The following is a 144,179-nucleotide window of genomic DNA, read 5'->3' as shown; positions in this document are numbered from 1 at the left end:
ATAGAAAGCTTTCAAAGCTTTCGTATTGTCCACTCGCCACTACACACAGACTTGTATCGAAAATAATATAGATAGATTTATAACCATTGTCCATAGATAGGGTTCACACTAAGCAACAAAGGCTATCGAATAAAATTTATTTAATAAATAAATAAATAAAATACTAAGGGCCGGTTTTTCAGTCGCCAGATAAATAATATCTGTCAGATAATAGAACATTATACGATACAAGTGCGTAAAAAAGGAAGTTCGAAACGAGTGGCGATAAATTAAAACACGACCGAAGGGAGTGTTTTAAATCGACACGAGTTACGAATTTCCTTTTCGCACGTGTATCGTACGACGTTTTTCAGTACAGATGAGCCTCCGAAGTTTCGACCTGGCATATAATGAACCACTTCTCGAACTAGTGCGTAAATAAAAAACGACCATCTATACTGAAAAATATGTTAGCTGTCATAATCATTATACGTGTGATGAAAAGGATAGTGATAACTTTATCTGATAGATATATTTATCTGGCGATTGAAAAACCGGCCCTTACTAAAATAGGAAGTAGGTGACCAGTAGATAGTGACCACTTAGGAGAAATTATGAATGTTCATTGATAAATTCGCCATCCACTTTTGCAGCTGATACCTACCTACACATTTGTAGACGCAAGGAGGAAACATTTTTCTGATCGGATATATCAACATTATACGTGACGTTTGGGAAGATAAATAAAGAATCTAGAATAAATTGGACTAGAACCTGAATTCAACTGCCTGTACAGTCGTTCATAAATATGTGCACATTTTCACCATATTGCTACGAGTTAAGGTGAACAAATGTACAAATACATATTTATGACCTCGACTATACTAAATAAATACATAATTACTGTATTAAGTAAATAATAAATACTGTATTTTTATGTAATATATATTATTAAGTAAATAGATATCAAACTGTATTATGAAAGACCAAGCTTTTTAGTGATGATTTAAGTGCCTGACCTCAAATTGTAGACAGGCTATATATTATATTAAATTCCCTTTAAAAGTGTTAAAACAACGCGTCCGAGCGGCTGGGTTGTGAGATCTGTCAACGTGGCGGAATTTATTGCACATCGTTCGGTGGGATTCGCTTTTACTTCACATAATGGATTGCTTTAGAATTTCGACGTTCCGCTCACACATTTTTTGCTCGTTCAATTCATAAGTATATCTACCTCGAGGCGAACAATCGGACCATTGTTTGATGATGATGTTGGTGCTGAAAGCATTACGTGCTTTACAGAGTGTACGGAATATCTGTGGAGTGTGGAGCGTATTTTTGTCATATATTTATCCATACTAATATTATAAATGGGAAAGTGTGTGTACTGTCTGTTTGTTTGTCCGTCCTTCACGGCAAAACGGAGCGACGAATTGTCGTGTTTTTTAAGTGAAGATAGTTGAAGGAATGGAGAGTGACATAGGCTACTTTTTATAGCCGCGGGCAAAAGCTAGTAATACCTAATACATATTGTATTTATTGAAATATGAATTTAAAATAAGATTACATAATTATGTAAAGAGCAACTAAAGACCCCTTTATTTATTCAAAACACTTAAATAAAAATTCCATACAATAAATATCATAACCGATTAAAAATAAAAATTAAACTAAAAATCTAAATCTAAGGAGGGCCCCTGAGGCATTAAGTTTAGCAGCCATCTATGTATATTGTTGGCGTGTTCAGTGGATACATGTAGAACATCATAGTGATGGAAAAATGTATCAGTTAGAATTGCCCCCAGTCGAGATTTGCCCCGCTGTAAATTCTTGTAGGTACACGAAATTATGAGCGGGAAAAAAAAATTAGTATTTTTTACACATCCTGGCCCCGTAGCCGAATGGCATTTCTCCGACGCCAAACGAAAGCGATATAGAGATAGATATCTACTAGCGCTTCGTTTCGTGAGCGTTTCGTGAGCGATTGTGCCATTCGGCTAGCCACCCTGGTGCCGTAGCCGTAGTCGATTGGTATTTCTGCGACGCGAAACGAAAACGAAACGCTTGTAGATATATATCTCTATCGCTCTTGCGTATTGGCGCGACAAAGCCAGACTACCTTTCGCGGCGTTTCTTTTTCGTTTCGTTTTCGTTTCGCGCCGCAGAAATGCCATTCGGCTACGGCACCTGATGACTTTCCTAATTAATACAATTAGACAAAGACGTATCTATCTCGCGGCGACGCCATTACCCTTGGATAGCCATGCCATTACCCTTGGCTTGTTCGATTATTTGATTACTTACTACTATAAGAATGAAATAGAAGCCGTGCTCGTGAAGCTAGTTTGTATGCTTTTACTATTACTACTTTTACTATTTATACTATCATGCAACTATATGTGTAATATACGATGATAACTACAAAAAGATTCAATTATTATTCTTTCTCAGTATACGCTCGTATTGGCCTATATTTATTTAGCTTGTTTATCTGAAACCTATGTCTAACAAAGAAGTAGGTACTTTAAAAACAATGAATGTTTTATTTTGTAATCGATTAGATTCGTTTGAGACGACAGCATAGGCATTATTTAAATTGGCTCAATTTTTCCGCCTATCTTTAGTACGGAGACGTGACTCGTTTCAGAAACAATTGGTAAACAACATGGCATTCGTAAATTTGATGACTTATCTCAGCTTTACGCCGAAAATGTTCAAAGGATAAAGAAAAATAAATTTGTTTTCTTCCCGAGAGCAAATTTTATTCGAGATTCGTGTTGTGTTATGTGCCCCTCACCTTATTTTCCCATGCTTGCGTAATTGAACATTTATTTAGCTCAACAGATTCGCTCACGACGTGACAAAGGATACTTAGTTAAACATCGATCTTCGCCATAATCAAAATTACTTGCGCGAGGCTGAAATATTCAAATACACATAAGTTGTTAATGACTTAAATATAACGTAGATAGTCACTTAAGGCATCTCGACTAAACTGTGTTATTATGTAAAAGCTTCCGCTACTACACTTTAGCAATAGTGGCGCGTGGCGTGGCGGTACAATAGGCTACATTCCTTCTAGTCTAATTAGCTTATTTTTAAGAACTATCAAATGAAATCATGAAGAGTGACGTCACGGTCAACTCATTTTCTTTATATTTTTCCCTTTTACTTATTAATTAATTAATTTTATTTTTTATTTATTATATTTTAGAAACATACAGTCGTTTACAAACAGTACTTATACAATATTGTTAAAGTATATATTCATTAATTTGTTACATAAAATCACAGTCTGTTTTTTTTAAATGTTACTTAACCAAAACTAAACATTTGAGAACGTAAGGAAAGGAAAAGGTACATTATTACCTAAACAAAAGCACGTTTTAAAGTATTGATGGAACAAGTGAATATATCTATGCTAAAAAGAAAGTATATTTCTTCTAATTATCTGGTGCATTATTTCGTGAACTGCATACATTATTTTATTTAAAAAAATAGGTATATTCATTTTACAATAATTATTTGTTTTAATATTTTAATATACACACACAAGTACTCAATAAATGCATGTGACGTTAATTTCCCAGTGTTTGTAATCAAGTAGTGCTACTAGTGCTTGATCTGCTTGCAAAGTTAAATCAAATCCACTGTTCACGACTGGACTGAAATCTGGCATTCCTTTGATGGAGATAGAGGCAGGTCAAGGGATCACAAAGGAGCACTCCATTGAATTTGTATTCCTAGATTATCGTGATAATAATGTCTAGTTGATAGATAGATAAACGATTGTCAGAGGAAACTACATACTAGTCAGCCATACATATACATAATTATAGTTCATAACATATACCTCTACCCCTCGATTGAAGAAACACAAAAGGGAGTGTACAAGTTTCTAATAATTTTAAAGGTTGGCAACGCATAAGTGGCTCCCATGATGTTGCTTATGTCCATGGGCGGCGATGACTGCTTACCATCAGGCGGCTCGTCTGCTCGTTTGCTGCCTATTTCATAATAAAAAAAAAAACAAGGGTAGACCAGACTACTAAAGTTAAATATTTCTGCAATATACACGGTGTAACATAAGGAAATCTAATAATTTTAACAGCGTATTCCTCATCAATCTCATCATATTAGAAGAGTAAAATGTCATGTAAACTTTTCTGGATTTCGCCTACTTGAGTTAAAAGCATTAAACAAAAATTAGAATTACTTATTATTTCTCAGAACAAAATGCTGTTTGATGGCGATGATGCCGTTATCGGACATAATCTAACTATCCTCGTTGATAGATACTTATCAAAAAGTAATAACTGGTGACACATTGCAAAAAAAGTATTTTTTTAGAAAAAGTTAACAGTTTTACGAATAATATTTACTTTTTATGTGAGAATACATCCTTTTGGAAGTAAAAAAATGGAGGCGCCATAAGCCTTCGGTAATTGTGTCATATACTTGAAAATGTCGACCCTTGCCGCCGTGACCAGTTGGCCGAGTGGTTGATGCATCCGTGGCTATAACGGAGTACGCTGGTTCGAATCCAGCATTGGACACTTGGAGGCCTTGGTAATTTTTTCGTTGTATATGACATTTATTTCAGTTTATAGTAAAAAATACACAAAAATATTTTTTTGCCTAAAATAGCTTGATGTCATAATATATAACATTTTGTCTTTATTTTACCCTCAGAAACGAGTAGTTAAAATCTTTCGGTTTTCTCATGTTACACCGTGTATGTCAGTACCTACGATTAAAACAATATTTTTTTGTAAAATATAGCTGGAGTTTTCTCATAGTTCTATTATTCATTTTATACATTTAATTATATTAAACATTCTATATGTATAGGCATGCCATGCATGGAGTTAGAAGAGATAGCTCCTGTCACTCTGTGTCTTGGCTCGGGAAAATACCGAACACTAAACCTCGGACTATCGTATCGCTTTTCAAAGGCGTAAGTAAGTAGTACGTACGTATACATAATATAACCATCATCCTCCTTGCGTTATCCCGGCTTTTGCCACGGCTCATGGGAGCCTGGGGTCCGCTTTGACAATTAATCCCAAGATTTGGCGTAGGTACTAGTTTTACGAAAGCGACTGCCATCTGACCTTCCAACCCGAAGGGTAACTAGACCTTTTGGAATTAGTCCGGTTTCCTCACGATGTTTTCCTTCACCGAAAAGCGACTGGCAAATGACATTTTAATGAAATGAAATGAAATGAAATATTTATTTTCCAAGTAGGCATATTACAATGCGCTTATGAACGTCAAATAAAACTACGCCGGCTCTAACCCTACGCCTCAGCCTCGAGAAGATTTCAGTCCCCCCTCAGTTGGAGGGGGGTATCCACTATGGGACCGGCAAGAAACTCGGCGGGCCACTTCTTTTCAAAACATTACATCTTATAATGAACATGCATTAAAAAACGAGATACAATTTAATCAGCAAAAGTATTCATAAAAAAAAGATATTAACAGACAAGGTACCTACTCTATGGAAATTCATTTCAATAAATTATACAAAGTACAAAGCTACTATGATTAGTAAGAGATGTTAGAAAAAAAGAAAAATTATACATGATGAAGATAAAAAAACGAACTGATACAAATAAAAGATAACTAAAATAACTTTAGAGTTTTAAAAGACTCTTGATATCTCAACTCAAATAAAGAAAAAAAAATTAGATATACTTAATTTACTTTTTTCCTTGGAGATGTATATGGTCTTCAAGAGTCAGAAAGAAAATAAACAAACAAGGACCGAACAGAGTGCCTCAATGTAATCAAAATTAATGTTAGAATATAATAGTTATAGCCCCTATTAGCTGAAACAGACCGGTCTTCACAAACAGCACCCGTTTAAGTTCCGAAAAACTCATTGGTGCGAGCCTGGGTTCGAACCCGCGACCTCCGGAACGAAAGTCGCGCGCACTTACCGCTAGGCTACGAGCGCTTGTACGTATACATATAATATGCTATCGAAAACTAGGATGACGCTAAGAGAATTCCATAGTGAATTTCCAGTATGCCAGTTATATCACGGTCCAAATATCCGGCACACAATCGCGATCATCACGCCAGTACGGGAAAATCCGGTGCCCGCCGAATCGCGTATTTGGTTTAGTATAGGCTACTAGACTCGTATCGAATTTAGCACATCAAGTTATTGTTTTCTGTAGTATTTGACTTAAGAAATCAATATTTAATAGCTTGCGGGCATTAAAAGTGCGTGATGACTGCGTATTTTTAATTAAACATGTGTGTATGTTTTTTTTTAATTATGGACTCCGAAAACGGTGTTGGCCAATGGAGTGACGTCACCTAATTCAGATCAACTATGGAAATTAGAGGTAGTAATCTGATCTCCATAGAAGCAACCTCTATTGTATTAAAATTCATAGTCGTTGACGCGTGTGACAATGTGAAATATTTTTTCTAAATATACTGACGTCATGTCATAGATATTCTATCTAAATATATAAAAGAAGAAGCTGACTGACTGACTGACATATCAACGCACAGCCGAAACCGCTGGTCCTAGAGATCTCAAATTTGGCACGTAGGTTCCTTATATAGTGTAGAGGAGCACTAAGAAAGGATTTTCCAAAATTCACCTCCTAAGGGGGTCAAATGGGGGTTCAAAGTTTGTATGGGGAAACAAGATTAGTTTGACTATTTTATTCGAAACTTCACAGGAAGATTCCTTAAGACATATGACTGAATACGTGTTTCAGGTTTTTTGAAAATTTAACCCCTAAAAGGGTGAAAATGGGGGTGATAAAGTCAAAAAATCAATATGGGTAGCGTTTTTATGGTTTATCGGGTCGCTGATCACGATAAATACAACGTTTTTAAAATCTAACGAGGCGGAAGTGAAATACCTTCTCCCCTGTTGTGGTGCAATGGGGTTTAAATATCAAAAAAATATATAAAAGAAGAAACTGACTGACTGACTGACTGACATATCAACGCACAGCCGAAACCGCTGGTCCTAGAGATGTCAAATTTGGCACGTAGGTTCCTTATATAGTGTAGAGGAGCACTAAGAAAGGATTTTTCAAAATTCGCCTCCTAAGGGGGTTAAATGGGGGTTCAAAGTTTGTATGGGGAAACAATGTTAGTTTCACTGGTTTATTCGAAACTTCACAAGAGGATCCTAAAAACATATGACTAAAGACGTGTTTCAGGTTTTTTGAAAATTTAACCCCTAAAAGGGTGAAAAGGTGGTGGTAAAGTCAAAAAACTAATATGGGTATCATTTTTAGGGTTTATTGGGTCGCTGATCACGATAAATACAACGTTTTTAAAATCTAACGAGGCGGAAGTGAAATATCTTCTCCCCTGTTGTGGTGCAATGGGGTTTAAATATCAAAAAAATATATAAAAGAAGAAACTGACTGACTGACATATCAACGCACAGCCGAAACTGCTGGTCCTAGAGATTTCAAATTTGGCACATATGTTCCTCATATAGTGTAGAGGAGCATTAAGAAAGGATTTTTCAAAATTCCTCTCCTAAGGGGGTGAAATGGGGGTTCAAATTTTGTATGTGGAAACAAGATTAGTTTGATTATTTTATTCGAAACTTCACAGGAAGATTCCCAAAGACATAGACTAAATACATGTTTCAGGATTATTGAAAGTTTAATCCCTAAAAGGGTGAAAAGGGGGTGATAAAGTAAAAAAAACAATATGGGTATCGTTTTTATGATTAATCGGGTCGCTGATCACGATAAATACAACGCTTTTAAAATCTAACGAGGCGGAAGTGAAATACCTTCTCCCCTGTTGTAGTGCAATGGGGTTTAAATATCAAAAAATATATAAAAGAAGAAACTGACTGACTGACTAACTGACATTATCAACACACAGCCGAAACCGCTGGTCCTAGAGATTTCAAATTTTGGCACATAGGTTCCTTATATGGCGTAGAGGAGCACTAAGAAAGGATTTTTCAAAATTCTCCTCTTAAAAGGGTGAAATGGGGGTTCAAAGTTTGTATCGGGAAACAAGTTTAGTTTGACTATTTTATTCGAAACTTCACAGGAGGATTCCTAAAGACATGTTTCAGGTTTTTTGAAAATTTGACCCCTAAAGGGGTGCAAAGGGGGTAAAGTCAAAAACACAATATGGGTATCGTTTTTATGGTTTATCGGGTCGCTGATCACGATAAATATTTAAAATCGAATGAGGTGGAAAAGAAATTTTCTCCCCTGTTGTTGTGCAATGGGGTTAAAATATCCAAAATAGCCATAAGTATAGGTTTAGTTTTTATCTTTACTTCTGGTTCAAGAGATTTCAAATTGACACGGAAGTTCCTTAGAGGAGCACTAAGAAAGGATTTTTCAAAGTTCACCTCCTAGCATGATAATTTGACAGGGGCAAGGACAGGGACAGGGACAGGGACAGGGACAGGGTCAGGGACAGGAACGGGATAGGGTTAGGGTTAGGGATAGGGGTAGGGGTAGGGGGTAGGGGTAGGGGTAGGGAAGGGGTAGGGATAGGGATAGGGATGCGGATGCGGATGCGGATAGGGATAGGGATAGGGATAGGGGACGGGGATAGGGATAGGGGAGGGACAGGGGCAGGGACGGGACGGGGACGGGGACAGGGATAGAGATAGGGACGGGGATAAGAATAGGGATTGGGGTCGGAATAATCGGTCGGCAATCGATATCTAGGCAGTGTAAAATGCAGGTGGCTCAGTGGGAAGGGATTAGTAAGTATGCATCGGCGAGTATCCTGCATCCGTAATAACTATTACATTCAATGTGCTGTAAGAAGATCGTTGTTTGCTTGCCTTTTATATGTTTACGTTTGCAATAAGTATAAGCAAAATGGAAAAAATTGTAAGCGATAATGCAAGGAAGTACTTTTTACCCTACCGACCATAGCGTCGAGATACTGGCTATGTGGGTTGTATGAAGTTTCCCCAGTATAAATATTTATATAGGTAAAATACATACATATTCGTACCTACTACCTACGCTGTGGTCGCTGTGTAACAATTCTACAATCATTGCAAGAATTTCTTTTAAAACAATAGTAATATGTGTAAGGTACAGTCAGCCAAAAAAGTGGTTTACCACTTTTTGATCAATAGAGTCGAAAAGTGGGAAACCACTTTCATGGCTGACCGTACTGCAAATAGATCAGTTACAATGCCCCCCCAGTCGAGAATTGCCCCGCTTTACCTTAATCGAAATAATCGCGGACAGATGTACCTACAAAGAAACCTACGGATCCAAATGAAAATCTTATTTTTTGTAAACGTTTCAATAAGAATACTTTTATTACGCGGGCGAAGCCGCGGGTAAAAGCTAGTAGATTAATATGGCTGATGTTGTTTTTGCCTGATCAAGTAAAAGTAAACTTTAAATATTTTTTGCGGGTTTTTAAGTCGTAATAAAATATGGTACTATTTTTTTTTCGTTTAATTAGACAGTAATTAATGATATAAGACATACTTTGAAAAAGAGTCAAGTAGCCTATAGTACGGTGTAAGTGTAACAGTCATGATGAAACCAAATAACTTTAACTGCGTATTCCTGATCACATTACAATGCTAAAATATCATTTAATTTTTTCAGTGTTACTACTAGGCAGTTTCAGAGTTAAAACTATTAAAATAACATACCTCTATTTTTTGTCTTAGTACAAGTTGCTTTTTTGATGGCGGTTGTGTGTCATTTATGGGGTATATAATGTAACTATCCTTATTGAAAGATATCAAATAGCGATATATAACGGCAGTAACTAATAGCAAAAATTCGGTTTTAAGAAAAAAAGATAAAATCCATGTTACGAATAACATTTACTTTAGAAAATACATTTAAAAAATATACAATAAGACTTTTGTTGAAGTTTACTTAAAAATCATACTTACGAATATTATAACAAATATTTCCTTCCTGTGGCCTCTGAAATGCATCTATTCAGGTTCCTCATATGACACAGTGTATAAATACGTGCAAGTAACTTAGAACAAATTAGCCAGCGGCGTAAATATAATATTGTTATACTTATTTACGCCTTACGCCATAAATCTGTTACGGTGCGTACGTAAAACGAATCATCAGTGCGTTTTCACACTATCCGATCCGATATCGGATGTCGGAAGGATTTCAAAGGGAAAAATAAAAAATGGCCTTAATGTATAGGACCGGTCCTACATCCGACATCGGATCGGATAATGTGAAAACTCACTTACAATACATACCTAATTCTTTAGATGGGTTAGGTTACCAGGTGGCCCGGGCTCAGGTATAACATGCCTGCGTGCGTAGCCGAATGGCATTTCTCCGACGCCAAACGAAAACGAAACGCCGCGCCAGTTAGTCCGGCTCTGTCGCGCCAATACGCACGAGCTATAGAGATAGATATCTACTAGCGTTTCGTTTCGTGAGCGTTTCGTGAGCGTTTGTGCCATTCGGCTACGCACCCTGGACTGGGGCTTTAATTATGCGAGGAATGGGTTGAACTGTTCGGAGGCATTTTGAAGCTTTCCCTATTTTAAAACCCTTGTTTGTTTATGCCTATTACTTTGATTTGAATTTGAGATTGTTCAGTTTTAAGTAGGTTAGATAAAATGACATATTTAAAAAAAAATCTAGATATAAATATTCATAGAAGAGAATTCATGAACTGGGTGCCTATAAATATAAGGTGAATTTTATTTTAAAATTGAATAAACCTGTTTCATGATGATTTATTAATAATTTGAGTAAGTAAATGAATATGCTTTCGAGCTTTTGCCTGCCAGCCTGAAACAAAATCATCGAGCCTTAAAATCAAGTTTTCCGAATTTAAAGCGCTGCAAAAACCAACTTTGCGCTCTGGTGTTGTTGCACAAACAACTACAACATTGATTGTAAAGTCATTAACCATTGATAGACTCCCTTTGCGGATTAAAAATCAAATATTTACGTAACATCAGGGCTCATTTGATACGGCAACATGTGTGTTGACATCAGATTAATGACCGTTTGAATTTCTTTCCTTAGCGTAGTTGCTAAGGAAGATAAAAAGAAAAAATAAATTTCGTGGCGGCTATGTAAATCTTAGCTGGCAGATTCTTATGCTGACAGTTACGTATCGCCATATTCAGACAAGCGAGTAAATATCTTTTAGTTAGATAATTACCGTAGTGAAGTCATTTATGATACGGTTACAATGTAAAGGCGTATAAATCCAGTGTTTACTTTGTACTCTTTAATCCTCTTCTTACTTTTAATAAAACTAGTAACAAAATCTAAAGCAGCTTAGTTACTTTAGTTATTACTTGTGCACGGTTTTTCATTAGTGATATTGTATTGCAAATAAAAGTCCGATAGATTGAGATAAATAAAGGACTAAGTATTTGCGGGGATTTTCTTAGTGACACGCTGCCCCAGATGTTCTTCGGAATCAACCAATTGATTGATCGGCGATAAGAAGGAAAATCCATTTAATACTGTGATTGAGGCGCTGGCGAACAGATGCGCCGAGGTGTGTATTTTTAAATATAATAATTACCCAAAACGGACAGGCTTATAGAAAAAGATCAAGTGTTAGTAAGTAATAAGGCAGCCTTAGATTGTTCTTGAATAGCGAAAAAAAGATCAATGTGGTTAGTTATACTTAAGTGGTAAGTTATAATGTGGTTAGTTATACTTAAGTAAAATTTGTGTTTGAAAAAATGTAGCGGATTTTAAATTACGAATAGGGTCTTCTCCTTCCCAGCAATACATTGTATATGTATATGCCCGTTTTTTCACACACCTTATAGTTATCGCTACTCATTATGTAAAAAATATCTCGAATATCATTATTTTCAGGGGTAATCTCTAAATCAAATATTGTTCAAGTCGTGTAGCGTATTCGACTAGTCATCCATTTTCGTGATTGCCTACTTCAATTTCGAAATGCATTTATGGAACTTTATGATAGGCGGATAAATAACTGCCTTAGGCTCCTGAAAATAAAAATTATTGGCTCATATTTTCTCCTGGAAGCACTCTATTGATTGTTCTGCATCACGGAATGCGTCTGACCCCGTAATGAAATTTTGGCGATAAATATTTTGGTGTTATATGTATATGGTTGTGGATGTGGTTGTTTTCATCAGCCTGAATTAAAAGACGAATTATTGTTGGGCATCTAAAATAATAAACAATGGCATTTAATGGACACACTATAAAATAATGTGTTTGTAAATAAACAAATATTTAAACATCATATAATAAAAGCACAACATTTTTGCGATGAAAGAGATTTTTTGAGATCTATGAGATCTATCGTATTTTTAATTAAGGACATTACGTTACTATGTTCTTAAAGGGCTATGGGCTATACATATACAATTACCTGCTTTACTGCGTTTGGTCGCATTATTCTCGTTACGAATATTCCATTGTTCGTAGGTACGTGACCACTTAACTGTTTTATAATAAGGACATATATTTACTAATGTGATATTTTTCTTGACAACAAATTCCATGGCCAGAATAAAGCGAATATTCTCAAAGTGGATTTGAGTTTGAGTTGCCGCTTTAATTAGATTTCTCATGTATACTCATGTATACTTACACAGTCTTACTCGTACCTAGTCTTCCTACGCCCGCCACTCAGTACAATACGAGTAGAGTGAATTGGGGTAATTTCGAAAGTCACATATAAATTTCCATCATGTCAAGATTCCCCTTGCCAATTTACCCGAGCCTTTCTGTGTTTCGAATTTACCCCAATCTCTGAAATCCTTTCTGTGATTTAAAGTTTTAAAATATTAGTATGTCAAATAAAGAAAATAAATTTTATAAAAAGATTATTCACAAAGTGGATTTGGTTTACCGCTTTAATAACATTTCTGTAGAGTCATACACAGTCATATAGAATCTAGCCATCCTACGGCGGCCATCAATCAGCACAATATCTCTGAAATCCTTTCTGTAATTTAAAGTTTAAAAATATTAGTATGTCAAATAATGAACATAAATTTTATAAAAAGATTATTCACAAAGTGGATTCGGTTTACCGCTTTAATAACATTTCTGAGGAGTCATACACAGTCATATAGAACCTAGCCATCCTACGGCGGCCAATTGGCACAATATCTCTGAAATCCTTTTTGTAATTTAAAGTTTAAAAATATTAGTATGTCAAATAATGAAAATTTATTTTATAAAACGATTATACACAGAGCGGATTTGATTTACCGCGTTAATAACATTTCTCATGTGGAATCACATACAGTCATATCATATAGAACCTAGCCTTTCTACGTCCGCCACTCAGCACAATATCTCTGGAATCCTTTCTGTGATTAATGACTCGTAGCCGCATTTAATCTTGGCGAAACACATTTTATTTTGTAAATACCAACGTGTTGGCTCAGTTTAAACGTGTAAATGAATTACAAAGTAATCTAATCTACCTTAATGTGTTTGTACTAATGTAATTTCACGAATGTTTTTATGTTAATATGGAACAATGTTAATAAGTTCAAGGACTATTTATATAGGATTTACAATCTTCATACTGAGAATCGTACCTCCATTTTTAGCGCCACCTATTAAATAGGTAGTGTGCTGTATAATATACATAATCATTTATGGTTATTTAGTAGGTATTTGAAATACCTAGAAATAATTTCTCGTCATTGCGATATTTCCTGCACCTATTAAGCTCTTATAGATCTCTGTTTGGTCCGAAGGTTAGCTGGTAGAGAATGCCTTTGTACATTTTTTTTACTGTGCAATAAAATTTAAATAAATAAATAAATCCTATCATAACTACTCTGATGATGCCTACAATTTTTTTTCAAAATGTGTATTAGATTTCATTTTGTTCTTATAAAAAATAAAAACACGTAAAAATATTTGGGGAAAAATATGATTTTGGCCACTTCCAGGCTGCGAAATAGCGCCATCTAGTTTTATGCCTAAAAGGCCCATACATTTCAGGGGTACGCTTTTTTGTATGGGCTTTGTCTGTCCCAGTATTATAAGTCCTTGATAAGTTGGAAAAATATTTTTTATTTATTTCGTTCCGATAGTGACCGTGAATTGTGTGCGTTTACCTGACCTATGGTTATTTTTATTAAAATCAATATTTAGTAAACGCTACATAGATATGTATGTAATTTTTTATAAAGTTAGAGAAACGTAACTAAGAAATAATACCCATGGGATCCTCTGATTTCAAACCTGTCATATGTTTTTAGATAGGTACCCATGACCCATTTATCTAAAAAAAATATGGAAGTTGTACATAATACATATACTTTCGTAACAAAAGCTATGGGTATGAAACTGTGGGCATGGAACTGTAAATCCATGTGATTCGGCTCGGTCAGCCAAATCAAAATTTTATAGGTAACATAAAAGGAACGAACGAACGACCACACCTAGTATAAATTTGAATAATATGATCATAATTATTGTTTACCCTTCGGGTTGGAAGGTCAGATGGCAGTCGCTTTCGTAAAAACTAGTGCCTACGCCAAATCTTGGGATTAGTTGTCAAAGCGGACCCCATCGGGCTCCCATGCGCCGTGGCAAATGCCGGGATAACGCAAGGAGGATGATGAATTATTGTTCCTCGTGTCACATTCCTGGTGTCAAAAATTATTTAAAATGGCTAAATTCTCAGATCACTATAACAACCCTTTCAAAAGTGAATACACACGGCTCAAGTGATGCAGTATTCAACAGCACTTAAATTTTGCACGGGAAACTCTTACAGCTGTGTACCGACGAATCGAGATCGCTTTTCCATATCTGTTTGTATGAGTAGAAATAAGCATAATGGAATAAACGAGCCTTTGTAACCCAAGGGTAATTTACGACTATGTACTTAGTAGTATATTATATAATTCTGAAACAACTGGCCATGCTTTCTAAGCTAAACTGGGTTCGATTAGATAGTCAGCGTTAGCAGTCTAACTGATACAAAAATAAGTGTAACAAAATTATAGTAAAAGTCTTCATTCAGTATTTTATAAATAAATAAATCAATAAATATTATAGGACATTCTTACACAGATTGACTGAGTCCCACGGTAAGCTCAAGAAGGCTTGTGTTGCAGGAACGATACATATAATATGTATGCCAAATAAATATTTTCTAAATATTTTCTATTCTATATTCTATAATATATAAATACTTATATACATAGAAAACATCCATGACTCAGGAACAAATATATGTGTTCATCACACAAATAAATGCCCTTACCGGGATTCGAACCCGGGACCGCGGCGTAGCAGGCAGGGTCGGCTAGGCGGTCGTCAACTTTATATTTACTTTAATCGTATAAAACGATAAAACCGCTCTCCACAAATTAAGCACTTGAACATACGGTATTATAAAAGGTACCTCAGCGGACTGTTTCAGCTCGACTAAACTAATTAAACTCGTATCATGTAAGCAAAGTAAATATGAGGAATTCGGTAGGATCACGTGCGCGCCGGTAATTACCGCTAAGCCATCCACACCATCGCGGGGACCCCATAATGGAATGATAATACTCGTTCTCGCGCGTGATCGGGATTCCAATTCGAGCAGGTTTGCTCGACTAATTAAAGGAATACGATTTAATTTCATCAGTGCTTAAAGTTGGCACTTTAGTACCCACCCTTTTTGTCTTATCACACGCGAAGATAATGCAAAAAAGTTAAGGAACTATTTATACCCGTGAAAAAAGGGTCAAAATGTTGAGGAAACCGGACGTTCTCCTGTGGATAATGCAGAGCCGAAAGCTGAACGAGTTGCGGGCCAAATCACTATTACGGAGTGGGAACCTGAAAACTCAGATCGGAGATCCGGCAGACCTGGTTGGCGATGACGGGATGAACTGAACTCCTTCTTAAAGAACTGGCCAGCTAGCACTAGATACAAATCACTCCAAATAACATAAGAGCATCTACTAGTAAATATACTTAACTCATAGTTTATAGGTACTAAGTACAATCATATTTGTGATTTCAGCGTACAACTGTAGTTTACGTTGAAGTACATGTTATATGTCACGAATTGAGTCGGAGAATACGGTGAAACGGTTTCGGAAACGGAGCACGATCACACGCGCTAGTTACTCATACTGCCTTCGGTTTTTCTCAATCGAAAACTATATTCAGCGAACCGAAAACAATCGGAAAGTGTTGTGGATGAGGCCTTAAAGGCCTACGAGCTACATAAGATATCATGGGCCACTATACCATGAGATGATTTTGAAATCTCGATGACGTTTACGAAAATGAGTGTCATTTTTGGTTCCAGTAAGTAAGTACTTGGGAGCGCTTTGCACTTTCTCCTTGCAACGGATGTCACTTTCCGTGACGTTTATTCTACAGAACGTACGATTCGGGGATACCTGGGCCATTTTTTTCAAAGTTGTCCACCCCACTTTTTTTTTGGATTTGGATATTTTTATGTGGTTTTCACACAGTATCGCGAGCTACTTCAATTCTAATAGGAGAAAAAAAGTGTCCCAAGGTTTTTTCCCATTCCGTTACCATTTTTTAAACATTTTGTATGGCGGTAACGAAATGGAAGGTTCGAAAAAATGCATGGAAATCTTGGGACATTTTTTTTCTCCCAAGTATCAGGATCGAAAGATCTCGCGATTCTGAGTATTAATCGCGTAAAAAATACCCATGTTACAAAAAAAGTGGGGTGGACAACTTTGAAAAAAATGGCCCACCTAAGTACGTCTGCCCTTTTTACAAGCGCTTTTTTCTCTAATGAGAGATCTTTTTCTACTGCTTTTGTATAATTGTATACATATATTTTAGTTAACTAGTAACTACTTACTATACTATAAAGTTAGTTTAAAGGTCTATTTATATGTATGCCCGTACGTATGGGTCCATCGTAAGGAGCCAACATAAAAGTTTAAGAGGATACGGTAGGGGTCAATTCTCCATACAAAGGTTCTCGACTATTTCCTCCCTGGGTTTTGAGAGAGCAATGATTTTTTCAACACAGATTGTTATTATTTTTATCTGTGTTGGACCTTTTTGATTTTTTTGATATTCTGCTTTTTAAAGATTCTAGAGCCAATCAAAAATTTCCAAAAACGGCCTTTTTCATTGTGGCGCAAAAAAAGGTGTGATACTCAAGATTGGTAACAATTAACCAAAAAAGCGAAACGGTCCGACATAGATTATTTCATTGTTATTCAAATTTTCGAATTTCGTTTCGATTGATTAAGTTTTGAAGGAGGGAAGAGTCGAGAGCGGAACCTCGATTTTAAAGTTTTTTTTGAAATATCTTTTGACTGAGTTGTTCTTAATGGACAATTTTTTTTCGATAAATCTAGTTAATAACACTTGTATATTTTTTAACTAAAATTCCCAAGTTGGAAGGGGGGCTCTTTTCCATTTTAGCATTTTCGCTACCGTATCCTCTTGAGTTACTAGTTTCGCACAGCACATACGCCTCTGTCGTTATACGTTTTTGTTCGCACCGAGCCGCTGGTGCGGTCTATGAATTATTCAGCGGTGCGAAATTTAGCACAAATTAATTGTACAGCAACTGGGGCTGGCCGCAACATACATTTTCCATCAAAGGGATACGAGAAACGCTCTCCGGGGACTGAGGCAATGCCTCGCCTGAGCCAATCGTGGCCGTGATTCAGTGTATTCAAATCATTATTAGGCTCATAAATAAATGTACTCGCAAAGCTTCAACAGAAGGCCCTGCGTAATCTATGGCTTTATGTAACGCAGCAAATCTCTGTAAATTTATGTATTTATTAAGCTTTTAGCAATAAGCCTTTAATGACATATATCTGCTGAATTCATGTCAAAACTGGTAAAACATCGAATCATCGAATCGAATTGATTTACTAAAATTATCGGTTAAATATGGCGAAATTCGTCGAAGTGCTTACCTATCCATACTAATATTATAAATGGGAAAGTGTGTGTGTCTGTTTGTCCATCTTTCACGGCAAAAGGGAGCGACGAATTATCGTGTTTTTTTAAGTGCAGATACTTGAAGGGATGGAGAGTGACATAGGCTACGTTTTGTCTCTTTCTAACGCGAACGAAGCCCGGGCAAAAGCTAGTATTTAATAATTTAAACGACAGTAAAATAATATTTATAAATATCAGATTCAGTTATTTACTAATATTTATAGCAAATGTGAATGTTATGGACGAATTTTAACAAATGTGAATATTATGCTCATTATATGTATGGTGCTAGGTGCGTGTTACACTTTCTAGCGGTGACATGGTATCGTACAGAATCCAAAGTCACATCAAAAAATGTACGAGAATTGTACTAAATTGTACGCTTATTAAAAAAATATACTACACGTATTTAAAAGAAAACAGTGATCAGTATATCACCGTTAGGAAGCATACTTTCTGGCGGGCGCTATCTATTTCACTATGTAACAGTCCAGTTTTCAACTTTCTTGTGAATCAGAAAAAAACTGTACGCTTATTTTAAAAAATGTACTACACGTTACAAGAAAACAAATGATCAACCAGTACCAGTGAATACCTATGGTGAAAAATATTATGTTCAGATTCTAAAGCATTTTTAGGTTGCTTACTTTAGAATCTGAACGTACAATTCACGTACATATTTTCTGATTCACAAGAAAGTTGAAAACTGGACTGTTACATAGTGAAATGGGTAGCGCCCGCCAGAAAGTATCCTTCCTAGCGGTGACATATTGATCATTGTTTTCTTGTAAATACGTGTAGTACATTTTTTTTAATTAACGTACAATTTAGTACAACTCTCGTAATTTTTTGGATGTGACTTTGGATTCCGTACGATACCATGTCACCGCTAGAAAGTATGACACCTGGGTGCTGCTGCCAATGTGATTTGCTCGTTCCACTTTATTTAAGACTTACATTGAATATAATTATCTTAGTACTAGTACAAGGCAACTTCAAATTATATAGTACCTAAAATAAAATCAACAGCTTATAAGGGAATGGGTAGCCAAATTAAATTACGGTGAGACGGAAAAAATTGTCCAAACTCGAAATTGTTGGAATTTCATAAGGATAATATTTTGTAAGTACTTAGTTGTCGTAGTCACATAAAGAAGAAGTCACATTGACCAAACATTCCAATCTGTCAACCGGTTGAATCGTACTCTGGCACAACGTACCTTTTTTTTTTTTAGGAGGGGAAAAATGCATTACGCATACCACTCGGGTACGGGGAAGGGAAGGACCCGAGTGGTTATGTGGGACTCCTTGTTAAGGGCTGATGAGACCCCAAGTCTACCCACTTAACAACCCCCCCGTCTGCCGACGGTGTGCTGTGGCGGTGGGCTCCAGGTACGCTCGCGCTTTACTTCTACAGCACCACCAGCACCAGTCCGCTTTGCAGAGCACCACCTCCGGAGGCCCTTGATAGCCCCATATACTATTAGACCGTATCCAGTACGGTCGATGGCACAACGTACCTAGGCTATCTATTGACTATGCTTAAACGTATATACTGATTAAAAACAAAAATAAACTATATTTTATTGTAATGTAAAGTAGTTATGTAAATAATTAATACCACGTGAGTAAAAAATAAAGGAAGGCCATGAGACACGACAGCTTCCGCAAAGTAAAACGTGCCAGCAATTTTAGTATTCATTTAGTATGTGATGGATGAAGTCTACACCCAGCGTTAATGAAAGTCTCGTTAGAGTCGCATTCAGCGAACAAACAAGCCTGAAATTAGATCCGAATAAAAGCTCCGAGCCAAGAGGTTACGGAAAAACCGTGATTAATCTTTGGCCGCCACATGTGTGAAGTGATGAGAAAATGATAGCCTTGGACGATAATCGACTCTCATCAGACATTTTTACTCGCAAATGAAATAGGCTGAAAAGCAATCAAGGACAACCGCTTATTTAAAATGTTTTTAAGTCATAAGCGCCATATAATGTGATTTACCGATCCATAAATCGCTGGAAACTACCGTCGTTAATAATATTCAAGAAAAGAGGGACCTGACTACCTAATGAGATCGAGAAATCTGGAACAGCGTGCCTTATTTTACATGAAATCACATAATTTTATAATTATATTAAATCTTTTGATGATGGTTCAATCAACTAGGTATGCAATCAAAACATATACATATATTGCAAAAGTATTACTCAAAAATCAACTTCTTTTGAAAGTTTGTTGTCACACTTGCCATCTAACTGTTGTGGCTAATAATTTGGCTAATATCAATTTTTGACAGGTTATTGAAGCACTGCTGTCGGTTTTCGCATATCCAATGTCGAGTCGTGGTTTCTTCTAGCAAAACTCAGTGAGCTATTGCCAGGCCACACTTTAATTTCACAAAATACAATACCCGGCTCATTGTAGGATTAAAGTAATGCGGAGTGTGCTGCAGAATAAAGATTAATTCCACATTGCGCCGGCATCGCGGTGTTGTACAAAGAGACTTTATTGCAACAAATCCCACCCCATTATTACCTTAAATCCTCATCAACGTAAGGAGTGTAGCGAGCTCCCTGGGTTTATTTTGACTGCCATTTTATTATAATAAATTATATGAGCGAGTGAATGATTTTTTAGGATTGTGATACATTTAAATACTGCAGTTTAATTGGTTTATGTTGCTTGAGCTAATTTGTGCTTACAATGATTTCATTTGACTATCAATACATAAACATGTATACACATTTCTTGACTTATTTGTATAAGTCATACACTAGCAATGTATCTACAGTCAACCAATCTGAATCCTAGGCCACTGTAGAACTCTTTCACAGTAAAAGTTAAACTGACTTCTATAGCAAATAAAGCACGGTGTCAATACGACAGGATTCTAGAGTGACCTAGGATTCTAATTGGTTGACTGTACGTATGGTAGGATATAGCATACATATATGTATTCGTATACACCTACTCTGACAAAGCTATCTATTATCAACATGTTAATGTATGTTCAGATATTTTCGCGTTCCGTGGCAGCTCTGATTTATACATTGTGGGCTGTGAAATATCTAAGTTGTAGTACATAGAGTAGGTACTGACCTTTAGTGAACTCAGTCTCCTTTCATTCATAAGCAACCATCAAACCATTCGGCAAAAATACTTCCTTTTTCACTTCTCTGAAATTATATTAATCGAGTTAAATTTCGTAAGTAAGCGTTCAACTGAAAACTTATAGCTATTAAAGTTATAAGCATCAATAAAATGGAGGTTTAACTCGTAAGGCTCTTGAACCAGCTTAAGTGTAAAGTAGCCAAAATTTTCAAATAATAGCCGCGGAAATGTCTTTTTGCTGTAATAATAGCCCTTACTACGACTAATGAGCACTTTACTTACTTTTACTGCACTTTACAAAGTAATAATGGCTCTTGATGAAGTTTTCTCGGTAAAAACAGTTCGACTACTCACATCAGACGCGAAAGAGCGAATAATTCATTTGGAATAGGCCATTCGTTCGCAGTTGTTTGTTACAATTTGTCACATAGTGGCATCGGCATTAGGGCTGACATAATTCAAGGGAGCTTAGGTCATGACTTATCAATACTCACAGTGGGGCGTGTGGCATTTGCAATGCTAATGTGTCGCTCGTCATCAACATTTGACCGACCTTTGGCCTCAGCTCCCGGCGCCGGTGCCGGGCTTCCGACGTGCCGATATTTATTGCCCTCGCCTATCGTTTGTTCCTATCTACCTACTTATACGCCGAAAGCGTAGACACCAGTCATTTGTCAGGGACAACGATAATAACGAAATTGTTGGAAGTTATATACTTGTTATCGAAATACAATTTTAAGTAGGAATGAAATAAAAATTACATCGCTTTGGCCTACAGTGTCAGACCACACTGGCGATTTCCGAAAGTACGTACATATCCTAACAGCACACATAATATTTCAAATGTTAAAACACTGTAAAATCTTAGCCTGGGACTATTTTAACGCCAAATTAATTAACAATATATTCCATGACTGTGAGTGTGTTGTTTATAATTTTAAACATATTACTTACCTAACTAATTCCCTTATTTAAATGTAGGTATTATACATTGAAAATTTTCAAACAGGCTTGCCTACTTTTGGAGTACTTATCGGTATCTTATTAGGTAGCACTATCAAACCTTTGATTTCAAAGAAAATGTAAAAACCGATCAATGGACAGATCGAGTTTGTATACACAATTACGCAGTATATGTATGTGAAATTGTGAACACCCGGCTGCGTAACTATTTTTGTTAGTATATGGGATAGGAACTCACGAAAATATTTTTCCGTAGCCGCCCCAGAAACGGTTCTCTCAATATTTTATATTAACATCCGCATTTATCCCGCGCTCCGGTAGGGCAACAATCCTTTCCTTATCTCTATACTTTATCGTAATGACATCGACTGTGGAAAGGGGTAGTGGCCAAGGAAATACAATAATCCAGAGAGACCGTCTATAATACGTATATTTACTTCAATTAGGGATGTAACAGTAGTAAGTTTTACGTAATCTTCCAGTTGATTTGCAACGTTTACTCTGGATTCCCGCCCGCGCCCGAGTTCGGTTCGCAGATAGTGGAAAAATAGGGAAAAGGTAAGGGTCCTTGGGGAATTAAGCGCTAGTAAAAATAGCTGCAACTTTACTTCGATATGTCCCAAAATTTATCTCGTCGCAAAATCGATAATTGCCCAAATAACAACGCCTTTGAGGCAGTCTTAGCAAAACACACTATGGACCTGGATATGTATAGTAAAGAAAAATAATTTAAATCAAGCAACTAGCATAATCTTAACATTAACCCCAAAGCATATACCTAATACGCTAATAAAGTAATAAATACTGTAAGTACCTACTGCGAAGTGAAAATACTCCCTTACTGACATTCAATATGTTATTATACTTTTGTCGCTCGCATAGGTAGGTATAATATGGCCTCGGGAATAAGTCGGCCGGGAGGGACGTCACAAAAATCGAAGAGAGGGAATTTATTAATGCGAGTAGGGTTCGGAAAAAAGCCTTTATAAGTGGCAAAAGTGCTAAGTTCAAGCAGCGTTCAAAATAAACATGAAGAGATTGAGTTGCCGAGTCAGTCGGTTGCGAATAGAGTTTCAATAGGTACTTCTAGTTACTTTTATTTTTAAACGATTTCAATCACAAGAAGGTAGAGTTTATGTATTCCTTTCTGGTTGTCTTTTTATGTATCTGCGTTCTGTTCACCAATTTTCCGGCCTCCGTGTTCATATATTATTTTTTGTTTAAGTTGAGATATTTTAATACATAAGATTTTTTATCTAAAGATTTAAAATTAAGGAAATTCCTGAATGTTTAAATGCTCACTCATGGCGATTTGCGTGGTTTATACAACATTCACCAATAACACAAAAGATACAAAGTTTTTCCTATAAGTATCTACCTAAAAAATAGATTTGCCTACATTAGGTAGGTAGGTACAGTCGAGGTCAAAAATACCTTTACAGTTGAGTGTTACAAAAATACCTTTACATTTAAATAATTTTACACACTGCATGACAAAAATATGCTTCCAACACACATGACAGATTCATCTTTTCACTTATCGCACCAAAGGTCAGTTTACAATCTGTCTTCCATAGAAACATTGTCACAAATTGCGACATAATAGGTTTACATTGCATGTTACAGAATAAGATTTCCTGTGAATGTGCCGTAAATATGTTTACATTTGCAGTAACATTATAAACTTTGCGTTCTTGCTTACTTTGCTTACTTACGTTTACTTACACCTATTGCTACATAAATATCTTTATAGATTTCATTGGGATTTGATTCTTAATTTGAATAATGACAATCACCGAAAACAGTACCATACTGTCAAATAACCTATCTCTTTCATTCGTCGTGTTTGGCCTAGTTATTATCCTCTCGATGAGTTATTGATGAATGTGCAAAAAAGTACAGTTTGCAATAAAAGCCTGTACAGTCAGCGTCATAACCTTGGTAGCATTGGAAATAGCAGAGTTGGGCAAAAAGTAAACGACTAACGATTAACGATTAAAATAAGACGATTAATTAGTTTTAATCGATTGGAAAGGATGATTATTTAGTTGTAATCGAAGATCTTCGATTAACGTTAATCGCGAATAAATTTATCGTCGACTAATGTTGACGATTGATTTTTTTAATCGACTAATTAGTCGAATAAAAAGTTAATCGATCAATACCTATCTCTGATAAAAAAAGCCGAATAGTTAACTGATTTTAATCGCACTGTAAGGTCGGAGAAATTTCTGAGATCCAGGATTTAATAATGCCACGCACAATTGTCAGCTATCTGACGTATGTGAGGTTCTTATTTCTTGTGACCTTGAACGTGAAAACTATAACAAATAGTTTTTAATTCATGTCTTTTATATCCACATGAATGAGTTAAAAATAAACACTATTCTGCATTGGAAACCAGTTTACAAAATAGAATTTTTTTTTTATTAGAAAGCGGCCGAAGGGGCAATACCACAGACACGGTAAACCTACAAGAATAAGACCTTTTTTGGAGTCGATTATAAAGCCGATATTGATATTTATGACGATATGATGTCATTATTCAAATTATGAACAGACCAATCAAATCTGTAAAGATGTTTATGTAGCAATAGGTGTAAGCAAACGAAAAGTAAGCAAGAACGTAAAGTTTATAATGTTACTGCATTTGTAAACATATTTACGGCACAGTCACAGGAAATCTTATTCTGTAACATGCAATGTAAACCTATTATGTCACAATTTGTGACAATGTTTCTAAGGAAGACAGATTGTAAACTGAACTTTGGTGCGATAAGTGAAAAGATAAATCTGTCATGTGTGTTGGAAGCATATTTTTGTCATGCAGTGTGTAACATTATTTAAATGTAAAGGTATTTTTGTAACACTCAACTGTAAAGGTATTTTTGACCTCGACTGTACATAGGTACTGTATAATATGTACTGTTTCAAGGACTGCACTACACATGTCAATCTATGTATATGTATATTATGTGTATCCCCACATATGTATCCCATTGTGATAGTTTTAAGTATTTTGGGTGTATCTGAATTCGCCCAGAATTTAATACAATATGCCTATATTTTCGTTTTAAGATATTTTGCGCTGAAATAACTGATCGTCACTCGTAACTGGGTATTTTCAGACTTTGGGGTCCAATTAGCGAAAGTTGTTAACAAAAATTAACTCGATGTCAGTTTTGTGACGACAATTAAGCATAAAATCTGTCTAAAAATTTACTTTTTTCACTTTCTGAATGTAGATTATCGCTTAAAGTTTATGTAATAAACATAAAAACAATATTTTTTATTGAAATTTCATGCTTAATTATCGTCACAAAACTGTCAGTGAGTTAAGTTTTGTTAACAACTTACGCTAATTGGGGTGTCCCAAATTCTGAAAATGCCCAACTAAGAAAGACATTGCCGTATTACTAACGTCTTTTTAGGTACTTACTTGAATGGCGATGAATAATTAGAAGATTATCAATTTCTAAGCTCATGTTGTAGTTTTCCTTCCGTCAGCAAATCCGTCTGTCTGGTAGCGGACTATATCTTCAAGAACTTGGTAAATGTTTGATATTTTTGTCATAGTGGCTGAAAGAAATTGGTAAAAAAAATTGGACATTATTCAACAACACTGATAACAGATTGAACAGTCTGAAAATGCTCTAGGATGTGGTTATTTTTGAAGATTTTGGAAAACGTTATAAAATTGCTTTCGCGATAAATCGATAATCATCATGTAAGGCCTGATTCGTAACGGATTTGTCAAATTCAGAGTGCTTTTTCTTGTATAATTTCTAGCTTACTTTATATATACATTACACCATTCAAATTGCCAGATTCACAAAATTATTATGTTAGAATCATGTTTAAAAGCAATTCTCAACTAACTAGATAGATAAAATTAAAGTGATCGCTGAAAATAATTCGGCGACAAATTGCTGTCAAAAACTTGATTCCTGTTGACGAAACTTGCATTTAAATCATTTTCAACACTACCAGGCAACCAACATTTTACCTTATCTGAAAGGCAATTTCTTTACGATTCCTATGAAACAATGATAATGTAGATGAGTCTCCAAATATCCACTTTACTAGGAATTCAGTCGATGCAGTGTCCGTTACTAAGCATTTAAAGCAAAGTAACCACTTTTCGATAAAAAATCTACAACAAAAACTGCTGAACGAAGCTGTTCGCAGATTTTATTTAATAAATATCTGGGCGACCGAGCTTCGCTCGGTTCTATTTTAATATATCACGTCTTTAGATAAAAAAAAACTCTTATAAATACAAAAACAAAAAAAAAAAAGACAAAAAACAAAAACTTAATTTCTGGCCGGGATTCGAAACCCTGACACCTACGATCTATCTGCGTACATTAGACCGACCTCGTGCGACTGAGCTACGCGGAATCGATGCGCGCGCGGCGAAATTAAGGACCATATTTTACGTTTACAAATGCGAAAGAAAAACTCAAGAAAACTCGAAAATTCGCGTTTTCCGGGATCTAAGGCTACGCTAGATCGATTTTTCACCCCCGAAAACCCCCACAAAACAAATTTCAGCGAAATCGTTAGAGCGGTTTCCGAGATCGTCGGTATATATAAATAAATAAATAAATAAATAAATAAATAAATAAATAAATAAATAAATAAATAAATAAATAAATAAATAAATATACAAGAATTGCTCGTTTAATAGTATAAGGGATCATCCATAAATTACGTCACACTAAAAATCATGATTTTTGACCCCTCCCCCCTCCTTGTCACAGCTGGTCACATTTGTTAGACTCCCCCCTCCCTAGTGTGACGTCACATATTTACACGTAGCAATTTTTGAATAAAAACAGCGGTTAGAAATCAATCTTATTTCCATTTATGTGCTTGAATTATTCTTCACCACACCAACAGGTAAAGGCTCTCTTGATACTTCAAAAAACGAATGACAAAGTTTCATTTTATCTACAAGAGTGCAAAAGTAATTTCATAGTCATTTTAACTTGATGTCCACGGGTATGGCTGGTAGAATAAATGTTTAAATGATGATTTTGACTCTTAAATGTTAATAAAAATTAATCAAGCTAAATTGTTTGATGTTTTGCAGTTAATGTTTTCCACGTGTTGGTGTGTGTGTGTGTGTGTGTGACATGTGACAAATTTATACCTAACCTACGTGCTTTGAAACCCCAGCAAAACAATTGGTATCTTTTATAACAGGATGCAAAGCCGAAAATAGATGATAGTCTAGTGACTAGACTATCATCTATTTTCGGCTTTGCATCCTGTTATAAAATGATCTAAATGGACTAGACTCTAGTCCATTTAGATCATTTTTAGCTATATGGTAGCTTAGACAAATTTTAGTTTATTTATCGACCCAAGTAATCACTCCAATATTTTTTTTTTATGTTATTCAATTTTTTAATCACTGTCGTTTGTTCTGTCACTGTCTTCTAAAGAAAACTTTAGACACATATATTTCAAATCTATTTTATGGTATACGATAGACATTTTACAATACTAAATAAAACCAAAACAACTTAATACAGTAACAAGAGTACGCTTATCGATTTAGTCTGAAATTTTGGAGTTTTCACCGAAAAGTTTACAAAAGAAACGACGAATCAAATTTTGTCCATGACATTTATAGCTAAAGAATGTTCTAAATGGCCTAGACTATCGCCTACTTTCGGCTTTTCATCCGGTTGACGAACATCCTGTATTTTTAATTTTGTATTGTATATGCTTATGAAGTATTCATAAAGTAACAGTTTAAAGTTCGTGTTTTAACCCTTAGATTATGATAGATTTTGAAATGTGACGTCACGAACTTTAGGACCCCTCCCACCCCCATGTCACACATTGTCACACTTCGCCGACCCCCTCCCTCCCCCTTAACGTGTGACGTAATTTATGGATGATCCCTAAGATATGATCTTTCAACTTTATTCTGACAATAGCTGAATATCATCCACCACAGCTATGAAGCCAGCAGCCTGCTAAAGCCAACGCTCTTCAAATCGGGTAAAAAACTTAATTTAACGAAGTCTCATAGTATTCACCTATTAACCGGAATAGGATAGAGTGTCTAAGAAATTCATTCATTTAAATGACACCAACCATAAGCCACCAAAATATTTAAAAAAAGATAGTCCTTGATAGGACTAAAACTAAGAATGTGTCGAAAAACACTGTCGGATGTACGATGGAGGGCATACAACAAAACTTACAACATGAGAAAGGAGAAATGGAGAATGATGAATTTACTAATAAATAATAAATTTTAAATACATTTTAAACACATTATAGAAAAACATACTTTGATTCGGCCGGCTCCGGTACCGTTAAAACAGTTTTGAATTTGACAAATCCGTTACGAGTCAGGCCTTAGTATGTGTATATTTTGTCGAAAGCAATACTTCGATTTGGTATTTAGGCGCCTAGGCGGAATTCCGTTTACGTTGTGTTAGTTTATGCAAACGCAATGCTTAGGGAATGAGATGACTCGGGGCTCAATAGACTAGGCTGACTGCAATACGGCCGCAACTTGCAACAGCAACAACAACTCGATTTGTATCGTCTTTTATATATCTTAGGGCCACTTGCACCAACGAAAATGGAGGGCTAACCCACCATTTTAAATGGAATTTGACAGATGACAGCCCACCAACCCTGAGTTAAGTGCTTGGTGCAAGTGGGCCTTAGGAACCCTATCCTATATACCTAATTATTGTGAATTAGGTTTATGTAACCATAGACTTAATCTCATATAATCTGTAACTACCTACTTCAAGTACTTCATTAAGTAAGTATGACACGAACACCAGGGGGCGTAGCCTAATGGCATTTCTGCGATGCGAAACGCCACCGAAACGCCGCAGAAATGTAGTCTGGTCTGGCCCCGTAGCCGAATGGCATTTCTCCGACGCCAAACGAAAACGAAACGTAGTCCAGCTCTGTCGCGCCAATACGCAAGAGCGATAGGGATAGATATCTACTAGCGTTTCGTTTCGTGAGCGTTTCGTGAGCGTTTGTGCCATTCGGCTACGCACCCTGGCTATGTCGCGCCAATACGCAAGAGCGATAGAGATACATAGCTTACGAAAGAGATATTATCGTGAGCGTTTGTGGCTTGTGCATTCGGCTACGCACACAGTTCCGTTGGTTTTTGTTTTTACAGACGAATATTGAGTACTCGGACTTTTTCGTCGCTAGATTCCACTTTGTTTTGTGAACAATCACAATGTAAGCTTTTGTTTGATATTCAATACGGGATACGGGCAAGCTTCGAACAGCGTTATTTTTTGGGATGTAGTAGTCGGTGCTTGTGCAGTAGGTAATATTATATATAGTACCTATATACTACTCATATATTATGTTGCCTAATCTAAGGCCAGATTTAGGCGGTAAGGGATTTTGCACGCGAATTTCATTATAATTTATAATGCGGTATTCGATCGGGCAGCACAACTTGATTGGGCAGATAGATAACCTCAACAGCCCGTAATTTATAATATTCGCATGTGACTACGCGCGCTGTCTAAATGAGCCTTAAGACGCTACGGGAGCGAAAATGCTAAAATGGAAAGGAGCCCCTCTTTCAAATTGAGAATTTTAGTTAAATATGTGTTTTTAACTAGACTGATCGAAAAAAAAACAATGTCCATTAAGAACAACTCAGTTAAAGATATTACGAAAAAATTTTTAAAATCGAGGTTCCGCTCTCGACTGTTTCCTCCTTCAACACTTATTTAAACGAAACGAAATTTGAGAATCTGAATAACAATGAAATAATCTGTGTCGGACCGTTTAGATTTTTAGGCTAATTGTAACCGATCTTGAGTATCACACCTTTTTTTGAGCCATATTGTTAACGCCCTGACTGGCAACACAGACAGGATAGCCAACCTCCGGTCACCCCGCTGATCCAATGAGCAGCGGCCAGAGCCTCGACCTGCCGGACCAATAGGAATGAAGACTGAAGCGCCGCGGTTTCCCCCGTCGCGACACTATAAAAGCACGGTGCGCGTCACCAGCGTCCCTTTTTTACTAATCGAAAACTCTCTCTGTCGCGTGTCCTAGACAAAAACCTGTAATTTAAAATCCATTAAAAGAAATGGTAATATTTTATACTGTTTTATTTAAACAATTGAGTTCAGGCTCAAACATTTTGGCGACCGTAGACAGGACACGTGCGGAGAGAGGAACTCTAAATTTTTATAGCCACCTCAAGACAACGGCCATCTTGGCGGAACGGGTTGGGCCTGGAGCAGAAGAAGACGTCGCAAGCCAGAAAAGGGACATCGCCGCCAGCCGAATATCAAGTTCCCGAAGTCTCCTGGGGGACAGCTGCGGCGAACAAAGAAAAAACCTGACGAACGTCGAAGGCGCGGCACCCGACGGCAGCGTGTGGCGGCTGGCGAGTTTTTAAGGAAAGTGCCGTGAGAAGTGCCCATACCCACCTAATTCTGTTTCCCCCAATTTCTTAATTAGCCCTAGTCTTTTTTCCAATTTAAATTCATTTTCCAATTTACAAACCTTAAATTTAAATTCATTCCAACCCAACTTAGCTAACATCAATTTATATATCTACCTACTTACTCAACTTTGAACTCGTAAACAACTTAACCTCTATTTGACCTTTACCCGTACTGACTTGACAACCTTACTTTAAATTCAAATTTCACTAGTTCCCCATCAATCTAAAATTAGGAGAGAGCTCGCTGCGTATTATTGCCTTCATTTGTGTTTTAGTTTCAGAACGCATCTGCAAATTGTCAGTGTGACGTTAACCTCAAAAGCCACGCTGGCATATAAACGTTGCTATAGCATAGCTTAACGCATACTGCATTTCGAGTTTTTTCTGCTTAAATCAGTAAAGTGCATTGTTCTTTCCATACTTTTAATTTTAAAATTGAGTTTCGTTTAAAGTTTAATAGAAATTGCATATGCCATCCTTATTTTGTGATAAAAACGTAAGGTGATAAATTCATTTGCAATCAAAGGCACTGCTTTCTTCTTTAAAAAAAGGTGAATTTAAAATCAACTGTATCTATTTCTTTCTAATTACGCTGACGCAAAGTGGTTCTATTCTAACATCGCGCCTGCTTGCATCTTGGTTTGTGTTCGCTTATGCACAGTTTCGTTTGCACAATTTCAGTGGATTCCGTGGACAACCGTCGCAGTGCGTATCGCGTGCCACATCTGTAGTGCCACGCCCATACCTGCCACCACGTGGCAAGTTGTCCAAGGGACTGCTGTCGCAACACACCTCGGCCTAGCTGTTGAAGTTTAAAAGGCGCGTAAGCTGTTTTCACATTTTTATTTCTAACGTGGATAACTTTAAACTTGACATTTTATTTTTAAAATTGTATTTGACTTGTTTGCTAGCCCAGTTAAAAACATAATTCAACATGGCTGAGGCAGCTAAAAGGGAGGCTCTTCTAGCAGAATTGCGTACTAAACCACAGAATATATAATAGTACAAGTACAGAAGGCCCACTGCTTTGATGTTTCGAAATGCCGCCTTTTTAAATACCTACAAAATTCTTACAAAGAAACGAGCCGCACGTGCGCGGCGTCCGGCGATAGGGTTACCTATGGATTAAAACGAATTAATACTCACATAAAATGTTATACTATTATATTCAAGTCTTGGGTACTTTCCAGGTATATATACTGTATTTATATATTTTTGTTCAAGTTCCAACATTACAAGCCTTATTGAACTTTTTCGTGGGACTTAATTAGTAGTAGATCTGTGTAAGAATGTCTTATGGTATTTATTTTATTCATGATGTCTATTTAACTAAGTATTATTAGCCATTCGACACGCGGACATCGCATATGAACCTTAAAAAAACTCGCGACGTAAAGTAACAATAGAAAGTGCGAACGTGCATTCCGTGAGAACGCGCGCCACCCCTGAGTAGGCCGCGAACTCGCGGCCGCCAGGATGTACTTGTAGCGCGGCGATAGAATCGCGGAGTGAGCCGCCCCTGACTAAACGCGGATCGATTAAAGGTCAAGTTTCCAAATTCCGCATTTACTTAGACAAAATTTCAGATGATGAAGTGTTATCAGGTGTTAAATTCAATGAGCTGACCTTAAGATTAAACAAAGTTATAGAGTTATCCACGCGACTTGACGAGCTGCAAACTTCAATCGAAGTTGCTAATTTTGAAAATTTAGACACTGAACTTGCAGAACGGGACAACAATGAAACCCATATCAATAATGCTATAGCTGCAGCTCAGTGTATTCTTGAACGCTCTCAAGCTCAAAAACCCTCTCCAGAGACTTCTGTCAGAACATGTTCATCGAACGGCTGTCATTCTGAGCATCTCGGCTTCAAGCTTCCTCAAATTAAAATCTCTAAATTTGATGGTTCATATTATAAGTGGATGGAATTTAAGGACCTTTATGAATCTTTAATTCACAATAATGATCACATTAAACCTATTCATAAATTCCATTATCTGAGCTCTTATCTTGAAGGGGATGCGGCCAGAGTGATAGCAAACTTAGAAGTCTCCGCTAACAATTATACTGAAGCCTGGAAAATTTTGTGTGACAGGTTCAGTAATAAAAGACAGCTGATTACTAACCATTTAAATTCTCTATTTAATTTAGAACCTATACAGCGAGAATCGGATAAGGCCTTAAGGTTCCTTAATGATCATGTAGTTAAAAATCTCCGGGCCCTAAAGACATTAGGTCAACCGACAGAGCATTGGGATACAATTTTAGTTCACCTATTGACGGCTAAGTTAGACGTCAATACTAATGCAAAATGGGAAGAACATAGGAACACTCTCAAAGAGTGGCCATCACTCGATGACTTTAGGGGATTTCTTAGTAATCGTGCAGACATCTTAGAAAATCTGTATCGCTCTAGGAGAGAAAAACAATCTAACCACAAGCCAGAGCCTGTGGCCAATAAAACTTCATTTAAACATGATAAAAACATAAAAACATTCGTGATTTCAGAGAAACAAGATGACCACAAGGGTCGGCCGTGCATCGTGTGCCATGGTGATCACAGAGTGTACGACTGCCCAGCCTTTAAAAAGATGTCAGTCGACGAGCGCTGGTCGCAGGCGTCACGTCTGAAGCTGTGCCATGTCTGCCTCCGACCGGACCATGAGACCCGTCAGTGCAAGCTGAACGGTTGCCGGGTATGTAAGAGACGTCACAATACATACCTACACACCACACAAACACTCAACACTTCTCCACCAGGAGCCAGCACGGAACAAACAGCCCAACCTGCAAATAGTGCTAGGTCGGATGTGGCTTGCTCCTCGACTATGCTAACCTCTGACAGTGCAGCGGTGCAAAACACCCTCACTGCTAGCACTTTAATTAGCACTAGCGAGTCATTGCTCTCAACAGCTCTAATTGAAGTGATCAACCCTATTAACAACAAAAAGGAGACAGTTAAATGTCTTGTAGACAGTTGTTCACAGTCTAATTATCTATCTCATAATTTGAGACAAAAACTAAATCTTGATTGTCAGCCTCTAACTGCCTCAAATGTGACAGGAATAGGAAATACGCCTCTGACCTATCAACCTGTGCTTTGTGCAGCTCATATTCAATCTAAACTCAGTGATTTTAATGCCAAAATTGACTTTCTAGTTTTAGATCAAGTAACTAGTCGCTTTCCACAAAACTATGTAGACATTAGTCACCTTAACTTACCTGCCTCTGTGCAGCTTGCTGACCCAACATTTAACGTTCCATCCCAAATAGATATGCTGTTGGGAGTGGAAATGTTTTGGACTATTGTGACAGGTGCTGCAAAAAGATTGCCAACGAGCAAGCGCACCTTCCTAATCCCATCTAAACTAGGGTGGTTAATAGCGGGACCGGTAGAGGGAGCCTCGGCTCATTTACATACAGGGAACACGCGCAGCCACCTCTGTCTCTCTGATCTGTCGGCCCAAATGACCAAATTTTGGGAAACAGAGGAGCTACCGTCTGAAACGGACTCCATCAAAAATGGGAGTGAGTTCGAGTCTCACCCTATAAACCAACACTTTGTTGAAAACACTTACCGCCAATCTGACGGCAGATTCGTTGTGCGCTTGCCTTTAAAGGACTCGCCGGACTGCTTAGGCAACTCATTTAACATAGCTAAAAAGCGTTTATTCAGTTTAGAGAAACGTTTTAGTAACCAACCTGAACTAAAATCAATGTATGTTGATTTCATAAATGAATATAGAGACTTAGGGCATCTGTCGGAGTCTGAGCGATGTTACAAAGCTAATCACCTCCCGCATCACCCCGTGATGAAGGAGAGTGAATCTACACGCATGCGCACAGTCTTTCACGCTAGCTGTCCCACCTCTTCTGGGTATTCAATAAATGATATTCAGCTTGTAGGTCCTAACATACAAAGCCCACTGTTTGACATATTGCTTAGATTCCGACAGTACAAGTATGTGCTATCTGGTGACATAGAAAAACAGTACAGGCAAATAATGATGAATGAAATAGATAGAAACCTACAAGTTATTCTATGGCGCGAAGATGAGCACTTACCCATACGCTCACTAACTTTAAATACCGTTACGTACGGCTTTGCTTCATCGAGCTGGCTAGCAGCACGCTGTTTGTGGCAGTTAGGGGCTGAAAGCAAGGATCCTTTAGTTAGGACTATTATACAAAATGACTTTTACTGTGATGACTTATTAACAGGCGCAGACTCTGAAATAGAGCTGCTTCGTATACAAGCAGGTGTCTCACAGGCCTTAGCCTCTGGTTGTTTCAATTTACGTAAATACCGCTCGAATTCTAACGCGCTATTAAAGTCGGATTATATTAATAAAGATGATCACTTAGCATTGAGTCAAGCTTGCCAAACACTTGGACTAGGGTGGCAACCTAGCCAAGATGTACTAAACTTTTCCATTAAAAATGATCATTCTGATAAAATAGTTACAAAAAGAAAAATCTTATCTGAAACGTTCCAAGTCTTTGATCCATTAGGACTCTTAAGTCTATGCACAGTTAAAGCTAAAATATTAATTCAAACCTTATGGAAAGAAGGCAAAGCTTGGGACGAGCCAGTGTCTCCTGAAATACAGCATATCTGGTCAAAATTCATTAAAAACTTACATCACATTAAATCACTTAGCATACCTAGATATGTATTATGTGAGGCAACCTGCACAATAGAGTTACACTGTTTTTCTGACGCTGCGGAGACTGCATATGCAGCCTGCATTTATGTTAAATCTATTTCTGAATCCGGTGAACAGAAAGTACATTTGCTGTGTGCGAGGGACAGAATTGCTCCAATCCGTCGCACATCTATTCCTAGACTTGAATTGGCCGGGTGCTTGTTAGCAGCCCAAACATATGCAGCCGTAGTACGAGCCTGGAGACGTCCTGTCTCTCGCACAATATTCTGGACTGACTCTAGCTGCTGCTTGGCTTGGCTAAAAACAGACAGATCAAAGCTTAAAACTTTTGTGGCCAACAGGGTAGCAGCTATAGACAGCCTTGCTCCCGGAGCCACCTGGAGACATGTACCTACAAAACAAAATCCAAGTGATCTTGCAACTCGTGGTGTGGATCCACAACATGTCGCAGGGACAGCTCTGTGGTGGGAGGGCCCCGAGTTTCTATTAAAGCCTGAGAATGAATGGCCAGAATTAAACGCTGTAGATCCGGAGGTCTTACCTGAAACTAAAGTAACATCAATGCTCACTACTAACACAGAAACCTCATCTATTATAGATTTTGACAGATTTTCAAAATACACAGAACTACAACGTACTATGGCCTATGTGCGTCGTTTCATAAATAACTGTAAGCCCCGTGGGCCTAAATTAACTGGTACACTTTCAGCACAGGAGCTTACAGGCGCAGTTCACACTTTAATTAAACTTGCACAGCAGGAGTCATTCTCTGCAGAGCTTGAAACGCTTCGCAAAGGTCACAGGTTGAGTCCCAAGTCACACATACTAACCCTGGCCCTGTTCATCGACTCTCAAGGCCTCTTGAGAGTAGGCGGGAGGCTGGATGCTTCAGATTGTACTTACGATCAGAAGCATCCAATGTTGTTACGTGCTAAACACACACTAACTAAACTCATCTTTACACATGAACATGTACGTCTCTTACATGCCGGGCCACAGTCATTGCTAGACTCAGTACGAGACGAGATATGGCCGATCGGAGGCAGGAATTTGGCACGAAGCACGGCCCACAATTGTGTCACCTGTAAACGTATCGCTGGCCAAACTTTAAAAAATATAATGGGAAATTTACCAGCGCAACGAATTAAGGCTGATTTTCCATTCACGTCAACAGCTGTAGACATGGCAGGGCCCTATTTAATAACAGATCGCCGTGGGCGTGGATGCAAAATCACCAAATGTTACTTGTGTCTGTTTATATGCTTAAGATATAAATGTGTTCATATAGAAGCTGTGAGCGACTTATCTAAAGATGCATTTGAGCTAGCTCTCCGCAGGTTTATCGCTAGGCGCGGCAGACCTGCGGAATTGTTTTGCGATAATGGTAGAAACTTTGTAGCTGCAGCTAAAGAAATTAATGATTTTTTTAAGTTATATGAAAGTGACCTCGCTGAATTTGCAGCTGGTCAAGGAATTAAATTCAAATTCGCACCAGCTTACGCGCCAAATTTCAACGGCTACGCCGAGATAAGGAGCGCAAAATTTCACCTTAAAAGAGTTTTGGGTAACACCCATCTCACATTTGAAGAAATTGCATCCCTCTTTAGCCAAGTGGAGGCAATATTAAACAGTAGGCCTCTCTGTCCACTGTCTCCTCCCCTTAGACTTTACACCCCTTACTCCCGGGCACTTTCTCATTTTTAGGCCACTCACGTCGCTGCCGGGCCCGCCGCTCGACGACCGCAACCCGCACCGCCTGGACCGCTACCTGAGGCTGGAGCAGCTACGGCAACACTTCTGGAAGCGCTGGTCGGCCGAGTACGTGTCTCTACAACAGCAACGCTATAAATGGCGCGAGAGGCAACGTGATCTACAGCTGGGAGAAGTAGTACTCATCAAGGAGGAGGGCTTGCCGCCGCTACTCTGGCGCATGGGCAGAGTCGTCAAACTATACCACGGGAAGGATGGCGTACCTCGCGTGGCAGACATCAATACCGCTAGAGGGGTGATCAAGCGTGCGCTGAACAGAATATGCCCGCTCTCGTCACAACAAGAATCCTGAAAGAGAGTCTTTCAGCGCCCCGGAGTATGTTAACGCCCTGACTGGCAACACAGACAGGATAGCCAACCTCCGGTCACCCCGCTGATCCAATGAGCAGCGGCCAGAGCCTCGACCTGCCGGACCAATAGGAATGAAGACTGAAGCGCCGCGGTTTCCCCCGTCGCGACACTATAAAAGCACGGTGCGCGTCACCAGCGTCCCTTTTTTACTAATCGAAAACTCTCTCTGTCGCGTGTCCTAGACAAAAACCTGTAATTTAAAATCCATTAAAAGAAATGGTAATATTTTATACTGTTTTATTTAAACAATTGAGTTCAGGCTCAAACACATATTGAAAAAGGCCGTTTTTAGTTTGATTGGCTCCTCCAGCGTCTTTTAAAATAAAAAATAGCAAAAAAAAAAGAAAACGGTCCGACACAGATAAAAATAATAATAATCTGTGTTGAAAAAATCATTGCTCTATCTTCAAAAACCAGGGAGGAAATAGTCGAGAGAGTTTGTATGGAGAATTGACCTGTATCGTATCGTCTTAAATGATATCAAATAATTGCATACATTTAAACATACCTGCGTTCACTAAAAGTTTTAGATTTTTCTGGAAAATATGTAGTATCAATTTAAAATGAAATTGATTATCTCATTTGTATGGGTTGCGTCAACCGTCAAGTTGAAGTTAGGTATCTGATTTACATGATTTTTCTTAATCAATTTGATTTGAAAGAAAGGTTTGGTTTTTAAACGTGCTGCATGTTAGTGTTAATCAAGTGTCAATTTGGGCCAAAGATAATAGAATTTCACTAGTCAGTTTAGTCTATGATTTGGGCAACAAGCTGAGTTTAAACCAGCAAGTTATTGCTGCAAGTTTTGAGACGTAACAATAGGTAAGAGTGAGTGGCACATATCTGCGTCTCTTTCTTGCATATACTTCTGCTACTTGCAGAAATAACTTGCTCGTCTAAACTCGGCTTTAGTCTATGGGTGGTCAATATGTCAAATAGTCTGTATGTAAATTTGGTGTAAATAGTAACGTGCCTGTAGTGTGTATTGTTAAAAAATTAGCCATATGAGGTAGCATAAGAAGTTGGCGACCATTTGGCGACTCAGCAGAGTCAGTGGTGCTTTATTGTTTATCTAATTTGCAATATAAGCTAGAAAATAACAACTTTATGATTTAATTTCAGGGCTCGTGGACTAGTGACATGTCGCTAATGCTCCGAAGCGAAAGAAACGCAATGATCTCCAACTAACAGTACCTAACTCAGCTAAGGCGCATGCGCGTATCCAGGGGGGGGTCATGGGGGTCATGACCCCCCCCCTGGAGCCTAGGTTGGCCATACAAATAGACCACGTGACCCCCCCTCTGGGGCCTGAGCCTTTACCACGTGACCCCCCCCTGGGCACGAAGCTGGATCCGCGCTTGCTAAGGCGGCAGTCGCTGCAAACTCGCGCGGACTGGCCTGCAAAATGTAAGCGTGATAGGACTTCGTAGAAAACTTTCCACCCTTTCCTTATATATAGCTAGGAAAACAGGTAAACAATAAATAATTACAAATATATAGGTTTCATATTTATTAAGTCTATATACTCCAGGGTCTTAGGGGTTAAATTTGTATCTAATTCTAATAAACTAAATTAAAATACTACATGTACAAAAATGGTTTATATACATCAATATTAATGTAGGTGCGTACCCAATTTTCTATTTAAAAGATAACAATTAAAAAGGAATTTACAATAAACATTTATACGATGACATATTATAACATTGAGACACATAATATGAAAGAACCTTAGTTTTAAAATATTGTTACGAATATTGATAATTTATTTATGATTAACCGTTGTCTATTATACCTAGTTAAATAGGTAGGTAGGTACACGATAATGGAATGAATAGGTACGAACAATGATTTCTTGATAGTAACAATGTTTAAAATTGACTGTTATAATGGGGTAAACATTATGAACTAGGTTGTGAATAAATGTTGATTCCTCGAATAAGTACAGGGCCGGGACCAGGCCGACGCAGCCCGCACTTACAGTTTACGCGCCAGCTTCGATGAGTCTAGTACATAGTTCTAGTACACAATACATCCGATTATTCCGATTCGTCTCCTCCACAGTGCATCGAAACTCACGCGCAGTCCTTACACGAGCTTAAACAGCTCACGCGCTCGTTAACCGCTCAAGGGTGCATTCTAAGCGCACTTTCCATGAACATTTGGCACAATTATGCGTTTCACGCTTGCATTCTATCCACAGGCGCTCCACTACGTGTCTGAGCAAATATAGGTATGCATAAAGATATCTACAGAAATAATTTCGTTATTACACCTTCTTCTCTTTACTTACATTATATTGGTGAGTACTTAATTCTACTTATTTACATTTCACAATCAGTCGTAATTATACAGTTACGAAAAATTTGGCAGCTAAATTCTTTATTAATGGATTAAATACGATACCTCGAAAAAGTGATTTCAATTTTATATTTGTGGCACTGTTCAAATACTTCGTAGGCCGGTCTAAAAAGCTGATTTATTTTAATATGTAACTATGGATATCCAAATTCGTACTGTAAAAACTTTTTAAATACTTAGTTTATTAATATACTTTAGAGAGGTCGATTTTGGTGCTAGGAAAATAGATATTTATCGCCTGGAACTGATAATTACAATAAATTAAGAGTAAGTTTAAGATAGGACGGGATGAAACTTACTGACTGACACCAAGTCGGGTTTAGGTCCCGATCGTTCCTAGGATCAGAGACATTACTGTCCCCGCTATAACATAACATAAGTGATGAATGCATTGAAAGGGTATTGTCAAGATTGAGTCGTGATAGTTGTTGATTAAGGGGCAGCTCGAACATTCTAGAAGTTGGTGTCGTAGTCGGAGCGGCGGCGCGAGTTGTGCGAGCGCGGGTACTCGCCCGTGTACCCGTACACCTGGGAGCCGCCTGTCTGCCCGTAAATCTGCGATCCGCCTCCGTAGCTGCCAACAAAACAACCGTTCAGACTCTTTGTCGCCCCATTACTACGGGTCTCGGTGGATGTGGGTTACACTCTCCCAGGAAACACGGATAAATAAACCCAAGTCTGATATTGAGCAATTCTTGGTACCGTGGAACCGTGGAAGTATTCGATCAAGTGTTGAAACTTAGTTAGATACCTGTAGGTATTTATTAGGCACCCTAAACTTTTCAAAGGTCGAAGACATAAATTTAATTGAGCCACAAGGGCGGGTTGAAACTTTTCTGAAACCTGTTAAAGGTATTTGCTAATTACGGTTGAAAATATAAAAATGTGGAAGATTAGAGTTCACGCCATCGACATTCACTCCATGTACCTAGTGTGTTACAGCTTACCCGTAAGCGTTGCCCCCCGCGCCGTAGATCTGCGAACCGCGGCCAGAGTCCGGCGTGTAGTGCTGCATGTACTTCTGCAGCTGCGGCGTCCACTCCGAGCGCCACGAGTCGCCCGGCGTTGGGAACGCCAGCTGCTCGATGAACGCCGTCGACATTCGCTGTCATCGAAAAACAAAACACGGATAAAGGGTACGTATTGAGGGTCGACATAATATCAGAATACCGAAAATTGATTGACCGAATGTTAAATCACCTATGCTTTTCATCTACTTTTTTAAAATATTGATCAATTAATCTAAACTCGTAGCGGGGACCGGAACGGAATCGAGGCTTCCATGACTTTTTTATATGACGGGCTATCGATGATCAAGCAAGGCTGTTTCTCAAGTCGGACCCGGTAGACCTTATGCACCTATACTTAATACGTACTTAGAACAAGCGTACAACCAATAAATTGTTGTAAGTAGGTACAAGTATTAGTGAACGCCATTTTGAATAACTTTATGATCGCATGAATTTATACGTTGATACATAATATAATACCTATCTATTTGTTCCACTCAACCCTTACCTATCAACATTTTGATTATATCTCATCGGTGTTTATCTTATAAACAGCTTATTCGATATATTTCGAGAATAATGTTTACCCCATAATACCCCAAATTGTATAACGTGACGAGTAGGTAATTACGTTATGAAAAAGCCGGAGACTACTGACTCACTTGCGAACCCTTTCGCAACCCCTTTTTCTTCCACCACATTCATCATCCCCTTCATAATGTGTAGCGTAAACCGTTATTAAATACTTGATAAGTTACAGCTGACAACCAAGGACGGACTTTTTCATGTTTAGAATCAAGGAATTAGCGATAAGAAACACCAGCGATTGCATTAGAGAGCATTATTGTACTCATTAAACAACGCAACATTCAAATAATGCCTACTTTAATAGAGTTTGTACATTTGTACATCTACCTACATAATACTAGATGCGGTGATAGATCACTTTTGTAAGGAGTATTAGCCCGTGTGGGGACGGGTTAAGAATTTCACCACCCCCTTTCTTCCCGTGGGTGTCGTAGAAGTCGACTGTGGGATACGGGTTAAATTGTGGCGTAGGCGAGAGGCTGGCAACCTGTCACTGCAATGTCACAATTTTCGTTTTCTTTTAACCCCTTTTTGCAAAGAATGGCACTGAAACTTGAGTAGTTCATGTGCTCTGCCTACCCCTTTATGGGGGGATATTGCCACCCTATTCAACAATCATAATATTGTTTCTCATAACATCTTATGCCATAATCATTGTTTACTATATTAATCAAGTGCCAGAAACTTTGTTTCCCATGAAGTCAGTTTCCATAATGTCATTTGTCAGAATCATCGAAATCAGTAATTACCACATTCCATACCATCATTTGTCATCCAAATTAGTGACCAGAAAAGTCAATTTCCATAATGTGATTTGGCAGAATCATCGAAATGCGTAATTATCACAGAGACGACACTACTAGAAGTACTAGAGAATGAATCTGCTATCAGAAAGTAGGTTAGGTTAGGTTAGAACTGTGACCCCCTGAAAAATAAAACTGCTATCAGAAAGTAGGTTAGGTTAGGTTAGAACTGTGACCCCCTGGAAAATGAAACTGCTTGGAAAGTAGGTTAGGTTAGGTTAGAACTGTAACCCACTGGAAAATGAAAATGCTATCAGAAAGTAGGTTAGGTTAGAACTGCGACCCCCTGGACAATGAAACTGCTATCAGAAAGTAGGTTAGGTTAGGTTAGAACTGTGACCCCCTGGAAAATGAAACTGCTTGAAAAGTAGGTTAGGTTAGGTTAGAACTGTAACCCCCTGGAAAATGAAACTGCTATCAGAAAGTAAGTAGGTTAGGTAATAATATGGGCAACAATGAATATGGCAATAATTGCTTATGGCGTTTGAATATTATATTAAACCATATTATTGCACTTAATAATATGGCTAACAAATAGTATGGCATTGTATGATTATGGAAGGTAATTTTCGGATAAACAACCAGTATGTCATACAATTTTTATGGTAAACAAATCATTCGGGCAAATGAAATTCAGGCAAGTTAGATTCGGGCATATGAATATTATGTTAAATGACTGTCGGGCAAACAATAGACAACCCCTTTATGGGATACAGGCGTGATTTTGTGTGTGTGTGTGTGTGTGTGTGTGTGTGTGTGTGTGTGTGTGTGTGTATGTGTATGTGTGTGTATGTATCAGTCTGTATTTTAACATGGACTTTTTAAATGATTTTTTTACTGAGAATAGGGAACTTGACTGTTCTTAAATATTTTGTACCATGCACGAAATAAAGCATCAGATAATTATAAGAAAAACATGGACAGAAGTTATTTTTAAATCCAATTTCTATTTAATAAGTCAGGTAGAAATATAAAAAAACTGAATTGACCGTGACGTCACTCAATTCGATTTCATATTAATTCCATATTAGCAAGTCCTTCAAATTCGTTTTGACAGTTCTTAAAAAGAACCTGATTTGACTAAGCAAACAACGAACGTGTCACAGCCTGTAAGCTGAAGGCGGGGTGAGGGGGCGGGGTGTGAACCAATGGCCCGCTTCCGTAACGTCGCATGCGCTACTATTTTACTCGGCGCTTACGACCTTTCGGTCGCGATGATGAGCCTTGCATAGAGTGCATAGATTAGAAGTCGTAGTATAGAAGTGACATGGGTTTACATGGGCATTTTTTTAATTTAATGACTCTCAATTAGCGTGAGTTGTTAACAAAAAACATAAAACGCTGTTAGTTTTGTAACGACTATCAAGCTTGAAATCTGTATTTAAAACTAAACTTTTTTCACGTTCTGAATTTAGATTATAGCTTAGTATAATTTACATAATTAAAACAAAAACGATGTTTTTATTGAAATTCCATGCTTAATTATCGTTGCAAAACTGACAGCGATTTAACTTTTTTTTAACAACTCTGTGAGTCCCAATTTTTTTAAATGCCCACATAAAGCTGCATACGGACTGAGCGTACATGTGTACACGTAGCCGCAATTGGATATTAGTTATTTATGTGACATTTGCATAATGGTAGGCATTAAAACATGAGTGTTGTTTTTGTTGTGTTAATAAGATAACATGAGTGTTTTAATGCCTAATTATGTATAGTCGCATACATAACTTTATCTACATCCATGTATGTATGAGCGCGGGTTTATCGTCCTATAGAAAATTTGAATTTCGCGCGTTTTTATACTCTCATAATTTGCTTGACCGTCTACCTACCCAAATTCATTCAGGCAGGTTAGGTACTGCATTTACATTTACATACTCACATGAAATTCGACACGCGTATTGAGAATCTGTTATAGACCGACATGCTGGAAAATTGAGCAATTCTGTCAATAATAATTAAATAACCTTTTTTGCGTCGATAAATATATATAATTTAATATATGATAGGAAACTTGAACTAACTTGCGATATTGTCACGTCTGCTTTTGTTGTATTTTTTAGTCTTTGGTTTCAACGAAACATGGCCGCCGCAACATGGCGCTTCGGCATGAGTTTATATTGATACATTTTTTAAAAAGTAAGCGTGTTTAAACAAAAATACAGTAAACCTACGTATGAAAAGTCACTCCTTGGCTTTTGTTAGATTTTCCTGAGCAGTTTGTACAGTACCTCACTACACATGACGGCATTATTTAGACAAAATATTTTTGATTGTGATACGTCAATCTACCACAGCCGTTCGGCACAGACTAAGCGCGTTTGTGCTGATCGGCTCTAAGTGTTGTTACACAAAATCAAGTTGAGGTGCCCTCTCTAGTTAACATAATTACTCAAAGGTTGAATATTGTTTATTATCCGCGGAGTTCATTTATACTGGTCAATGTGGTTGTACTGAGCGGCGCCGAGGCGCGTCCATCCCTTTTTGCCTAGTTAACAATGCGATATGCTATCCCTTTCACGTAAACGACTAGGGATGGGGCCATGTTAGTTTATGTCTGTTGCGGGAACTTCGTACTGCCTTCTAGTGGGGTGTTCTGTGTTTGACTAGGAGGCAAGTAGCCTATTGTCCCAGAGCTGTAAGAACCTCTTTTTGACACATCATGACAGCGTCCACAAAACGTAAACTCGCGCAACCTAATGAACTTTGAAATAAAATCCTGTAATAATATTATAAAAATCAAGTACTTAAAAACAACATTTCGCTTACTTTAAACATAATTTAACACATGTAACATTTTGTCGGATCTTTGTTAGTGAGTATTTTACGATATTAATTTATCACGCAGGATTTACTTATTATGTCATTTATCATTAATTTTTATTTTTATACTAGTGCTGTGGCAGAGTCTGTCATATCGATTCAAATGACATTTCAGTAAGTTGATAGAAATCGTATATTTCTTTAAGCGCCTCTTTGTACATAGGGCCTAATCGATTCAACCAATTCGAAATTAATCGTTAGATTTGGCAAACGATACGTCTTAGCCACATCGTAACATACTTCAAAACAAATTTGTCAAAAAATGTGAACTTACAGATCCGGGACAATAGTGATAAAAAATGTAGGTTATCGAATAAAAGCTAATAACCCCATGTCAAGAATTTTACCTTTCCTGGAGGCAGATAGGGTAGATCGCGTTCCTTCATCTGGTGCATGTCGTCAAAGCCGCCCATGTGGCTCTTATCCAACTCGCGGAGCATGTCCTCGCTCAGCGGTATCGGCTGCTTGGCTTTGGAGCTCTTCTGTCGGTTCACCAACTAAAATACAAACAGATTTAGAATCAAACCGAGGTATAATAGCTCCTCCTGTGAAAGGGTCCAGTTAACGTCAAATTCATAGACGACTGATGTTTAAAGTAACACTTGCAATGGCGAAACTACTGTCAACTAAGCTTGACGGCTATTTATGATTTTAAAATCTTGCTTCACACTGACCGAAAATAAAACAAATGAAATTGTAGCGACGGGGATTGCCGCTGACCCACAAAAATTATAATATGTATTTTCGGACCTTTTCCTGTAAGGCACAGTCGAACAAAGTAGGTTTTGACTTCAGCTTGATACCGAAATGACATAATTTCATTTGTCATTTCTCTTGTACAGTCGAGGAAATTGATTCTTTAGCAATTTGCGGTTCAAGTAGATTTGGTTGATTCATACTAATGCTAAGAGCTGTCAAACGTAAAGTGAACCGCTAACTGCTAAAGAATTAATTTCTTCGACCGTACATGGGGCACTAACAAGGGGCACTTAAGTACCTACATAATTTAGATCCCATTGTGATATCAAAATGCAAGTTTTTATAATAAGTAGCAAATTAAAACTTACAACGGTGACACCAAATATAATGACAAAAAGTAAAGATGCCATCGCTATGACAATAACTGCGATTCCCCATTGCGGCAAGAAGGATTCCTCTTCTGGAACGACAAGCGTCGGTTCCTCCCGTTTTGGCAGTACTGAAATAAACAATCGTTTTGTGGTTATTTGTGGCACATAAATAGTAACAGACGAGCCTAGTCTAACAGTATACGTATATACAAACCTATGAATTCCGTGTACGCAGGGTCCATAACGAATTTGCCAATTTCTAATTTTCCCGCAGATTTGTCGATAGTTTTAGTCATCTTTTCATTGCTTTTCTTCATTCTCTCTTCGTCGGGCTGGTCACCCAGCATCACGTCCGGGTCCAACTCTTGCGACTCCTCCGGAACGCTCTCCATGACGGATCCTGGCTTAGCCTCGTGCAAAGATTTGTGAAACAGTTTCTTTAGTTCTAACGTGTCCACTCTCTTTTCGACATCGTTCAGCTCGATGAAATAGTCCACGAGTACGGAACCCTTACTGAATCCGTCAATCCTTATTCCTTTGTACCATTTGCTCAGAAGGTTAGATTTCGAGTAGACAGAATTGAGCTGCAAGAACATTATTTGGGTTAGTAGGCAAAGATACAGCTTCACTACTTTTAGATATGAAATGCTTTAAATAAAGTGGTGTAATGTAAATTCAACGAAGTGTGACTAATCATTTAAGTAAATGGTATGATATAATGGATCATACAAGTTAATTTTGAAAGTATGAAATCAGTCAAGGTTGTTTTACTATTATACCTATTGCTTTTGAAATAAGTGGAGCATAAAAGACGAGTGGCTACGATTATAGTTACCTCTTGTTTAACTTCTTCGGCTAATCTTTGCCATTCTTCGGTATGGTGGTCTAATAACTCCGGTACCCATGTTACGCCTGAAATAAAATAATAGCAATATTACCTACAACCTACAACATTACATAGGTGGTATCGAATCAACATTCAGGTGCATTGTGAAGGGAAGTTCTTTGGTAAATAAACGATTAAGTAGTTAAAAATATATTAAAGAAAATTACACTTGTCAGTTTTTGCGAATGGGGAGGTACATGGTCGGAAAACATATAGTGGGGGAAAATGTGAAAGCTAGTGGAAATAATAAATAATGCCAAGCTGAATTAACGCGTCGAATTTATAGTCGAACATACCGGAAACAATTTTGATAGTAGCAGCTATATCGCATTCTTTGCGGCATACGCCAGGAGTGGTGGAAGGCGGCGGTGCTGGCGTGGTCGTCGTGGTGCTGACGACGCGGCGGGTGGTCGGCTCCGTGCTCAGCTCGGGAGAAGGACTGGTGGCTGTCGCGTTCCTCTGGGCCTCCAGCAACTTCTCGATCGAGAACGGCGTCGTGGATGGAGTGGGCCAGCCGGTGAACTCGGTTGATGCTCTACGATATGAAGAGGACTAATGAGGAAGTACACAAAATGTATCAACTTATAAAATATTATATTTTTAAATTTATGATACAAAAGTACTTTCTTAGTTGCAATTTTTGGTCCAAAATGTGATTTTGTAACAAATAGAATTTATAGTAAACGTGTCATTAGAAAAATGTTTTGTTGAATGTTTCCCAATTACCTTGTCGGCCAACCTTTCTGGATCTTGGGCGTGACAGGACTTGGTCCACTTTCGCCAATGGGCCTGGGCGTAGTTTTCCGTACGGGCTTGCTTCCTGGCCTCGATGGGAACACTAGTTTAATTCCCCCAGGAGCTTTCGTAGTTGAACTGGGCGCCGTAGTTTCTTCACTGTTGTTCAATTTGAAGCCAGGCGGTAGCAAATTAGAAACATCTGCAATTTTAATACTACCCAATAGGTTGTCACCTTTTTCGTTATCAGTTTTATTTAACTTAAATCCAGGTGGTAAGAGCGCCGATATATCCACTGGCGTAGCCTTTACAGGCAGTTCCTTTTTGGGGGTATTAGTTGACGAGTTCAATTTAAAATCTTTAGGTAAGAATGCTGAGATGTCTACCTTCTGCACTTTGTCCAAAATATCTAGTTTGCTAGATTCTTTACTAGTGCTTTCTTCACTTGTAGGCAATTTGTATCCCGGTGGCAATAGTTTACTTAATTCGTCGTTTGGCACATGTTTTGAACCCTCATCTTGAGGTTTGTTTTCTTGAGGTTTGTTTTCTTTGGGTTTATATTCCTTTGGCCGGAGAGATTTAATATCTAGCAATATAACTTTGTTCTTTGAACTTATGCCTGATGAACGGCCTTGCGTATTGTTAACGATTGGTTCTTCTGTGGTAGAAGTAGGTGCACGTGTCGTGGTAGTAGTTGTAGTGCTAGTGCGTTTGTCTTTATAAGACAATCTTGGCTTATAACCAGGTGGTAACAGTCCTGTCAAATCGTCCATTACAGTCACCAATGACGGCTTTTTTCTAGGCTTAGGTGTGGTGGAGGTAGTTACTCGCGGAGTAAACTTTTTGATCATAACCGGTAAAGGTTCCGGGGCTGAACGCTCTGTTGTTACTGGAGCTTGTGTACTTTTTAAAGTGAAAATGTTCAAAGAAGTTGTAGTTGTAGTAGACGTCGTGGTTGTCGGTTCTGTGGTGGCTTCTGTTATCAACTCAATGTTTTTGTTTGCTTTATCCAACGAACCCGAAAGCACAGCACTTGATAATTCAGATTGGATACTGTCAAGTTTATCATTAATATTTTCTGTAGACGAGCTGGTAATTAATCCGCTTACTTGTTCTCGTGGATCTTGTGTAATACTATCTCCGCCCTCTTCTACGCTTCCATCGTTATCATCCTTCTCATCGGTAAGTACTTGTTTCTTTTCTTCTTGTTCAACAGTTGGGAATGGTAAAAATCGCGCCCCAGATACACTTCGACTTGTTTGTACTGAAGCCACGACTACCCAATTTTCAGTAGTAACAGGTATAGATGTATCATTGTTATTATTTTCGGCCATGAATGTGGTTTCAGTAATTGCGGAAATCTTTTTGGTACTCGGTGCATACGTCACGTCTTGTACAGATATTGTCCCGTTTACTACACTTTTTGTGGTGACAACAGATACGACTTCTTGACCAAGAATAGAAGGAGTTTCGATAGACCTAAAATCTTCTTCAGAACTCGTCATGTTATTGTTAACCGTGGTATCATTATTTGATATACTTTCAGTTTGGTCTATAAGAGGTGTATCGACAAACTGCTTGAAATTATCATCTTTCACCATTGTGTTGTTATCTGGTTTCATAACTAAAACATCAAATGATTCAGTAACATTTGTATTTGTTTCATATGTTGTATTTTCTGGTTCATCAGTAGTATCGTATTCATCGTAAATATTAGAGGTTGTAGTTTCCGTGTGCTTATTTATATGTTGAGGTGGTTTAGTCGTATGTTGCACTTCAGTACTTTCCGGTTCGTCATAATATACGTCCTCATAATCTGAATCACCCAGCGCTTCCTCGCCACTGTTCTCTTCGTGGGAATGTTCATAAACAGTCTGTGTTGTTGACGGAACAGATGATGTGGGTGGATTATGTAACTCTGACAGCATTTTAATTGTAGCATCTTTTGGAACATTACCTTCATTCATAGAAGATGCATCGGGCTTACTGTCATCTGGAATGTCTGCCAATTTGCTATTGTTAGACTTAATTACTTGAACGTCAAACGACCCTTGAGTATTTTTCATCAGTTCTCTAAACGTACTAATATCACTTATATCTTCTTCAAGTAAGGGCTCTAAGTCTAAAAGTCCTTTATATTCTGTAGATGAGGCATGGTAAGGACTTGATTCTGAATTTGGTTGCCTGAGGTTGTTGTTCCTTGTAAATAGTTTTCCAGGACCATTGCCCAACTCAGTGTTCTCTTCTTCAAATTCTGGAATGTCATATTTAGTAAATCGTGCAGAGTTCTGTTTCACATTTGGTTTTATCTTGGGGGTTATTTTGTTTGGATTGTACGTAGTGACCCTATGAACATCGAAGAGGTCTTGGTTATCATTGTCGATATCTTCATCACGAGTAATGTGCCCACTTTGACCATTACTTTTTAGGCTATTTCCGTCAAACGGTATATTTTTAAAACGTGTATTTTGCAAATAATCGATGTCAGGATTATTTATTGTTATTTGACCTAAAAATGTTTCTGGTTTTGACGGGTCATTTTGATACGCTATGGAATGTATCTGTGATACATTAGGTCGTTTAGTTGAAGCTGGGTGTACAATTTGGTAATTGTGAGGTAGCGCCGGCCTGTACTTTTGGCGTTGCTGAGGAGTGTAATCGGGTTGATTGACATAATATTGGCCTCCAGATTGACTCCTACCCGTCGGTAATTGGAAAGGCGATGGGTTCTGGTTGTAATTTGGGCTAGGGAACCTGACGTAGCCATCGCTGTAGAGAGGTTGCTGCGGCTGGGGTACTCGGAAAGAGTCCCCGTGCTCGTAGAATGTCGGCGGTCGACTCGGGAACAGAGGTGGTTGAACTTGAGCAAAGTTTTTTTCTATCGGCGTGTAATAAAAATCATTTTCGTCTGAAACAAGATAAAATCATAGTTAAGTTGTGTCATAAGTATTTGTATAATACTACTTTTACAACAATAAGTACTATCTATACGCCTCTTAAGAAGATGTAATTTTATTTGGCAAAGTAACAATACCAAAATGGTAGTACCTATTATTATTTTATTTCCGAGATATGTATGTGAAAGTTAATTGGGATTTAGATTACATTGAAAAAAAAAATAGTGGCATTTCAAATTGTTGTAAGTCGTCACCGTCAGAATTTACTCAGTCGGGATTATCAAGAAATAAGTAGGTACTATAGAAACACTTTTTCTATTATTTGTACCAAGGGAAAATCACAACAATAAGATCTTTGCTCCTCGAAAGCTAAACGAATTCAATAGCGAGAAGCTGTTGCTGCGAGAAACGATAGGATTATTAATACCCCGCTAACTAAACGCCAGCTCTCTTGTACTGGCTCAAACAACTTGCTTGGCGTGGCACAACAGTTCCTGGCGCAAAACAATAAAATTATTATTTTCGTAATCGGTTCCTTCCTTAGGAAGTAGGTAAATAGTTTAGTTTCTACTTACTTTTGCAATGAAAATGAAATAGCGAATAGGTTAAACAGTACTGGGTCACGTGGTCTATTTGTATGACCAAATTAGGCTCCAGGGGGGTCATGACCCCCATGACCCCCCCCCCTGGATCCGCGCATGTTGCAGGGTACAGGGTTTATTGTAAAATAAAAACAAACTAGCTATAATAACGTTTAATTATAATATACATTACAAAAACTTGTTTCATTTACTTGAAAATATTGGAGGTTTACCAGATATCACATCAAATACAATCATGAATGCGATGAAATAAGTTCTCAGGAATTTTATTTAAAATGTGATAAGCCTTCAGTGGATGGACTGCTTCTGCTTCTATTGTTCTCGTGCTCTTTCTTCCCATTGAAACTTCGATATTTACGCATTTTCGTCAATCCGTTTCGATTTGTAAACAGGAGCACAGATGAGGAAACAAATAAAATGATTTTCGAACATAACTGGGATTGGCTTCCACGTCGGCTTTTCTACCTCCAATAAAATTTGCACTATAAATTCACCGTAAATTCAATTCAATACTTGTATTGCATTCACGTACGGGTACAGTCAGTACGATTTTAATTTTTTTAATATTATGTTGTACCTGCTTAACAGATAAAATACAAAGAAATATAGGCATAAAGAAATCGGCTTTCCATTTGGCTTAAAGCCAATCATTAAGTTAAGAAAGTATAATATTATATTGCTCCGGTGTTCCTTTTAAGTATGTAATATCCCTGAGATTGGGGTCATATATTATTATTCGTGAAAGATAATCTAGAGGAAATTACTCGCTCACGGATCATATACCTAATTAGAAGGTGAGCCTCATCACGTCTGGTGAGGGAACATCTGGATCGATACTTAATATTGGCTTCGAAATAGGCAGACACTCATATTTTTTATGAAGCTTTTTTTTCATGTCTTATTTTTTTATTTAGTATTTTTGTAGGTAATACTTGTTCTAATGAGTAAAACGTTTCTGTGTATGGAATAAATTAACTTAAAATGTGTAGCTACAGTCAGAAATAATAGCCATTAGCCACCGACGTTCAGAACCAACTAACATTTCTGTTGAACAATTCATGGCTTCATAGAGTTGCTATGCTAAATGTTCGTTTAATTTAAATTAAATGCATAAGTACTGTGGCGCTTGGTTATTCCTAAACAACTACTGCACACCAAATAACACACTTCGCTGCACAAAGGATAGAACGGAAGCCTTTTAGCTATCACTCTCCTGTCTGTGTACTCTGTAATACTCTGTATGCTCCAGTGTTACCATCTACGCTACGCATTATTTACGCGTCTGGGCGAGCGCAATGAGATACACAATACACGGTACATTCGGTGATGTGGATTTGTATTAATAATGCTAGAATAGGAAGATTGGGCCGAGCTAAACAAGTATTATAGGTCTAAATACCTAGTTGGCTAATCTAAACAAAATCATGTTTTATGCATTTATCAAGAGAGTTATTTTACTAAGTAGGATAAATACTTGGTAAATAACTATAAATACAAGAGACACCACAAGGTAAGTAGCCGAATGGCACAAACGCTCACGAAACGAAACGCTAGATATCTAACGGCCTAGCCACGACAATGGTCTGCGGCGAGCGGGGCGGCTGGGCTACGCGGGAAACGCGCGCGGGCGCTAGCCATGCCACGTACTTTTACGCCGCGTCTTGCGTGAGCGACGAACCCGCGACGGCGACGCGATGCGATGCGATGCGACGAAATCAAACCTTCTATCTCTATGGACTTGTCTTAGGTGGGCGACGGAACGCGACGGCGATGCGACGCGACGAACTAGCGATGAACATGCGAATGTTAAGCGACGCGATGCGACGCGATGCGATCAAACCGCTGTGTTCATATGGGAGTGTCTTGCGTAAGCGACGGCCCGCGACGGCCCGCGACGGCGATGCGACGCGATGCGATGGCGATGGGCGCGCGATCAAGCTATTTGATTTTTAGAAGCAAATTCAATACGTAGAGAGGTCGGACTAGAGAAATAACGATTGATTACTAGTCTCACATTTCATTCTTTATATTTTCTTATAATAAAAATTCAAAATACTCAAATTAACATAAGTTGACCAAAGGAGTAATGTGCCTAAAAAGTAAGGAAATTACAACTTTTGTAACTTGTATTGACAGCCTTTGATTATGTGCACGGTGATACGAGATTGTCTGCGTAAAATATTAAAATTTAAGTGTGAACTAAAAATATGAAACACTAGTGCGATGACCTTACGATATATGTACTAGCACTTGACTTTGGTGAATAGGATCACAAAATTAACTAGTTATTACAACGGGCTCGTAGCCTAGCGGTTTCGACGTCTGGACGCCGCGCCAGCGGTGTGAGTTCGAACCTCGACTGAGGCGTGCTTTTGCAGTTTTATTTTGGTTTCTTTTATTTTCTATTATTTGATTGTTTACTTTTTTCTTTCTTATTTTTATTTTATTTTTAATAACTCCGGCTTTTATACTAACAAGGAAAGGTACCCATACAAAAAAAATATAATTAGACTACTCTTTAAGGGGCGTTCATTGTAATTCCTGCGATTCCTGCATTTATTGTAACTCTTAAATAATAATATTATCCTAAACCAGAACTTCTTGTTGCCATATAAAAAAAAATACATATAAGACATACCTTTGTGTCGATAGATATTTTTCAGTACAGATGGTGTTTTTTTTACGCACTAGTGCAAGAAGTGGTTCATTATATGCCAGGTCGAAACTTCGGAGGCTCATCTGTACTGAAAAACGTCGTACGATACACGTGCGAAAAGGAAATTCGTAACTCGTGTCGATTTAAAACACTCCCTTCGGTCGTGTTTTAATTTATCGCCACTCGTTTCGAACTTCCTTTTTTACGCACTTGTATCGTAATGTACTATTTTAAAGCACATAAAATTCGAATAAAATACACTGCTGACACAGGCCCGCTCACTGCTCAGGGTGGCTAGCCGAATGGCACAATCGCTCACGAAACGCTCACGAAACGAAGCGCTAGTAGATATCTATTCCAGGCCCCGTAGCCGAATGGCATTTCTCCGACGCCAAACGAAAGCGATACGCCGCTGGCTCTGTCGCGCCAATACGCAAGCGCGATAGAGATAGATATCTACTAGCGCTTCGCTTGAGCGATTGTGCCATTCGGCTAGCCACCTAGTTCAGTCTGCGCCCAGCGCTCATAGACAGTGGACCTACGTTCGATAGTCCGGCGCACCGTGCTCTCGTAAGCGTAAGCAGCTAGATAGTTCTGAGAAGTGCTGTATAGGTACTGCGACTAAACAAATCTTGATCCTGTTGGTGGCAAACAGGCATACGGTTCGCCTGATTTTTACACATGCAATTTTATCCAAGAAATTTTACTTGAAATCTGATGAGAGTTTGAATTATTATTATATTTCGGGACCAGGGGACCGATTTTTGAGTCTCACGCGTTCGAATTCAGAAAATTGTCACTGAAAATACTAAGCAATTCACTGTTTTCAACCGGTATTTTAGTGACAAATCCCATATGTAAGATTCAAAAACCGGCCCCCAGGATGAGGTTCTGGTTTTCATGGTGGAGTCAGGATATGGTCAACAAAACTGCTATTTTACTCATAATAACTCCACTATGTTTGGGCTTATTACATTTGGGCTGATGAGCAGCTTCGATCTCGATGATGTCCAAGGTCACATGATCGAGTCAGGAAATGAATAACAGAACTGCTATTCTACTTATCGTAACTCGACCATGTTTGATCTCATTAGCCGGGCCAATAACACATGTAATTTTATGCACACAGCTCAGCTCTTTGAAACTGTTTATTTTAAGTTACTTACAATTAGTAGGTACCATATAATAATAATATATTCTTATCTCTTGTAAACTTTACAAAAAAGTTAACACATGAAACCAAAAGAATTGTTACTAGCAATTAAATTCAAAACTATCAAGATCATTCTTGCCTGTGTGTTGCGTTACCGGTGGCTCGCGTACCGAGCACCAACGCCATCTATCAATGGCTATTTCACGAAATTGATGAACGCTCTAAGGAATAAGGGCTCTTAGTGTAGTGGTTATGCCAGTCGACACTAGATGGCAGCATTAAAAAACACTGGGTTACACTGTATGACATTTTTTCATTTCAACATTAAGTAAATAATAGCATTCGTTATAAGTAAATAGTATACGTTAATTCGTCGCTCAGTTTTGCCGTCAAGGACGGACAAATAAATAGACACACACACACTTTCCCGTTTATAATATTAGTATGGATTAAAATAAACATTAAGTTAATAAAAACAAAATGCAGTATTATTGTGTGCTACTTAAAACTTTCCTTGTTAGTATAAAACCCGGAGTTCTTAAAAAAAATAAGAAAGTAGAATCTTAGAGAAAGAAATAAGCAGGTAAACAAAATCAAATAATCCATACTGATTAAACTGGAAAGTGTGTGTGTGTCTGTTTGTTTGTCCGTCTTTCAAGAGAAGCCGCGGGCAAAAGCTAGTAGAACATAAAAGAAAAAAAGTAAATAAAAATGCAAAAAGATTGCGTGAGCCGAGATTCGAACTCACGACACTCATGGCGCAAACGATTCCACCTAGAAGTCAAACCCGCTAGACCATTTGCACATTGTGAAAGACGGCGAATCTTGTGATTCTAATCACCAAAATGCTAGTGCCGAAGTTTCGCGCGATGGATACGCGATGACCTTGAGCCATCGCCGTCGCATCGCGTCGCGTCGCGTCGCGTCGCCCGTCGCTCACGCAAGACGGAGCGTTAGAAGCGGCGGCAGGGCCTAGGAGCGGCCAGAATGTTCTCATATTTAGAAACATGTTTTTTACTGTCGAATATGACTCTAAAGTGCATAGAATGCTTTAATTAGTCAGTTACGTCTTGTACAAGAGAATATGTGTGATGACTAAGTACATGGAATTTATTTTATGGCTAGTTAAATGATACTTAATATAAATAAACACTTAAAAAAAATTAAGAGTAAATACGAATAAATAGTATACAAAAATATGTTTGAAAACATTATTACATACTACATACGCGAAAGTACAATTAAATTTTCATTAAATAAAGGTTTCGTGTTCAAGACGCTCATAATAAAAACAAAATGTTTTGTTTCGCGCGGAATCGCCAGCCCCATCTAGCCGCCTAGGCCGGTCGCGCCGCTGTAATGTCGTGGCCACAGACCAATACAACAAGACGGCCCTTACAGGGCGACTCGCGGTCACCAAGCATACGACAAATCAGGTGTATAAAAGTTTGAACGCGCGCGACACCGATCAGTAGCGCCCAAGTATACGACCCGCTAACAGTGTTCGTGTCCGCTCGGGAAAAAATCTTAAATAATTAAATTTGGTTGCAAACAATGGTCTCTTGCAGCATAAAGTGGTGTGGCAAGTCTTCTAACACTTCCACATATAAAAAAGGTGGAATAACATTCCACAGTTAAGTCAAATTAATTATTTTGTTGAATATTGTTTATTATCCGCGGAGTTCATTTATACTGGTCAAATTGGTTGTACTGAGCGGCGCCGAGGCGCGTCCATCCCTTTTTGCCTAGTTAACAATGCGATATGCTATCCCTTTGACGTAAACGACTAGGGATGGGGCCATGTTAGTTTATGTCTGTTGCGGGAACTTCTTACTACCGTTCGTACCATGTGCTACCATTTTATGAAATATGAAAAAAAGCAGATTTGTAATTGTGAATAATTATCTAGAATCTGTAGAGTCTGTAGTGTTATTTAGTTGATTGATTAGTTTAGAATATTTAGTTGGTAATTTAATTTAGTAAACGTAAGTAAAAATGCACAGTTTAGTTATTAGTTAGTAGAATGATTTTTATTGAGGTGCTATCACAATCATCATCATCATTCATCATGGGAGCCTGGGGTCCGCTTTGGAAACTAATCCCAAGATTTGGCGTAGGCACTAGTTTTATGAAAGCGACTGCCATCTGACCTTCCAACCCGAAGGGTAACTAGGCCTTATTGGAATTGAGGTCAACATCATAATCAGATATGAAATTTAATCTATGGCCACGTTTCTGGTCCATCAGCAGATCAGCTCCATGATACCATAATATTGCATCGTCACATGATTTACACAATTATGTGTGCAAAATTTCAGCTCAATCGGTTAAAAATATCTGCTTTAAAAGTAGCATGATTTCACCCGAATATACTAACATTGCAAGTTAAATAAAAGCTTGCAAAAACGCCTAACTTGCGCATTTCTTACCATTACCTGTAGAAATAATACTTTATAACTAAATAAACATAAATAAGTTAGAAAAACTGCTATAATATTATAATTTGTTGCAAAACAAATTCACCACAGTACTGGTACCGGTACCATTGTCTATAATAGACATGTCCCATTCCCATCCCTACGGCTAATCGTAAAGGCGCGCCATTATCTGAAACAACCAATGGCAGCACCGTGCGCTCCCGCCTCACCCCGCAAGGATTGGTGATTTGCGTCTCGAACAATATAGAATAGAATAGAATAGAAAAACGTTTATTGCAGAAACCATCATACAGCATCACATACATTTAAAAAAAAAAGAGAGAAAAAGAGAGATCTTATGAACTAAATACTTAAAACTATATTGCTTATTACAATACAACAAAAGATGCTGATGCTGCAGATAGAGGCCACAAAAGGACTCCACTCAGCATATGCTCCAGCATATAATGCTACAGCGCTGGTCTTCCGTGAAGCCAATATCGCTTGCATTAGGCTTCTAGAGGGGTGTTCTGTGGTCGTGGCGGTGCCCGCGCGGCGCGCTACAGTTGTTTGAGTCGCGCGCCGCCCCGCGCGCCGCTCCCGCGGGTAGGCCCGTAAAAACCCGCGCGCGATTTCGAACAGCGGCAAGGTCGTGGCATGCCTCGCGCGCGCTGCGTTTTTGTTTTTGTGACTTACCGCTTGCCGCTGCCGCAAGACGCCTTAGACCATTGTCGTGGCTAGGCCGTAACTCTATCGCTCTTGCGTATTGGCGCGACAAAGCCAGACTACCTTTCGCGGCGTTTCGTTTTCGTTTCGCGTCGCATAAATGCCATTCGGCTACGGGGCCAAGTCGGTTATTTTAGTTGGTAATTGCTTTTGTGATAAAATATTAAATTTATGAACTAAAGAACAATTTAAATATCAGTAACCTAAAATCGGCTTCTTATTACAGCCATATTTTCTGCGTACCTATAATTAGTAAGATTGTAAAAATAATAGTCTATCTATTTATTATGTGATGATAATATTAGTTCTTAACATATCCCTATTAGCTGCTTAGATATAATCATCTTCACACATTTCTGGTGGAAATTTAGCCATAACGATTTTCCTCGTATCCCAAACATCTTATCTACAATATTATTTATTTATTGACCAGGTCAGCATAATCTGCTTTTCTTCAATAAATGAGGTTTAAAGTAGCAATTTTTTTTTGGAATTTGTCTAAATTGCTGATATGCGAATTTATAACATCGCTCTTTGCAGATCCAAATTTCTATTTTCGTATCTTTGCAGCTTATCGCCATAATACACTAAAGGCTAGACCATAAATAGTTCAGTATTATCTGGTGCCAGTGGAATATATATTCGAGCAGGGAGCGCCTACAATAAAAACAAGCCTTAAGTGCAAAGTCGAGTTTTGGCGCTCAGATATCTTGAATTGTGAATACTGGCAACAGAAAAAGGAGTAATTGATTGTTTTGTCTTTCAAATGCGATCGTCTTCGGCGTGAATTCAATGCTTTTGTTGTTTTCTTCTAAAGCGGCACCGATAAATATCAATTGAACAGATAGAACGCAATCGGAGCACTCACGGGAAAACTGATGCAAATGGACTTTTTATCCTTTGTATGTTTTTGGTATAGGTAAGTAGCCACTTTGTACTGTTTTTTTATGTTTTGGACGATTCATTTTAATCACCCCAGATTTTAGCAATTATTTCTAAATTTAGCGGAACCGTGCACCTAAATCACGGGTAATTAGAAAGGCACATGTAAAGGGACATTCACGCACGTGATGTTCATGGAAAGGGGTTTAAAAGCTCTTTATAACGTTCAGAGCCAGACCGTGTTTTGAACCCCGTTTAACGATAAACAACGATCATTAAATTTAAAAAATGTCACTACCGTGTCGTTTTAAGGACGTTTAGCTCGAGCGCGGTGCTCGGGTCGAGTGGCAATAGGTACCTACATTTGCATGGTAAGCGTGGCCACTTGTCAGGGGTTTGCGCGTGTGAGGTTTAGTGTCGGCTTTTCTCACAAAAGTACCAAGACCTGCATCATATCGTCTGTTCGTATTTCGCTTACACTGGGATAAATATTTAATATAAACTGTGCAAATCTTTTTTTCAATTACTTATAAGACAAATATGTCCATTGGGATAGAAAATATTAATTATGTCTATTTTCTAATACGAATGATGCTCCAGGCAAATGAAATGACAAACAGCGTGAACTTTATTATGGTTTTAATCTGAGACAATTTATCATCTGTGCAGTTGTGTCTATCAAACTCGGCCTGAAATTAATAACGCCCACTTATTCATCTCGAACTTATTTTAAATTGCTTCGAGAAGTGTAATTAATTTCGTAGGACGGAAGTCAATGGGATTCCTTTGAAATATTCTTGTTAGAAATATATTGAATTACTTAGCCACAGGCCACCAATTTATCTGAAGTAAATACGAAACAAATTCCGAACAGCTGTTCAGTTTGTATATTAATTTGTGTTAAGCCGAAAATTGATTTACATACTTTGCTCCACAACAAGGACCGCTTACAAATTACCACGCGCCTTCTTGGGACAGTCAATGAGCAATGAGCATGGCTTTACTCGAATGTTCTCGGTATCTAGCCGAAAAATGAAGTACGATTTTAGACTAAATGAGTGAACCAAATTTAATATGAGCGGTGATATCTATTCTGGTTGACCGGAACGTGGGTAAATAGGGCATCTTCATAATTTTTTTGTACCTAAATGAATATTTTCACAAGTTCATTTCGCACCTGAATATGACAAAAATGATAATAATATATAAGCAGTGCTGTAGTTTACATTTATAAAAGCCAATTATATTTATTAATTTAAAAAATCTTTTACACAAACCACACACAACAGTTACATGCATGGTCCTTCTTAAAGTATGAGAAATATGGTTTAAGTATTATTATTAAATAGGTCTATTACATAAAGTTATGATTATAAATCGAATCTGGCCTAGTAAACTACAGGTAACACCCGAAACGAATTGGCACAGCTTGATTACGAGATCTATTACATATAACAATCATGAAATAGAAAGGTATTCGATCAAATCTGGTAAGTATTGATAATTTTAATAACTAGTTACGACCGGTCTGACCTTATGGGTCGACTCTGTGTCCGAAGTCCCAGGACTGAACACTTTGAATCTCGGTAAGGGAATTTATTTGAGTGACGAATAGGTACCAGTATTTAATCCTGAGTCACGGTTGTTTTCTATTAAATTTAATTATGTACTTATTTAAGTATGTATGTATGCCAAGTAGGGCAGATGAAAGATGTCCCCTAATATTTATTTAATTTTTATATTCTATCTTGTACGAGCAGGAATTATTGTTCCCGATCTAGCCGATACAATAAATTATAATATTATATTGCCCAGGTATTTTTTTTTGATAGAACAATTTGATTTTTTTATAGACTTCTTTCTTTATAACTAAACAACATTGTATGTTTATTTAAGTTCTGTCTAGATGCTGCATGACAAGTTTATGCAGAAACGATGGATTATGCATGCACCTCAGCGAGCTGAGAGCAACAATACTTCGTTATTAGCATTGTTGGATCTGTATTGCTATTCGACAGCATATGGCATATCAAAACAATACTGTTTTTTATTTTTTTAAATAGGTATGTTTGATTTACGAATATTTATCAACCACTTTTGTTCTCATAATTGTCGATATTGCATTTTGTGCTTCCATTTCAGGTATACCAGCTACACCATGCATAGCCAAGATGCCAATCACATAGTAGTGCAAAAATAATCGGCATTTCAGACGCCACGCAGCTTGCAACGTAAGCCAGTAATTACCGTCTTGGCTAAGATCCGCCGTAGCCACTAAATTAAAATCATTTCAATTCTTCAAGGACAAACAAATGTAGGTAGTATTTAAACACGTCGGAGCACTATCATACTATTCAAAAGTTGACGAATCTGGTACATAGGTACGTAGGTATCCCGTTTTACTTGTTTGAGGCTCAAGTAGGTAGGTATGTTTAACGCCTGTAAAAACTGGCCAATTTTTGACACTATTTGTAACAAAAAAAGGTAAGAAAGCGTAATTCAGCCTTTCATATCCGATGGTTTCGGGACACGAGGGGAAGGAGGGAGGAAGGCGAGCGATTCTGCCTGATCTTCAATTAGCGAGGCACCTCACGTTCGAACTCCAAACATTTGAGACAAAGACTCCCCGAGTCATCACGCCCGTGTCTACTGCGGCACCTAATTATAACTGTCACCCACCAGTAAACGTGATTTTAATGTAATTGTGAACAATTTTCCAATAGCATATTTTTGATGATAGATGCAAACTAAGTAGGTACCTATAGATCTTTTTTTATCTAAACATTTTTATTCGTGTTGATGGTAAGTATAAGAATTAAGTACCTATACATGTATTATTTTAGACGAGGCAAATTATACAATAAATAAGGTACAGCGGGGCAAATCTCGACTGGAGGGCAAATGTGGAAAAAAATGGATTACTGGGGGGCAATTGTAACTAATCCGTTTTTTCCATTATTACTCTATGATGTTGAGTTCTACATGCATCCACTGAACACGCCTATCATATATGACCGGTGGACACTCTATTTAATAATGCAAACATTGTAAATCATGGAAAAAATGGACCAGTTACATTTACCCCCAGTCGAGATTTGCCCCGCTGTACCTAAGTAAGAAACAAGCACCATCATGGCTTAGTTTTAGACCTATTAAAAATTCTTCCATTTAACGTTTAGGTAGGATCATGAATGTGAGTATGAGATATGCTCGGCAAGTAACCTAAGAGGTTATTACTTAGAACTTGGCGTATAACCTAGACTAAGTATACCAGTTACTACCCTACAACTTCACGTTCCGGTCTAGAGATATATGTGCAAATGTGGTTTAACTATGTACAACTGAGAAACAACTAGGTAAACTGCCATTTACAGTACTTGTATTCGAGATGAATAGTTACATTTAGTTTAATACAGCGGAAAGCGGTCCTGAGTACGGTCATTATCACTTGGGAACTGCGAAATTCTATCCGAAGCATAGAGGAATAAGTAAGGGGAGAGTTGTAAACTCCATACATCAGTAAATGCAAGTTATTTGTAATGACATGTAGCGTCATTCACGCGTCAACTAGCGTAAATGATCAGTACTGCTACTTGTCTATAGATGTCGCGACGAACAAAAAGTCTAATGCTCAACAATTTTTAGCTAATATTACAATTACTCAGTACTCTGTTTTCAATTACTTCTGCTTGTAATATAAGTTGTAAAATGTTTTAAGATTACATTTTTGGCAGACGCAACACTGTTGGCACCTAGTGTCGAGTAGTGGCACTGCTCGTTTAAGCTATTTGACGCGTGATTGACGCGTGAATGGCGTTAGATGTCACTACAAACAACTTGCATTAACTGATGAGTTACAACTCTTCCCACTTATTCCTCTATGGTCCGAAGTCCGAACAGGCTAGAAGTACACGTGAATAAAATATGTAGCGCCAGCCGGCTAGCGCTCGTGACTCGTGGGCGACTCGCCACCTCGCTTAGTTGTCCAACTACGAAATCTACCTTTTATTCAGCCATAGAGAAATAAGAATAAAGCGCTTGCTCCATGCATTAGGTACTTCAGTTTTCGTACCAAAACCACTATATGCTACTTAACCCTTTTTTAAAGACTCTCAATCTTATGTTATTCATTATTACTGTTCAAGGAACCGAAAAAAATTATGCCATATTTTATTATGACTTGAAAACCGCAAAAAATATTTTTAAAGTATATACTTTTATTTAATCAGGCAAAAACAACATCAGCCATGTTAATCTATAGATTATCTGTGCTTGTCGTCAATGTCGTCATTAGGATTCTGGAAAAAAACATTTTCTGACATTTAAATATAAGGCACAAATTTAATTTATGATTCAACATAGAGGTTGGAATCCTTTGACTCCTATGATGTGACTACATCGCCAACAGCGTTTTCGGTGTGCCAAATTAAAAAAAAAGCATAATCATTTTTGGTTAAAAATATGTAGTCATCATGCACTTTTAATACCTCAAGCCTATAAATATTGGTTTCTTAAGTCAAATTCTATAGAAAACAATAATTTATTGTGCCAATTTTGATATGAGTCTAGTAGCCTATTGGCACACAAAGACGTCGCGGCAATTGAAAAGTCTAATGGTACTCAATAGTGAACAATTTTCGGCAAACATAAAGGAAGTATTTGAACTCCATTTTCAACTTTTTCTACTTGTAATATTAGTTGAAATGGTTGAAACTTTTTTAAAGAGTCGCCACTCTTGTGACATCTAGTGTCAAGTAGCAGTAACTACTGATGATATGGCTACTCGATGCTATATGTCGACAATGAAGATAACTGTGGATGAATTATGGTTTTGATACGAAAGCCGATGTATGTAGGGAGAACTCTATACTTCTTATTTCTCTATACATATTAGCTTAATGCAGTTATACCCGAACAACATTAGCCTCCCGACTCCCGATATTACATACTGGGTATTAATAATGAAAAATGTAGAACGATCGCTCGGCGCAGCAGCTTATACTCGTATGCTGTAATATTGTATACTCGTACTTTTCCAATCATATCGAAACCGCAAGAGCTCTGTAACTTTTCCAGGGGCACTTAGGTGAATTAGTTCAGCAACCTATAATACCTAGTATACCTACATATGCATATTTTGTAGTATGATTAAAAAGGAGGGTAACATTATATTTACATTCTTATATAATTTGTGTAGATTGTCGGTATAATTTTGCTACGGCATTTATCAAAATAAAGTTTTTCTACTCCCGAACTGTTATTCGTCATTTACAGGGTCGTGCATAGATATTTAAAACCATACATAAAAGTATATTCCCCAAAGCCAGCGTCCGCCGGCTTTCCACGCATGCGCGCAGTATCGAAAAAACTGAAAACGCATTGTTTGGCTCTGTAACCATGGCAACGCATTGTTATTGTAATGTCACGCTATTACACTATATACATCGGGTTGGCTCGCCAATACACACCGCACGTCCGTGCTCCATCGCACTCGGACACCGACTGCCATATGTACTCGAGACACCTATACACTACATCCCTTTCTTGTTTTAATTTTTTTTTTTTTATAAATATTTAAATAATAGGTCAATTTAGTTTTAATTCAAATACTTGCCATGCTGTGCCGTGTATCTTTTTTTTCTTTTTAATGAACTACGTTTCTTCTAATTGTCTGCCCACTTTCGTCATTCCTAACTTGATCATCTCCGTCTTTACCACTTAGTACTGTATGTGAAGTAGTTATAATTAGGGATTAATTTTCTATCTTTAGTCATATGTTTAGGACATTCCGGTCTGAGGGTTGACTCAGAGCGGACGCTGCACCACCACGTGCAGTGTATACTCAAACATACTTGTGTGTTTTATTAACTACAATTCCTAGATGTCAGTCTCACTCCTTCTTCTTTAAATCTGTTACCTTTTTCAATTCAGACTGTTTTGAACACTAGATTAGTACATTTTTTTTTTATATACATATATGATTGTTTTTTTTTCTTTCTTCAATAGCATACAATATAATTGTACAATGCAAGCACCGCACATTTCTCGCGTCAGCATTAAAATTAATATAATTATGACTTGATTAGAATTGCTTTGCATTGCTTGATTGCATTTGCATGCATTTAGTTATGTTTTATTGCAAATAAATAATGATTGATTGATCGCTGTATTTGCGATTACGCTATACATCGATTTATGCATTAGTTTATGTTTATACGTGCTCCTAGCTAGTACTCAGTATACCTTGGTTATCAATAAATTTATAAGTGTATCAAAAATCAGTGTTTCTATCAAGACTACCATCAACCATCAAGAATCATATCATCTAAGGTGTACGGCTCGTACAATAATATTTCACTAATTTCATACCTTTTCATGATTTACATTATTATTATTATTATTTTTTTTTAATAGGTCGCTTGTCAGGCGTCTAATGTATAATAGGTAATTATTGATGATAACATTGATAACTGATTGTATCGGCCCTATACTTCATTATATGCACCTATTATTGCTAGTAACTAGTAAATAGTACATATAAGTATTTAGTTATAGAACCTAATGTATCTGGAGCCTCGTCTGCCGACAAACCATACTCTGGTTTGACAGAAGATAAATTTAGTTGTAGGTTTAGTTTTTGAATAAACATTTATTTCATTTTATTTCATTTTTCATTTCATCTAATGCAATTCATAATACTTACGGATATTATAATGTTTAATTAGATCTACTCATAAATTTAATTATAAATTGCAGTGCATAGTTATTAAAACTTTTACTGTCTACTGTTTTTTTTTCTGGATCGAAAGGGCTCGTGATTCATTGCGTTGTAATACATAGAGATACTATATAGAATATGCATTAAAATCCTATTCAGGGTCACGTATCCACTTTATCGTTTTATTGATTTTGTTTCATCATGATCAGCTTTCTTTCTCGTAGATACTTTGTACCACACAAAGTAATCAACGATTAATTTTCTAAAATAGATAGCTGTTCATATACTATTTAAGAAGTGCTTACCCAATTGACCCAATTATACTAACATCTGATTTATATCTACACAGTATGTATATATTTTAGATAACACTTTTCTTTTAAAGTATTTTATCAACATCTTTTTTTATTATTATTATCTCTTTATCTATCTTAAGATCTTAACTCTTAGGCTAGGCTATTTTATAATATGATTATTAAAGAAATTACAAAACCACTTTTTTTTTGGCTGATTGGCGATTGACCATAGTCACACCTGATGGAAGGTGAAGATATAGTCGAAGATGGAGCTCACCGATTCAGTAATACTTAGCATATTCACTTTTATCTTAAAGAGACCGAGGTCGTATTTTTCTGGGAACATCTATGGTGGGAGTGCATTCCATTCCTTTGATAAAATATTATCTAAATTATTACCCAAATATTATCTCCTTCATTTACTTTCTTTGCGCTGTTAACCGAACAAATCAGCATGCCCATGCCCATTTACAAGGCATCAAGTCATACTGAAATTGACCGGAGTAACAGGAGTAACAGAATACTTATACAGCTCACCGAACTACGAGGTAACTACCTCGTAGTAGGTAAGCACAGTGTTTCTCCCCAGGTACCACGATTGATTTAAACATATGTTTGGCTGATTCAATAAAATATATTTTAACAAGTTTGACCTTGTTGTTTGGTTCGTACAAATTTGACTTGTATCATCAATATTGTGATTTATTCCCTTTACTAAAATACTATTGTTTCAAACAGATAAACACGCAACAAGACGAGTTTGTTAGATTCACAAGGCAAATTTCTCTCAGTTGTACCCTTAACTTCACATCCGTCTATCAATCCATTTATATATAGAATAGAATCATGTTCCCTAACTTCTAAATAATGTGCATTGTAAGTAGTTAGGTACCTAGATAATTGACGTGAAGCATTGAAATCTGTGATTATTTAACATTTTACAATCACTACAGACAAAGCTGATTCAGCCGCTGACTGTTGTCCTTTTATTCATTTTCTTGACCAGACGAAATAAGGTCACTAGTGAGATTTATTTTATAAATTTACAAACTTAGGTTACTAGTTCGCTTGGAAAATCTTATACAAATTTAATATGTATTCACGAAAGAGAGACCACATTTCAATATCCTCCCGTGAAATTACGCAAACAAGTTCAGCATTTTTATTTCTTATTTTTTTCTTTATTAGTTCAATAGAGGCTCACAGATCCATTAGTTTATTTGTTTTAACTGGACACCTGACTTGTATGAGATTCACCTACATGAATCTCTGCAGTATGTACCTATTACCCTAACTGATAACGAGTACCTTCAGTACCAATATATTTTTGTAATGATTTTCAACTGACGTAGATTGTCTTTGAAAATCTATCATAGATCAACTTAAATAGGCATGTCTTTCTCTTGAGGTCACCCATACTGACAAAGCCTTGTTGACGGTAAGCAGAGTTAGCAACTTCTTTTTTTTCCGCGTTGTTGAAATGTATCAAGCGTTCGCTTAATTTTATTCAATTCAGCTGCACCACTACGTGTTTTTTTTATATACAATGCAATGTCAAACCAATGAACTGTCTTTATTTATTTATTTTTTTCACTCTTTTCACTCTGATTGACGTTAGCGGCATCTAGGTATATAAAGAGTGCTCTTTTCCAGCGCTCCCACCGAACTCCTACTGATGTAGGATCACCTTCGCTGTCAAATGCCTCCAACGACAATTAAGAAGCCATACTGGACTTTCTTGGGGCAACCTGTACCCAATCAATTTAATGATTCTAACTAACACAAGTCAAAATATATTATATTGAAAATATTTCAACTTATGCTATCTCAAAGTACTCAGTCATTGTACTTGAGTGTTTTACTGGGGTAGTTGTCTCAGACTCTCAGGCACTGGATGCCTTGGTATTTTTTTCTTTCATATGTGTAATTTATTTCGGTTTCAATTTAATGATATTTATTGACCGACGTCAATCTACTATTATGACAATTGAAGGCTCAGATAGCATTTATCATCTGATCTAAGCGTCATTTAAGAGCGTTCAACCAGTATAACCGTAATTTACTTCGTGTTTAGGTTATTATCATTAAGCTCATATTTGCAACAATTCAATGTTCAGTTTTTTTTTTTTTTTTTTTTTTTTTTTTTTTTTTTTTTTTTTTTTTTTTTTTTTTTTTTTTTTTTTTAATTGCTGTTTAACTATGTTTACAACAATTTAATGACCAGATAAATATATCTGCCTTAACCAAGGTAAGTATGTTTTTTTTCATTTATTTTACATGACAATTAAATGTCCAGATTCAGTAATCTGCTGCTAAATCCACATATATCTATATTTATCCTCGTAAGGCTAAAGTCATGTCAAATTAATGACCAGATACATTTTATCTGCTTTGAATGAGCCGTGCACACTGTACAGGTCAGGTCATTGTTATTCTGTTACCAGTAGGTTTTTTTTTCCATGACAATTTAATATCCAGATTCGGTAATCTGCTGTATTAACTAGCTTAATAACCAGAATTTCTGTTATCCAATTCACACACATGACAATTAAATGTCCAGATTCTGTAATCTGCTGTTTCCAAATTCGCAATTTAATGCCTTATTTTCAGCCACAAATGGCATAAAATTTCATAGTATTTAGATGCCATTTAAATGGTCGATACTAAACGATACAATTGAATGTACAGAGTGCACCTCCATGTGCTGTTTCCAAATTCGCAATTTAATGCCTTATTTTCAGCCACAAATGGCATAAAATTTCATAGTACTTAGGTGCCAATTAAATGTTCGATACAATTGAATGTACAGAGTTGCATATCCGTTTAATGCCTCTTTTTTTTCTGCCGACTTTACTGACAAAGTAATTTAATACTTAGATGGAAACTGCTTATCATAAGTGCTTCAAAATGTATTTTTTTTTTGTTCTATACCGTGTTTTTTTTCGTTAAATTTGACACGTCGTTAGGTTCATTATCAAGAACCATCCTGTATATCACTTTTAGGTAAATATGCAATAAAAAATGTTCATCCTTTTCATACATAATAAATTAATTTATTATTGTGAGAGACCCTTAAGAATAACATTCAAGTTAGAGTCAAGTGATTGACGGCATATGTCAAAACAAATAACATTAGGAATTGTTGTATTCAGCACTTTTTTTTTTTAACTCGATAACCGCAAGAATTACGACGCTAGTTTCATAGATAAATTAATTGTATTTGATGTAATGAATCTCTTTTTTTTTTTTTTTTTAAGTTAACGTAATCCAATAACAACAGGGTGTATATTTCTTTATTTATTATAAGTAGGTATATTTAGCACTTAATGTGAACCCATCTAGTTTTCTGGTTTTTTAAGTAATTAAATACTCAGATAAAACTGCTCGAAATCGGCGTTAGGAATGTTTACGTAAGTCAATCCGCGACAAGAGTATTAGTCACGATTTTATGGCATGTTCAATCAATTCAAAAGATTCACGTTCAAGTGATAATCTATCTCTAAATAAGTGTTACTTTCCCGACATATAGATCCTTTCATTTGCAGCTGTAGTTCAAATAACCACTTAATGAAGTCGTGACTTACGTTACTTTTACGTAAATTCACCCCTGTAAGGAAGTATACCTACTTAGGTAAGTATTTATCTAGTTTGTTTTGGTTTTCACCTTACTCTCAAACATCGACTAATGCTACCATAGGACATTTAAGTGTGATGGTTGTACAACATTTTATCATTCAAGTAAATGCCTTATTTAGGTAAATAGCTTATCCATTCATAAATTTAGCAACATCACATAATTTTGTGTATTAAACCAACCAACAGGTAGATGGTAACTTCACTAATTAAAAATAAATATCATTTCTTTTGGTTGGACGGAAATTATTGTAATGATTCCGGGCTGTGATTTATGTAAATAATAAATCAATTTTATAAACCCACTACACATAAACTCAAATAACATTTTGGTACCTAAAAACATTTGGCAATCTAGGTAGGTAACCAAACCGTTTACTAGGTAGGTAGGAGCCACACACCGACACCTGTATAGGCATGACAATCTAGGAAGGCTGGCCGTATGTTGTCAATTGCCTCAAACATTTTATTAATTGCATCGTTTGGCTACCTGCTTAAGGTTTATATTCGCACGGTTGAAAGAAATAACATTTCATTTATTTTTTATTTGGTTTTGACTTAATTCTTGAAAAACTGCCGTTATAATCATTTCGCTTTGTAGTATTTAATGAACACTTTCATTTAGCTTCATTACGTTCCGAAACTACTAAGAATGCCAGTAATTTAAAACGGCAGGTAACCAAACCTGTTTACAAAAAGATAACGGTGCATCATGGCGCATCGTTACTCGATTTTATAGGTTATGTTACTTATGTTTCTATCCCATCTTTTCCGAATACTAGATTCACGTGGTAAGTACTTGCTTTTATCCTCGTCGCCACTTGTAATGTCACGCTATTACACTATATACATCGGGTTGGCTCGCCAATACACACCGCACGTCCGTGCTCCATCGCACTCGGACACCGACTGCCATATGTACTCGAGACACCTATACACTACAGTTATAACGATACTGCGCGCGTGCGCGGGAAGGCTCTGAGCAGCTGAGCTGACAGTGCAAACCTTTGCGTCAAAATACAGGAAACAGTGTGAATTTCACGAAAGTTATTCAAGAAAACTATTGAAAACTAAGTGCATGGTCGTAGAAAATTTATTATAATGCAACGGTGCTTAACTGAGTCAAAAAAATACTCGTGGCTTCTTAATAACAATTTTCGGCTTCACCTCAAATTGCTACCCACGCCACTTGTCTTTTTTGACCTCCTTTAAACGCCTGTTGCATAAAATACTCTTATCGATGTGAAATTTTGTCAAACACTAGTTTTTGCCACTAAAAGTTTTGGATTTATGTTCTTGTAGGTACATTATTAATATTCATACATACCTTGACATATTGCATCCTTTATTAAGAAAACCAGGAACGCCGCGATGGTAAAAAATCTCCAGCGTCGTCGCACCATGTTATAATTGTTCTTTTTACCGTATCATTGAACGTTCTACGGCATCAGAGTTTTTGTAACTTATAAAACTTGGAGAGATGTTACGGCTTTCGGTTTTGCCATAATCGGCGGCGAAGTGGGTTCTGTCATTGGTTTCATTTACACCATGATCGCGTTGCTGTCACATCTGGAACAAGGGAAAAGACTTTTAACTAATTTAATCATATGGTTCTTATGTTGAATAGATCTTTTACTTGTTAATTTACCTATATCATATAAAAATACGAGCAATACGTTCCTACGAACATACGAACTATGGCAATAAAAGTGTTAAGAAGAGTGCGCTGTTTCGTTTAACGTTCGTTCGCAAATAAAAACACGTAGGTACCTATAGGTTTTCGTAAATTGTGATATCTAGATTGAATTGTAGAATATACTTGTTCCGATTTGTGTACCTATGGTATTAAGTATTAAATATATTATCTCAATTTACTTCTACGGTTCTGATGGCAGGCCATTACTCTTTTCATGTAATTTAAATGGTTTTGCGACAGTGATGTGGCTGTATCTCACTGATAATGATAACGCAGTGGATCTTGTTTTTCGCTCGGGAATTATTCTTGTTTTAATGATTAAAACCAAAATTTCATAAAATCTCAAAGAAATAACTCGTATAGCATAAATCAACTAAAAATTAATGAATAATAAATCCATACTTCCTTGCTAAAATTATAAATGGGAAAGTGTGTGTGTCTGTTTGTTCGTCCGTCTTTCACGGCAAAACGGGGCAACGAATTGACGTGATTTTTTAACTGGAGATAGTTGTGGGGATGGAGAGTGACATAGGCTGCTTTTGTCTCTTTCTAACCCTCGACTTCCCTTAAAGGGTGGGTGGAAGTTTGAATGGACCATTCCGCAATTTTCGAATTTGAAGCTAGTATTGTAGTATACACAAATATTTATATGAATTTTAAAATTACATTTTTAAGTAGGACATTAAGTTATGGTTAAAATAGTCTCTACTGTTATTTAATAGAATATAATAACGCATACAATTAGGAAATTCATATCATTAAAGTATCTTAAGGGCTCTACGTGTTGGTTTCGCCTCCGCACACGCCGCCCAAATAGCTGGAACACCATTGTTTCAGGATGGGTTAAAAGACACGCAAGAAGGTTTATCCATATTATGACGGCTAAGATTACAATTATTATCTATTATCTATGCTACTAAAGTCATTCACTGTCATGTCAGTGTCATAGTAGTTAAAAAATGTTAAAATTATGAACATTAGAGGTACTCCTACATTCCATAGTTAAAATAAAATTTGTGAAATAGTTGGAAGTAATTCATTAATAAGTATTCTTATTTATTTATCCCTATGGGCATCTCTTTCTTATTACTTTTGTGATCCAAATGTAGCTACAACAATTTTACAGTATAGGGTTACAGTTATATTTTATCACTAGCTTTTGCCCGCGGCTTCGCTCGCGTTAGAAAGAGACAAAAAGCAGCTTATGTCACGCTCCATCCTTTCAACTATCTCACACTCCGTTTTGCCGTAAAAGACGGACAAACAAACAGACACACACTTTCCCATTTATAATATTATATTAGTATGGATTGTCACGTGATTGTGTTGTGTATATGATCTTACTATCGAACCACCCAGGCTTCGGATGGGGAGAAAAGCATAAAAATGTGTAGGTAAGTTTCCTTGCAAACTCCTTTCACGCCCAACAAAATACCTGATTCATTACACCTGTTCTAAAAATATCTGAAGCAGTCTAACAAAGGGTAGTTATCCAAGTGAGCGAGGTGTGAAGGAATTATCTGCACACGCACTTTCTTTTACCGATAAAGACCTGAACACAAGGTAATTTAGAACACATCGTTTACTTTTCTATTTCCGCTGTTGACTGCTCCTGCCTAATTTGTCAGCTGTTTTGTTGCACAAGTTGTTATTTATTTAAGATACTCGCATTGTCTACAAGACAATAATAAGACATTTTATAAGATGAACAGTTTCCCAACTACTAAAACTTTACTAAAAGTAAAAACAATCCCAACGATATTTTTTTGTAAATACTAAATAAATAATTAGAATACTACCTATACCAAAGAGTGAGTTACCTACCTGCAGATATCAGGACGGAAGCCAATAGAGCCAAATTCAAAAGAAGTCTGTTTAAGTTTTTAATTAATACTATCTAAATGTTATTTTAGTTTTCTTAGCGAAGAGACTCTGATCCCACAGTCAAACTGTGAAAACCGTTTTGTGGGACATAATGTTTTTGTTATAATTGTACCTCTTATGTTAATAAATAAATTAAAAAAAACTAAATTTAAAATTTTGTTCGATATTGTATAAGGTAGGAATAGGTTTTTTTAATCGATTGCGTCTGCGACTAAACGTGTCCCTAACCCAAGATTGCTCAGTGTTTTTTGATGCGATTCATAACTTTATTACGATGCTTTGTTCAAATCAGGTGTAGCCAGTTTTCTTTTATTGCGTAGTAGAACAGGCTCATTATACCTATTGACTATGTAGTTTAGTATCGCGTAGCAAACACGGTAAAAGTATGCATTCAGGCTTGTTTGACGACTTAGATCAAAAACCAGTTCACGATGACAGTACATTATCAACATAATTTATCTTGATTCTCCAACATGCAGCATTTATATTTTTATCTGACCAGGATGGTGGCTAACGAGCGTACGGGTCGTCTGGCTGACGTCACATTTTAACCGGCGTTTGCTCCGGCAAAGTTATGGGCGGCATACCGAACAGGTAAGTCTACAACACCTAAGGATTAATGGCAAAAACCTATAAGGGGAAGCAGTACTTAATTTCAAACTCCCATGTTTGTCTAACTGTATGTGTCTCAGTACTGAATAAGTTAGGATTGTTAGGAACCGCTGGTTCACAATGACAAATTGTGTATTTTTAACAAGCAGAAACGTCTGCTAACGATTCTAAACATTTTTATATTAAAGGAAAAAAAAGATGAAAGATGTAATAGTCTGTCGGTAGATGGCGCTAGACGTCACCCCAAGACGTGTGTACATAAGGAAAGGCATGGAAAGATTTGCGATATCCGGCGTGGCTTCCGTAGCTTAATTGGTTAAGAGCCTTGCACGGATTGCAAATGATGCGGGTTCAAGTCCCGCCGGAAGCGTAAATTTTTTCCATTTTTTCCTTTAATATAAAAATTGTGTATATTTGTATAATTTAGAAGCAAATACTGCTTTACAACAACCTTATTATTTAATCGATATTCACGAACAAGAGCAACAAAAGAAGTAAATTAATTGGAAATGATTTTCGGAGCTGACACTTTGTAGACGAAGTTAGAGCATTCGGAGAAGATAAATTAATATTCAGTTATCTTCGTCTGAATCTGAAACTAATTTGTTAAAGCAGTGGTTGGTCGGTCTCAGCTGAAGTGGCTTCGTAGATTGTGGGTTTAGAGAAACAGGATAAATAATATGCAGAACTGCAGATGCACTTACTCATCTCGGTAAATTTACTTTTGAATGTGGATCCGAGATTTGAAATGTATTTTTAAACGTATTTTACTACTTCAAGTTGTTAAAAATGCCAAGTCTGCCTTTATACGGTGACTTTTCACGTTTTTAAACGTTTTAGATGAGAGAGAGAACCTTTGGATAGTTAAATTGATTTGAAATATTTAAATGGACATACTTTACACTATTCTGTAAATTGGAAACCAGTAACGCATAGTTTGCGCGCCGCATATTGCCAGTTGGCTCGATGAAACCAGGGGCGGCTCACTCCGCGATTCTGTCGCTGCTTTACAAGTACATGCCGGCTGCCGCGAGTTCGCGTCCCATTCAGTGGTGACGACCTTCACGCGGCGCAATATAATTCAATGCTCGCGTGCGGTCCGACTGTTAATGTAGGTAAGAATTTAGAATGGCGGCATTTTTAACCCCCGACGCAAAAACGACGGGGTGTTATAAGTTTGACGTGTCTGTCTGTCTGTCTGTCTGTCTGTTTGTCTGTCTGTCTGTCTGTTTGTCTGTCTGTCTGTGTGTGTGTGTCTGTCTGTGGCATCGTAGCTCCCGAACGGATGAACCGATTTAGATTTAGTTTTTCTTATTTGAAAGCTGAGTTAGTCGGGAGTGTTCTTAGCCATGTTTCATGAAAATCGGGGTACTATGTCGCGGTTGGGGGTTTTTTCAAAATTTTAATTTTGTAAATTGGAAACCAGTAAAGCGCATAGTTTGCGCGCCGCATATTGCCGGTTAGCCGGTGAAACGTATCATGACGTGCGTCTGCGTCACACCGCGTTGGGATGCTGCGCGCGCGCTCGCGCCGAGAAAGCGGCGTCGCCGCAGCGTGCGACACGGCCCGCCGAACAATTTCTACAGCGCCGGCATGCGTACGCGTTCCTAAGGGCGTTACGGGCCAATCGATTGTATATGGATATGTCGCAGTAAGATAGATAAAGCCGTTATATAGTTATAACCCTAGGGATATAATTATATGTCGTAACATAGTTAAACGAAATCAATTTATTGCTATCTTACTAGGAATATAACTATAATACGTTACTAGTTTAGTCAAATAATTATTTGACTGGATTCAGTTTAGTGAAATGATTGTAGACAGGAGTGTGGCGGTGCGGCGGAGGTATAGTTATAACCCTAGGGATATAATTATATGCGTTAAACAAACAAACCACAGTGGAGAATTGTTTAGGGCAAGAATTTGTTAATTATTTCCAATTCAATGTGCTTATTCTCTCTAAACACCCAGACGGATGGACAGAGTCGCGACATAAGGGTTCCTTTTGATTTTTTTGGTATAGAACTATAAAGAACCGGGACTTCCGGTTCCAGTCCCACTTAGAGACGTATTATAATTATATCCCTAGATTAAGTTTAATCCAGTGATATAATTATATAACTAAACTAGTACCTACCGTATTATAATTATATTCCTAGTAAGATGGTTATGAATCGCTTTTGTTTAGCTATGTTACGGCATATAATTATATCCCTAGGGTTATAACTATACCTCTGCCGCACCGTCGCACTCCTACCTACAATCATTTCACTAGACTGAATCCAGTCATAAAACTATATGACTAAACTAGTAACGTATTATAGTTATATTCCTAGTAAGATAGCAATTAATCGCTTTCGTTTAACTATGTTACGACGTATAATTATATTCCTAGGGTTATAACTATATAACGGTTTTATCTATCTTACTGCGACATATATAGGATTTGTCTTCTCCGAGAGGGCTCACTCGTAGCAAAGAGGATCGAGTATTATAGAGAGTTACTGTCAAAGTAAAATGTGTAATCACAGTGCATAGACTGCCATCTCTCGACACAAGCTTAAAACCTTCGAACGTCGTTTTGACAGTTTGGCCCATAATGTTAGCTTGATCTGTGTTAAAATGTCAAATATTAATATTAGCGCCATCTAGCCGAGCGTTCCCCAAAGGTGTAACGCCATCTAGGCCACTGTACTTTTTAGGGTTCCGTAGTCAAGTAGGAACCCTTATAGTTTCGCCATGTCTGTCTGTCCGTCCGTCCGTCCGTCCGTACGTCCGTCCGTACGTCCGTCCGTACGTCCGTCCGTACGTCCGTCCGTCCGCGGATAATCTCAGTGACCGTTAGCACTAGAAAGCTGAAATTTGGTACCAATATGTACATCAATCACGCCGACAAAGTGGTAAAATAAAAAGTGGAAAAAAATGCTTTGTTAGGGTACCCCCCCTACATGTAAAGTGGGGACTCATTTTGTTTTTCATTCCAACCCCAACGTGTGATACATTGTTGGATAGGTATTTAAAAATGAATACGGGTTTTCTAAAATTGTTTTTTGATAATATTAATATTTTCGGAAATAATCGCTGCTAAAGGAAGAAAAAGTGTCCCCCCCCCTCTAACTTTTGAACCATATGTTTCAAAAATATGAAAAAAATCACTAAAGTAGAACTTTATAAACAATTTTTAGGAAAATTGTTTTGAACTTGATAGGTTCAGTAGTTTTCGAGAAAAATACGGAAAACTACGGAACCCTACACTGAGCGTGGCCCGACACGCTCTTGGCAGGTTTTTTTCTCTATGGCTTTGAGGTACGTTTTTATGGTTCCGTAGTCAACTAGGAACCCTTATAGCTTCGCCAAGTCTGTCTGTCCGTCTGTCCGTCTGTCCGTCTGTCCGTACGTCCGTCCGTCCGTCCGTCCGTCCGTCCGTCCGTCCGTCCGTCCGTCCGTCCGTCCGTCCGTCCGTCCGTCCGCGGATAATCTCAGTGACCGTTAGCACTAGAAAGCTGAAATTTGGTGCCAATATGTATATCAATCACGCCGACAAAGTGGTAAAATAAAAAGTGGATTAAAATGTTTTGTTATGGTACCCCCCCCCCCCCCCCCTCCAAGTAAAATGGGGACTGATTTTTTTTTTCATTCCAACCCCAACGTGTGATATATTGTTGGATAAATAATAAATGATAAATAAATAAATAAATATTATAGGACATTCTTACACAGATTGACTGAGGCCCACGGTAAGCTCAAGAAGGCTTGTGTTGTGGGTACTCAGACAACGATATATATAATATATAAATACTTATATACATAGAAAACATCCATGACTCAGGAACAAATATCTGTGCTCATCACACAAATAAATGCCCTTACCGGGATTCGAACCCGGGACCGCGGCGCAGCAGGCAGGGTCACTACCGACTGCGCCAGACCGGTCGTCAAGGATAGGTATTTAAAAATAAATAAGGGTTTACTAAAATCGGTTTTTAATAATATTAATATTTTCGGAAATAATCGCTCCTAAAGGAAAAAAAAGTGTGTCCCCCCGTCTAACTTTTGAACCATATGTTTAAAAAATATGAAATAAATCACAAAAATAGAACTATATAAATACTTTCTAGGAAAATTGTTTTGAACTTGATAGGTTCAGTAATTTTTGAGAAAAATACGGAAAACTACGGAACCCTACACTGAGCGTGGCCCGACATGCTCTTGGCCGGTTTTTTTTCTAAGACCTTATCCGTCGAGAGTTACATTATGTCTTTGCTCGTAGGCAGTGGTCAATCGATAACACAACGTGACGAGTGATACGAAACTCTCTATATCGCTCTTCCGTATTATTTAGAACAACAAAAAGTTTCGTAGTCTTCGCCTAACAGAGCTAACGATTGACCAGTCTTCGCACTCAGGATCACTTCACTCATAATCTTATTTTGTCTCATTTTTTAGCTGTAAACAAGCCATTTCTGGCTTAGCAGTTAAGTAACACGAAACTCTGCGCATAACTTAAGATTTAGTACTTTAATAAATTAAATAAAAAAATATCCTAATTTTTAACCCCCGACGCAAAAACGACGGGGTGTTATAAGTTTGACGTGTCTGTCTGTCTGTCTGTCTGTGTATGTGTCTGTCTGTGGCATCGTAGCTCCCGAACGGATGAACCGATTTCGATTTAGTTTTTTTATTTATTTGAAAGCTGAGTTAGTCGCGAGTGTTCTTAGCCATGTTTCATAAAAATCGGTCCAATATGCCGCGGTCGGGTTTTTTTTTTCAAAATTTTAATTTTGTGGTTAGGTTATTAAACCGAGAGTTGCTAACTCGCCCTTATTTATTACCTATCCGTTTCAGAACACGCCTACTTTTGTATGGGACTTTGAGACCAAGCGGTACTACATTTTTGACTCCAAGCTTAAGTATCTAAACAAATTCAAAAACGAAATATGTATATCTAACGTTTACAAACGAAATTTACTCGTCCCGACTCGAGTAATTTGTACCGCGCGTTCTAAAGACCAATCATACGAAAGCCTAAGTCACACTGACGGGGTGTCTGTTGTCGGCATTACGAGGCAAAATGTGTGCATGCCATGCCGTAAACACGACGCACAAAACACTTTATGCTGCGTAAAGCTTTCCAGTGGTCGGCCCTCTAAATTCATTATTCTGACATGTAATGAAAAGGAAATTTTGGAAAGCTAAGTATTAAGTAAAAAGTTTTTGCTTTGGTGACTAAGGCTCACTTGCACCAACTACTTAACTCAGCGTTAGTGGGCTGTCATCTGTCAAATTCCATATAAAATGGTGGGTTAACCCTCGGGTTAGCCCTCCATTTTCGTTGGTGCAAGTGGCCTAAATGTGCTTGCATTTTTTTCTTCTTATTATGAATGTTTAATTTTAATGTTTTTCTCAAATTATTTTAGAAGCGTTATTTGTACATATAAGTATTATAACCGTAAACTGTTTTTTTTACATTTAATTTGTTTACCCCAAAATCATTCAATAAAAAATAGCACATCCGGTATCCGGCCGGATAGTACGTCACTATCCGGTATCCAGCCGAATATTAAAATAAGGGCCGAATAGGCCGGATACCGAATAGTAACCGAATAATCGGTGAATCTCTAGTTTCAACTCTTTCAATGCTCAAAATTCCACTTTATCCTCCTACTAGCTTTTGCCCGCGGCTTCGCACGCGTTCGTTAAATTCCAAAATTGCGGAATGTTCTATACAAACAAACTTCCACCCCCCATGTTAGGGAATGGGGGAGTAGAAAGAGACAAAAACTCTCCATCCCCTCAACTACTTATCTTATCTCCACTTCAAAAAATAACGACAATTCGTCACTCCGTTTTGCCGTGAAAGACGGACAAACAAACAGACGCACAATTTCCCATTTATAATATTACTAGCTTTTGCCCGCGACTTCGCTCGCGTTAAAAAGAGACAAAAAGTAGCCTATGTCACTATCCATCTCTTCAACTATCTCCACCTAAAAAATCACGTCGATTTGTAGCTCCGTTTTGCCGTGAAAGACGGACAAACAAACAGACACACACACTTTCCCATTTATAATATTAGTATGGATTAGTATGGAATTTAACTAGTAGTCGTAAAAATACACGGTGCAAATTGTATAAGTTCACTGATAATAGTGATAATATTACTACACTACGTTCCATTAGGAAAAAAACTACGACGCTAATTGTTAAAACACACATTATACAACAAAAGCAGTCCGTAACATGTAAAGTATGTAAGTACACGCGTGTCTAAGGCAGATTCAAATTGCCAGCATTGTGAGGGTTACGAAACGCTCTCACGGCCGACGTATTGTACTGTGGTGCCCACTATTTAGGTCACGTTTTGCTAATAGATTATTTTCTACTCTTAAATATGCGTCGACGAGTGTTAACATCCTGAGGTAATATTCTATTTATTTTTGCATCGAGTATTTTTAACCCCCGACGCCAAAACGACGGGGTGTTATAATTTTGACGTGTTTGTCAGCCTGTTTGTCTCTGTGTGAGTCTGTATGTGGCATCGTAGCTCCCGAACGGATGAACCGATTTAGATTTTTTTTTTGTTTGTTTGAAAGTTGAATTAGTCGGGAGTGTCGGGGGTTTTTCAAAATTGTAATTTTATAGTTAGGTTATTTATTAGACCGTTAAAAAGGGGTTGTCTGTATTCCGAAAAGGGGTAAGCAGAACACATGATACTGCTCAAGTTTCTTACAGGCCAGTGGCCCGTAGCCGCCAAATGCCGCAGAAATGCAATCTATCTCTATGGTTCTTGCGGATTGGCGCGACAGAGCCAGACAGCATCTCTGCGGCATTTCGCGTCGCAGAAATGCCATACGGCTACGGAGCCTCTTAGGAATTTAAGGGGATGAAAGAAAAGGAAATCGTGCATGAGATTGTAGTGACAGGCTATCCCATCCCATCGTCCACGCCACAATTGTACCCATATCTCGCTCATTCTATTTCACTGTCGACTTCTATGGTACAGTGTGTGTAGGGACCAGCAGCGGCTGATCCATACAAGCTGATTCCCAAAGGCTTGCCTAAAATTGATTACTAGTTAAGTACCTAAAGAAAAGGAAAGTTTTGTTTTTACTCAGTGTTGCCTAGCAGAAATTTTCACCAGCCGCCACTGGTAGGGACTATGTACTTGGAAATTATTGTACCATACAACTTAAGAGGAAAGACGAACTACGACATTATACATATGTACCTACTTTAATGTAATATACTTTAACACTGTTAAAATAATAAAACTGAACTGCTGACGCTATCTAAAACTCATAAAAACACAACAAAAAGCATTTTAGCGGGAGCTATCTCCGGAACTGTGTTGCTTCCTCTTATTTCTTTTTTTTTGCATTGTGGCAGATTATAAATGCAGGAGTTGGCACGTTGTAGTCGATCATACAGATTTTATAGTATGGATAGTTGGTTATATCTCTCCGGCAGGCCTAGCCTAGCCGAAGTGACAATAACGACAATAAGTACAAAAACGATCAAAACCTAAGCTATTGCGACGTTGGCTAGGTCTGGAACTATGGACTGAAGTGAAGTTTTTACTAAATCTGTTTGAATCAGCCACTTTTAGGTGGAAAATATGAATGCGATCCGACGAAATCTTATTTCGATGCTGGCTAATTGGTGTATTCAGCGTATTCCGGCGTTTCGTTTATTGAGTTATGTACACACTACTTCAAATTGCTAACAAGTTTAGAGCTGTAATTATCTGATACAGTGATGAATAAAAATTTCTACATTTCCGATTTGAAGCTAAAATTAAGGAGTGTTTTTCTGTGATAATATGAATTGTTCGCAAAAAAAGATATTGTGTGCACAGTACAAGTTTTTTTCATCACGGAACCATTGTCCCGAAAATATCATTGTATTCCTGACTTTCGGGAGCCTTAGAGTCTACACGTGGACGCTCATTTTGACACTAAAAGAAATGTTAGGATGCTGTCTTCCGCCACCTTCCGTCATCCGTCAGGTTCAGACTTTTTAAGATGAGGGTTGTAAGAATGAATTGAGCTATTTGGTGAGAGCTAAGGTCTAAAATATTGGTCTATGGGATAGAAAACCCGCCAAATAAAACTATTTACTCGTAGTAATGTCCAATTATATGATACTTTGTTCATAACTCTTCATAACGATGAATAATTATGATTATCCATCTTTTATCTCCCAAGTTTTATGAATGAAAACAAATATTAAATTCTAATGACTGGGTGTATTGGGACCGTGCGCGACGACACGCCACGTGACAGGTGACCATTATGGACAATATTGTCGCCGCTCTCAAGCGAGAAGTAAGTAAACATTGTGAAAAAATTAATGAAATCTTGTGTTATTTTACTATATTAGACAATTTTGGACGATGGTGGTTACAACATTATCGCCAATAACATTAAAATTGTTGTTTTCAGTGAGAAATTAACAAACTGGTGACTAAAACGGGGTTTCGTGTCATCGCTCACGAAATCATTTTCCAACCTAAGACAATGAATAAAGACAAGAAATTGGTGCTAGCTGGGCATTTTCTAGAGATTGAAGACTTTTTTCCACCATTTGTACCTATGTGCAATAAAGTATTAATAAATCATTGGCTTTTGAAATTGTTGATCAGTTCACTGCTATGCTATGTCATTTTCATAGGCTAACTATAGGTATTATAAATATCATTTACATGGTACAGAGTTTATTGTAAAATAAAAACAAACTAGCTATTATAACTTTTAATAAGGTATAGTATACATTACAAAAACTTGTTTCATTTACTTGAAAATATTGGAGGTTTAACAGATATCACATCAAATATGTAATCATCAATGCGATGAAATAAGTTTTCAGGAATTTTATTTAAAATGTGATAAGCCTTCAGCGGATGGACTACTTCTGCTTTTATTGTTCTCGTACTCCTTCGTCCAATTGAAACCTCGATATTTACGCATTTTCGTCAATCCGTTTCGATTTGTACACAGGAGCACACTGTCTGCACACTTAAGGAAACAAATAAAATGATTTTGGAACATAACTGGGATTGGCTTCCACGTCGGCTTTTATAACTCCAATAACATTTGCACTATAAATTCACCGTAAATTCAATTCAATACTTGTATCAAAAGATTACGCACTTTTAAGTAAAACTTCAGAGGTTGGACGACACTTTTCTTCTTACGGCAACTATTCACTTAAACGGTGGTTTCCTTTCCACCACGGTCTTGGAAATAGCTGGAAATAGCTAAAATTTAGTCGATATTTTTCTTGAAGTTATACAATTCACCATAACAAATTTTACTAGGCCCATATTAAATTTATCTCAAAAACGATATGAAAATGTTTACTGCAATATGGTTTTGACAGCGTAAGTCAGCGACTAAGATGTCAATTTTGGCCGTAGTAAGCGCTGTGATCGTTTTAGCTACCCCCTCCACCCACTTTGCACCCTGCCAATAATCCAGTTACAAGGGCATATAAACCAATACGCGGGGTCGATTACAATTAGTTTCGGATATGAAATCAAATTAAACGTGTTAGTTGATCAATGCCGCGTTTAACACGATATTCCTAATGAATTTTAAGGACATATGTGTCGTTTTCAGCGACACTTATGGGTTTGAAGGTCTGTCTATAACATCGTTAAAGAGCAGTTCCCAAAAAGTTTGTATGTAGCCACAACAGCAAATTTTAGTTGATCCTATTTTGTTACCAACATTTAGTAAAAATAATATAAGACGACTTTCGTAAGATATACACAGGACAATTGTTATAATTAAGAGAATATACTTAAATAGATACTAGAGAACCTTAATGACGAAATAAAACTTACAAAAATAAAAATAATACAAATCGTCACTACTTTGAAAAAAACTTGTATTTCTTCTGTCAATGAAAAGAAAATTTTTGTAAGTATATATAGAATGCATATAGACTTACCGCGTTTTAACTTTGAGGAGAAGCATGAGATACGAGATTTTTTCAAAGTAGTGACGAAATCTTGGTAACAAAATAGGAATAAAAACAAGTGATTTAACTTTTTCCTTAACTTTTGTAAAAAAAATTTTGAGAACTGCTGTAAAACGGGAGGTAAAAATCACTGCAAACTTAGCTTGGTACGATTTTGTTGATTGACGATCATACCATTACATATTTGTAACAGTGACTGTACTACTTATGTAATTCCACTTTCCAATCCCCTGGCCTCACCGATTGACTAATTACTGCCATTATTTATTGTTGATTGTACCAAAAGGTTGCTTTAATCTGAAATCAGCTTATTTCAACCGTACAGACCCTTTAATTCGCCCCATGTCCTAAAGACAAAACTAACACTAGGCAATTAACCCTTTGATTGCGGGACAACTAAACTTTTAAAGCCAAAGTTAGACAGTTCGGAGCATAAGAGTAAATTTATACGTGGGATTAAGTGGCTAAAATGCAAGCTAAACTGAGCTTTGGAAGTTTGGGCTTCAAATTCATTAGTGGGGCGCTCGCGGTAGGTAAGGGCTAGAATTTATGAAATTGTTTATTTACGCTGTGGGCCCACTATGCTGTTAGGTCGGGTGTACATGTACAAAAGGTATAGTACCTATGCTAAAACTAATAGTTTTATGTTGTCCCTGTCCCTACTTTATATATGTACTATTTTATCCATCATTCTGGGATTATCATATTGGCATACTTATCGGGTTTGTGTGACGCACTAAGTATCAATTTTAATCATATCGTTGAAATGAAAAAAAAAACAGTTACTATTGTACCTATTTTCTTACGAATTTTAGTATTTTTTATATTAAATATATTTATGGAAAGAATCTCTAAAACACTCGTAGCCGTTTCATTTTATTAGTCACAATACAACTTTTTTTTACCCCGGACCCAGAGATATTATAAGTTACCTACATGGTAAATAGGGACATAATAAAAACCTTATACACAAAACTTGAACCAATTCAACAATAGCAATGTTCTACAATTATTGTCAAAATTGATTACATACTCGGTACAAAGTGGTTGAAAGCCTTCTCAAACAAGTTTAACAGAGCCGAAACATTTGTACGTGAATAGAATCATTAACTGTGTTGTTTTGCCGTCTGGTCTTTTAACAGTTTTAACCCAAAATGTTTGTTAGATTTATCATACTATAAACTTGTTATTTAAATATTGCGTCCATTGAAATGTCAATAAATAAATCAATTCAACCACACTAAATTAAGGGCTTAAAGGGTATGGATTGCGTCATTAAATCAACCAATGGTGAGTGTCGGTTCGCTGAAGCGTGCGACGGCACGTGGCAAAGGCATTGATGCTGTTAGAAAATGTACAGGAGCGGTCCTTCAGCACGCCACGGGCGGCGAGTGAGAAACTGAGAACGACCATATCCGAATACTTTCAAATATTATGCCTTACAGACGCCAGCGAACAACGTGCCGCTGCACGCCGCCTCGCCTCGCCTGCAGCAGGGCACGTACCCAAATGTACAAACGCTCACGATAATATCTGTTTCGTAGCTATCTATCTCTATAGCGCTCTTGTGTATTGGCGCGACAGAGCCAGACTACATTTCTGTCGGAGTCTGGCGTCGACGATTGCCATTCGACTACACTACACCGGCATTCTTAAATGACAAATATTTTAACCTCGAAGAAAAATTAAGACTAAACTTAGTCGGTCGGTAGTGACCCTGCCTGCTGCGCCGCGGTCCCGGGTTCGAATCCCGGTAAGGGCATTTATTTGTGTGATGAGCACAGATATTGGTTCCTGAGTCATGGATGTTTTCTATGTATATAAGTATTTATATATTATATATATCGTTGTCTGAGTACCCACAACACAAGCCTCCTTGAGCTTACCGTGGGCCTCAGTCAATCTGTGTAAGAATGTCCTATAATATTTATTTATTTATTTACTTACTAGTTACTTACAAAAGTTGTCTGGCATAAAGATCCTTAATTATAAAGTATGATTGTCACTTTATCCACTTGAAATACTAAGATAACCACTATACATTAAGTCCACACTTTGCAGTTTATTCTAACAGCTCGTCGCGTCCTTTTCAAAATGATAACTAAATTTCGTATAATTGAACGTGGTGTAATTTATTCTTTTCAATAAATAAAAACACCAACTGAACCATGAAATGGTGCACGAGGCTAGTTAAAAATAGTTTCAAATATAAAACCGATATTAATTTGTAACTTGATAAATATCAAATTGGAAATTGTGTAGGCTTCAATTACACAGTCAAATAAATATTTTTGTTAACATTATTTCTTTAATAAATGTTGTTAGCTTTATGAATCTATGCTCACTTCCTAACGATGATTTACTCAAATATATACGTAAAAGTATTGAGATACACGTAACAAATTTATCAGATCGGCAAACTCCGAGTACAGGCGGACACACGCAAGTGGAGCGTAAACAATATTTGATCGCTCCAACTACCAGCCAGCATTACGAGTGCGCCTGATCGAGTTGCTGGAGTAAACGATTCCGTTATCCAATAAGTATCTTTTTATTCGTCCAATTATGAAATATGTTGTTTTTATCTGAACTCGGAACGGGTACCTTCGCTATTTGGCTAATATGACCTCACGATCACGTAAGACTGTCATATTTTAAGGAAAATAGCCCACCCTCTCCGTCCTTTAGCATTGATAAAATTACAGTACCTACACATTTGGAACGTCGCGTCGTATGAATTCGTGAGTTACAAGGTCGTGCATAGAACTTAAAAACCCTACATAAAAGATGTCAGGACAAGTCTATCTAGTCTATACCCTGAAAACATTTAGTAGAAGTAGCACGATATAGCTGTTACAGTTCAGTAAATACATTGCTACCAACTTAACAAACCAATTCGCAGAGTCGAGACTCCTTCGTTTTCTGCTGCGTTCATTGGCGACGCGTCGAATCGCATTCAAATGGCTCGATTCGTCTTAGTGGCCAGGCTTCAAAGAACCATACCATAGACAGTTTTATTTTCATGTTTGCACTCAAACTGCATATTCAAAATGGTAGGCGGTCCACTAGATAACTAAGATGACTGAAAGTAGGTATTCGTTGATTTATAATTTTCTTTCAAAATAAGTGCTTGGTCGTAGAAAAAGTATTGTATGCAACGGTGTTTAACTGAGTCAAAAAATGCTCGTGGCGTCTTTATTAACAATTTTCGGTTTCGCCTCAAATTGTTACCCACGCCACTCACCTTTTTTGACCTCTTTTAACCACCAGTTGCATAAAATACTATAAACTTTTTGACAGTTTCCAGTCGATGCCACTGGGTTTAAAGTAAAACATTGCAATTAGAAAAAAAAACTTAGGAAAACTCATAAAATTAAAACAGTAAGAAGGCAACTGTAAAACACTGTTCAAAGAAAGTTACTCATCGATGAACACCAAGATAACTTTTAACGAAACAATTTTACCAAATTACTTTACTCATTAATTTTGGTTCGGCAAATCCACGTGACGTCATATCTATTTCGTTATTGCGACCGTTTTTGTAAGCGGTCTTTACGAGCATGACGTCACCATGAGGTTTATTGTAACACGTCATTACCATTCAGGAATTCTGCTTACACTCAAGTGGTGTTGAAACTATGAGTCAAGGATCGAAGTGGCATTTATGTAGGTAACAGACTGTTACGGAGGTATCGAATTGCGTAGACCAGCTATGTATGACATCTAAGACTAGACTAGACATATAAAGACAACGGTTGCGCTAAGCGATACCCACCACGTCATCGCCAGTACGTATGTTATTGGAGTTAGTTAAAAATAAATAGAATAAGAAAAACCCCCATATCCCATAGTCGCCTTGTACGACACCCACGGGAAGAAAGGGGGTGGTGAAATTCTTAACCCGTCACCACACGGGCATGGGAACGGTATGGGCATGGGCGGGCGAGGTTGGGTTAAATTGTGGCGTAGGCGAGAGGCTGGCAACCTGTCACTGCAATGTCAAAGTTTCGTTTTCTTTCAACCCTTTATTTGCCAAGAGTGGTACTGAAGCTTTAGTAGTTACATGTGCTCTGCCTACCCCTTTATGGGATACAGGCGTGATTGTATGTATGTATGTATGTAGAATAAGAAAAATATCGTTTGTAGCATAAATTGGACCACAAATTGAAGTGATGACAATATTTTAAAAGAAAATGTATACCAGCGTGTTTAGTTAAAATATTTGGATTATAACATTAATGTTGCATATTTCAATCCGTAAATAAATGAATCTAGTGAGTAAAGTCTATAGTAACAAACATATTAAAATAAATGCACCTACAGTTTTGGAAACACATTTAAGACGTCTTGGAAAAATACTTCAACTCAAATTATGAAGAAAAGAAAGTATAGGTAATTTTAACTAACTGTTGGTTATATACAACGTGTTTCCGGTAACACTCAAAACCTCAGACACCCCAACTGATTTTTATTTTTTTAAACTCATCTAGAGTATTCATCTTTTAATCTGATAGTTACTTTTTTTTAAATCGAATTTTTAATTTTCTGTACAGCTCTACTTGACTTTTACTCTACACTCAATAAAATAATTGCTAACTTCCACCATAAACCATAAAACTATTTATTTGTGTACGTTACTGCAACGACATAAGGTTTACCAATAGACAGCTAAGATATCACTGTAAAACACTTTAAATCTTTGTCACAGTAAACTTCAAATTGGACAGGTAATCGCAGTAAGCAAATTTAAACCCAATATTCAAAATGACAAGGTTGTAATTAGGTACGAGTTCAATTTGTTATGACTTATGATAAACATTAAGATTAAACTGACAAAAAACGTCAAACTCGTAGCGAAAAAAATAATCGTCCAAGTAACCAGCCAGTATTAATACCCCTAAATACTGAAAAAGGTAAACAACCTCTAGCAATGCCATATACACAATGTTGTCTTACGAGTACAATAGAAAAGGCACGTAAAAAATTACTAATAATACAAATTTAAATAAAAATATTACCCCCATTAAGATAAAGCTCAATCGATTCTACTCTCGATTCTGAACAAACTGTTTTCAGGTTTTTAGTGTTAAGTGAAACACGGTGTATAAATAATACTTTGGTCTTAACTTGGGCAAGCAAAAGAGCCAAAACTTGAATTTATTGCTTGTAGTAATATATGTATGGGTATGTAAAAATAACCGTTTTTTTGCTAAATTTGCTCGATAGATAAATAGGATATTCAAAAATACTGTAGCTACTTAGATTTAGAATATGGATAACAAGGTGATATCAATGTTTTGCCAAAGACATATATAACTCCGTATAGACAGATAAAGTCTAAGAAAAAAACGTACCTCAGTACCATACAGAAAAAGGTACGGTGGCCTAGATGGCATTACACCTTTAGGGTACGCTCAGCTATATGGTAATATTAATATTTGGCATTTTAGAACATATCAAGCTTAGAATATGGGCCAAATTGTCAAAACTGAGGTTCATAAGTTTTAAGCCTGTGTCGAAAGATGGCAGTCACTGCACTGTGATTACTGCACATTTATTTTAACTCTCTACAATACTCGATCCTCTTTGGTTTTGCCATATATAAAAATCGGTTAGCGTTAAGTTAATTGGCATTTTCGCGAAAAAAGATTCAAAAACTTATTTTTTCAAATTAGGTAAATTTAATGTTTTTCTTACTCAGAATCATGAGCCCTTTCGATCCTACTAGGTAGAAAAAAACGTCCCAAATTTAATTTTTGCACTTCGTTACTATTTTTCAAACACGTTGTTCAGCGGTTACTAAGTGGAAAGTATGCAAAATAATAGAAAATTTTGAGACTATTTTTTTGTCTCTTTTTTTTATCCTAGATCGAAAGGGCTCGTGAATCGTGATTCTGAGTAGAAAAAACATAAAATTTACCTACCTTAAAAATGTTTGTTTTTGTGATTCTTCTCGCGAAAATGCCCTAATTCAAGTGTTATGTTTATGAAGTATTATGTATCTGTCAACTGTGAGTTATTTGTCCAATGTGCTGACGAGGGAGCAAAATCCTCCTTGGTTTGTGGAATCTTGCTATGCACATTACGAGCGTCTAACCTAATGTGAATGAGCGGATAGAATAAATGATGCAAGCCTATGACGTCACTAATCGGAATTGTCCTTGCCTTCACCTTTAAAATGGCACTCGGCTTGAATGGAAGAGGATGGTAACATTCAACATTAGCATACATCACCAAATTGTCTATTAGGCTAGGCAGCGCAATGCTTATTGCTCGATGCTGTTACTCAACAGTTCGGCACGCCTGAGGCCGGTGCAGCCGGTTCGCAACCTTGCCTCCCCCCCGCGCCGCCCCTCCGGCTCCCCTGTCGCCCCCCTCGGCCTCCTCAATTCACTTTCACTCGACGCGGCCTTCTTCAAGTGTTTTCGGATACCTCCGTATCACTATTTTATCATTATCAACGAACACACAACCTCGTATTAGCTCCGTGTATGACTTTTGTGCCGCCCTGGTGCGTAGAATTACATTAGAAATATGGCAGTTCCAACTTTGAAATGATATGCAAAGATCTTGTCCCCTGATATTTCACAAATTTCCCACGCCGTGGATTCTCATTGTTTGTAATCCCCACCTCGTACTTCACATATCTGTATCTACATGCACAGTCTATTCTGTTTTGGTTATTATGAGTTCCGCTCATTTTTAGGGTTCCGTAGTCAATTAAGAACCCTGATAGTTTCGCCATGTCTGTCCGTCCATCCGTCCGTCCGTCCGTCCGCTGATAGTCTCAGTGCCCGTTAGCACTAGAAAGCTGAAATTTGTTACCAATAATATGTTTATCAATTACGCCGACAACGTGGTAAAATAAAAAGTGGATAAAATGTTTTATTAGGGTTCCCCTCCTAGACATGTGATATATTGTTGAATAGGTATTTAAAAATGAAATGGGGTTTACGAAAAACATTTTTTGATATTGTTAATATTTTAAAAGTTAATATTTTATAAGTTAATATTTAATTGTCAAAAGAAAAAAAAATATGAAAAATATCACGAAAGTAGAACTTTATAAAGACTTTCTAGGAAAATTATTTTGAACTTGATAGGTTGAACAGTTTTTGGAAAAAATACGGGAAACTACGGAACCCTACACCAAGCGTGACCCGACTTGCTCTTGGCCGGTTTTAGTATCTAAATAAGAAATAATATGCGTCCATTTTAGATTACTTCATTGCTAGTTGCTACACTCATTGCAATCCTTATACTTATCTAAAGAATACATCTATCTAAATAAAAATAATATTTCGCAAATAGTAAACTAGAAAAAGTAAAACATTATTTTCTATTCCTTGTATTAGTTAAGATACTGCTTTTGTAACTAATTACATAGTACAATAACCAGAATTAGGTGATTATTTATTTACATATTTTCCTGCCTATATCATTGTAGGATGTATAGACAGGATCAGGAACTATCTCTTACTTTGTTTAATAATTTAAAAAATATACAAAGAGTGCAAATACTAATAAAACTTTAAATGGAGATTGAATGTAGCAATGGAATGTCAGGAATTAAACCAATATTTCTGTTTTATTTATATATTTCTGGGGTTGCAGCGGGAACACGCCACCCGCCGCGGGCCGTCCTTGCTCACTTCGCCTTTACTTCAAAGAGAACTTATTTTTCTTTCACTTTTTAGAATAGCTCTTTGAGCCGTGGATTTGAGTTAAGCAAAAATGTTAGTGGACTCTCTCCGGGATACTTTTTAATATCCCTTGTCGCGTCGCAGGACATGGGTCTGGCAGACGCTATTCCTGCCAAACGGTCTGAGCTTCTCCTGACACGTATAAATAGGGATTTATCGAACTTTTCGAATAGGTTATCTAAATTGGAATGGCTTAGCTTGGATAACGTTTGATGGACAAGATCAGTAGGTGTTTGAAGGGCAATTATTGTCTTCAACCTGATGTGCACGTGTAGGTAAACTTAATCGTAATTTATATAATAAGTACAGTCAACCAATCTGAATCCTAATGTAAAAGGTTTAAATCATCTTGGTTATTATTTAATAATACGTGCTTGCTGCCGATCGGTTAAGAAGCTGAAGTCATAATATTGTGATTTCAAAAGTTTTCGCTGTCGTGTTTTTGTTTCTTTTTCTTTAGTTTTGCTTTTTGGTATTCAAATTATACCTAACAAAGTAAATTTCTTACTTTGCGTTTCTGTTCAAAATATAAAGTTGGAATTCTCTTGTGTATAGAATAATCGAAGTGGGCGCAAGTACCTCGCTCGTTGATGTCTTAACAAGAAGGTGCCTACTTAACAAAGTTTGTAGTGTTTGTACTTCCTTGTACGCCAGCCGTTCGCAGCGAATCCCACACAGTTTAATGAACCCCATTACACCACCAGGTCTAAGGGTCTTCGGGCGCTGCTGGGCAACGCATACCTCATAAATTATTGTTTACCTTTTCATCAACATATTAATGCCCTGCCCTGAGTACAAGTATGGGACTAAGTTTATACATAAAATTCCTTATTTAAATTTGGCTAAGTTATCCCTATCCCGGTTATGGAAATTAGCCGTGGGTAGAGCAGGGACGGTTTACGGCGCAGGGGCGGTGCTAAGAAATAAATAATAATCCGGCGAAGTCGAGGGCTCCCGTAAATTGATGCGGCCTTGTCTCCCGCATTGCACGAGTTCATACTCAACAATATCAACATTTTATAAAATACTAAATGCTCCCGAGCTTGTTCTGTACAACGAAGTTACTTATATGCTGATGTATAATAATGGTCTCTGTATAAATAGACCTATGTCCTACTTATTTTTGTGTTGTAGTATTGTTTTTATCATGGGAGTCACAATAACAGAAGAGGAGGTCATTAACTTTCCACATTAAAAACCGGTCAAGTGCGAGTCGGACTCGCTCACCGAGGGTTCCGTACAAACTTTCAATAGTTGAATCATCAAAATGTTATTCATAGAACTCTACAGATTTGACTAAATCCCTCAAGACTCAATTTCCCACATAACAAGTAATATTTTAATATACAATTTATATTGTTAGACAACGTCCAAATAAAATCAAGACTATTCGACTTCAATAGTTTACGACTTACGACATGTCGCAAGGACGCTCCTGAACCGACCTCATTATATTAGGAAAAACGCGATGTAGGAAATGAGCGTTCAACGTACAGCGACATCTATCGGCAAATTGAGTAAACTAATGCGCGCGAGCTAGTATGGAGGATGATTTTTATGGAATAATTGTTTATTGCGTGAACCGATTTTGACCATTTTTCCTCTATTTAAAATCAGGTAATTTCATTGTTATCTTGTTAAAAAATACAGGTACAATAAACACCCGCAAGGGTGTTGAAATTGAAAATGTAAATCTGAAAGGTTTTTTATAAATTAAAAAAAAAGTTTTCAAGGTACGTGTACGATTTTATTTTTCCTGTAATATTCATTATAATAGCCATGTTTGGTGAAAATTTCATAAATTTATGTCGGTAAACTTCGGAGATAAGGGGGGGGGACGGTGATTTTTTTACATTTTCCTTCAAAAAACATTTTTTTTCCAAAACCAAAAAATTATAAAAAATAGTTTTGATATGTACAGTTTGATCTCTTTCTAACGATACCCCACTTGACCTAGTTACTTGAAATTTTCAGTTTGCCCCCCTTTCATTTTGGCCATTTTCTATCATTTATATTAATTAATTAAAAAAAAATGTTTCAACTTGTAGAGGTTCACAATGTTTATAACTATTTTTTTCAAAGTTGTCAAAAAATTTTTATGTGGTTTCCCCTCAGAATCGAGATATTTAACCCAATGTTACCATTTTTTCACATTTTGTATGGCGGTAACGGACAAATATGTATGGAAATCTTGGGACACTTTTTTTCTCCTATCAGACAGACAACTTTGAAAAAAATGAACTATTCCAAAATTCTCGAGATATTTAACAATGTGACAGACCATAAGGGGGTTCCTGTTGTACCTTTTTGGTACGGAACCCTAAAAATGCAGTACATAAGCAAAATACTCACTTTCTCACATAAAAGGATATCGACTGCTCATACCTGTACTTCCACTTTCTTTTTATATCTAAAAGAATGCTGCAGTAATGTTTTATAATAGTATACTTATCTTTAAAATGCTTAATAAAAGTGAAAGGGTAACATTCCTCTTACTTTATGCATATTTTACGAATATTAGATAAATTATCTATACATAATAATATTTCAGTTAGTAATTCCTACTGAAAGCTGATATTGATACGAGTAATACGAAGTTCAAAATGAGATATTTATTTAGACTATGGTACAGTCAAGGTCCTAAATATAGTTGCAGGCAAAGTGCCAAAAATTGTATCCACAACTTTAACGTTTAGGAAATATAGCCGTGTATACATAATTTTACCACTTTGTCTGAATCTGTGTATTTGACTGTGCCGGTTTTCGAACACATTTTATTTTTATGTTTAACTATGCCTAGTACCTACAAAATTATATATTTGGGAGAGCAGAGTAGGATATTAAGATTCCTTCGCCACAGGGTAGTACACCGTACATTTTTGTTCCCAAACTCTCACAGTAAAACCGCAAAAAATAAACAAATGAACAAGTATTTTTCTTAAACATCTAATCGATATTTTAAATAGATGGTGATGTGGATTGACTATATTTTAGACTTAGCAGTCGCACTGACTCTAATAACCAGTCACCAGTAATATGCATTCGAAGCCCCGAAGGTCCGGCAGCGGTGGTACTCGAATTAGCCAAAACCAAAATGGCTACCGCAACCGGTTTACTCGAATAAAGCATGTCACACACTACTCGGACTGTGTCCGCGAGCACATATCTTTCTATATGGCTTCAAATAAAATTCAGTGAGCTATCACATACAGCACAGATCGTTTAATATTTTATCGAAAGAAGGTGAGGGTTATATCTACGTATACGTATATAATGCGGAAAAATATTTGTAAAATCAGGCATTCCTATTCAGTTAGAAGGATTTAGATTTAGAACGAAAGTTTCGTTGCCGTATCTACGAGTGTGTGATACTTTCAGATAGTTGCGTTTTTAATGTTTTCATGCGCAGATCAAATATTATCGTCTACGTAGTGTGGAAGAGCTTTAAATGCCCGCGCGCGTTAACATATAGGAAGAGTAAATGTCGCTTGATGACCTTCTCTGTAACACGTATACAACCTGTATGAGATACAGAATATTGATACCAGCTTACTCAAAAACCAACTCATCATTTAGGTTGATATAGATTTGTTTAAAATAGAACTGCAATGTGTCGTACCTATATTTAATCTAACTTAAACCTTTCTCAACAATCATTATATCAATAGGTGAAACCCGCATGAAAATCCGGTCAGTAGTTTCTGAGTTTTTCGCAATCATACAAACAAACAGACAGATGCCAGCCTTTGTTTTTAAGGTGTACCTACTTAGTGATGATAGATCTACTACTACCCTACAGCTCCCATGAAAGTAGTATGGCTTGAAAACTGCCATCATGTTCAATCGCCCCTGTATTAAATAAGCTAATTTTAGGCTGACTAACTGGCCCCTTTTCGAGGTATAGTTAGTTGCTGTCGTAACATTGTTAAAGCCAGCCATGCCAGGATAAGCTAAGTGAATCTGTCCCCAGTGAGTTTAAGCTTGTAACTTTTATGGATGGTGTGGGCGTCAACTTCTGGAACGAGCAAATTATTTTGACGTTTAACCAAATACCCAGGAATTTCACGATTTGCCATGATTCCGGTTATAAGAGACGGAAAATGGACAGTTATTAAATATGACTTCGTGATAATAATATTATAATAAAACTATCGGCAAATCTTTTTCGTAGACTCTATACTTTGTATCATCAATCAAAACCTTTAGCTGAGATTATAAAAACGAAACCTGGCTCTTCTGTTTGTGGCAAAAGCTGCTTGAAATACGTACTGCAATAAGGAAGGTAAATGTACCGTCCGGTCCGGTTATTTTCACTTATAGTAACACCTCTCATTCGCTATGTACGCGACTAGTGCTGCCCACATTTTCTAGTTTTTTTTTTAATTAGTTCCAAAGGCTTTCGCCAGTATTAGCGTGTATTTGTGTCAATCGGCTCCAATCACTCGCACCCTGCCTATAACGGATTTATGTAGATATCAAATTAATTATAAAGTTAAACTAGATTAATCTAGCAATATATTACGATATTATTTACATACAAAAAGGTAGTTTCTCGTGTCTGCAATCCGAGCATGTCTCAATTAAAGTTATTTATTTGTATATACAAACTTAGTTATTAACAAACAATATCGCCCATCACTCATTTTACACACACATGCAGATAATATTATGCAACTTATTTGTAATGATTGCATTAGGTAAACAATAAACAAAATAAATACAGATACAGGTTGATTTTGTAAATAATCAATTAATCACTAGCCAAACTTTGCATAGTGAGGAGGTTATAATCAAGGATCGGACAAACGCCCGTCATTTCGAAAATGTAACCCTGTTCCGTACAGCAGAGACTTCCTTATGTTAATAAAAAAATTGTAAGTGTTTTATAAATGTATTGGACCATATAATTTATATCCAGTGACAAATTAGTTAATGATTATTATTACGAAAATTACTTTCGCCAATAAAATAGAATGACCAAATTTTTTTCTAAATTTTCAGGTGTGAGCCTATAACGACGTGAATTTAGGACCCATTTATGCGTTGAAAAAGTCCGTTCACAGTCTACGGACGTCATAGGGGCATATGTAATCGTTGACATTGGTATATTGTTCTCCCAATATGATTGTACCTCGAAGTTAATTTTCTCATGAATTTGTTTCACGGTGATGTAGTCAGGATTCCTATTAAAAATTGCTTGAAATTTTGACATAGCTGTAGATGTAAAACTCCCGGGAATATTTTGTAAAACAGTCCTTATGTCCTTAACAATTTTAAATGCTTTTTTTATGTGTAACTTCGTCCTTTGTAGTTCAAGAATTTTTTGTGGGATGACTTGGAAATATTTTTTTATGTACAGAAAATCTTTTTTTAAACTGGGGATTTTTATTAATTTCTTAATCTTTCGAATTGCGGAAACAATTTTTTCGAAATTCATGAGAAAATTAACTCCGAGGCACAATCATATTGGGAGAACAATATACCAATGTCAACGATTACTTATTTATTTATTTATTTAGTTACAAGAACGGTTTACCAATTACACTTGTACATACATTAACTCCGATAAAACATATAACACATATAAACATAAAAACATCAAACATAACGTAACATAAGTTATACAGTTAACACACATACTTCACGCTGTCTCTTATGCCCCTATGACGTCCGTAGAATGTGAACGGACTTTTTCAACGCATAAATGGGTCCTAAATTCACGTCGTTATAGGCTCACACCTGAAAATTTAGAAAAAAATTTGGTCATTCTATTTTATTGGCGAAAGTAATTTTCGTAATAATAATCATTAGTTTTACCAGTGCAATCAGTCAACGCAGGGCAGCTTGTGGCGAGCTGTTGGGGAACAGCGACCCCACGTACCCGAGTGCTCCTGGGGAGTTCTGTTACCCGTAAGGCGGGTGGGTGGGACAGTACTCTCTACCTCTGGCTTGCCTTGGCTGGCCGTCCAGAGTGGAGTCGTTAGGGCTACATGCCCCAGGGGTGGAAGTGAAAATTTGCATAAGACGCGAGTTGGTGCAGTGGCTTAACAGCCACTGGGCAGAAAGCGGTGTACACCTCTCGACACCCTTGAGTTCTCACACCGGTGTTGCCCTTGAGCCATCTTGGATGTCGCTTTTTGTGGGGGCCCATCTTGTGGGGACGAGTCACCGTCTGCCGGAAATAAAATTGGATACCGTTTTATTAGGCAGGCGTCCGGTTTTTTTTATCCATAGCCCAGTATTTAGTCCATCACTTTCATCAAAATAGACCAGTTCATTTTAGATTCCATTAACTCTCAAATAGTTCTTACACCCTGGCGGGTGTTGCCTCTGCGTGTGTCCCATGATACGGGCAAGGGCAACATCCGCCCGGTGTACCCCTTACATTTCATTAAAGTGTCGAAAGGGCCTCTACGTGTTGGCTTCGGCCCCGCGCACGCCTCCCAAAGGTCCGGAATACCATTGTTCCGTGAAGGGAAAGACATACAAAAAAAAAAATCATTAACTAATTTGTCACTGGATATAAATTATATGGTCCAATAAATTTATAAAACACTTACAATTTTTTTATTAACATAAGGAAGTCTCTGCTGTACGGAACAGGGTTACATTTTCGAAATGACGGTCGTTTGTCCGATCCTTGGTTATAATCATAATGAACAACTTTTATTTGAGACCCATGCTGAAATCGCGAAGCTAAAATTTGCCTATTTCATACATTTTGACGTGATGTCGCTCATTTCTATGGAACAGCCTTCATTTCGCGGTTTTAGCATTGGTCCCGTACCTAATAATAATTTTTTTAAAAAAATTCAGTCGAATTGAGAACCTCCTCCTTTTTTTGAAGTCGGTTAAAAAGTTGTTCATTATGACCTCAAACGTCACTATGCAAAGTTTGGCTATTTATTACATACATTATCATCATGTATACTACTCGTGTATTTCTATAAATGTTAAGACTGAAAGTCAGCACCTAGTACTTAACTAAACAGCAAAACTATATCTTACTTATTTGATATAACCATTTATAACAGCGCTTTTTAAGTAATCATTACGATTTTTAACAAATTCTCATTTCTCGCTATTCAATTCCATTTTCCCCCGAGATCTGCACAAACCTGCCCTTCGTACCTTGTTATCAAACAAAATAGCGAGTAGTTCGATTTAGTCGACCGCTAACTACTCTGTATCAGGAAACTCGTTATTCGTCATCGTTAACTAAGAAAATTGATACGGGAATTGTGAAACTGCCTATTAAATTGGTGGACCGGTTAATAAAATTGGAATCTTGGTGACGATAATATTACTAGGTACGGAAATACCTTCCTACTTATTTGGAAACTTCTGAAAAGTATATATTTTGTTCTAATATGATACTAATCTTTAAAATATCAGCTAGCTGACCTATATTTTATATTTTAGAGCTTGAAAGATTGAACAGAACGGCCCGGCTGTCTCTCAAGACCTTTGCCTCGAAAATGAGTTGTGGTAAAGTTAATAACAAATTTCATTATAAAGATAAACATTAAAAAAATGTTTTTAGTGGGCATTATGAAGATGTTTACAAATAAAATATTCAAATGTAATAAAGTCAGAATTTAATTTTAGAGATTGGTACTAACTTATTTTTAAATTTCATATTTGTCGCATTGCTGCATTTGACTTGTGGTTTCTTTATTTCAAATTGTTACAAATTGAAAGTTATGCGGATTACAGACAATTCTCTCATTTAACGATGTTGAAATGAAATAACAAAAGATAATATAAGATTTGTTTAAGAAAAGGGAGAAATAAAATGCTTTCTAATAGTTATTACTTATATAATGATAACTTTATGAAGGCTATAAAAGTTGAGTACCGCAGTAGCGAAGTAAGGTACGAGACTTTTAGCAATTGAAAACAAACCTGTTAAATGGAAGTTTTACTTTAAAAAAAAATAACAGAGCTCCTATATTCATAAGATTACTGCTCAACAGTTATCATATGAACCTATAGACAAATAGACTTTCTTATCGTTACTCAAATGCAGTTAATTTGGATACCGCTGACAATAATGTAATTGACAGATTTAAGTGCTGGAGTAGAAAAATGATATTATCATGGTCTTGTGGCTTGACTTTGTAGTATTCAAAAGGCTAAAACATTTATTGTAAATAGATTGAATAGTTTCAGCTAAAATAGTAACTTGTACTTACTAGTATTTGTAAAGTCAGGCATTGTACATATGGTCGTCAACTACTTTTAAGTTCCGTGAATACGTCCAGTTCACGAACAAAGAACAGACTAATTATCGTTAAATTATAAAGAACAGTACTATGACTGCTTCAAGACGTCTAAGAAAGTGAAAACAAACACATAGTATAAAACAAAGTATTTTCTTGTTGTCTGTATGTCTGTGTGCCCCTATGTATGCGTAAGTCTTTACAACTTCGCAACGGATTTTGATGTCTTTTTTTAATATTTAGGTAGAGTGATACAAGAAGTGCGGATCTGGGCGGGTCTCTAAGCGACCCCGCACACTATGGCCACTAGTCGCCACCACTAAACGCGACCACCAGTGATTTGGTCAGGCTCAGACGCGGCCACTCAAACGCTCGGTGTGCGCCGATGCTATACAAAATGTATGGAGAAACGCGTCCGCAGCTACTAGTGGCCGCCACTAAGTGGCCAATGTGCGGGGGCTCTAAATAATGAAATGCTTTGTGATAAATAAATTATTGCGATTGTTACTGACAATTACATGGACAAATTACAATGAATACCTTCGCCATGCACTTTTGCAGCTCACTGTACCTAACACTCATTTTGTTAAGCAATTTGATAGATGGCAGTAATAATGGCGCACCACTCGACCCGACATCCTTTACCTTTTTATGGGCTTTAGTAAACACCGATCTGTTCTAATAATTAGCTGGCAGTTGGTTATGAAATAAAATAAAGTTGTTGTACTGCACATTAGTGTAACTTTGGTCAGACTGACCACTGCGTCAACTAGTTCACCTCTCCGTCGCGACTTTCGTTTTAGCCGGCGGCCTCGACACGCCACGCCTAGTCCACGCTCGCATACCGCCACAAACTTGTTCTATTAGATATTAATAAAATAACTTTATGACTCATAAACAGTACAATACGAGTACGAATGGATTCTGTGCAAGATTTGTCTAGTAAACACATTGCTTTATTCCAAAGATGTTATGTCAAAAAATAGTTATCTCCTCAATTAATATCAACTAGGGTACTTGAAAGCTACATGTGGTTGTGATATTCTCTAAAAAAATATCTACCCAGTACCTACTGTAACCTAAGTATCACTCTATCAAGATATACACTACGAGTTAGCTATTTCTGGATACGAGTCGCTGAAGTCCCTAATAAGGCTTCTATTTCGCTATTTTAAATTTGGCAAGACTTGTCTAATATTCCTATCTCTGAGCCTACTGAACTTCAATATTTATTGTTTCACCGTGGTTTTACCAATTTCGACACGTAATATAACATTTTCACTTCATATATTATTGACCACAGGAATGCTGGTTTAAATCTGTCGGCTCACATCTTCCCACGGTGTACAGATAAGTGTATAATATATATCGCATCAAGCATAATGCAGTGCCATCAATACACGTAACCGCAACTCTGACAGCACTTAGTGTCTAATTACTCTACCAATTTGGGTGCCGGTGCCGCTGAGAACTGCACAACTTAGAAGTTGAATCGTTGTTGATTGACTTTGTATTAGTAACTTATTTGTCTAATAATATTCTTATTTTAACTGTGGTCGCGTTCACGTGATGAAACTTTAGTTAATAAAAGGCTACTTATTTTTCTTTTTGACGGGTCTTAAGTCTCCTTATTTTATTAGACCCTTTATGTTATGTTAATATAATACGCAGAGTATTAAATTTATCGCAAAGACATATGTGCTGTGCTATACAAATTTAAAACTGCAATATGAAATATGACATAAAAATTAATATTGAAAAACACGAAATGTAGCCGCCGCGAGAACTCATCTCACGCCTGATGAAGAATCATCAATCTGATTCGAAACATATCGCCAATAAAGAAATAATAAACGTGAATATTTTGGTATAACCGTGCTTTTCAATATTTAACTAGGTACCTACGTTATAATTAAGTCAGTGAATTTTTATTTATTATAATTTAAATAAAAATAATGTAAAAATTGTATATTTTAATTGATTTTGCTTAGTGGTGATGAAGCGATTCAAAAAACTGAGCCGATGTGATAGCACAAAGTAATCCACGTACCCTTCAGACCCTTTTGCATACGCGTCAATCGAAATACCGCACACACATAAAGCAGCTACGGGGGCTGGCAAGTACTTCGCCAACTCCCGCAATAAACGGCGACCAAAACAAAGTGTAACGTTTCGGCAGAATACACATTCCGTAAACATATCCAAGAGGGTCGGGGATGGTCGGCGAAAACTTTACGCGTCCTACTCTTTGTCAGGGCACGACATTTACGTACGCGGCTTGTTGTATTGTCTTCATCATTGGTATATCTAGGTGGACAGTATTGTTTTAAGTTGGACCTTGTACTATTATATATTCTGTGGTTGGACCTAGGTAGGTACGCTTATTAATATAATTTGGATTTGTTGTTATTTCAACGTACAATTACGGGCGTTGTTTATCCTGTTAATTTATTTAGAGTTAAATCAATAGTTGTGAAAACAATAACAGAATAATCTCATCAACAAATAATCACGTCACGTCAGAGACAGCATTAGTTTTCAAATAAATAACTACATTAATTGGAAACAGAGCAGAACAGAAAATAAAAAACTTTCTTTAATCAATTATACGAGTATTTCATTTGATACTATAATTTTACTATACAGCATTTAACTACATGTATGTATAAAGTAGAAAATGGAAACTATGTACTAGTCATCAGCACCTTTTAGGTACTAGAAGAAAGAAAACCACCACTGCGGCCGTAAAACGAGGTTGAAGGTTCCAACGATTACTCGGAGGTCGGGTTTGGATCGGCTGGGTGGGATGGGATTTCGACAATGGCTCGACCGTAGTTACACTATTACTGTAGTAGTTATATAGCTACTCTTTGTACCGTAGGGAAAAAAGTAAAATTATCTGCAGCTCTTTCATGGTCACATTTTTGTCATCTGTTTGCAAATACAATACACATTTGTTAGAGACTAACAGGATCATAAATAAATACTAAATGGTCTGCCATATTGGCCCTACAGGTTTGAAATAGGGTAAGGTGGTTGACAGCGGGTCGCTGGTGCACAATAGGTCACGCACACTACGACGAATCTAAATACACTATTATTAGTTTATTACGCGCCTTGGATACCTCTGGCCAACACGTACCTACTAGCTCAGTGCCCACGGGACCGCGCGAACAGAACGTTGTGTGCAGGTGTGAACGTGATATCACTCCGCGGGTAGCATATTTACGTAAGTTGGATATTATCGTATAATTTCGAATTATGTGCCATTGAATGTCTTGTTATCGTTTTTATTACTAACTTGATTAAAAAGCTATTGTGTGTTTTAACATTTTCCGCTATAAATATTTTTTTTGTATTTGTTTTTAATTATTTAATTTTTTTCGCGTGTGGGTTGACACTGGGTCATCTGGGTCAAGTACACAGTGGGTCAGATTTAGTACACATTGCTATGTTACAGACTGCTGCGAAAAAGGGTCACCTGTAGAAAAGAAGGCGGAATACCAAACGAACGAGTGGAAAAAACATAGGCTGCCATTAAACAATCTTGGAAGACTATTTTTATGTGGCTCTTACTTATGTTGTATGGTCAAAATGTTCATTTCAGAAATATTGATCCCATAAAAGCATTTTGAGTAGTTAATTATTTATATACGCATAATAATTATTGTTCTAATTTTCTTACATTATAAAGTTTAAGTTAGATAACAAGAAATATTTATTTTTGTTTTATTTTATGGCTATTTACTAAGCTTCTAAGGCAGTAAAGTTGAAATTCTTAGAAATTGGATCTTTTAGTTAGATGATCAGTACACCTATGTTACTAGGTTTTGATATTTAGTATTGACTATTTTAATAAAAAATAATACATGTTCTGTTTCATTCTTTTTCCCCTTATCTTTCTGATATGATTCTCTTTGGTCCACTGTAAACCACTGGTATATCCATTGTTCACACCCCCTGTTGCACAGTGGATCAAATTCCATTTTTTTTTAAAAGCGTTAGTGACCATACATGTCTCATAATATAGCTTTTAAACCACAACACAATAAATCTTAAATAAATGATGTATATAAGAGTCGAAACAAAATGTAAATATGTCAAACCATTCCTGAGATATGGCCTCTGAAAAATGGAGTGATCCACTGTCAACCATCTTACCCTAAGCAAAACGACTTCATAGCAAAGTTATGAATACAAGTAGCTCGAGAGAAATCAATGAAGCCACGGGTTATTTAAATGCAGCGTCTGAGGCCGAAATAGGTCGAGAAGAGTTAGTTATTTCAATTTCTTTAGCAGAGCACGCAGGTTATGAACGTGAACACTCACACGACACAACGTTAAGTAATTGCTATTAGTTATGTTTGGTTGTAAATAACTCGTGTATCTTGATTAGGTATAATTTATTTCACCACTCACCTCTTGTTGTCTGTTTTAGAAGTCGACTGTGGGATATGGGCTCAATTTGGTGTGGGTCATGAGCTAGCAATCTGCAATGTATCACGATTTCATTTTTTTTTTCAACCTCTTAAGTGCTAAAAGTGCATGAAACTTGAGCAATTTATGTGTTCTGCCAACCCGTTTTAGAAACAGAGGCGTGAGTTATTGAATTTAGAAATATATTTATAAATAACTTGCGTACAAATCTTAGAAAATAAGATCTTGAACTCTTTTGCTATCTTTCTATACTCTCTCTTAAATCTCATACACTTTGCAGAACGCCACATTAACGTCATATTCTCCTTGAATGTTCGTTAGGTTAGACAGAAAACCCGCCTCTCAAACAACGCGATAGATTGGAATTTTAATCTGCGAAGGCATTGGCGTGGCAGAGCGGAGCGCACCAATACGCGCCGTTGCACACAAATCAGAATCACACCGGTCGCGGCCTCGCAATTATTAGAATGAGTTTATTAAATCTAATGATTTTAATATCTGGGCGATCGAGCTTAGCTCGATTCCGTTTTATTGTATGATGTCTTTAGATAAAAAAAACTCTTATAAATACAAAAAAAAAACTTTATTTCTGGCCGGGATTCGAAACCCTGAGACCTGCGATGTGCTTGCGAATATTAGACCGACCACTAACGATATGAGCTACGCCCGTAAATTATCGATTTTGCGTTTACTAACGCGGAAGAAAAACGCATGAAAACTCGAAAATTCGCTTTTTCCGGGATCTAAGGCTAAGTTAGATCGATTTATCACCCCCGAAAACCCCACATAAAAAAATCAAGCGAAATCGTTAGAGCGGTTTCCGAGATCGTCGGTATATATATATAAATAAATATACAAGAATTGCTCGTTTAGATGTATACGATATGGGGATTTTCTTGTTTTGCCATAAGAGTTAAACTTAGGTTACTATACCTACTTTCTACATACACCAAAGTTTAAGTTTATTGGTGACGCCATCTTATCTTACATCGAAAACAAAGGATACAACTATGTTGAGGATAACAGCAACGTAAAAACATTCGAGTACCTATGTCAGCGTCCTGGCTGCTGTGAATGGAGGCAAATAGTACATAAGCTACGATGTTTTACTGAGAAGGGAGGAATGGCTCGACCGATCATGTATTCATTCAAAGTCATTTATTTGAATATTTTCAACCCATTTAAAGTTAGACCAGGGTGGATGATTATTGATTTGGAGCATTCATATCTAAAATACCTATAAGTATTTAGTTTTTTGTTGTTAAATACCTAATCAAGGAGAAGTCAACCACAGTCCCCACAGCATTATTAGTTTCAAGCAAGTTTCAAGTAAAATCAGATTAGCGGAGAAATTTAAATGAATACAGCAAAGAGATTTTTTTTATGAAAATCGTTGTAACAATTTATTAGGTACTTTTTTTACAATAATCAAGTCTGTGATCAATTAAAGATGAAGATTTCCTGAAATGTCTATGATTAATGCGTGCGGAACGCAATTTTTGTATAATCATAATAATATCTCGTTATTCGAACGTGGATATTACTGAATACTGATATCAGTTTTACTCCAAATCTACGGAAGGAAATTTTTCAGCCGCAAGTTGTAAAAATCGTCATAGCCTTGTGGCCCGCTAATTAGAATACCTGTATAGTACTGATAGTATGACAAATTAATAGTTATTGTGGAAGGTTTATTTTCACCACATATTAGAACTATTTTTATTTACCTATAGTTACTAGTCACAGTAGTCACACCTATTGGACAAATACCAGTCAGTAGTTCACTCAATAATACGCAAATTTCCCTGCGTGTGTATAACACCTTCTTAAAGTCAGGGTTAACGTAGTGGATTGGAAGAGCGGAGACCTTTGTAAGCCGATTCGTCATGGGCGACATTGTACCGCGCTCAAGAGGAAATGGCCGACAATGACGAGCAAGTTCCGGGTCGGACCCGCTGACTTCTTTCTAATTATTTTCCGCAAAATTTCTAGCACGCCCCTTTTTAGGGTATCGAAGTCAGAATCTCAAAAACGGAACCTTATAGTTTTGTCATGTTTGACTCTCCTTCCCTCCATTTTTCTGTCCATCCGCCTACCAGTCCGTTCGTATATATAAGTTATTTTATTGTGATATATGGCTACAAACTTAACGTAGGTATAAACATCTTTGCAAATTTTAATTAAACATTCCTATTTAGTTTGTAGATTCTTGGCGATTCGTAGAAAACACCACATTTTAAAAATGCTCGTAACAACAAAGCGGCGTTTTCAGGCTCATTTCTTCCCCTACAGATATTATCTTTTACCATAATATTAAAAATGTGATTGCAGCTCAAGCACGACAGCCGGCGGGCGCGCGCAAAATTTGCCTCACTTGCTTTTTATATTTTTCTCTTACTTGGAGGTTTATTTAATTTACGGCTATTGTGAGACTCTTCTTTATTCATGATTCAGCCTCTTTAGTCAGATATGAAATATAAAATCTTAATTATCGTCTCCTTAATCAACGATATTTACAGTATAAATACTATTTGACCAACCTCCTTTTAAAATTACCACTTTTAATAAAATTAACTAGCTACAGCAAAACTCATGCTGATCCATTAGTCTTATACGTATGTATATATTGTATAAGGTTAAGGTTACATGACTATGTACTTATTTCGTAACTTGTCCTTCCGTTCCGTTCCTCGGAGCACACAACTCCCTAAGAGCCTGCTGTTGAATGCGCCTGTATTTCAATTTAAAATTCTATATACACTCTTGTTTCGAAAAATCAGCATAAGAATTTCAATAACGTCTCGGTTCTTCTTTGCCGATGTAGTAGACGCAAAGGAGTAAAAAGATTTCTCATATATCGAGAAAGTGCTCATATATACTGGTCTCGAACGGCGTAACTTCGTAAAACTTTGGTCTCACAAACGTCTTTTGCTTATCGGGGCATAGTTTTATATCAGTGGCTCTGGTGTAAATTGAATTCTAATTTGCGTGAAGTACGGTGGCTTCACGACGATTTTGTTGTTTACAAAGACTTATAAATACAAATTTTATTTTCAGTAAAAATTTGTCAGGTGTATAAATAAAGTTGTACTTTTTTAAATGAAATAGGCTTACAGCTTTTAATCGAATTGTATATCAAAAAGAATATTGAAACTCTGCTCTGTTCGGTAAGCTTTCATCTATTATTTTCTTCATATATATATTTCATATATCTTTCATATATATTTACTTCTTTACCAACTTTTATAAGTTACTTGAAAATTTTGTGGTAATCCCTTACTTCTTTATATTAAACGTTTGATAACGACGTCTTTTCTTGTCAACGTATCTACTTACATTTTTCTTTAACAACATTAATAAATATTACTTACGGGTAATATAATTCGTATGTATTCTCTAAATACCTAGTAAAATTGCGTATAAATATTTTAAAAGTAAATATATTAAATTGGCCTTGGTCGATCGCTACATGCTTTGTACTTGTTTCACAAATTTACTATTAGAAGTATACATGCCTGTTGCATGCAATTGCTTTGCTATTACAAATTTAACGTTCAAGAATGTTATTAACATCTCTAGTGTAATGTCGCCATCACGTCGCGCTCACAAACATCGGAACACCCCCCTATCACCAAGGTGTTCCGATATTTGTGAGCACCTTGCCCGCCACGACCACGATACATATGGCTGTACTCGGATCCCGCCGAGCTGCGGTGGGCCGCCGGCGCGACGCGGTTCATTCCGAATAGGTCACATTCCGCTCTCTTCGACGGGCCGTGCCGCTGCCGGTGCCGACTGCGTTAGCACGGCAATTGCATCTTGTTTGAAAAAAATACCGGAAAATTCTTAGGCCGATATTAGACTATCATAGAAATATGATCATAGACAACATGTCCTTTTTTCACGTTGAAGAAAAAGGGAGGCATACAGACCTATGATCAATGATATATGACAATGTAGAGGTAATATGAATGGGCCATACTTAAAGCAAAACAACGTTTTTAAAGTAGGGTTTTATGCACAGGAACAAGTTTTGGGAATCGTGAATCAGAAATCTCAGAGATCGCAATAATTACTGTGCAAGACCAACTTACCCTATTTTTTTCGCGAGCAATTAAAATTAGCCATTATAGTGTCATATTGTTATTAAACTTCATGTTTACAAAAAAAAAGAATAAGGTAATTTCCAGAGTTATATTTATAGTTATAGTCATTCAACGAATGAACAATCGCTGTAGTCAATCCATATTGTAAAAATGAATTGTATCGATACTGATACTGCTCCAAACAGCCAGCGCGCAGGTGGACTCTTACGAAACACACGCGACTCACAATAAGGTAGCATTTTTAAACGATTGCAAAATTTTTTTGGCCTTGGAGCCCAGCAGTGAAAGTGAACGAACGAGTTAGAAAGTGTTTGTTCGCTAACTATTGATATTTACATTAGAAAACTGTTAAACATAGGCTACTTTCTCACATTCGGATTCCCCGCATCACTGGCTAAGTTTTTTTCTCGGTAGTCATCTTGAATTGCTCTATTATAAGAATAGTAATCATGATTAATTTGCCGCAGCAGCGAAATTTAAACACTGTTTTTTCTCGTATTTAAATGGCTTCTAATATCTATTGTAGGTGTAACCAAAAATGTTTCTCTCTCGCATTTATGGACATTTGGTATCGTAATTTAAAAAGAAGCTGTTACCTAAAAATTAATAGTTTTAATGTATGAATTCGTTTAATAATGTTTCAATAAGTGTTTGTGGTAGATTAGTAAAGTAAGAAATGTCTCAGGTCATTTGTAATACGCCGAGGCGGAGCCGAGGTCAAGGAACATGTGACCAGAGACTTTCTTATTTATATTGGCCAAGGTGTGTAGTGTAAATATACAATTTTTTTATTCGAAGCGGTAACTTCGTTTAGCGCAGCGGCTGAAATTTTAGGCTTTCCAGCCAAAGGACAGAAAATAAATAATAATGAGCAAAAATCAATAAAACACAGTTTGTTCCTAATTATTCGTCGCAAAAAATATAAAAATGCTGTTAAAATATTTTGATGGATGTATTCCGAGTGCTGCCACCACGGAAAACAAAAGAAAAATCTTTAACTAAGCGCTTGGTGCCAACTGGTTGTAAAAAGGAAGTGTACTGGGGAAAAACTGCTTTTGATTTTTCTGCTTCCCTTTTTGCGGCTTGACACGTAATGACGTTATAACGTTCAGAAAAATAGCGGAGTAAAATAGCAGGGTTTTGCTGTCGTTAGTTGTTATAGATATGGTTCTGTAAGAACGTAATAAATATTTAACGGTATTTAAATCTTGAAACAAGCAATTCTAGGAGATATGTATAATTGTATAAACATATTTATATGTATCTAGCCGACCTTTTTACTTTTTATAAAGTGTTCCTAGCAAAGATCAGTCTAATATTTATTACCTTACTTTAAATTATCAAAAGTTTGTTCAAAAGTATTGTAAAGAGGTACGTAATATCGAATGTCCGTTCGTCTTTTAAGAAATCGAAATGTAAACTTTGAATTTAAATGATTACCTTTGCAGAGAGGTGAGTAATGTACTTCTTTACCGTAAGTGATAACTTTATATTCTTATGCGTATTGTTGCCCGTTTGCAAGAAAAAGATAACATAATACTCCAGACAAAAAGTACGGAGTCTTTGACCCTTGGCAAGACATCTTGGACTTGAGCCAAAATCATTGCGCAAGGCCTCGAAATGAGGGAAATATAAAAAAAGTTTTTATTATATGTTTAAATTCCACGCAAACGCACTTTTATGTACACAATGAAATCAGCTATAGTTGGGAGAAAATAATTATACTAATATGTAATATGTTTTACTTAATATTATTTTATGCAAATAAACAAAGTAAACTAAGCACTTATAGGAAAGGAAACCTTAATTAAGCCGTGAACCCAATCAGTCAATTGAAAAACAAAATTATCCTGGCAACATCAAGTTTTATGAAATCAAGGAATTGCAGAAGAAAGTTCGTTGAGTGTTCCCCGCCGCGTTTAGGATTTATTATCTAATCCAAATTATTTTATTCCTGTGTTCAAATTCATTTCAAACACTTTAGAAACTATTTAATTTTAAATTTTAAATGGATTTCATAGTCATAGTTGTATTTGTTTTGTGATTGTTAACTCTAAGAATACGACTGAAGGACTTGTATTGAATAAATAAAAACATGGTCATGAAATAAAGGCCGTAGCAGGATAAGGGAACAAAAAATGCCCTTTATGATTAGGAGCTGGTTTTTTTTCTATAGTTACTTACACTTAGTAGTACGATTGTGCAAAGTTTTGTTGAAAAATTCCCAGTGGTTCAGCTAGCAGAAAAAAAAACCAAATTCATGAAATATGACTCTTCTCTAAAAATATTTAACTTTATCATACAATCATTTTTTCATTTTGGTTAACTAAATAGTATTTATAACCTGGAAGAAAATTGAGTTTCCAACTATAATATTTCTGCAAAAAGTAAGTAAGTCAACATTAAAAAAAATTGTTTTAGTTTCTAGTAAATGTATGGGGAAAGTTTTCTTCAATTTGTATATTTTTAGTACATTACCGTAAGTGGTATGTAAAAATAAAAAAATATTTTTTTCATATAAATTGTATAGGAAAAGTTTTTCTCGATTCGTGGATTTTGTAGCCATTTTTTTTTTGGTTCCATTCAAACTTTTGATCCTTGAGAGGAATGGGATCAATTGGCATCAAAAAAAAGTTTTTGAAAAATGACTTTTTTTCTCACGCCCTGTACCTATGTTATTTCCAAAATCTGTAAACGCCAATCTTCATCAATTTAAACAGATGGAATGTCTCCTTAGACCGTTTTCGCGTAGCAGCACGGGATCTGGTAGTTGCCCTCACTGACCCGCTATCAAAATATAGCCTGTATATCTTTGTAAAGCCAATATTGTCGAAAATTTGTTTTATTTTTACACATTCGACCAGGAAATAAATTTTTAAGTTATTTGACGGTGTTAGAACGGTATAACAATAAAATGTAACAAAATCTAACCAACATTATTTTTTAATTTTGACACTGTTGCTTTTCGATTTTAACTGTCAAACTTATATGACTGACAGATCATTAAATAAGGTTTTTTTAGAAGTATCACTTAGAGTGGTCGCTCCTTCAGAAACTAAAAAAACATAATTTTGAAATGTTGACTTCGTACTTTTTGCAGAAATATTTAATTGTAGTTGGAGACTCAATATTCTTCCAGGTTATAAGTACTATTTAGTTAACCAAAATGAAAAAATAGATTGTATGATAGAGTTAAATAATTTTAGAGAAAAGTCATATTTCATGAATTTGTTTTTTTTTCTGCCGGACCACCACGGAACCACTGGGAATTTTTCAACAAAAGTTTGCACAATCGTACTACCTACTAAGTGTAAGTAACTATAGAAAAAAAAAACAACTTCTAATCACTAAAGGGAATTTTTTCTTCCCTTATCCTGCTACGGCCTTTAAAAAAGAAATCTAGGAGCTACAAGGATCCGAAGTCAAACTGGAATCTTATATTTAACGACACACTTCCAAGAGATAAATACATTCTCGACTATCTGATTAAAAAAATAACTGTTACAGACTACGCAATGTGTATTTTAATTATAATAATTATGTATTAATTACATTCAATGCGCATCTAAAGCACTTGGACTGTATTCATTGAAAGTGGCTCACACAGCAACGGAACAGTAACCTGGAACGTGACCAGAAATATTATGGCAAGACGACATATTCCATTGCGGCATATCCATTCGCCGTCTAATTGGTTCCAACGGGTCCCGGCATAGGTATATGAATAGAAAGTATCTATAGCCGAATCGCTGCTTGCCTTAATAAAGTCCTAAACTGAGCGTACGAGTATCATAAAGCGTATTTAGCTCGTTTTTAGAATAGGTCAGTTGTGTTGTTGTTTTTATGTTTAATTTTATTTTGTTATCAGAGATATGTTCTTATTGTAATATGTATGTATTGTAATGTATATTTTTAATGCGGACTTAAAACTTCTCAAATAAGTAAGTCAATGATTTCATACATTTCATTCATTCATTCATTCATAAAATTTTGCGTTCAGTAAGTTCGATAAATTAATTGTAAGTGTATTTTCTTGTAATATAGGTATTGCTTATTATATGAAACATTTAAGTCATTAATGGACTAGTCTAAAGTCGCCGTCAATAGAACTTGTGAAAAATGTAAACAAATCTTGTAGTCAAAATGTCTTTAATTTTCATTCTAACTCATCAGATACTGGCTAAATCCATGTGTTATTTAATCAATTCATATCACATTATGATCCTCAACCTTTAAAGTAATAAAATTGTGATAGAATATTGATATTTTATAGAATGGTTTGTTAACATTGTTGACAATTTCTATTGACGACGATTTTACCTATATAACCGTTAAATATCCCCCCCCCCCCGCCTAATTACTTTTATTTCATCGCGTAATAAAACAATGACCATATCTACAGTTCATTGAGATACGTGTTTAGTTATAAATTAATAAATTTAGACACAAATTATAGACTGCAGTTTTCTCGAATAGAAATAATATACAGATTACCTATCCAGAAAAGCACAATTTCGAGTCCCCGCACCGCAAAACAGCCGTATTAATCTTAAGAAAACTGAGTCTGTTGTTTACCATATTCTTGCACAAGAAATTGCAAATTCAAACATGATTTTAAGCATTGTATCGCGTTCCTGAACTATGAATAGGTAATAGAGACAGCGACGAAGCTAGTTTCGCAGTTAATTCGGCAACAACCGGCTGAGGCTCATAATGTTGACGCCATCCATACAACCGTACGGGCCCGTGAATGCCTTTTACGTAATGGAAACCCAACAGTCAGCCTAATTTGGCGTACCGGCTGCAGAACATTTCACGTTTCATTTCATACTAACTAGTGATGACAGTGTTTTAGTTATAAGTTTGCGTATTGTCTCGTCCCTTTTGATGGAAAGCTTCTAGCCAGCCTAGTGCGTGTGACGGTCGCGTCTCAAAGGTTCCGTAAATCATGAAAATGTTTATCGTATAATATATTATAAGTTACGAGTGATGTAAACATTTTTTTCTGTAATCTGGAAAAAAATTTGTCATCCAAAATATTAAAAGGAAAATTTGTCAAATGTGTTATTTTTGTAACGAATATTTAACCAACAAATACACGATGTAGTTCATTGCGGATTTAATAAAAGCCAATGAACACTTTTATATACGCCTACTTGACCTCCTTGTACCGTCAGTTGATAATGGCAGCCAAAAAAGTAGCCTCAAAAGACTTCTAACAATGTTTATTGCAACACACTTTTGTTACCGTTTCGAAATATTATATCTATTATAAGCTGCATTCATCTGAACTAGTTGTTGACGTTGTCCTTTTCTTAACTATTTAATGTATATATATGATTGAAATATGTACGTGATTGATTGAAAAATCTATGTAATTGATTTGATATTTTGTTTACAGGCATTTTCTTTAACCGTATCTCAACGACTCAGTTCGTAAGTTTAATATCGACATGCCTATGCCAATTATTATTATGACACGAGAAAAAACCTTCAATGAGTAATGTAGGCAGTCACGCACTTATACGACAAGGCAGCCGGATGTAGAAAACCAATTACAATGAACACGGAAAAAAAATGCTTTTCAATACGGTCTCAACTTAATACTGCATGTGATCAAAAAAATCCAAAATAGCATAGGTAGGGTACAGTTGCCTTTGATAATTAGATAATTTGTAAAAAAAATTTGCACCGTAGAGTACAACGTAGTCATACGATAGTACTCTTTATTATACTGTGCCGTAGTAGAGAGTAGAGACAGATTATGTTGGCATGGCAACAACTTTCATAGCATAAGACTTCGGAAGTGTTATTAAAACTTCAAATAACGATAGAGATGACGTTTGCTTAACATTTGCCCGTGTTCTATCAAAATTTCTGCCAAATTAGATCGGTCAGACTCCACTCACAGGACCACATTATTGAGGTTACCGCTTTTATCCTAGTTATTAAAAGTGTGACTTAGGTACGATTTTGTTCATATTGGGACTATTATGCCTTTATCTTTTTAAATTTAAATTCCTTTATCAAACAAGAGCTTTTTCAAGAATATTAACTTTGTGTTTGTAAGAACTAAAACGGCTAATATGTAAATACAGTAAAACAATATTAATAGGTAGACTTAAAATATCAAACGTTATGACATCTATCATGAAGAATAGGTACCACGGAACAAAAATTGTCACAATTAAATCAATGACAAATTGTATCAGACTCTGAAATAAAATTAATTCACAATAACATGGGGGCGTGTCGCGCACACCGAAGTTTGCAAAGTGGGGGCATCTTTCTCTTTTACTCTAATTAAGGCATAATTTGAGTGACAGAGAAATATTCCCACAATTCGTGAACTTCGAAGTCCGTGGTAAGCCTTCAGCAGGGCTAGCACTGAGGGGTGCTAGGGTGCCACAGTATCTCGTGCGGAAGATAGAACACCCGATTATCCTAACTGGGTTATATTTCGGACCTAGGGGTAAATAGTCTATCTCGAGGGCGCGACAATATCTCGCCCTCCTAAGGCCTAGATTTAGTCCTATAGACCTAGACCACTACAACAAATAACATAAAAAACCAGTAAGATAAATAATCGCTTGGCGAGCACATCGATTAGAGAATATAAATCATCAGTTTGAAGTTATTTAGAATCTCTAAAAGTATTAGAAATATAAATTAAGTGAGTAGTATTCGCATGGCAGGCAGGTAAATACAAAAAATCAGTAACGTTTTATATATGTAATAGGTACCTTACCTACCTACTCTTCAAAAAGAGATACCTATATAATTACTTACTGATACTATATATATTATATGTACCTATAACGTGTTGGTGGTATATAGCCTATAGAAGTACATCATATATTTGAGTACTTAGATAATTAATGAATTAATTAGCCTTTGAACTTTATAGACGAAGGCTTGATTTTTTATTATTAACAAAGTCTGGTTAAAAACAACAATTAACAATAGAACAATTAAACTCGTTTGTTTTTATTTTTAAACTTAGCTACTAATATTATTTATATTAGGAAAGGGGTCCCTTTTTCACCCACAGAGTATGAAGGTATGTGGTAAATAATATTGGCTGGAAAAGTCCGCACCACTTCACGGCGTCGATGAAAGTGCGTCGCTGCGAAGGTTGTTTTTATAACTTTAAGTACGCACTACAAACAACCAAACTAAAAGTTGGTTGGGCTTCTTAGTGCATCATTAATATATTTATAGGTAGGTAACAATATAAATATAAAACAATTTTATATTTAAAAACACTATCAAATAAATACTTTAAAATATCATTGTTCTTCGACTCAATAGCATTTAAAGCTTCGATTCAATAATACACAAGAATAGAATGATGACGATAACAATTATTTACAACTTAGCTATCTAAAATAATACTTACCAATTAATGCGAGACAATCCAAAAAAAAATTAGAACAAAAACACACAAAAATCCAGTTCACAACACAAGTTCGGGGTCAAATAAATAATAATATTAAATCACCAATAAGTGAAGTGAAATAATAAGATTTAAACAAAACGCCAACGGGCAGCGTCCACTCGGCAGTTGGGAAGTGTTCTGGAGTCAGGACAACAGTTCGGCTCTTCAGTGGCGGTTACTGAGCTTTCATAATCGATGTCGAATGTTGTAATATTTACGTAATTTTTTTCAGCTTGTCAGATGTTCGACGCGATGTAGTCTCACACGGGTAGAGTGAACCGCCTCTGTCGAACGCACGGGCCGCACTGCTTGCTCGTACGTAACGGCAAAAGGTCGTCCGTTCCCCACAATCTCTTTCCGCGCAAGCCTTACCGAGTTAGAGCAAGATACAAAATTAAGAGCTTTAATAAACCATGGAAAAGAAGAAGACAACGATAGCGTAGAGTCACAGGAAAGCCCAAATTCGAGTCTTGATACTTCTAACATAAGACATAAGAATTTGCTTTACCTTATTGAATGATTTACTCATATAAGCATTGTACCTGTGAAATAGAACTAAGAGTATTAAATGTCATAGAAAATACAAATTAGATATATAGTTTATACTATATATTATGTATGGTATCATATACTGGCTCCATGATAAATTGAGATGCCAGCACAAAGTCGCTTACTACTCGCTAAGTCTCGACAACTACGACTTTTCGTTCAACAACTTATAACTAACTAAACATAATAATAGACATAAAAAAATTAAAAGGTGAAACCTTTATTGTTTTGGGTGTAACTTTTCTTATTTATTTTTATTATTACAGTACATCCACATCATATTTATACAGAGTGGGGCCTGTAACAAAGGCGAAGAATTAAACTCTAGGCTATTCTCCTTATACTGATCAACATTTGTTCGGCAACTTTTAAAAATAACTTGTATTTTGATTTTTATCACCCTTGAAAGTTTTTTCTAAGAGGTAATGTATTGCGAATTCTGTTAAGTCTAAAGTGTGACAGACAACGTCAATGACAACAATAATGGCATACGTTGAAGCTAATATTTATTTTGTATGAAAAATTAAAAATTTAAAGACTTCATAATTTTTAAAAGTCACTGAACAAATGTTGATCAGTATAAGGAGAATAGCCTATAGTTCAATTCTTCGCCTTTGTTACAGGCCACACTCTGTATATTATTATAAATTTTAAGTCTTAACCCGCGGTAACTGAATCGCTAGCCTAGTGCTCTCCCATCTGATTTCCCATTTTGAGTCTCGCATACGGGATTTTGTCACTAGAATACCGGTTGAAAACGGTGACTTGCTTATTATTTTCAGTGGCAATTTTCTGAATTCGAACGCGTGAGACTCCAAAAATCGGCCCGACCATCCAAGAACACGTTGAATATTTCCACCATATGGGGGATTATTGGTATCCCATCACAAATAAGAATAGCATAATTTGCAGATGTTTCAGCTTGATATAAAATTAATGTACTTATTTACATATTCCATGGGCGGCGATGACTGCTTCCCATCAGGTGGCTCGTCTGGTTGTTGGCTGCCTATATCAAATTGAAAAAAAAAACAATGGTGTATTTTTAGTACTAGTAAAAACATAAGAATCTATAGGAACTGCTTTTTGTTGCGGTGTAGGTACTCGATGCCAGTTGGCATTATAGTAGAATTTAAGAAAATTTTAGATATCCGTCACTCATCCAATAAAATAATAAATAAAGTGTAATATATAAACTAGTATCTCGTTTTACAACTAGTGTACTGTAATCCTAACATTGTCATTATGGTATTTATCCAACTTAGTGTAAAAAAGAGAAAAAATATAATAAAACTTTAATGGATCAAAAATTACTTATAGAACGATATTATAAGTAATTACAATACATTATTCGTAATCTGAGAAATGCCTTGTACTTATATGTATGTGTAGGCAAAGGGGATCGAGTATTATAGAGAGTTACTGTCGAAGTAAAATGTGTGTGTATTAAAATGTCAAATATTAATATTAGCGCCATCTAGCTGAGCGTACCCTAAAGGTGCAATGCCTCTAGGCCACCGTACCTTTTTCTGTATGGTACTGAGGTACGTTTTTTTCTTAGACTTTATCTGTCTATACGCAGTTACATATGTCTTTGATGTAGGTATCGCATTTAGACGTAAGGCATAGTATACGCTATATATTCTTTGTTTCTTTGTGCTTCAACATCCATGAGGTTTTTGATTCAAAATGACGAATAATACTAATGTCACCTAAAATGTTAGCAATGTGTGCTCAGCATCTATTTATTTATTAATTGACGTTAAAGTAATTAAATTCTTATAGGTAACTCTATAAAAGAAAAAGTTAATGAATATTAAACATAAAACTTGTGTATTAAGAAAATTTACACAATCGGGGATTTATCAATAATAATAAAATTTGCAATAGCCATTTAACTATGACAATTTACTGATTACCTCTAATCGCTATACGACAATTTATTGCATAAAAACATGTAATCGCAAACTTAATACGAATTAACGTTAATGACGGACGAATATTAATTTGATATGGGTAATTAATAGTATATTTAATGGTTAAGTCAAAGTTTTCAATAGTTACCCGCCTTCAAAGTTGTTTGCAAATAAAATTGTTTCCACGAACTCTTAAGCTTCAAATTATTGGAAGCTCTACATCTGCTACTTGGTGTACATAACATATATTATTGTTTATAAGAATATAACCTCCTCTTTTCCTCCCACGGGTATTGTAGAAGTCGACTCTAACATCCACCAGTGGGTTCAGTTGGATTGTAATGGCCAGAAATATATATCATGTATTTTAAAAGAACTAATTATTACATACTCAGTTACTCATAGTATATAAATGAAATAAATATATAAATATTATAGGACATTCTTACATACATAGAAAAGACACACTACACGTTACTTATATAATATACTTACATAGAAAACATCCATGACCCAGGAACAAATATCTGTGCGCACCCATCACACAAATAAATACCTACCCTTACCGGGATTCGAAAGGGTCACTACCGACTATTTCAGACCGGTCGTCAAAATATTGAACTGTCAATGTGAAAATAACAGTGCAATGAACCCCTTAAGTGCTAAAAAGGCACTGGAACTTGAGCAATTACACATGATGCTCTACTTAACCCTTTTAGGAATACGGGCGTAAGTTTGTATTATGTATTGGCTTATGTGTTACTTCGCATTGTCTCAGCAGAATACTCGAATAGTCAAAGTCACCCATAAATCCTATCATACCTAACCTCTCGTATGCTTAGGAGCAGATCTACTCCATATTGTTTTAACTTTTGCCCGCGGCTTCGCTCGCATTAGAAAGAGACAAAAAGTAGCCTATACCTTCAAAAGACGGCTAAAAAAGTATCTCTTAGAAACTCTATAAGGGATCGTCTTCCTGCATTTATGTTTATGTTATTTTAATGTTTACTCAAATGTGAATTTTGATGATATCTGATTGTTAACCTTAGAATTATTTGATTTCTTGACTCCACAGTCAAACTTATAACTTAGTTTTGTGGAGCACTGTATATTTTATACCATTGTTACCTTTTATTATAATAATTAAATAAATAAATAATAATAAATATGTCACTCTCCATCCCTTCAACTATCTCCACTTAAAAAATCACGACAATTCGTCGCTCCGTTTTGCCGTGAAGGACGGACAAACAAACAGACACACACACTTTCCCATTTATAATATTAGTATGGATTAGTATGGATGACTGATGATATAATGAATGACAATTTTTTGACAGGCACATACGAAAGGTTTACAATTAGTTCGCTAGACCACCGCACTATTCCTCTTCGTTATCATCCTTTGTTACCTTCTGAAGTCGATTGGGCCCGCGATCTCATCAGCTGGCTTAGCCGAAATGACAATAGTTGACGCTAGACGCCAATCGAACCGCAGTCTGGCTCTGTCGCGCCAATATGGAACATCGATACAGATAGATGGCTACGATAACGATATAACCGTAAGCGTTTGTGCATTTGGCCACGTCCCCTGATCAATTCAGCAAGACTCGATTCGTTTCAATGTGACGTCACTAATTCCAGTAACGAGGGTTGATTACAAAGATAAATCGGTATAATTAGTTTCTCTTTCGTTTCAGCGTTTACAATTGAAAGTCGAGAGTAAATGGGCGGGTTTATTTTTGCCACGTTTTAGTTGGGAAGCAATTACCAAGAGCCATTCGAAAGATTATTGGTATGGTATCGCAAACTTAATGAATTTCCATTATTATTATTTGAACCTAAAATATTGCGTTTAGTAACTCAACGTCAGTTAATGAAAACTTATATAAATGAAACGATAACGAACACAATATTTTTTTTGTTTTATTTAAAACATAAATTGTTGAGTTTTTAGATTTAATATTTTCTATATCTCAATAATCAGTAAGCAAAAAACCCCGGTTGACATATTTTCATAAATGACGTACATAATCTCAAAATCTTCCAATTGATATTTTGTGGTAAATAAAACTAGGTATATAAGGTACAGCGGGGCAAATCTCGATCCTAACTAATCCTAACTAATCCATTTTTTCCCCAGTCGAGATTTGCCCCGCTGTCCCTTATATTTTTTTTGTAAAAGTTTTTACGTAACAAAATTGCTTCCATGAACGAAGCAACTATTTGTAACGCCGAGTACAACTGCAGCATGTAGCGGAAAGTAAAATGCTTCATTCATTGGTTCACCGGGCACAGGAACACCTACCTCGCAGGGCTATTCATCAGAACACTATTGTGCCGCGCTGTGTGGTATGCAGACCAGTGTCACACCTCTGACACTGGCGATCAAATATATGAAAGAGGCGCGTTCTTAGCACACAGTCTAAGCTCGTGTAGGCGAACGCGTACTATGCTTGTATGAGTGAAATATGACAGGTCGACTGTTCGTGTTTTTGACAGAATGTAACTGTGCGGTAACCGAGAGGGGGTGGGCGGCAATTTCAGCGGGGAGCGGGAGTGGCCATACTCTACGATAGTACTCTTTATTATACTGTGTATACTACTCTTTATTATTCTGTGTGTATTGCACAGTGTGCGTAGCCGAATGAGCAAACACTTCACGATTCGCTTACGATTCGTTCACGATTTGCTCACAATTGAGCGTTTCGTGAAGCGTTTCTGCATTCGGGTAGTGCGTACCCGAATGCAGAAACGCTAAATAGGGTACATAGCCAAATGCACAAATAATATCGTTATCGTAGCTAGCTCTCTATTGCTCTTCCTTATTGGCGCGACAGAATCTGACTGCATTTCTATCGGAATCTATGTAGCGTCAACAATTGTCATTTCAGTATTTCGGTATTGGTATTTCGGTATTTTTTCGCTAGTATGCGTCTCTACATTTTGAATATGATATAATAAACCTTCTTTGTACCACATATTGAAATCCTTCATGTATGTCTAAACAAAATACGGTTGAGGCGTGTTACACGAGCAAATAAATTATTTTCCTAAAACGAAGTTATGTACTTTTATTTGGAAACTTTAAAAAATCATAAATTCTTCAGATTTCAAATGTTTCGTCCAAATTAAATGTTAGCTTCAGTAGACAGAGACACGCCATCGTTGTTGTAAACATAACACAGTTCGCAATGCATTGCGTATCAGAAAAAACTTCAAAGGGTGGACAAAAACAAAATACAACTAGGGAACAAATCAAATTATTTTACTCAATATTTTTTGATTTGTTCTTTCTTCAAGTAGTCACACTGCTATATTAAATAAATAGATATAATACACGAAAGAAAAAACGACAAGGCCCACTGGTGGCCGAGCCGGGAACCGAACCCGGGACTTCAGCTTACGCGGCTGACGTCTTTTCCACTAGACCACCCGCCCGCCATGGTACCCGACGAAACTCTAGTGTATGTTATGTGAGTTACGTCTGATAAGGCTAGGCGCCTTTTGACCAACTCTAAGGGCAAACAATTAGTGTTTGCACCTCCTATATGAATCCTTTGCAGGATTACAATATAGCGAGAGAGATGGTGGTGCCATCTATACAACTAGGGAACAAATAAAAAAATATTCAATAAAATAATTTGATTTGTTCGATAATTTGTTGTTAGTTGTATAGAAAAAATATTCAATAAAATATGTAATTGATGGGCCTTGTCGTTTTTTCTTTCGTGTATTATATCTATTTCCATTTATAAAAACAAAATAAGTTAATTTTGAAAAGCCGCTGACTACTTAATAAATACACAGTTTGAACAGCACATGCTATAGTTTCATTTCATTCTTTGCTTTGCTCGTGTACAGACCCCACGCTTTAGATCTATCTACATAAGAATTATATGTATTTTACAAGTAATATATTACAAATGTAATTTTGTTATTCCTTGTTTGGGCGAAAAATAGCACATTGACACTACTCTGAACCTAGTAAATAGTATTCTGCAAATTTTATGTGGACCTGTATATTTCACTGAGTTACAAGTTTCCAGATATACACCCTGTTTTTATTGAATTCCGTTAACTTTAAGGGAAGGTTCTTTAGGTTTTACTTACAATGAATTTCTCTAAGAAACTAGCGTCTTAACTCTTACGGTTATCGAGTTATTAAAAAATAAAGATAATTACTGAACACGTGTGTGACAGCCTTTACCAAAATCCTAATGTTATTTGTTTTGACATGTGCCGTCAATCACTTGACACTAACTTGAATGTTATTCTTAAGGGTCCTTCATTTATTATGTATGAAAACGGTGAAAAAAATTTTTTTGCGAGTTTAACTAAAAGTGATATACAGGGTGGTTCCTGATAATGAACCTAGCTACGTGTCGATTTTAACGGAAAACAAAAAACACGGTCTATGCTTGCGAAGACGAGCTCAGGTAAAACCTAAAATGTAGGGGAGTATCATTCCCACGACGTTGAAACTGATGGCCAATAAAAGCCCTGGCCGAGATCAGAAACTGTCTGCAAAGTCAAAACTAAAATTGAATACAAAATCGAGAGCAATGGTTTGGTGAATAGACATATGTACTAGCGTTGCGTTGTGGCATTCGCTCAGGCCGTATGAAAGTAAAACAAGGGCACGCCACTGTATGGCCTCTAGATTTTTTTTTCAATTTCGAGTTATCTGTATTCATATACATTCAATAATTTTTTTTTTAATCGGTCCAGTAACAACGGAGATATCGAGGAACAAACATAAAAAAATGAAAAAAATAAATAAACATACAGACGAATTGAGAACCTCGTTAAAAAGTGACACATCATGAGCAGTTCCAATGCACCAAATGTCACTGTTCTGGACGTAAGTGCATGCTGTTCAAAAATATGAAAGTCACTATAACTGTGATAATTTCCGAAAATATTAATATTATCAAAAAACGATCTTAGTAAACCCTTATTCATTTTTAAATACCTATCCAAAAATATATCACACGTTGGAGTTGGAATGACAAAAAAATCAGCCCCCACTTTACAGGAAGGGGGGGGGGGGTACCCTAATAAAACATTTTTTCCATTTTTTTATTTTTGCACTTTGTTGACGTGATTGATATACATATTGTTACTAAATTTCAGCTTTCTAGTGCTTACGGTTACTGAGATTATCCGCGGACGGACGGACGGACGGATGGACAGACAGACATGGCGAAACTATAAGAGTTCCTAGTTGACTACGGAACCCTAAAAAACAGAAATCACTATTAAACTATTCTCTAATTTCAAGTTCCTAACTAAAATTTTCCTAATAAAAAAAAAACAAATTGATCCCGCTACAAACTTTCACCCCCTTTTTCCCTCTACTAGGGGTGTACATTTTCATAATCGATTCTTATCTCTTCGAAATTTTGTTAATGCAATCTATACCAATTTCGACTTTCTAGCTTTCGTAGTTTCGGCTCAGCGGTGTTGGTTGTTGAATCAATCAATTAGGAAACCTGAATTTATATATGTACATTTAGACTAATACTATACTTTTACTACATTCATATACCTTATTTACTACTACCATACCATGAATATGAAATTAAATAAAGAGTCCCCATATAAAATTGAAAATTATGTTATTAGCAATTTAATTCAAAACTATCAAGATTATTCGTGTCTGCGTTGAAACGCGCGTTGAGTTGCCGGTGCTCGCGTACCGAGCGCCAACGCCATCTATCGATGGCCGTTTCGTGAAATTGATGAGCGCTCTAAGGAATAAGGGGTCTTAAGGACATTAATTAAGGGAGATTCAATTTGTATTTTTATTAAAATATATTTGGTTTTTGGCTTTGTTCCTGAAATCTGTTGGACGCTTCAGAGATAAATTAATAGAGAGCTTCTATTAATTTATCAACACGGTCAAAGATATAAATGGAAAGCTTAAATTTCAGCAATCCTATTACCTAAACATTATAGGAAAGTAGTCGTTGTAACCTTGCGTAACTTTCAAATATCTTGGTTTCTCCATAGATCATCACAAATCAATCCTACGGTCAGGACCAATTCTACAAAAGGAAATGTCTTATCCATACGTAAATCAGACAAAAACAAAGAACGACTTTGAAATGTAACAGCAGCAAAATGTATTACAGTTTTGTTTTAAAAATTAGCGTTTGTTGTATTCTATTCACCCCTCAAGTAATCTTGTCGTAAAAGGACAGAGGCACAGCGCCTCGAAACGGGGGTGTCATAAACTTTTTATTGTTCACGATTCGCAGCTCTTTACAATTCGGTTTTCCAATCGACAACTTTATGGCGATCGGGAGTATGTGACCAACTAAAACTGAAAGTAAGCGTTTAAGACACGCCTCAGATTTTCTGCGAACTGGTGGATTGCGTAAAATTCTTTGCGCGACGGGGACACAACACAGTCCAATTACACTGCCGACCCTGTAACCCGCTGTCCAGTTTGATGAAATATTTTCTTTGATGGAACTCTTCTCGAGCGTGAATTCACAGAGCCCCATACCAGCTCTTATGGGGTGGTCGCTTTGATATCTAATCATTTTACAAAAGATATAAATATGTAGATGGTAGTTTCCAATCTTTGAGAGTGCATGGAAATAAAAATTATAATAACAACGGCATGATTCATTCGTATTTAGATTAAAATGCGGCTTAATCGCTTAGCAATGAAAATATGTAAATATAGTCCAAAACTATTTTATAATTTGAACATTAAATATGCATTCACTAAAGAGTAGAAATCTAGCGTTACTGGCCTTCTACATGCAACAATCAAAAAAATTATCGCTGCCTTGATTTATTAAGGATAATTTAGGTAAGAGTAAGCCTATTTATAATAATAAAAAAGGTAAAAAGTAAAAGTTATGGTGCAAAAGTTATCCATAATCATCCAAAGGGGTAACGCCATAAGTATTATGGGTACTTTTGCGATAAGGAGCGGGGTTTAATAGTTAGTTTATTTGTAAATATTTATTTTAAGTTACCTTTTATTTAAATGTTTTATGTTTGTTTTATATAATATAATATGTATATATGTAAATAGTTATAAATATTTATTTTAAGTTACCTTTTATTAAAATGAATTTATAAACACATTTATAAAAGTAAATATTTGCAATAAAATTTTGAGTCCCCAATTTCAGAAGATTATCCATAAATACCTTTAAATAAATTGGGACATCATCCCCTTCTAACGAAAAATATGAATTTTCCGACGCGAAGCAAACACTGCCGTACCATCCTTTATTGGAACACATTTCCAAGCCCCTATTTGAGAACCTCTGGATAAGTCCAGAACGCAAAAATTTTCGTCATCCATAAAATCCAAAATTTCAAGTCAGTAGGTCATTTAGTTCCGAAGTTAAGCGAAAGAAAAGTTTATTATATAAGAGCATTTATGACACTGAAATTTGGTGCAGAGTTAGGGTTTCATGGCCACATAAAAGGAAAACTATAAAAACTAGGATAATGAAGATCTGGAGTACCTGGTGAACCTGATTAGAAAACACGAGAGCCCAACCAAACTATCAGAGATCGACATAAGTACCGCCTTTACAAAAAATATTCAACTTGGTGGGCCGCTTCATTTGATGCCCATTTCTACAAAAAGAAGTGAAATCCCACCAAAAACATTCTGCAAAAAACTAGCCAAGTCTCGATGGGTACATTGGGTATACAATGGACAAAAGCAGTCCCTCTAGCACAACTTGCCTTGTCGCGCGCGAGTCCATACTTGAAGTCGCGCTTGATGTATAGACTCGGGCGCGACAAGGCATGTTCTGCTAAAGGGTCAGGTCGGCTGCCCTAAGCAGAAATCAAGTATCTGGGTTTTGTCAAATTTTACAGTAGAGCGAAAAAACGATTTTTTTTATTTTTCCTGATTATATGCTTATTAATTAATTGATAGCCTTTAAAACAGTCGAACTTTATTATACTAGATATCATTAATAGTGTACTATAATTATTTTTTCAAAATTATTAACACAATCATTTTAAAATACAAAAACAGCTTTCTGCGTAGAAAATTTTAAAAACCCCAAAAATAATAAACCTTCGAATTCAGATTTCTTATCGGATTGCAATAATCTAATCATCCAAATTATAAACAAATCAATTATTTTTGGAGTCGGGGCCAGCCTGCGTATGGTTGGGTGGGGCAAACAGGAAATAGCAAGGCGACGAACAGGTCTGGTACCGACTACAAAAATAATTGATTTGTTTATAATTTGGATGTTTAGATTATTGCAATCCGATAAGAAATCTGAATTCGAAGGTTTATTATTTTTGGCTTTTTAGTTTCTCCGTGTTTTGAAGCTTTTTTTGAAGGCGGTTTTATTTTTTGTTAAAAAGTTAATGTACAGACAAACAAGCAGCTCCATCGAGATCGAGACTTGGCTAGTTTTTTACAGAATGTTTTTGGTGAAATAATTTCTACCATTTTTTCTTCCTCGAGCAAAAACTTGTTCAACTCAAAACAAAAAATAAAATAGTATTTTATAATTTGAAAAAAGTACCTGCATCCAGTATTATAATTTGAACTGTAGGCTATTCTCCTTATACTGATCAACATTTGTTCAGTGACTTTTAAAAATTATGAAGTCTTTAAATTTTTAATTTTTCATACAAAATAAATATTAGCTTCAATGTACGCCATTATTGTTGTCATTGACGTTGTCTGTCACACTTTAGACTTAACAGAATTCGCAATACATTACCTCTTAGAAAAAACTTTCAAGGGTGATAAAAATCAAAATACAAGTTATTTTTAAAAGTCGCCGAACAAATGTTGATCAGTATAAGGAGAATAGCCTAGAGTTCAATTTTTCGCCTTTGTTACAGGCCCCACTCTGTATAAAATAATAAGTAGGTATGATAACAATTTGCCGGAACGTACAAAATTATTCATCAATCAACATAATTATTTACTGGAATGTCCGGTTTTATGCTAAACCAATTTATGCAATTAATTAGTAATGAATGATGTATGCAAATTCAAAATCGAAATATTGTAGCAATTTCGGCGCAAAATTTGACCTTTATTACTTTTATTTATTTCCTTTAATTCCACAAACAGAAGATGCCTGGTATCGGTTTTTAATACATTCTAAATAAAGCGATGTATGAAACGGAAAGCAAGCAGGTTCAAAATTGAACCTGCTTCCCCAGTAATAAGTTTCGATATGAACAGATATTTTATAGGTGTGACTGTACTAGGTGCATATATGCCGTTTCATACATATAGTTTATTTGAAAGTAACAATATATAGTAATAGTATCTCTCGCAGGTATTTTATGGAATCTATTATAAAAGATATTGGATTATGCTTTATTATATAAACTATACTATATACATAGTTTTTATTATAATATATACAATATACATAATTTTCATTTCTTTAAAAATATTTTGCGAACATGCGTATGCATAATTCAGAATCTTTTCATGTGTCACAGAACTCATCCCAGGTGAAAAATACTATAACGTATTTTTCGCTGATATGTTATCAGTTATCATGAATCTAGTTAGTCTCTTAAGGGAAATCTAGTAGGTATGCAATGGTTTTGGTTCGGAGGCTGGTAGAGTTTTGGAGTAGGTTCTCGAGGAAAAATGAAAACGGAAATGTGAGCTGTTCTTCATATTCCCTTCTTGGCTTCTTTCTTCGTTGCCGAATTATATACCTATTGTATTTTTTATATCAATTCCATATAAAAAATTTACTGTAAGTAATAAACATTTTCTAGTCATCATCACAAATAAGAGGATTAAGTAGTTTATTTGTTTTAGTTTTAACTATATCACATACCAAATATATAATAACATAACTATGTAGGAATAAGTATCTCATAGAAAATAAAGCTAATTCGTTACAATATACGAATTATTTTCGAACATAGGTACATACGAAACATTTTCGTGGTTTCTCAATTAGGCTTAAATCTAATTGTCATACAACTAAGAGAAGATATTTTTCTGAATGGCAATATTCTTTTCACATTTGAAAAGAATATCCAGCTATTTCCCTTTAAATCTTGGAATTGTTGTTTCCTGACAATAATGGCCGCTTAGATGTAAAAGCCGAAGTCGACGTATAGCGGTGTCCAAACATGTAGATTTTTTTTATTTGTTCAAAACCCGCAAATCCTTTGATGTGTCCTATCGATCCGCTTATGAACGAACAAACAAAGGGCATGCCCACACCCAATTCCCTTGTGAAATATTCAAACAAACTGTGTTTGGTGATTACCGTTGGACTCTATACGATTGCGTTTATGGTCGATAGTGCCTGTGCTCACGAGCCACTTAAACATCATGCTCCGTAAATCATACCAAAGGCCCTCTGTATTGTTAGTCACTTTGCTGTCAAGTTCCGATTTTCATGTCTAACCCGCACTCGTAACTAATCAACAAAAGAGGCTTCAATTCCAGTTTCCAGCCGCCGGTGACACGATAGTGCCAGTGAAGCCGTTAGTTACTGGTGCCCGTTTAATTCAAATTGAATAATTAGTTAGTGGGAATGCATCGGCTGTCCAAATATCTATTCGCTACGGACTAATCCGATAATGGAAATGTGATGTGTATTGCCCAAATAATTTTCAAGAATGTCATTATTCCCCTTTACATACTTTTATATGATTTTATGTTTTCTCTCGAAATGTTGTCAGGTTCTTGTAATATTTTGTTCACCACACCAACCGTAAAAGCGAATGACAAAATTGCATTTTATCCACAAGAGTGCAAAGAAATGAATGAATTTGAATGATGAGTTTAATTTTGTTTGATGTTTTAAATTTGATATTTTCCTCGTGTTGGTGTGGTAAAAAAAATTTGGTAACCAGTTTGGTAACTCAATTAACCTAATATTGGACTCTTTCGCTTGCTTGTGTATCAATATTGGCACGTGTGGTTAAGCAACAACATTACCCCTTTGTAAAACAAATGACTATTGTTAATCCAGTTTCTTTCATACTTAATGGGGTAGCCATTAGATAAATTCAGTTTTAAATGTTTTTTTAGTACTGTTCTTAATATTGAAAATATGGATGGGATTCACAATTTTTTTACTTTTCTCCAATAAAAGTACTTTGTGAAAATCTGTGGAGATCGGATATTTTTGCATCTAAACGAAAAATTTTGCTGAAACAATATTGTCAGGCGATTAAAAATATTCAAGATGCCATCTAATGAAACTCACAGACTCAATGTACACCAAACACTAATTTCACACACTGCTCGGTCGATTGGTGGCATTAATAAAAAAAAAAGTTTCAAATCTAAGTTCACGATCACGAATGGTAGGTGCCTATTGAAAAAAGTTATACACTCGTATGTAGGCATAGCTGGGCACCGTTAATCAAATAGTTAACTTCGATAATCGTTAATCCGTTACTTAAAAAGTTAACTTCGTTAATCGTTAAAGCGATACATTTCGGTAGATTTAACGGAAGTTAAAGTTAATCGATAATCCGTTAACACTTAACACGTCATAAAAATAGGACTCCACTGTAGGTATTATTTCTATTTACTAAGTATCCACCAAAAACCATTAAAACCTGTGATGCCAATCGGTAAAAAACCGAAATGTAATAATTACGGTCTCTTCGGGGTTTTACCGCCGTTGGTTGAAAATGAAAATGAAAAAAGTATTTATTCACTCCACCACAAAGTATACATATACAATATTTTTCTTATAACTAATGGTTATGTAGTTACAATAAGTGCAAAAACTTGTGCGGTGGAGACTGGTGCCCAAACTAGGTTGAGAACCTGTGTGTCAGGTCACCAGGTCCCCAATCCTCAGATGTGTATAGCAACGGAGATTACAGTGCAGTCACTTTTGTTATACATAATATTATTGATAATAAGTATGGAGTTTAAAAAAGGTAGGTAAATAACATTTTTGTTGTTGTTGTTGGTTGGCTAAATCCTAGGTTTTACTTCGGATTGGTAATTATTGGGTCATTCATGCGGTCGCGATCGTGGTGCGTCGTTTCTTCAGATTGAGATTTGAGATGACAACTCGATGCTGTGGGCCATGATAACTTGGTAGAGTAATCTAAGGCCCGCGCCGGACTCTAACTCGATGCGTCAGTTGCGCGATTTCTCTGTCATGCCTGATGATTGCACTCTATTCCCACGTTAGTGATCAATCTAGCACGCCTAATAAGATTTAGAAGTCCATTAGATCCAAAGTCACCAATTGGTCTTTAGACTGTTTATGACCGACGGATCTGCTTTTACCGACAAAACCTAGGTTTTGCCGTACTACGGGCTTTTACAGTAGCAGTAAGAACGTGGTTTTCGCGGCGCAACGAGCCGCTTGGGGTGCTGGATTAACGATTAACGGACTCGATGAAATTTAACGGAAGTTAACGAATCCGTTAACATTTTTTAAAGTTAACTTAAAAGTTAATCCGTTAATCGAAATGTTAACTTCGTTAATTAACGATTAACGGATTAACGAGTTAATGCCTAGCTATGTATGTAGGTACGTGTGTTCATTTCTAAAGTAAGAAACTGTTATTCTTAACTGAGCCAAAAATATTTAAATCCAGAACAATTATATTATACTGATTTAAACTTTCACGATTTTTACACATATTTAAAATTGCAAACGTGGCTTAGGTCAATAGTCCACTATCATACGAGTATGTTTATCGTAGAAACATGATCATAGGTATCATGGCGTCCTTTTTCTTCACGTTGGAGAAAAAGAGAGGCATACATACATAATTATGATCATATTTTTATGATAAACATAATATTATAGTGGACTATCGGCCTTACTATAAATAAATACGCGATTAAGTCCCGTTTGCAATTTTACCTATAAATATGATTCTATTATAAACAAACAGGTTAACCACTACGATTACTATTAACTACCTAACCATCAAATATCAAAGTTATTTAAAAATATAGAATCTTATTATCATTCCTATTCAAGTATTTGTTTCACAGCAAAAGTTACATTTAGTACCTCATTTAAAACAGCAATGTCGAGTTAATAGAAATTTGGATTGCATTACAAATGCATTCATCAACCGCAGCCTTTGTGCGTGTGTGTGTGTGCTTATCGCTCGTAACAAAAGCTGAACCGCATCAAAAGTTTCATCGCCGGGTTGTTTACGGGAAATCTGCATCTGACGGTTAATTAACCCTTTACCTGCGGGCGGGGAACGGAATCGCCGGGCCACTAGCTAGCCATGTCATTTCCAGTACGTGTTACGATTATCGAGGATTTGGAAATGGGTAACTTTTCGAAATTGTGAACCCATGTTATTGATTGTATTACTGTTTCAAACATGGTATACCCACTACAGTTGAACTATTAATATTGCCTAGAAAAACAGTTCAATGCAAATAAGAACAGCATCTGTATCGAATTATATCGACTAAAGCACATCACTACCCAACGGTACGACGGTACAACGTAAAGGCGATTAGTTTAAGAGTAAGAAGAGATCGATTTAAACGTAGGATTTCTCCTCCGGTTGTTATGAAATTCTAAATATAATTAGATGTTATATCCGGCTACGTATAACCCAGGAATATATAACTCTGAAATAAAACTAAGTCTACATGTAAATTATAAGTAAAAGTAAAAAAAAACACTTATAATTTCGAATACATATTACTTTTATCAAAATTCTACGGTAATTAAATGCTATATTTTGATAAAGTAGGTCAGCAATATTAAGTTACTCCGTCGCCCAGAAAAATATTTATTAAAAATTGGACAGGTACCTAGTTAGGGAGAAATAAGCGTCGCGACCTTCTGGTCCCGCTTAATATAAAAAGAAAACCATCGACACGAGAAGAAGAAGAAGGGAGAAATTAAAAGTTTATTGACTCCTTCATAATAAATACTCTTTAAGGCAGAAATACTTTACTTACTTAATATCAGGAAAACTGACATTTTGATATACATATACAGTATGGAAAAATCGAATGCCACATCAATGGCAACTACCTTAAATATTGTAAATAGCACATTTTGTGTAAGGGAGACTTTCCTTTGTTTTTAAAAACAATAAATTCTGCATTTAAGGATTTATGAAAAATCGCTTGCCTCAGTCGGGACTCGAACCAGTCAAATGTGAGAAAAAATAACGTGCCGTATTTTATGATGCAGATTGAAAGGGTTACTGATAACGTTAATTTTTCCTTAAATAACAAATACAATCAGAATAACGGAAGGCCATGAAAATTTGGCACGTTATTTTTTATCACATTTGACCGGTTCGAGTCAAGTCAAGACTGAGGCAAGCGATTTTTCATAAATCCTTAAATGCAAAGTTATTGTTTTTAAAAACAAAGGAAAGTCTCCCTTACACAAAATGTGCTATTTACAATATTTAAGATAGTTGCCATCCATGTGGCATTCGATTTTTCCACCCTGTACAATACACTAGCCTTTTCCCGCGGCTTCGCTCGCGTTAGAAAGAGACAATAAGTAAGCCTATGTCACTTTCCATCTCTTCAACTATCTCCACTTAAAAAATCACGTCAATTCGTCGCTCCGTTTTGCCGTGAAAGACGAACAAGCAAACAGACACACACACTTTCCCATTTATAATATTAGTACTGATGAGCCGCCTATTTGGTTCTGTAATGTGACGTTAAGGTGGCTCGCCTAGGTTACCCGAAGCTCAGGGTGCGTTAGATGGCGTTAATCTGCAAATTACTAGTCTTATTTTTTTTGTGAAGTCGTACAGGCATTTATATACTTTCAAGTATGCTTTGCGAACATTTCATATTAAAATTGACGTATTAAAACGAACATTAAACTTTTCATTGTAACGTAAATCCCCTTAATGTAAACTAATTTACTATTTTACACTATTTTTAAGTACCACTCACACATGCAAACAGTGTTTTTGTATTCCTTCTAGTCGATAATTTCACGCGGCGACAGCTTGTTTAAATAGCATTGCGGTAAATACGTGGCATTGCATGATTTGCATGGAAGTGGAGTGAGTTCGAATCCTGGACTTTTTTTCTTTTTTTGTTTTATTATTATACATAAATGTTATATGAGAGGACTTCTTTTTTTGTTTTATTATTATACATAAATGTTATAAGAGCGTTTTCCACAAAAAAGATTAAAAACCTATTCTATTAAGTCATAATAATTTTTGGGTTCTTCCAACTCAAAATTTTTAACAATTAGTATTATCCTATTCAGATATTTTAAAAATTTCGAAAAAGTATAGATAAATTTTAGATTCCTAAATGAGTGGTTTTGTGAAACTACGATTCAAATATTTTTTTTTTCTAATTGTTTATTTTAGATTGAGCAAGGGTATTCAAATCGCTTTTGAAATTTTAAATTAGTTAATGAAAATGCAATAGTTAACCGAGTAACGTAATGCTTTAAAAATTCAAGTGGACTTCTGTCTTTTTTATCTAATTAGTAATTTTGAAAAAATATTATATTGAGCGAGGGTATAGTAGTTGTGTTTTATATCTTAACTAAATAAATGGAACATCAAAATGACAATAAAAAATCAATACGTTCTTTCAGATAAAATTGATACCTTCGGCTCGCCCTTCTTGCTCGTTCAATAAAAAAATACGAAATTTATATCCAAAAAAATATACAAAAAGTTGATATAAACCCGGGATTCGAACGCAGCTTCACGGCGTGACAGACGACTGTTCACCAACGACGCCATTACATAACACGCAGTCACCGACGAAATTAGGCTAAACATATATTAATTTAAATATAAATAATAATGTCAAATTACTCTATAATCGAAGTAGTGGAAGAATTCGTTGTTTCACCAAAGATAATCTACCAGGCATAATAAAGAATTGTATTGTATTATTGTATGAAAATAAAAAATAGGAAAGCAATATAGCTAAATATTCCTTTAAAAAAATAAAAAAACTTAATAAATTCAAAAAAAGATCAAATGATTTGAAAAATACTTCGAATGGAACTCGGGACAGATCCCGAGTTGACTGCATCATATTTTAGTCAGTAATTTGACCGAGACGCCATTTCGATTTACACTAGCAGTGCCGAAATACACGATAGGTATCTTCATTGACAAAATGCGTCATTATTTCTGAGTCTGCCGGCGTATTATGATTCCAATTTTATCTTATCCACGTGGATAAAGCATCCGTCACGCTTTGGCAAGTATGTCAGTGTGAGAGTGACAGTTGTCTTATCCATGTGGACAAGTGATAAAATTGGAAGCATCATACGTCGGCTGCTCGAATTTAACTAAACCAATATCTCTAACTTTAAATAATTACTTGTCAAGAGCCAAGTGTCACTGATGACAATGTCAACTAAAAATGCGCGAAATATGACGGCTCTGTGTCTGTACACAAAATGTGGCACGCACATTTACGTAAAATTAATAAAAAATTCACATGGATTTGTCCATGATTTCTGTATGAAACAATGTATTTCATTTAACACTGCGCCAACGGATAATGTAAAGTAGATGTATGCGCATATTTTTATTTAGTTGTAGTGTGCGGTGACTAAATAAATGTCAGTTCTTTTTTGTATGGAAAGCGAGCCACCTTAAACAGATTTTTTATTTTTTGAAGTCAGAATCGTAATCTAAGGTTTATTTAATCCGGAATGAACATTTGAAAGCCGTTGATAAAACATTTCCAACAAATAGAGACCGGGAAAGTTCCGAACACAAAACCAATAGTAGTTTATCAGCTGAAACAAAACACTGTCGTAGACGTGTATACGACCTCTCCGGCGCAATCAACGCGAGGAAGTTCCTGAATGGCCCGCTCAGCCCAGGTACAGTCGGCGTCGGGTATATCAAAGCAGACGAATACTTCCAATATCTAAAAGCGCTTTTACGCCCTAAGTAATAGAGCCGTATTCCGATATTTGTGACTGTGAGTCTGCCATGCCAGGTCTCGACTGTATCGTTAGCGGCAAACTACCCTATTGCTTCCGAGCTATTCATCCTCGCATTACATACATTGTATCTTCGGGGCTCTTTCATTCGATTGACTGTCAAAAACGTCTTTCACGATAGTAATTATCACGTTCATAGTGTACAATTTACGTTTGTCAAGTTTTATAAATGCATAACAAATACAGTAACGTATTGACAATAGACGCGTGTTCCGATATTTGTGAGAGCTTTGGCAGCTCCGGTGTATTTGAAGGCGGCTGTACTGTCAGCCAATTGGAACCACTCTACAACCATGTCAAAATGACAAACAGTAAGAGATTTCTTACAATCTGATTTATAACGTCACTATGACATAGTTCTACAGTGGCCTAGGGTTCCGACTGGTTGACAGTACATATACATACAAAATATTCACAAATAGTTATTGGCATTCGACATGGATAGTTCCGTAAGCCTTTGCATTGAGCGCGTGCTCTCTCGTTTCTTTGATACTCGTATCTGCGTGTGAATTCAAAGCCGTGAGGGCTCTGCATAAATCACAAGCGTCAAGTACCTATAGTTTTCGAATGAGCATCGCACAATAGAAGCCAATCTCCTGTAAAGTACCGAAAGTACGACTACAGTTATTTGATTACTGATTATTATTTTATAAATGATAAATATATTTGACCATGCTTCATTTAATTCTGATTCTTATTACATTGTCTGTATTATTGTATTTATATATTTTATCGCCCAGTACCTATAGTAGAAGTTATGCTTAGCTTGTGGCTAGGTTTAATCTGAGCAAGATATCCTCCATTATTTATTTTATTTATTTGTGCCAATAACTTTCTTCTTACAAAATTTCTGGTACATACAACAAATATTGCTTCTACCCTTATTGATCATAAGGGCTAATTTGCCCAACCCTCATTTAAAAGTACAATTACGAATCTGTATTATGAGGGAATGTTTTAATTAAGGCAACAAATCGCTCGTAAACATCTATTGTGTTGTTTGATATTTGATTTTTCTGAAAATGTTTCGCTATTCGCCCTCGAGACAACCTTCGCGTAGGTTTAGATATTAGTGTGGGGTACACATTAAATGAAAGTTTAGAGTTTAATTTGCCCACGCTAATGTTGTGAGGTAAATCACGTAAGACACGATTATTTGCTGGCAAGATTTTATTAAGAGAAGCATTCATTTAATATAAGTATTATTTAATGAGTGGGTAGTTCCGATATCTTTATAACGTCTGTTAGATTCTGTTTTTGTTTTCTCAAAGGAACTGATGATAAGACACTCCGTCAAGTTTTTGGCCCGGTGAGTAAATTGAGATAAATACTTCTGTACCTATGTACATCATTGACTAGGAACACAAAATTACTTTGTTAAGTGTGCAAATTAAGCATTAAGCTTAGGGTTTATTTCATTAATTAACTCCGTCATTGTTAACAATCATCCAATTGTGTTATTATTCAGATTTGTCTATAGCGTGTAAACTCCCATATTAAAATTATAGCGAGTTAAGTGACTGACATCACTTTACAACATTATTATTATAATGATATGGAACGCAATGTATTGGAACTCGCATGTGGCATGTGAGTTCTCGCGTCATGTAAATCGGTCACAGGATTTCCAATATTTATTTTTATCATTTACATATAATAGAACTGCCTACGCCTTGACGCGATCTTCAAGTGAGTCTGCCACGTGCCGCACTTTGTTGTCCCCTTTTTCTTCTTAGAATTCTCTTGATCTAACTATCCATACTAATAATTATTATAAATGGGAAAGTGTGTGGCTGTTTGTTTGTCCGTCTTTCACTGCAAAACGGAGCGACGAATTAACGTAATTTTTTTAAGTGGAGATAGTTGAAGGGATGGAGAGTGACATAGGCTACTTTTTGTCTCTTTCGAACCCCCAAATTCTCTAAAATGGAGGGGCAGTTTGTATGGAGCATTTTTTCGAGCAACGCAATTTTCGATTTTAACGCAAGCGAAGCCGCGGTCAAAAGCTAGTTTACTATAAATAAACCTAATGATAGGTTGTCACTTTGACGTTACACGCAATAGCTGTATACCATCAAGTTTCTACCCTTTAAGTTAAGGATTCCTAAGAAATAACTGCGAGAAAATTTTCCACGAGTTTTAAAAGTCGTCGCAAAGTTTCAAAAACAAATAAGTAGTTGGATTTATATGAGCCTGTAATATCGTGACTAAATTGGACCTGAAAAGAAAAGGTTATGAACCCCATCTACGGGACATATGCCGGTCTTGCCTTATAAATGGAAAAATGCTTATATGTTTAAAATTTCAACGTTATTTTATTAATTAACTAGCACATTCTGCCCTGTTATTACGTAAAATAACAATCATCATGGTTTTGGACCCTAGTCTCATATGAAGTTATGCGACAACAAGCACTAGACGGTCTTTCTGTACTCATCGCGGGAGAACGGTCAACCCGCCGAGCCTTAAAAAATTTGATTTTTATGACTTAAAATTACCTTATTTCGCCAAAATACTACAAAAACTTTGTAAAATATAATATTTGCTATCCCATAGGACCATGCGCATTACGCCAGACTAAATTAATTTTAGAGTTTTATCCACTCAAACTTTATTTCAAATAAACTATGCCGGTCTTGCCCGCACTGACCTTAAACAATAAATTTCATGTAGCAGGAATGTTCTGCGAACATTCTCAAGAATATCCGCTTTTTGGGAATGTTCTGCAATTTCTGCATTACGATTCGTAACATAATCAGCAACAATATTGTAAAAACATTAATAATTATGATTTAAGCTCTATAACGTGTCAAAACCCTTCCTCTCGAAATCTCACCTGTGAGTGATAAGTGATAAAGTACACCCATATCTACGCATACTATTCGCAATAGACGAGTTTGCAAATCTTTACCTTTGATCGAATTTACAACTTTTATTACATCTTTCAGCACTATGTTATAGGTAATATTAGAAACGAGGTATGGGGGTCGCGAAAAAATTTGAGAGGTCATAATGGGCCGTGGCACCATAAAGTTTGAAAAACACTGCTTTACGGCCCAGCCACGACATTGGTCTAAGCGCGACAGCGGTGAGCGGCGGCCATACATTGGAGCGAGACACAGCGATGGGACTTTTCATTCGCACATATGGCTGCCGCTCACCGCTGTCGCGCTTAGACCAATGTCGTGGCCGGGCCGTAGGATTCCTAAGAAATAACTGCGAGAAAATATTCCAAGAGTTTTAAAAGTCGTGGAAAATTTTCTCTTATATTTATTTCCAGCACTTACCTAACTGTTAACTTTACGTCTTGCTTAACTTGTCAATACCAATCGTAGTGATACTAGCTGTACCTACGGCATTACCCGCATACAATTTAGTGCGAGTACGATATTAGCCCATACTCCTGATAGGGACGAACTTCCAAAACAAAATGAACTGACAAAGAAAGTAATAATTATATAATGAAAATCTCATCGGAATGTCGTCGTCGGAGTACTCGGAGTTTAAAACTTATTTATAATTACATACCTAATTAAGTCCTGTTTACAATTATAATTGCATATAATATTGAGATAGGTAAAAAATAAAAAATAAAATACACGCGAAACCTGTGAGCTTGTAAAGACGGACTACCTAGACGTTTTGACTGAGTTCGGGCACACTAAGTAGATGCATTTGCTTGATCTATGGTAAATATAGGTATTAGGTACCTATATACAATCTGCGCCTTCATCAGTGCTTTGAGTTCGGTAAGAAAATAAGTAAAATTAAAAAAAAAGTGTTTTTCGTTTAACGGTGCTTTCTGCAGCCTTGGAAATGTCACTTCGTGGAACGATTCTTTGAGCCGCAGGTACTTTTAAATAATTTATAAATACATCTATTTTGCTTTTGTGACGCAACGTAGTTATTCATAATGCAGAGAATTTTCTTGAAAGTTTTGAAGAATTTAGTAGGTATGAGTTAGGTACTTGGCGTTTATACTTAAATCCTTCACTATCTGTGTACCGAAGATAAGTTTCCACAAAATTGTGAATGTTGTAATGGAAATATTTCGGTAATGCCAAGGTTTAGGGTTAAATTCTATGGCATTTGATGAGTTAGTAAAAAACACCAGTGTGTAACTCGCGAATGTAATTGTTCGTTCTATTAAATAAACTTAAACAATGATTATAACTTTCTGTGACGCGAAGTAACCCATAAAATACCACATAGTAATATAGTTAATTCCTAATAAGAAAACGTACACAAATCAATTTCCCAAGCACTCAATTTAGTGAATTAGCATTGAACTAGTCGACGATCGATGGAACAACCAAAACTAGCTTTAGATTTGTTTGACTATGTATACAAGGGAAGACAAAGAGATCCGCCCCGTACAATGCTCACAGACCTGATTAATTTGTGTCGAGTTCCCTTCGCTAAACGAATAATAGATAGGGCCAATACAATACAATGATTAGCTAACTAATCCAACTTATTAGAATTGCGGCTTAAGGCGCAATTGCCTGATGGTTTTGTATAGACTTTTCAGATGATGCTAAGGTAGGTAGGTATAGGTACCTAATGAGTAAATAAAGTCAGAGAAATATATGACGCCAAGTTACGGAATTTCAAGAAAACGAAGTTTTTCGTAGTGTATTGACCTGTAACCATATACAGGAGGATAAAAAGGAGCGTTCAAACTTTGCATGGTGACTTTTAAGGTCATAATGAACAACTTTTATTATGGGAACAATAAAATTCAATTACACTGTTCCATAGAAATGAGCTGCAGCGTGACGGTCGAAATGTATGAAACAGCCATTTTTTTTTAGCTTTCAGCATTGGTCCCATGATAAATCTTGTTCATTATGACCTCAAAAGTCACTATGCAAAGTTTGAACGATCCTTTTTATTTCACTGTGGGGCCTGTAACAAAGGCGAAGAATTGAACTCTAGGCTATTCTCCTTATACTGATCAACATTTGTTCGGCGACTTTTAAAAATAACTTGTATTTTGATTTTTATCACCCTTTAAAGTTTTTTCTAAGAGGTAATGTATTGCGAATTCTGTTAAGTTTAAAGTGTGACAGACAACGTCAATGACAACAATAATGGCGTACATTGAAGCTAATATTTATATTGTATGAAAAATTAAAAATTTAAAGACTTCATAATTTTTAAAAGTCACGTTACTGAACAAATGTTGATCAGTATAAGGAGAATAGCCTACAGTTCAATTCTTCGCCTTTGTTACAGGCCCCACTCTGTACATATAATATATAATACGTAATACCTACACGAGATTCTCATATTAATGCTGACATTAATTATCCCAGGTCAGAATTTAGGTATTTGACTAATTAACTACTGGTCAAATCAGTGCCTTTTTCAAACTGTGAAAAGTATAAGCTGGCATTTACTTATATGAGCCAAGCACACTCTTATTAGTCTTAGTATATGATCAATATAGAAATATTATCTAAAAATAAGAGAGTTATACCTACATATTTACAATTTTCTCTCCACACATATTATAAACTCTGTATGATATATCCACGAACTGCATACTACAGCCGGTAAATGCAAAATATCTTCGCACACTTTACAGTTCTGCTGTGTTTCAAAATAGTAAAACAGATTCGTTTTATACTTACAAATTAGTTATTATCTTTTAAGATAAACAGTTGACAAATGTGCGTACGAGTAGATATGTGTGTTGAATAACAGTTATAAAGCTACATAGTATTGCTACGAAAGCAGCTGTTTTCCTTTATTCAGTCATCCACTAACATGTCACGTCAACAATACATCGTTGCATTTTCCACTGCGCAATAAAAATGCTCGATGAAAATTCCATATATTTTTCAATTGCTTCTGGTCGATCGTGCAGTGCGGGCCGGGCCGTCAATTAATGTTCCATTTATGCATGTATTTTACTTTGACAGATGCGGCAGCGCGGCGCCGAGTGCGTAATACATGGATTGTAGGAACCCCTAGATGACGGGTATGTGACTATATGGTGGCACCACTTGACATTACGACAACATATTTGACTGGTAGCCAAAAATGCTCACCAAAAATTCATATAACTTTCAAAAACTTGGAGCGGAAAAGCGGTACCAGTGGTACCACGGTACAGATGGAAGATCGAGTAGCGCAGCTATATCTATCTCTTTCAATATATGGTATGCGTCATGAGGGTAAACACTTAAACAGGATGAGTCATGAGGTTACTTAGATCCTGCTTAATACAGTCGGTCTATATTTTTCATTTTTTTCACGGCTATGGCGTAATACGTGCAACGCCAGCGGCAATCATTTTTCAGACATGAAGTTCACTTTGTAATTGGAACATAGCATCGATATTCGTCCGCCGTTCCGATGCATATTTCATCGCTGAATATGATTGAAGAGTTGCCAAAGCAGCCTACCTGAACGGAGGCTGTAAATTTTACTACTGTTGTCTTTGCTGCCTATCAATGAGATTGCTCAGTAAAGGAAGACGCGCCTTACAGGCAAACCACGTTCTAGCTAACATTTTTATGTATTGTACTTATCATAATTCCGCTATAAAATGTGTTATGAGAATAATAAGAGTATTCACGAAAGCAAAGTTGATCACAGCTAGGTGGCATGTAGAGTATAAATATGTATAGATAGGTACATAAATGTTGAAAACAAAATAGTTAAAAATAAATATAAGCCATACTAAAGAGCTTTATGTTACGTTTTTTCTAGTAAATGGTGCTTAGGTACATTAAACAACTGGCCCCTAATTATTTAAGGTACAGCGGGGCAAATCTCGACTGGAGGGCAAATGTAACTAATCCATTTTTTCCATTATTACACTATGATGTTGAGTTCTACATGTACCCACTGAATACGCCTACCATATATAACCGGTGAACACTCTATTTAATAATGCAAACATTGTAAAACATGGAAGAAATGGACCAGTTACATTTGCCCCTCAAGCGAGATTTGCCTCGCTGTACCTTCATTGAGATATGAAATTAAACTAAACTTACTCTAGCGATACTCGGCTCATCTTATTACATAAGTTTGTTTTTGGATGAGATTCCATATGACTCATAATAATAGTTTAATGTGAGTAGTATTTAACAGAAATTTACCATCCATTACCCATAAAACTTATATAATTGGTATTACATTAAAATTCAGCCGGTACAGTGTGAAACGTTCGTTATAACAACGTCCTTGTAGTTAATGGTTTGTATAAAGTGCAGACTAGGCTTGTGCCGTTTCGTTCGTTGATCGGAGCGCTCCGATCTCGTTCAATCGCTCCCACGAACTAGTTCGCTCTTTTAGGTCTTTGCTCATTTAGTTCAGTCAGACCAGCGACCACTACGGTCGGAAAGATCAGAACGAATGGGACCGACTAGTGTCAAAATGATACGAATATTCCACAGACAATAACAATTCCGGGCCGAAAGGTTGTAAGTAACCGAAGCTTAATATGAAAACTTGACGTTTTTGTGTCGCTTTGCTAAATACCTCGCTCCCGGTCGGCGCCGTCACACACTCTTTCTTGATCCAAACCGCTCGCGCTCGCCGATCCTATACTGAACTAAATGAGCAAAGACCGATTCACAGAGCACGGAAAGATTCAGTTCATTTCGGTCATTGATGGGATTTTATTCCTAACAGTTCATAGTTCGTGAACGACACAAGCCTAGTGCAGACCACCTGCAGTTGACATCCGAGCCAGTGCCACCATTATGCTACGCAGAGGGGCGCTTACAAATGATAAACAGGCGCTTCTCAGAAAGAGGCCAAGACATTGTGAAAAATACGTTTATTATTTGGATTTAGGACACACGCAGAGCTCAACCAGGGCGAGGAGCGTTGGGGTCTCGAAAGCGCATGTAACACCTCTGATGTTATACGTACATAGATGTGACTGTTTACCATCTCAAGTTTCCACCGGGTAATTAACGAAAATACGCCTGTAATATGGTTAGAAACTAAGAAGAAGGTCATGGAATCAGGCGTCTTCTTTGTCAGAATGAAACGGCATTATATGTATTTGAAAAGCGCAGAATTGTTTCCTCATTAAAATTCTGAGTTTTGTTGTTTATTTCTAATAAACAGAAGTTCTGACTGAGTTTCTCTTAGACAGAGAATATAAATAACAACTTAATAGCCGATACGATAACTTAACAATGTAAACGTTCGCCTGCTATTTCATCTGGGTTCCGTACCTCAAAGAGAAGAGAACCTTTAATAAAATTCAGGAACACATTGTTGTCCATGTGTGTATGTGACTTTCAATAAAAGACTTGTCTTTCAATCTACACTCTCAAGAGAATTATAATTAGTATCCCCTTGACTTAATTCCCATGGCCAATAATTCCATCTTCTGTTAGTGACAAGGGCTGATTGACACATGACAAGAAATATTAAAAAAAGAAGTATAACGATTTAAAATTAAGGTTCAAAAGAGGTCGCAGGCCAGTCGTCAATTGATGCCAGACCTAATAGCAATCATTGGGAGACGACGTTTCAACTTGTTAAGTTTCACGGTGAGGGCGAAATGGAAAATCTAAATATTCAATAAACCTTTTCATTAAAAACATTAAATTGTATCGAAGTTAAATTGGATCCAACTGACTGCGCCACATCGATGGCAATTTCTGTAAGATTATTCTTTAATATTGAGGAATTACACTAATTACACTCTCTTTTATTCGTACAGTGTAACTGAGTAAATGTAGCTGAACCCCTATACACGTATAACCCCTTACAACGTAATTCCAACAATCATTATAGTTTTTAGAAAAAAATGTTACATTCGTCGTATCATTTCGGTGATAGAATTATTTTGATGCCGATTAGATTTCTAATAATTGTCATCTCAAGCGTGTTGTGCATTGTGTGTCCTATGAATAATTTCAAACCCTCGATTCAAGGCTTTCTGGCATTTTGTGCCCGGAAGCGAAGGCTGCACCTGTGAAGAAGCAGGCGTAAAGTACTGCGGGGCAAATCTCGACGTGAGGGGTGGGGGGGGGGGCAATTGTAACTGATCCATTTTTTCCATTATTACACTATCATGTTAATACTATATCACTGCCATATATAACCGGTGGACACTCTATTTAATAATTCAAACATTGTAAAACATGGAAAAAATTAAATTGGCCCCCAGTCGAGATTTGCCCCGCTGTACCTTACTTAAAGACTGTATCGTTAAATATGGAGACAACTTTGAGTAGCCGTATTTATTTTCTATTATATTTTT

The 144,179-nt window shown here is 36.5% G+C and overlaps 2 protein-coding genes across 2 annotated transcripts; one reads left to right on the top strand and one right to left on the bottom strand.

Annotated features, from left to right (window-relative positions):
• The first annotated feature begins 30,842 nt into the window (after positions 1-30,842).
• LOC125241682 lies at positions 30,843-37,160 on the top strand. Its single transcript, XM_048150263.1, has 4 exons — positions 30,843-30,980; positions 31,111-31,415; positions 31,959-36,018; positions 36,803-37,160. Exons 2-4 carry the CDS (start codon positions 31,364-31,366, stop codon positions 37,158-37,160), a joined length of 4,470 nt encoding a protein of 1,489 aa, XP_048006220.1. The 5' UTR covers positions 30,843-30,980; positions 31,111-31,363.
• A 1,554-nt stretch (positions 37,161-38,714) lies between these two features.
• LOC125240938 (mucin-5AC) lies at positions 38,715-115,859 on the bottom strand. Its single transcript, XM_048149141.1, has 10 exons — positions 115,522-115,859; positions 70,806-71,047; positions 47,490-50,406; positions 47,060-47,298; positions 46,713-46,789; positions 46,092-46,461; positions 45,875-46,005; positions 45,155-45,304; positions 40,528-40,685; positions 38,715-40,154 (listed from the first exon to the last, which is right to left on the bottom strand). The coding sequence occupies exons 2-10, from the start codon at positions 70,879-70,881 to the stop codon at positions 40,034-40,036; spliced, it is 4,239 nt and encodes a 1,412-aa protein (XP_048005098.1). The 5' UTR covers positions 70,882-71,047; positions 115,522-115,859; the 3' UTR covers positions 38,715-40,033.
• Between the last annotated feature and the right edge of the window lie 28,320 nt (positions 115,860-144,179).

This window comes from Leguminivora glycinivorella, chromosome Z, assembly GCF_023078275.1.
Source record: "Leguminivora glycinivorella isolate SPB_JAAS2020 chromosome Z, LegGlyc_1.1, whole genome shotgun sequence".
Classification (NCBI taxonomy): Eukaryota; Metazoa; Arthropoda; class Insecta; order Lepidoptera; family Tortricidae; genus Leguminivora; species Leguminivora glycinivorella.
Note: the sequence above shows the minus strand (reverse complement) of the source record. Positions and strands in the feature narration are given on the sequence as shown.

Excerpts from the sequence above, each read along its gene's own strand:
- LOC125241682 (XM_048150263.1), top strand. The coding sequence starts at position 31,364 with ATGGCTGAGGCAGCTAAAAGGGAGGCTCTTCTAGCAGAATTGCGTACT. Across the intron at positions 31,416-31,958 it reads AGCAGAATTGCGTACTAAAC|GCGGATCGATTAAAGGTCAA; the intron begins CACAGAATATAT and ends CCCTGACTAAAC. Across the intron at positions 36,019-36,802 it reads TACGATCAGAAGCATCCAAT|GCCACTCACGTCGCTGCCGG; the intron begins GTTGTTACGTGC and ends TCTCATTTTTAG.
- LOC125240938 (XM_048149141.1), bottom strand. The coding sequence starts at position 70,881 with ATGGTGCGACGACGCTGGAGATTTTTTACCATCGCGGCGTTCCTGGTT. Across the intron at positions 46,006-46,091 it reads TGCGTACACGGAATTCATAG|TACTGCCAAAACGGGAGGAA; the intron begins GTTTGTATATAC and ends TGTTTATTTCAG. Across the intron at positions 40,686-45,154 it reads CCTATCTGCCTCCAGGAAAG|CGAATGTCGACGGCGTTCAT; the intron begins GTAAAATTCTTG and ends TTTCGATGACAG.